This window comes from Pholcus phalangioides, unplaced genomic scaffold (assembly GCF_987345545.1).
Source record: "Pholcus phalangioides strain wild (caught in Gottingen) unplaced genomic scaffold, Ppha-v1.0 ptg000014l_1, whole genome shotgun sequence".
Lineage (NCBI taxonomy): Eukaryota > Metazoa > Arthropoda > Arachnida > Araneae > Pholcidae > Pholcus > Pholcus phalangioides.
Genome location: NW_028301607.1, coordinates 13,736,110 through 13,840,972, shown reverse-complemented (window position 1 = coordinate 13,840,972; position 104,863 = coordinate 13,736,110). Strand labels below are relative to the sequence as shown.

General features: G+C 37.3%; 2 protein-coding genes across 4 annotated transcripts; both read left to right on the top strand.

Annotated features, from left to right (window-relative positions):
* The first annotated feature begins 6,376 nt into the window (after positions 1 to 6,376).
* On the top strand, positions 6,377 to 66,158 carry LOC149078195 (uncharacterized). Its single transcript, XM_089241786.1, has 13 exons — positions 6,377 to 6,537; positions 8,008 to 8,340; positions 22,324 to 22,524; positions 22,633 to 22,766; positions 24,980 to 25,083; positions 29,365 to 29,819; positions 33,786 to 33,929; positions 39,630 to 39,709; positions 41,096 to 41,235; positions 44,874 to 44,959; positions 49,337 to 49,417; positions 58,350 to 58,584; positions 64,330 to 66,158. The coding sequence occupies exons 2-13, from the start codon at positions 8,056 to 8,058 to the stop codon at positions 64,398 to 64,400; spliced, it is 2,016 nt and encodes a 671-aa protein (XP_089097912.1). The 5' UTR covers positions 6,377 to 6,537; positions 8,008 to 8,055; the 3' UTR covers positions 64,401 to 66,158.
* A 16,134-nt stretch (positions 66,159 to 82,292) lies between these two features.
* On the top strand, positions 82,293 to 99,911 carry LOC149078194 (uncharacterized). Of its 3 annotated transcripts, none has more exons than XM_089241783.1 (6): positions 82,293 to 82,484; positions 88,692 to 88,793; positions 94,186 to 94,254; positions 95,205 to 95,258; positions 97,109 to 97,186; positions 99,194 to 99,911. In XM_089241783.1, the coding sequence occupies exons 2-5, from the start codon at positions 88,716 to 88,718 to the stop codon at positions 97,166 to 97,168; spliced, it is 261 nt and encodes an 86-aa protein (XP_089097909.1). In that variant the 5' UTR covers positions 82,293 to 82,484; positions 88,692 to 88,715; the 3' UTR covers positions 97,169 to 97,186; positions 99,194 to 99,911. The 3 variants fall into 3 exon arrangements, with proteins under 3 accessions (XP_089097909.1, XP_089097911.1, XP_089097910.1); XM_089241785.1 differs by having other exon boundaries at positions 82,377 to 82,484; positions 88,662 to 88,793; XM_089241784.1 differs by having other exon boundaries at positions 82,434 to 82,708.
* The last annotated feature ends 4,952 nt before the right edge of the window (positions 99,912 to 104,863 follow it).

Sequence of the window (104,863 nt, the reverse complement as noted above, 5' to 3'; positions counted from 1 at the left end):
CGGGCGCTGAACCAGAGGGGGCGAAAATTTTATTCTCAAACCTCCCTTTCAACATTACAAGGGGGCTCCAAAATGCGCACTTGCCCCTGGTGACCAAACATCTAGTTGCGGCCCTGCTTCCTCGTGCTGCCATCTGCCTTCCTTATCGTGGAGTAAAGGTGGTAAATGTTTTGAATTTTCATTTTATGTAAGTATCATCTTGATGGTCTGCCACAGTGCGTGCGTGGGGTTAGTTAAAAAATTTATTTATTCTAAACAAAAGCTTTGAAAAAAAGTTGAATTTCGTTGTCACACATAAGTTATGAAAATCGTCTTTATATACGATTTTAGTCAAGATAGCCAATTCAATTCTGCTTTGGTGAAAACAAATTGGAAAAAAAACGGGGCATTTTATTTTAAGAAAGGAGTGCCATAAAAACCGGAAAAGTCGCATGAAATACGTGCTATATGGTTAACTAATATACAACATTTACACTCAATTAAAACGTCAATAACTGGAGGTCCGGTGATTAGAGAATAAAGTTAATAAAACTTTGCTTGTAACGTCAGAAGAAAAGTAACCGCCTTGGATATGACGACAAATTTTCCGTCACTTTTGCTTCCGTTTCACCCAATGACGTTTTTCCCCAAGAAATTCGTAAGATTATAGCTGATCACGTTCAGGTAATATTCGTCTCTTGGTCTGTTGTACCTAAGGGTGTGAACATGGTGCCTCCGTATTTCCGATTCTGGAAACCCGCGTCGTTTCCGATTGTTTCAAAACCCGAATTTCAAGCTAAAAAGAGTTGAAATTCTGGTTTTTAATCAATTGGAGACGACGCGGATTTCCAGAATCGGAAATACTGACGCATTGTGTTCACACCCTTACGTTGAAAAAAATAGTTATTGCGTTTACGTCCTAACATTATACCAACCAAGCTTGCTTCAATTCCCAATCTTTACTAGAATCAGGAATGACGATAATTTGCTTCTTTTTTTATATATAATTTGTATTATAATGAACATGAATTACTTACTATAAAACCCGTATTTGCCAAGTTAAAATAAATTTTGGCAGACTCACTGTAACATTTTTTTTTTCTCAACAAGGGTTATTTATAAACAATGTGTGATAATTTCGTTGACATTTGGCGATATGGGTTGGCAAGAAGCGGCGATGTCCAGTATTAATTTTTCGAATTTCCCGCATTTTTCTCAATTTAATTGGTCACCCACACCCCCCCCCCCCCGACCAATTAAACAGAAAGAAAATCTTCATGGGAAAGTATTTTGATTGCCTCTGATTATATTTTTCGTTAAAAAGCATCTTAAAATCGTCAACCTCGTTTATCATGACGAAATTTCGTGGTATCTTCGATGTCGTTGTAACCAATATGTATTACGGTACATGTGTTAAATCAGCACCTCCTAGAGATAGAAGGCCTCTGCACTGTTTGCCATAAACGTCATTCAGACTGTCTAGCAAGTTTGCCACATCTTGAAACACAGCATCCTATTTCGTTTCTTCTTATTTTGGCGTAGTATAAGTAATAATGTTTTCAATATTTATCAAATTTACCAACGATGCATATTCGCCGGTAAAAGTGATTAATTTATTAAACTTACAAAGACGATTGATAAGTATGTATAATAACCGGTTATTACGTATAATAATTGATTTATCACATTTACCATAACATATATACTGCATGTAGCCGTGTGTAAGCGTGCTGTGTAACCTTTCATTTGCTTTCAAAAAAAACCGTTTTCGGAAATGCTATTTTTCTCCAAGAACGGTTCAATGCGGAAAACCCCCTTTTGCTAAGAAAAAAATAATTAAACAAAGTAAATGAAAAATAAAGAAACGGTTCTCTCCAACAGGTAACCAGTCAACGACGACAAGCCAAAATTGTTCCCCGACCGACCGAATATGAAGTCTCTTTCTTTTTTCACGGTTCACCGACATACGTGATGACGAGTTGAAAGAGTATCGAAGCGTTCGTTCCCGATCCGTATTGGCGTATCGCCACTCAGAAAAATACATACGTATCAAATTAAAAATGAAGCACGAGGTCCATGAAATGTAGTGATCATGGACGCTTTGGTAGGTGGGGCAACCGAAAAAAAAAAAAGAACGGACCTTGTGTAGCCAGGCAACCGTAAGAAAACAATTTCGTCTCACTCTCTCTCTCCCCCCCCCCCCCGCGGCAACAACTATGCACTGCTCTGTCATTACCGGACAGAATCATTTACGAGAATAGCCTTTCTGTATGACCCCTCTGCAGCTGATATGGAACTCTAATCAGAGGCGCATTTATGCCTTTTTCCGCCTGTGGGCTACACGAATTTTGCCCGCCCCCTCTCCCATTCTAGTACTAAATTCCGAATTTTTTTTTACTAGTCTTTCCCCGAATTCACCACCCTGTGCTACAACTCATTTCGTCACCCCCCTCCTACAAGTACAACTGTGTCTGTCTCTAAGTCACTGTTTTGGTCACTCACATGTTGGCCCACTGTTTTGGTCACTCACGCACTTGGACACTGTTTTGGTCACTCACACACTTGCACACTGTTTTGGTCACTCACACACTTGCACACTGTTTTGGTCACTCACACACTTGCACACTGTTTTGGTCACTCACACACTTGCACACTGTTTTGGTCACACACACACTTGCACACTGTTTTGGTCATTCACCCGCTTGCGCCCTGTTTTATCACTCATGTTCTTGTACAATGTTTTGGTCACTCACATGATTGCACACTGTTTCGGTCACTCACATGATTGCACACTGTTTCGGTCACTCACATGATTGCACACTGTTTCGGTCACTCACATGATTGCACACTGTTTCGGTCACTCACATGATTGCACACTGTTTCGGTCACTCACATGATTGCACACTGTTTTGGTCACTCACCGGCTTGCACACACTGTTTTGGTCACTCACATAATTGCGCACGTTCTCGGTCACTCTTTTGGTCGCTCACCGAGATGGTTCTTTGCTTAATGCAAATACAAATACAACGCCACAACAGGCAAAATGCCCAACGAGGTGGCTGAGAAAAAGATGCCCATAAAAACTCTTATGGCACTCTTTTGGTCACTCACTGACATGGTTCCTTGCTTTGATCATTACACATGCTCCAGGTCATTCACATGCTCGCAAACGCTTTATATCACTCTTTTTGTCATTCACTGAAATTTATCGGGAGAAAAAGAACACCAAGTGTGCAAATGTAACCTGGGAAAGAAGAAGAAACCGTTTCCAAATTTGCGTCACAGTGAATAAAAGGCACGGAATTACTAAAGTGTGTCATTATCCCATACTTTCTCTTTTTTCGCCAAAGCTGAAGATTCCATGAAATTACGTCATTATATCCGCGAGGTGTCGCTGATATCACTGAAACTCCCTACGAAATGCTATATCATTTTTTTATAAAGCAGGCTTTCTTTCGATTTTCAGCCGGGGGACATTATTTACAAGATGGGAACTGCACTACGGGGTATGGAAGAAGAACGACCGGCCCTCCACGGAGGATCTCGTAGGGCAGAGGTCTTCAACCTTTCTCCAGTCGTGAGCACTGCCTGTAGCCATCATCAAGAGAAGAGCACCCTTACGGCAAGTTTGACATGCCAATGCATGAAATCAGGATGATTTCAATCCATCAATACAAATTGTACAAGGTAAAAATTTACTTGGGACGTTGATCACACAAGTGTTCGCGAGCACAAAATCGAACGCTAACATCGAGCACACTGGGTGCTTCCGGGAGCACCATGGTGCTCGCGAGCAAATGGTTGAAGATGCCTGCCGTAGGCCATGTGACGCTTGCTCTACGATACACATGCTATGAAAAAGCTTACTTAGTTGCTGTTAGGTAGCGTGCTCGTTTACAGCATGCTCACCATGTGTATGCATATTCATGAGCCTAGCACATCCCCAGGCGTGCTGGTTTATAGCCACATAACAAGCTTGAAAGACGATTACGCAAATAGTTCTTTATGGCTTATCTCTATCATTGACATATCCAATGATAAAGATTCTACAGATAAGATAAATGGCGTCTTGCAAACCGCATCCAAATATACCAATTCCTTCAATTTTCATCAGTTTTTAAATTATTTAAGAATTTATGTGACACCCTGGAAATGCAGTTTAAATTTGAGTTCGCTAAATTATGCGGCCCTGCATCAATTTCTTTTCACTCAATCCTTGAATATTAATTTAATGTCTAAACCAGGCATCTTCAACCCATTGCACGTGAGTACGTTGCTCCCTGAAATACCCAGAGTGGTCAAAACACGTGTCTGATTTCGTGCTCGTGAACACTTGATCAACCAATTAAAACGCCTTGTTAAAAATTGCATTCAAGGATTGAAATCATCCTGATTTCGTGCATTCGTAAGTTAAACTTGCCATAAAGGGTGCTCTTCTTTTAATGACGGGTACAGACAGTGCTCGCGACTGGAAAAAGGTTGAAGACCTCTTGTCTAAACATGTGGACGTTTGATGCGATCTGTCGACAGGTTGTGAAACATCATGAGAAAAATAAAAATACGAAACAGCTACTGCCATCTAATATTTATGAAAAGACGAAAATAAAACTGAGAACTAATATCACCCTTAAAAACTAGATGTCAGTAAAAACCTTTAATCAAAAAAATATTTCTCACAGTTTCTGTAGATTCTTCAACAAGTCAAGACCGATCATCAATAATTTTCATATCGGGGAAAAAGTAGCTGATGCCAAAGCCATATACTTTATATAGCCGCCCTGATCTGATGCGTCTCCTAGGAAAACACAAACGCGTAGCGTAATTATATAACTCGTTTCTGTCGGCGCGAAATAGTCTATAAATTATTACTGAATTTATAATTCGTTTCACGCTGTGCAACAAACCTATTCCTAGGAAAAGGTTTACTACGGTGCGTGCAGCGTGAAATCGCTGATTGGTTAAAAACATGAAATTCACGTTTTTTAACCAATCAGCGTTTTCACGCTGTAGGTAACCTGCTCCTAGGAAAACCTGGCTTTTACAGATTACTTCGTACTTGATTATTTCGCTATCTGGACAACGATAGCGCGTTTCTGTTGCTTTTCGGGAAGAGTTTCCAACATCAATGGTAACTTGTATCAGTAATATCGTCAGGAACATTCCATCACGGCCTCGCTTCAAATTCAGCAAGCGGGATACCATGTTTGTTGACATATTAACATTTGGACGGCTATAACCTGTAGTAAAATAAAATATGCCCGAATTTGCTGCCATCTATGCTTCAGAGCTAGTACTAGTCGAAGACGTGTACGAAGGTTTTTTACAATTGGCTGTTGCGAAGATATATTTTGGAAAGAGAGAAAATTCAACTGCCCCTGCGGGGAATCGAACCCACGTCCTTTCACTTTCCGGGTGAACGCCCTAGACCACTAGACTACAGAGGTACCGAATCCCTCAATCTTTACTTGGAGCTCGTTTACACTGAAAGGGACCGTACATGGCCAGTACCATGACCTTCGCAACAGCCAGTTGTTAAAAACCTTCGTATGGTAGTGGAGAGTGACGTCATCCTTGTATAAGTCGCCATCTGGTGGCAGCGTCAGCAGTTGTGAGCTTGGCCTGAGTCTGGTCCGGCCGTCTATGTACGGTCCCTTTCAGTGTACACGAGCTCCAAGGAAAGATTGAGATTCGGTGCCTCTGTAGTCTAGTGGTCTAGGTCAGCGGTTCTCAACCTTTTTCGACTCGCGGAGCCCTTTCTAGTATATAATTTCTATGGCGGAGCCCTGTTTGACTCGAGGAGACCTTTTTGTATATAATTTTTATGGCGGACCCCTGTAGACCTCTCTTTTTATTTATATATCAAATTTACTGTATTATTTTATTTTCCTGGAGTCGCTGCGGAGCCCTTGGGAAGTGCATACGGAGCCGCAAGAGCTCCTCGGAGCACTGGTTGAGAACCGCTGGTCTAGGGCGTTCACCCGGAAAGTGAAAGGGCGTGGGTTCGATTCCCCGCAGGGGCAGTTGAATTTTCTCTCGTTCCGAAATATATCTTCGCAGCAGTCAGTTGTTAAAAACCTTCGTATGGTAGTGTAGAGTGACGTCATCCTTGTATAAGATGTGTACTATTTTTTCTGTTTTTGAAGTTAATTAATGAAGTTCTCGAATTCCTGGATAGATGGCAGCAAAAGCTGCACTATGTTAGCATGGACTTCAAAATCAAATTTATTACTATATTAACCATATTTTCCCAGGAAATATGTGGTAATTTGAGATCTCAAAAAGGGAAATTGTCATAAAAAAATTATATCAAAGGGTGAACAAACCGCTAATTACGACAGAAATCTGTCAAAAATCGCCAAATGGCTTCATCTCAATGGTGGAAAGACCAAGTACGTTAGTTGCGTCCTTTCTTTGTTATGGTGTAACGAAATTAAAAATTTGCCGCATATTTTCAATAATCAACAGAGATTTTGATTAGATAAATTTATAATCGCCATCGAGATTGTTTTTGTTTTTTTAATTGGTTGAGAGGAAAGTAAACAACCATCATGGTGAAGGTGAGCATGTCATTATCAATGTCAACATGTATCTTACATGTTGCTTTTTAATCAACCCTCTTAAGGTAAACAAACAAAGTACTGCCACCCCGGGGTAGATCTTTGATGTGATTTCGATCTCTCATGTTGGGTAAACATGCTCATTATTACTCATTATGAGCTATGATATTCATTATGAGTGAGCATTTGGATTCCTCTCATGATGCGTTGTTTGATTCTATTCATGGCCAGTGCCGTTTTAACGAATGGAGCCCATCCGGGCAGCGTTATTCCATCCTATACATAGGATTTTAGCATGGGGTTGTATTCATTGGCTATGAAATACTGATCTCTCTTAAATTTGATCATTAAACTGTCTTTAGTTATACACTTGCATGATGAGAAGTTGCTAAGAGGGCTAAGATTCCGTGAGCAGTGTAGCACCAAATTTTCAATATCACCAGGTTTTTTTTTTTGCCCTTTTGAGACCTAGAATTTTTTTGGCTCGCCGAATATCTTTAACATAGTGAAAAATCAAGATGACAAACAAAAAAGAAATTTGGCACTTTCATTTGCAAGTTAGAGTGTCGCAAGGAGGAATTCTGGACCAGACGAAGACAGATAGCATTGGCCACTGAGTTCACCAACCCATTACATTTGGATTTTGTGTTCCTATTCCGGCAACCCAATGCTTACTGAATTTCTTGGTGCGATCGCTGTTTAAAACTATGCTATGTCAAAACTAGTCTTTTTCTTCTTGACTAAAAGAATGTTCATTCATGACAAAATTTTAAAAATTCACAAGCAAAGATGCACGATGACAAATGAGGCTTCATCCTGTAATGTGCAATAAATTTTCAATGATGACAAGACCTAAGACACTGGTTATAATGACGCGAGTGTCAATAAGAAATGAAAATGGTATCGCATTGGCTTGAAAAACTATTGTTGCAGATGAAGAATTTTGAAAAGCCAGAGCACCAAGGTAACCAGTTGGCAGCAAAAAATAATCAGCAAATATAAATGGTCATTAGTTATTTGAAAAGTCAGTGTAGAAAGTGAAACAATCGAGTTCATATATCACAAAAGAAATGAAGTGCCAAATTTATGGTTTTGTTAATTTGTACTCTGTGAAGGGTCCTTTTTCAGATCCAGAATTTTGTAAAGTGTCTGGAAAATAGGCCCAATATTTGGCTGAATAGACCCCTGATTGTGTTAGAATGTTTTTCTTTAAATTAAATATACCTAGCTTTCAACAGATTTGTCAAGCACCTGAATTTTTTTCAATCTGTCAAGTGTGTTGCTATTTCATCCATAACCTTCCTAAGTATCTATATTTATATTGTATGGTCCTGATGATGATGATGATGTATTAATTGGAATTCAATGTATTTTAAAAAAATTAACATCAATTGAATAACAATATTTCGATTATTTAAAAAAATCAATGAATTTGAATACCTTTGATTTTTTCCTTTCTTTTTTTTTTAGATAAAACGAATTGTTTCCAGATGATGTGTTTTGAATGCTTATATCGAAATGCTGTTGCATCATAAGCGATGTATTGATATCATGGATTATTCAAGCGTCCCCAAGAAAAAACTGCGTCTCGACAACAATTATGATGACTGGGACAATGACGGGGAAGGAAATGATGAGCTGTGGGGCCATGCTGAGCTAACTGCAGAAGAGTTCGACTTTCTAGAAGTTCAAGCAAGCCAGTGCCTGCAGGCAGATAGCGCAAGTACCAGCACTAATAATAATGACAGCGGGTACAACTTCAACAAAGCATCGAACCAGACTGCTTCCAAGTCTAACGAAGATGTAAGCCTCTCATTTTCAGCATGTATCAAGATAGAAGGCTGCATAAGTAATAACTTAGAATCAAATAAGGGTCGGAATTAAAGCGGGTGGCAATATTGAATTTACTTCTTACACCACAAAAAATCCTAGTCACTACCCTAACAAAAATATATAAGCTGTATAAATTTTAAAAAAATATATATGCAGTTGACCCCAGGTAAAATATCCTCCCCCAGGAAACCACATAAAACTATGAAAAATGCAATCGACCGATGTGTTGCACCAACCCCTTTTAGTGCCAGAAATTTTCAGTAAAATATTTCATATTTACGGATTACACAGGTTCAATTGAAATTGAATATTTCACTAAGGTTGTAATAGGCTAGGTGCCAGAATTATACAAACTACACTGCTGGCCACCGTAAATGCAACACCCTGAAGGAAGCATGCAAATAATATGAAATTTACAACATGCATTAGCGGAGGTGAGATATGCAAATGATTAGAATTTCAGCGCAGACGCACATCGCGCGCGCCTGCGGCGCCACTTCAAAGCGCTATTTAAGGCTTGGAGATTTCGACGATTTGAAGTACGGCAATTGTGTTTTTCTTGTGGTTTTTTCAAAAAAACGATCAATTATGCCTCGTAGAAAACAGCGATCATCTTTTGATCAAGTATCCGACAGAGGAAGGATAGTGTCCTACCGAGATTGTGGATTATCTTTCAGGGAAATCGGTAGTCGTGTTGGACGAAACCAAACAACTGTAATGCGCATATGTGATCGTTGGATGCTGGAGGGTACGACGGACCGGCGTGTTCGATCGCATCCACCTCAGTGCACCACTTCACGTGATGACAGGCGTATTGTGCGTATGGCAGTGACGGATCGCTCAGCCACATCACGAACCATAGCGCAGCACATTCAGTCTGTACCGCATCATCCAGTGTCTGCGCGTACCATTTGACGCCGTTTTGCAACGTCCCTTATGGGAGTTGCTTGCCCGGTTCGAAATATCCAGCAATAAAGTGGCAAACGACAAGTGGAAAATAATTAGAAACAAACTTTCGCATGAAATATTATTTATTCAATTAATTATATGGGTTAGTTAATTTTAACAATGGATTAGTATATCTTGGAGCCCTCTATTTGACACTAGCAGTAAAGATACTGGCTCACCAATTGATGATCAACAACAGTCAACCTGTGCAGCGATCGGACATCCGATGTTGTTAGCTTTTCCGTAAATACCAGAGGAGTTTTCTCAGTTGAGAACCGGAACACCTTGATCAGTTCCTGGGGGCCTCTCGGTTGAGGGCCAGACCACCTTGCTCAGCTCCGGGGGGCCTCTTGGTTGAGGGCTGGACCACCTTGACCAGCTCCGGGGGCCTCTCGGTTGAGGGCCGGACCACCTTGACCAGCTCCGGGGGCCTCTCGGTTGAGGGCCGAACCACCTTGATCAGCTCCGGGGGCCTCTCGGTTGAGGGCCGAACCACCTTGATCAGCTCCGGGGGCCTCTCGGTTGAGGGCCGGACCACCTCGATCAGCAATGAAGAACTTTGACTGTGAAGATTGTTTTATATTTTGATTCCGGACCTGCCGGAAAACGGATTCAAATATTGTAGATTATTGCATTTTAACAATTCAGCCTAAGGCCAATAGATACGATAGTAAGACGGTGAACCGTCCTACTAGAGGGCTTCAGTTGAGCAGAACAAGATTAGACGAACGCGGAATCAGCTCTGTTACAACGTACGGCCGGTATTTAAAGGAAAAACATCCGACCGCACGTGTCTGATCAAGCCAATCGGCTTCAAGGTCACCTCATTTGCATGCGATCGCAGGCGAACATCACGATCGGCCTTGATCGTCGCCATACGATCACAGCTGCAGACTAGTAACATTTGTGACAAAGATAACGTGACGGTGACTACGGACTTTTACGCCGGGGGATCATCGGCACGTTACATTCCCCCTGCCACCAGAAAGAAAAATTCTTAAGAATTTTTCTAAGGCCCAGTTTTCCTAACAATCCATATCCCGAGGAAAAAGAAACCTATCGAAAACATGAAATGCAATATAATAAACAATCCCGCATTAAATACACACTATCAATACACTAAAAATATCAAAAATCCCGCATGAAATACACTAACTATAATTATACACTCAAACAAAAACTTCAAATCCCGCATGAAATCGCAACACCAAAATACAATATATAGATATAGGGCCCTGCCCTATCAACCTTCCGAAAACTTCAATTTCCTCACCACTACCTCAAAATATCACACCAAATATCACATTTATCTAAAAACCGCAAAACACAAAAACACACTATCCCCTCCAAAATACATGAAATAACATTTCCCTCCAAAATACATGAAATATCATTTCCCTCCAAAATACACATTATACACACTAATTTCGACAGGCACTCCCCCCTCTCCTACAGGATCATGCAACCGGAGAAAAAGTCCTTAGTCTCAACATTTAAATATTGAAAATGACTAGAATATAAAATCACAAAACGACTAGAACATTAAATCTCATTTTCGCAAAATCTAGATTTGACCTTGATCAGATGATCGCCCGAATTTTACGGCGTACTATGATTATTTGCATTCATTTCCAAGATCAATGTTAAAAAAAAATTTTTAGCGAAAGTACTTTCCACCCGCGATTTGCCACATTTACTGAATCTGGTCGAGCTCCCAAAATTGTAACGTATTGCGACCAGATCCCGGTCGAGCTCCCAAAATTGCAACGTCCCTTATGGGAGTTGCTTGCCCGGTTCGAAATATCCAGCAATAAAGTGGCAAACGACAAGTGGAAAATAATTAGAAACAAACTTTCGCATGAAATATTATTTATTCAATTAATTATATGGGTTAGTTAATTTTAACAATGGATTAGTATATCTTGGAGCCCTCTATTTGACACTAGCAGTAAAGATACTGGCTCACCAATTGATGATCAACAACAGTCAACCTGTGCAGCGATCGGACATCCGATGTTGTTAGCTTTTCCGTAAATACCAGAGGAGTTTTCTCAGTTGAGAACCGGAACACCTTGATCAGTTCCTGGGGGCCTCTCGGTTGAGGGCCAGACCACCTTGCTCAGCTCCGGGGGGCCTCTTGGTTGAGGGCTGGACCACCTTGACCAGCTCCGGGGGCCTCTCGGTTGAGGGCCGGACCACCTTGACCAGCTCCGGGGGCCTCTCGGTTGAGGGCCGAACCACCTTGATCAGCTCCGGGGGCCTCTCGGTTGAGGGCCGAACCACCTTGATCAGCTCCGGGGGCCTCTCGGTTGAGGGCCGGACCACCTCGATCAGCAATGAAGAACTTTGACTGTGAAGATTGTTTTATATTTTGATTCCGGACCTGCCGGAAAACGGATTCAAATATTGTAGATTATTGCATTTTAACAATTCAGCCTAAGGCCAATAGATACGATAGTAAGACGGTGAACCGTCCTACTAGAGGGCTTCAGTTGAGCAGAACAAGATTAGACGAACGCGGAATCAGCTCTGTTACAACGTACGGCCGGTATTTAAAGGAAAAACATCCGACCGCACGTGTCTGATCAAGCCAATCGGCTTCAAGGTCACCTCATTTGCATGCGATCGCAGGCGAACATCACGATCGGCCTTGATCGTCGCCATACGATCACAGCTGCAGACTAGTAACATTTGTGACAAAGATAACGTGACGGTGACTACGGACTTTTACGCCGGGGGATCATCGGCACGTTACATTCCCCCTGCCACCAGAAAGAAAAATTCTTAAGAATTTTTCTAAGGCCCAGTTTTCCTAACAATCCATATCCCGAGGAAAAAGAAACCTATCGAAAACATGAAATGCAATATAATAAACAATCCCGCATTAAATACACACTATCAATACACTAAAAATATCAAAAATCCCGCATGAAATACACTAACTATAATTATACACTCAAACAAAAACTTCAAATCCCGCATGAAATCGCAACACCAAAATACAATATATAGATATAGGGCCCTGCCCTATCAACCTTCCGAAAACTTCAATTTCCTCACCACTACCTCAAAATATCACACCAAATATCACATTTATCTAAAAACCGCAAAACACAAAAACACACTATCCCCTCCAAAATACATGAAATAACATTTCCCTCCAAAATACATGAAATATCATTTCCCTCCAAAATACACATTATACACACTAATTTCGACAGGCACTCCCCCCTCTCCTACAGGATCATGCAACCGGAGAAAAAGTCCTTAGTCTCAACATTTAAATATTGAAAATGACTAGAATATAAAATCACAAAACGACTAGAACATTAAATCTCATTTTCGCAAAATCTAGATTTGACCTTGATCAGATGATCGCCCGAATTTTACGGCGTACTATGATTATTTGCATTCATTTCCAAGATCAATGTTAAAAAAAAATTTTTAGCGAAAGTACTTTCCACCCGCGATTTGCCACATTTACTGAATCTGGTCGAGCTCCCAAAATTGTAACGTATTGCGACCAGATCCCGGTCGAGCTCCCAAAATTGCAACGTCCCTTATGGGAGTTGCTTGCCCGGTTCGAAATATCCAGCAATAAAGTGGCAAACGACAAGTGGAAAATAATTAGAAACAAACTTTCGCATGAAATATTATTATTTATTCAATTAATTATATGGGTTAGTTAATTTTAACAATGGATTAGTATATCTTGGAGCCCTCTATTTGACACTAGCAGTAAAGATACTGGCTCACCAATTGATGATCAACAACAGTCAACCTGTGCAGCGATCGGACATCCGATGTTGTTAGCTTTTCCGTAAATACCAGAGGAGTTTTCTCAGTTGAGAACCGGAACACCTTGATCAGTTCCTGGGGGCCTCTCGGTTGAGGGCCAGACCACCTTGCTCAGCTCCGGGGGGCCTCTTGGTTGAGGGCTGGACCACCTTGACCAGCTCCGGGGGCCTCTCGGTTGAGGGCCGGACCACCTTGACCAGCTCCGGGGGCCTCTCGGTTGAGGGCCGAACCACCTTGATCAGCTCCGGGGGCCTCTCGGTTGAGGGCCGAACCACCTTGATCAGCTCCGGGGGCCTCTCGGTTGAGGGCCGGACCACCTCGATCAGCAATGAAGAACTTTGACTGTGAAGATTGTTTTATATTTTGATTCCGGACCTGCCGGAAAACGGATTCAAATATTGTAGATTATTGCATTTTAACAATTCAGCCTAAGGCCAATAGATACGATAGTAAGACGGTGAACCGTCCTACTAGAGGGCTTCAGTTGAGCAGAACAAGATTAGACGAACGCGGAATCAGCTCTGTTACAACGTACGGCCGGTATTTAAAGGAAAAACATCCGACCGCACGTGTCTGATCAAGCCAATCGGCTTCAAGGTCACCTCATTTGCATGCGATCGCAGGCGAACATCACGATCGGCCTTGATCGTCGCCATACGATCACAGCTGCAGACTAGTAACATTTGTGACAAAGATAACGTGACGGTGACTACGGACTTTTACGCCGGGGGATCATCGGCACGTTACATTCCCCCTGCCACCAGAAAGAAAAATTCTTAAGAATTTTTCTAAGGCCCAGTTTTCCTAACAATCCATATCCCGAGGAAAAAGAAACCTATCGAAAACATGAAATGCAATATAATAAACAATCCCGCATTAAATACACACTATCAATACACTAAAAATATCAAAAATCCCGCATGAAATACACTAACTATAATTATACACTCAAACAAAAACTTCAAATCCCGCATGAAATCGCAACACCAAAATACAATATATAGATATAGGGCCCTGCCCTATCAACCTTCCGAAAACTTCAATTTCCTCACCACTACCTCAAAATATCACACCAAATATCACATTTATCTAAAAACCGCAAAACACAAAAACACACTATCCCCTCCAAAATACATGAAATAACATTTCCCTCCAAAATACATGAAATATCATTTCCCTCCAAAATACACATTATACACACTAATTTCGACAGGCACTCCCCCCTCTCCTACAGGATCATGCAACCGGAGAAAAAGTCCTTAGTCTCAACATTTAAATATTGAAAATGACTAGAATATAAAATCACAAAACGACTAGAACATTAAATCTCATTTTCGCAAAATCTAGATTTGACCTTGATCAGATGATCGCCCGAATTTTACGGCGTACTATGATTATTTGCATTCATTTCCAAGATCAATGTTAAAAAAAAATTTTTAGCGAAAGTACTTTCCACCCGCGATTTGCCACATTTACTGAATCTGGTCGAGCTCCCAAAATTGTAACGTATTGCGACCAGATCCCGGTCGAGCTCCCAAAATTGCAACGTCCCTTATGGGAGTTGCTTGCCCGGTTCGAAATATCCAGCAATAAAGTGGCAAACGACAAGTGGAAAATAATTAGAAACAAACTTTCGCATGAAATATTATTATTTATTCAATTAATTATATGGGTTAGTTAATTTTAACAATGGATTAGTATATCTTGGAGCCCTCTATTTGACACTAGCAGTAAAGATACTGGCTCACCAATTGATGATCAACAACAGTCAACCTGTGCAGCGATCGGACATCCGATGTTGTTAGCTTTTCCGTAAATACCAGAGGAGTTTTCTCAGTTGAGAACCGGAACACCTTGATCAGTTCCTGGGGGCCTCTCGGTTGAGGGCCAGACCACCTTGCTCAGCTCCGGGGGGCCTCTTGGTTGAGGGCTGGACCACCTTGACCAGCTCCGGGGGCCTCTCGGTTGAGGGCCGAACCACCTTGATCAGCTCCGGGGGCCTCTCGGTTGAGGGCCGAACCACCTTGATCAGCTCCGGGGGCCTCTCGGTTGAGGGCCGGACCACCTCGATCAGCAATGAAGAACTTTGACTGTGAAGATTGTTTTATATTTTGATTCCGGACCTGCCGGAAAACGGATTCAAATATTGTAGATTATTGCATTTTAACAATTCAGCCTAAGGCCAATAGATACGATAGTAAGACGGTGAACCGTCCTACTAGAGGGCTTCAGTTGAGCAGAACAAGATTAGACGAACGCGGAATCAGCTCTGTTACAACGTACGGCCGGTATTTAAAGGAAAAACATCCGACCGCACGTGTCTGATCAAGCCAATCGGCTTCAAGGTCACCTCATTTGCATGCGATCGCAGGCGAACATCACGATCGGCCTTGATCGTCGCCATACGATCACAGCTGCAGACTAGTAACATTTGTGACAAAGATAACGTGACGGTGACTACGGACTTTTACGCCGGGGGATCATCGGCACGTTACATTCCCCCTGCCACCAGAAAGAAAAATTCTTAAGAATTTTTCTAAGGCCCAGTTTTCCTAACAATCCATATCCCGAGGAAAAAGAAACCTATCGAAAACATGAAATGCAATATAATAAACAATCCCGCATTAAATACACACTATCAATACACTAAAAATATCAAAAATCCCGCATGAAATACACTAACTATAATTATACACTCAAACAAAAACTTCAAATCCCGCATGAAATCGCAACACCAAAATACAATATATAGATATAGGGCCCTGCCCTATCAACCTTCCGAAAACTTCAATTTCCTCACCACTACCTCAAAATATCACACCAAATATCACATTTATCTAAAAACCGCAAAACACAAAAACACACTATCCCCTCCAAAATACATGAAATAACATTTCCCTCCAAAATACATGAAATATCATTTCCCTCCAAAATACACATTATACACACTAATTTCGACAGGCACTCCCCCCTCTCCTACAGGATCATGCAACCGGAGAAAAAGTCCTTAGTCTCAACATTTAAATATTGAAAATGACTAGAATATAAAATCACAAAACGACTAGAACATTAAATCTCATTTTCGCAAAATCTAGATTTGACCTTGATCAGATGATCGCCCGAATTTTACGGCGTACTATGATTATTTGCATTCATTTCCAAGATCAATGTTAAAAAAAAATTTTTAGCGAAAGTACTTTCCACCCGCGATTTGCCACATTTACTGAATCTGGTCGAGCTCCCAAAATTGTAACGTATTGCGACCAGATCCCGGTCGAGCTCCCAAAATTGCAACGTCCCTTATGGGAGTTGCTTGCCCGGTTCGAAATATCCAGCAATAAAGTGGCAAACGACAAGTGGAAAATAATTAGAAACAAACTTTCGCATGAAATATTATTATTTATTCAATTAATTATATGGGTTAGTTAATTTTAACAATGGATTAGTATATCTTGGAGCCCTCTATTTGACACTAGCAGTAAAGATACTGGCTCACCAATTGATGATCAACAACAGTCAACCTGTGCAGCGATCGGACATCCGATGTTGTTAGCTTTTCCGTAAATACCAGAGGAGTTTTCTCAGTTGAGAACCGGAACACCTTGATCAGTTCCTGGGGGCCTCTCGGTTGAGGGCCAGACCACCTTGCTCAGCTCCGGGGGGCCTCTTGGTTGAGGGCTGGACCACCTTGACCAGCTCCGGGGGCCTCTCGGTTGAGGGCCGAACCACCTTGATCAGCTCCGGGGGCCTCTCGGTTGAGGGCCGAACCACCTTGATCAGCTCCGGGGGCCTCTCGGTTGAGGGCCGGACCACCTCGATCAGCAATGAAGAACTTTGACTGTGAAGATTGTTTTATATTTTGATTCCGGACCTGCCGGAAAACGGATTCAAATATTGTAGATTATTGCATTTTAACAATTCAGCCTAAGGCCAATAGATACGATAGTAAGACGGTGAACCGTCCTACTAGAGGGCTTCAGTTGAGCAGAACAAGATTAGACGAACGCGGAATCAGCTCTGTTACAACGTACGGCCGGTATTTAAAGGAAAAACATCCGACCGCACGTGTCTGATCAAGCCAATCGGCTTCAAGGTCACCTCATTTGCATGCGATCGCAGGCGAACATCACGATCGGCCTTGATCGTCGCCATACGATCACAGCTGCAGACTAGTAACATTTGTGACAAAGATAACGTGACGGTGACTACGGACTTTTACGCCGGGGGATCATCGGCACGTTACATTCCCCCTGCCACCAGAAAGAAAAATTCTTAAGAATTTTTCTAAGGCCCAGTTTTCCTAACAATCCATATCCCGAGGAAAAAGAAACCTATCGAAAACATGAAATGCAATATAATAAACAATCCCGCATTAAATACACACTATCAATACACTAAAAATATCAAAAATCCCGCATGAAATACACTAACTATAATTATACACTCAAACAAAAACTTCAAATCCCGCATGAAATCGCAACACCAAAATACAATATATAGATATAGGGCCCTGCCCTATCAACCTTCCGAAAACTTCAATTTCCTCACCACTACCTCAAAATATCACACCAAATATCACATTTATCTAAAAACCGCAAAACACAAAAACACACTATCCCCTCCAAAATACATGAAATAACATTTCCCTCCAAAATACATGAAATATCATTTCCCTCCAAAATACACATTATACACACTAATTTCGACAGGCACTCCCCCCTCTCCTACAGGATCATGCAACCGGAGAAAAAGTCCTTAGTCTCAACATTTAAATATTGAAAATGACTAGAATATAAAATCACAAAACGACTAGAACATTAAATCTCATTTTCGCAAAATCTAGATTTGACCTTGATCAGATGATCGCCCGAATTTTACGGCGTACTATGATTATTTGCATTCATTTCCAAGATCAATGTTAAAAAAAAATTTTTAGCGAAAGTACTTTCCACCCGCGATTTGCCACATTTACTGAATCTGGTCGAGCTCCCAAAATTGTAACGTATTGCGACCAGATCCCGGTCGAGCTCCCAAAATTGCAACGTCCCTTATGGGAGTTGCTTGCCCGGTTCGAAATATCCAGCAATAAAGTGGCAAACGACAAGTGGAAAATAATTAGAAACAAACTTTCGCATGAAATATTATTATTTATTCAATTAATTATATGGGTTAGTTAATTTTAACAATGGATTAGTATATCTTGGAGCCCTCTATTTGACACTAGCAGTAAAGATACTGGCTCACCAATTGATGATCAACAACAGTCAACCTGTGCAGCGATCGGACATCCGATGTTGTTAGCTTTTCCGTAAATACCAGAGGAGTTTTCTCAGTTGAGAACCGGAACACCTTGATCAGTTCCTGGGGGCCTCTCGGTTGAGGGCCAGACCACCTTGCTCAGCTCCGGGGGGCCTCTTGGTTGAGGGCTGGACCACCTTGACCAGCTCCGGGGGCCTCTCGGTTGAGGGCCGAACCACCTTGATCAGCTCCGGGGGCCTCTCGGTTGAGGGCCGAACCACCTTGATCAGCTCCGGGGGCCTCTCGGTTGAGGGCCGGACCACCTCGATCAGCAATGAAGAACTTTGACTGTGAAGATTGTTTTATATTTTGATTCCGGACCTGCCGGAAAACGGATTCAAATATTGTAGATTATTGCATTTTAACAATTCAGCCTAAGGCCAATAGATACGATAGTAAGACGGTGAACCGTCCTACTAGAGGGCTTCAGTTGAGCAGAACAAGATTAGACGAACGCGGAATCAGCTCTGTTACAACGTACGGCCGGTATTTAAAGGAAAAACATCCGACCGCACGTGTCTGATCAAGCCAATCGGCTTCAAGGTCACCTCATTTGCATGCGATCGCAGGCGAACATCACGATCGGCCTTGATCGTCGCCATACGATCACAGCTGCAGACTAGTAACATTTGTGACAAAGATAACGTGACGGTGACTACGGACTTTTACGCCGGGGGATCATCGGCACGTTACAGTTTACAGCAGAGTGGTCTGTCCGCAAGACGTCCATTGCTTCGTCTACCCTTCACGCAGAACCACAGACGTCTCCGCCGCCAATGGTGCGATGAAAGAAGGATGTGGACGGCACAATGGAATGAAATTGTCTTTACTGACGAGTCACGCGTCTGTCTGCAACACCACGATGGTCGGATTCGAGTCTGGAGACACCGTGGAGAGAGGATGCTGAACAGCTGCGTTATGCACCGCCACACTGGTCCTGCACCGGGTATTATGGTATGGGACGGTATTGGATATCACTCTCGCACTCCTCTAGTACGCATTGCCGGTACTTTAAAAAGCCAGCGCTACATCTCCGAGGTGTTGGAGCCAGTTGTCCTTCCTTACCTTCAGGGCTTGCCCACAGCCATATTTCAACAGGATAATGCGCGACCACACGTGGCATGCATTGTCCAAAGGTTCTTCGTCAATCGCCAGATTGAATTGCTTCCCTGGCCAGCTCGCTCTCCGGATCTTTCGTCGATAGAAAACATGTGGTCCATGGTTGCTCAACGATTGACCCAGATTACATCCCCAGTTGCCACACCAGATCAACTTTGGCAACGCGTGGAAGCTGCTTGGTCTGCTGTACCCCAAGAACACATCCAAAGTGTCTTTGAATCAATGCCGAGGCGTGTTGCAGCGGTGATCTCCAACAATGGCGGCTACTCTGGCTACTGATTTTGGCAGGAACCACACTTCACAGAAGTCTATAAATTTAATCATTTGATGCTTGGTCAACATGTTATCTGCAAAATAAATATTGTTGCGATATCTCTTGTCTTTCTTGGTGTTGCAATTTGGGTGGCCAGCAGTGTAATTGGTGGTGATAAATTGAGTATTCGTTGCAGTTATTCATTACAGTTGCTGAAGGCGAATAGCAGCATACCTGGATTGATTATGGTTGTCGCCTTCAGAAAGAAGATGAAATTGTTATCACAAGAATTTCATGTAATGTTTGATTGAACAGAATTTCGCACACCATTCACAAATTCACACTTAATTTTTAGAGTAAAACTTGAGTAAATTAGCTTTAAAAGAAAACTAGAAGACACGATTGTGAGAATTTTCACTGATAAGACCAGGTGCATCCCACCTTACATCTGACGCATTATTTGAATAGCTTACTTTGAAGTTGAAATTTAATATAATTTATTTCACAGGAATATTAAACATTTTTAAATATAATAATGAGCTGGTTAATGTGACCGACTGGTCTCAAGACAGTTAAGAGAGTGTGTGTGTGTCCTTATCTTTTGTCGCTTGCTGGACTAGGCAGGTGCCAGCGAGAAGCAGGTGCAAGAGTTCGCCACACGTACATTATGGATACACTACATGTACCGTTGAGTCACCTCACATCTTTTGCAGATTTCAAGGTATTCCCAAGGGGTGGAGGCATCTGGTGTTTATTTAAAACTGGAAGCCCATTTCCATTTGGCCCAGGGCTCATTGCACAACAATGCAAATCATTCTGCTTTGGGGTGATTCAGGATCTTTGCATTTTGTTAGATTTTAATTTTACCCATATCTGATGATCAACATTTTTGAAATGCACATTTTATTATATAAGAGGAAATTATATATATTATTTGGCCATAAAAGAGGGGAGACCGCATCTGAAGGGTCTGTTAAGAGGAGTTTTACTGTATTACAATTTTTCCTTTGACCATAAAAAGCTTCAGATTTTCAATGGTGCACCTCAATCCATAAGTTGAACAACATAATCGGTATTAAGTGGTACACATTCTTGATGCACCCGAGCTGAACAATTTTGAAATGGGCATGAAATTATCCAAAAAAGAGGATAGGAAAAACAATTTTCAAAATAAACTTTAATTCGTCTTTCTTCAAAGACGAAAGCAACTTAGTTGAAAAAAAAGTCTGACTTCTTATATAAGTCTTCCAAACTAAATTTGCTCATACAAAAATCAGGATTTTTCCTTCCAACTTCGAATTATCCAAAAAATTTAAAGGAGGAAAATCAAATTAAGCAAGGAGTTTTAACATTAAATTAAATGGAAAACCCAAGGGGAGTTTGTGAAAGTTTGGATTATCCAAAATTTGAATTAACCAAGTTGTATTGTATTTTTCATTTAAAATTCTATTAATTTATCAGAATTTTTTTTTTTTTTTTTTTTTGTGTTTGTGGGTTTGAGCTTTGTTCAAAAAGTATCCCACTATAGTTTTTCATGTTTAAACCAATGAAGCTAGAGAGGTGTGGTTTAATGCACATATGTAGACAATCCTAGTGTGTATGCTTGATTTTTTTTCTGGCTGCAGAAGCTGCCAGTCGCCAGCAGACTCGTATCCCACCAAGTGTAAGTGAGCATCATCAAATTTCAGTTTTTGACAAAATGGCACACAAAAACTTGAACAGCGCTGCTGCATTGAATTTTGTGTGAGGATTAGTGATTCTCGAGTGGAAAAAGATTCAATGGACCTTCTGAGATGAAGAAATGGTAGCTACACCAATAAAGGAGTGATACAGCTGCTTCATAGATGGCTGCACATTAATGGAAAGTGATGCATGTATGAATGTGGCCCTCAGCATTCAGAAATGATATCCTTATTAACCAAGTGAGGACTCTGATCATGATTTGATGATTCTGCATCACCAGAGAAGTTACAGACAAGGTGAACATTAGCATTAGACCTGTCTGTTCCATTTTGACAGACAATTTTGTCTTCAGGAGATACAATGTCAAAGTCATACATACCGTCTTCCTTGACTCCTGTGGCTTGGTTCATCGCAAGTATGCACCGCACAGCACAGTCTTCACCGAAGAGTACCACCAAGAGGTTCTGTGTCATGATTGGCAGCTCCATCACAATGAATGCAGTAGCATCGTTCGAGTTTTTCCTGACATTTTGTCAAAAATGGAAATGCAACAGTGCTCACTTACACTTTCTCACTTCTCTGCTAGTGACTGGCAGCTTCTGCATGAAGAAAAAAATTTAAGCATGTGCATTCTTGGATTGCCTACATATGTGCATCAAATCCCTAGCTTCATCAGTTCAAATACGAAAAATTATGTTGGATACTTTTGAACAAAGCTCATATTTTTGAAATTGTGAATGTGTACAAGAAGAATTTATGGTAATTTACTGGTTTATTTTCAAATAAACCAGTACTAACTTCAAGTAAACTAACTCATGAAATTGAACTTGAATTTCTTTGAATTATTATTGCAGAACGAAGTGAAAAAAAAACAGTATGCATTGGAAGGGCAGGTGAAGATGCTGAGTGATTCATTGGACAAAGCATTCAGGGAGCTAAATCAGGAACGCCTCAACAGGGATCAGATCATCAAAGAAAAGTTAGAAGAATATAAGCTGAAGCAACAGGACATGAAAAAAGAAATTGACAAACTGCAAACAGCTCTTCATTTCAAGGTATAGTGTGTGATTATCAAGATTTGGCACTGTGTTACTGTTTCAGAATGTTATCGATTATAGAATTTCTTTATTATAATACTGTATTCTTTTATAATCATTTATTAGGAACAAGAAATCAAAACAGCTCACAGCAATGCATATTTGAATAATGTGAAAGGTAGAGATCCTGGATTTTCACAATTCCAGCAACAATTTGCTGTTTCTCCTAGTAGGAGTCCAAACAACCAGTTTCTTAGCAGGTAAATTTTAATAGTTGATTATGTATATGTTACGGTAAAGTGATAAATCGGTTATATTATGCATAATCGTCACGATCATCTCTATAAGTTTGACAAGTTTGTCACTTTTACCGTCAGTTATTCATGATACCCAAGCATCATTGGTAAATTTTGGTAAATATACCTACTTGAAATTTATTGCTTTTACCAGCATAATATCCTAGTGTGATTGGTGAGTTTGATAAATATAAAAAAAATTCGTATGAGTGTATGTTTGATAAATATAGTCGGACACTGATATAACCAACTCTCACTTATGGATAACACATTCACATTTCATGATTAAATGATTAAAATTATGATTTCATGATTGAAAATTCATTGATTTGAAGAAGTTGTTAAATGGGAGTTTGTTGTATTGGAGTACAACTGCAAAATTTGTTAAACAGGTGTTTATTATATTAGGGTATGATTACAAACATTTTTAAATGAGAGTTAATTATAGCTGATCTGGGTATGATTGCAACATTTTTGGAAGTACAATTGTAAAAGGAAGGAAAAAAGAAGTAGAAGAGGGGAAAAAACTGCAATCGATTTTTCTTTCACTCTTTCACCTTCCCTTGTATGTTGTATTCTATATGTTGTCATTCCTATAGTAGAAAGATGCATATAAAATGTGGGGGGGGGGGGAACAGCTTCTGTTTATTTAGGGTTGCCAAATTTGTCAATGACTAACTAGAGTATTATGCATAATTGCCGGTAAATGTGATAAATTTTGTGAAATTTATCAAACTTACCAAAATGGTCTCTGATTATGCACAATGATCCGAATTTATCACATCTACTATAACCGATCACATATTAACTGTAAAAGCCTGAAGAGACTATCCAAACTCGGGACTTACCAGAGTAGGCTACTACTACTAAACCAGACATACACCTCGTCCATATTCCTCTGCAGAACTTCTAATGAATTGGTACATGTTGGAATGTGTGTGTACCTATAGCGAACCTTCCGGGAAGTTTGTTTCTTTATAATGCTTGTTATGTATTGCTGCCATCTGCAATCAGTTTTTTTAAACTATGAGTTTTTTATCAACTCATAGTGAGTGAAGTGTAATGAATGAATGAATTATACCGTTGTAGGCCTGTTGCTCTTTGCGATGAGACTTTTTAACAGAGAGATCGGTTCACATTCACACCTCAAAGTTTGAAACCGCAGAAAACCAGAGTAGGCTGTAAAAAACCAAAATCTAAACATTCTCAAGCATCATTATTATTAGTTAATAATTAATATTTCTTGAAACACTTACGTTGTTTCATTCATTCACAGAATATGTTTAATTAATACTATTATTTGATAATCAAATAAGTGCCATATTTTTTTGCATGAACATAAGCCTTGGCAGTATAAAAAAGCATTGGCAAAAAAAGTTTGGCATATGCACAGGGCCGGATCTTGAATCCTGCAAACTACGCTGCCGCAGAAGGCACCAACTGAAAGGGTCAGATTATTTAGGGTGCCAACTGAAGGGGAGTGCTATTTCTCGGGTGATAACCGAAGGGGGGTGCTATTTTTAGGGTGACAACCGAAGGGAAGGGATTTTTTTAGCTGATTTTTTTGTAATCAAAATATTATTTGCTTACACTTGAAAAATGTCCAAAACCTGCCCCGCATATGCACCTCATTTCTGTGAGAGCTGCACATTTTCCAGGAAAACTTCCACATGAACCTTATCATAATTACTATTTTTTGCATATTCCACAAACAGATCAATTCACTTTGCTGAAATTTGAATGTTAATGATAATGGTCATAATAAATATCTTTAAAAATTCATTTTTTGAAACAAAAATTGCCTTTCTTAATTTTTTCTTTAGCTGAATAGTGTTGAGGTCTCAATGATAAGGGCAGGGAAATGTTATCTGTCTACAGATATTACCTCTTCAAACATTTGAATAGCTTTATTTTGCTAAAATGAAAATTCAGGACAGAAACATTTTTTTCAAGAATAAAAGAATTGTTTGTTAATTTTTGAAAAATTTTTGTTTTCTGTATTGGCATATAGTGAATACTATGGTTCATTTGTTTTTTTTTATTATTATTGTTCAGAGCATTTTATGTTACTGTTTTCCAGTGATTTACTCTCACATGTGGCACATTTCATAGTTTAAGCTGTGTTTTTCTTATTAAGATAAATATAATCCAAATTTAACTCTCTCCGTATAAATTAGGTTCTGTTTCAAGAAGAGTTCTGTGTCACTAACAGAGGCTGCTGTACAGACTGTGGGTCAACCAAATGATTCTTGTGATGTTTTGAACCTGTTTTCTAATCAAGGTATTCATTTTTGCTCCTGCTGTAACTCTTCTGTTTTTTATTTTTGTTTGGCTTCCTTCTTTTAGCTGTAAACTATAAAAAAATTGACTCGTAAGGTTTTTCTCTTTTTTTCCATGCTGCACCAAGTTTTCGTCCTAGTATGCTTCATCTTCAAAGGAGGTGAAAAAATATACTGTAGAACCTCATTCTAACGGACTAATGGGGGGGGGGGGCTAAAGGTTGTCCATTTTAATGAAAATACAGTTTATATAACAAATAATTCTTATAGGGGGTGTAATGCGACAAGGTGTACGTCAATGTACAGCAGTTAGCTGTGAAAGTATTTATTACAGTGAAACTATCGAGACAAGTTATTTTCCATACTAGACAGGTTTTTGTTTTATAAACGTGCACACAAAAATATATGCAGTAGTTTATTTCTGTCATTTGAGAAACTTAAATTCTTAGAACATCAATCCCAGCAAATCATCATCAAATCAACAAAATCACCATAATTACTATAAACCAAATGCATATTATTATATTAAATTTTTTCATGTTTGCTGTTTAAAATTACTATACATTTGAAATTTCGTGTTTAATGCACTAATAGATAAACTTCAATATCAAACATTCTCCTGAATAGCAATAAAATCAATACTTACTTTTGTGAAATATGGAAAATTTTTAATATTTAAAAAAAATTGAGAAATTTTGTACCTTTTTAAAAGTAGTCACAAAATAAAATCAAAAACGATATATTATATAGAGATATATTATATCTCTGCAACACTTAAATTTTGCCTTTCTCTTGCCTTTATGACCTCCATTTTTGTATTCAAATCAGAGATGTGCTTCTTGCGGCTGGTCGCCATCTCTACTCTGAATGAAATACATGTGCTAAAAAAACGGTATCAGTAAATTTTAAATAATAATTGTCTGCCGAACTAGTTTAAATGGAAATTAACCGTTTAAAGGCCATGTTCCATAAATAGAACATAGTTTTTATTTGCAAAAATGTCAGATAAAAACTGATTCAAACATTTCCGTTTTCAGTTCAAAGTATTTTTTTAATAGATTTGGAAACTTCAGGTTAGCATAAACTTTTTTGACAGAATTTAAAATTTGACATTTTTTTGGGTGTTTTTTCAATTTCAATTAAAGTTTGTCAAAATTTCAATTTTGAAGGAAATTGAAAATTATTTTGTGTGTTTCCACCACTTAATACATCAATCAAAGTAAATTAGGTAGTTTTTGTAGACAAGCTACGTGCATTCAAAAATGTATGTTCCATTTATAGAACATTGGCCTTTCAAGAGAGCGGGATTTTAGAGATATCTAATGTGGAGCACGCTGCTTCGATTTTCTTGTTCGAACCACAGGCTGTTGTCATTCGACATTTGTATGGGGGCTAATTCTGGGTAATATGACACAGAAGAATGTATTTTCTGGGGCAGATTGTTTATATTGGGTGATTACTCCCTTTTTTATTGGATTCTTAGAAATGCATGCTTTTCAAACCGCAGACTAATCAAACCAAGATCGCCAATTGTGAAGCTGTGGGATGTTTAGGAAACTCCAACAGAACCAGTTCAGATAGGTATTGAGCATTCACCCTGTTTCCAAGAAGTAAAAGAGTTGCCTAAGGTCGGGATTACACTATAAAAGTTTGATAAAATCCCTTTTATGAAACTTGAAAAATCCAGTAAATAAAGCTCATAGGTTACATTCTAGCGAATGCAACCAATAATTTTACTGGTTAGATTTTTCAAATTTTATAAAAGAGCTTTTAGAAAACTTTTATAATGTAATCCCAGCCTAACAAAAAGGGGATCAGTACTACTTAACTTCCTCCCATCCAAAAGATGAAAACTTGCACTTATCAAAAATTTTTTCCATTTCGGCAGTTTTTTTTATCTAAAAATCCACTAAATGTGCCTTCAGTTTCCAGGTTAGACCCTTGGGGCTCTGTGTCCACTTGAGGAAAAACAAACAACAGTAAATTTGAAAAAACTAACTATATGTATTTTTAAATAATAAAAATAAAACAGTAACTTTGATGAATAAATAAAAAATAGGCCTACTGGCTCCATCGTAGAAATTATAGACCCAAATGGGCTCCACGAGTCAAAAAGGGTGAGAACTGCTGCACTAGGCTATTTTTCTCTTCCATTCAAGACAGGTTTCACTGTTCCTATCAAATAAAAGCAGACTTCACACACACACAACATAAGTTGAATTTAACCCTAGAATACTAACTAAAAAAAGCTGATAAAAACTGCATGTTGACTTCTATGTCTCAGAGACGTAGAGTTAGTATTCTAGGGTTAAAAAGATGTGTATGAAAACACTGCATTGATCTTAATTTTTCTAGCTAATGAGTGGTATGAGTTATTCAGTGCATTGATGTTTACACAAAACAACATAATGATCAATGTTTAATCGCTTACTTGGAAATGTAAAACTTTTCAGATAAAATAATCACCCTTTATTATTAAAATTTTCTTAACTGAGCGATTTCTGTTATAATGAGGTGGTCTACTGCAAAAATGGTGGATGTGTGGAAAACTTGATGACAATGAAGATGCAATATCATTAGTCCCTTTATGAAATGTTTTTATTAACTAGAAACTGATGTGCATAGAAAATGATCTTTCTATATAAATATGGTAATTGGTTTGAATAAAACACAGCAATTTCTTTTTTACCTATGGAAAGTGGAGTCTGATTAGCAATATGGTTTCATATGATGAAAACATTTGATTGTCAACAACATTTGGGTATTCAAAAACTTCAAGGAAGTGAGAATGTTTTTTTTTTAAACAGGGTGGATCGTGTGTTTCAGCAGGTGCAGTAAGTGTCATCGTTAATCATAATGAATGACATTATTAATCACAATAAACATCATACTGATGAACACCACTTTTGCTATTGTTTGAAAAGATTGTCCATTTGGGGTGGCTACACATGCAACTGTAAGCTAAACAAGCATTGCTTGTTCAACTTTTTTTGTACAAGTATGCAGAATTTCCCTTTCGCCACCACACGGTGTAATTATGCTTGCACAAGAATCAATTTGTAGCCTACCTGGAATATGTTTATCTTGGGCAATGATGTGCTTGTTTTTGTTGCTTTTTTCCTTGCGTACAGAAAAGAACAATGACAAAAGATGGAAGCACCAAGCAGAGCTTACTGAAGACTGATACAGGTACTCAAATGGTGCACACCTTCAGTTTCACTGGAACAACTATTCATAATCAAAATTCATTCAACCTTCAAGCCACTTGTACAGTCAAAGTGCTTGGGCAAAATTCTCCTACAGGTGCTCAAGCTACTAGTGTGCAACTGCAGCTAGTGTGCAATGGTAAATTTTCCTGCCAGAGATGTTACACCTTTCTTACAGTATTCTCCATCCTTGCAAGTCCATTCATTGTTATTCAGCAATCAAGTAAAAAGCTGTGTTCATCAATATGTTGTTCTCTGCTCTAGTACCTAAAAACTACCTATATTCAAAAACAGATCATTGACTTTCATTAAAATGTTTTCTCTGAAATACTGTTGATTGCTGTGAAACCTTTGCACCATATGCTTGCTACATTTCATATGCTTCTGTAGTAAATTTCTACATACTTCTACACACGAATATGAAAAAGTAACGGGCCACATTTTCTTTCTGCAAAAAAAGAACTTGTGCTTTTATCCATCCAAATAAATTTCCAGATTTACTTACAATTTTTTCCACCCCCCACCCCCAGCAGACAATATCCGAGACATCATCCTTGCTTTACTTTGATTCCATATAGTCCTTGCATTTTTGAAAATAGATTGATTATTTTTTCCTTTTTTGACTGGTCATATTTTTCAAAATGGTGAATTAGTTTGATGATGGCACGTGGATTTATGTATATTTAAAGTCATTGTGATACACACTGTCATTTACTATGCTGAGGTATTTTTCTCGTGGGGGAAAAAGTATACTAGTTAATCCTACAAAATCCTAGCTAATCCTACAGAGTTTAAATTTAGGATGTTGCTATACAAATGTTGTATGACTGCTGTAAAAGAAAACAATTTTTGCCACAAATAATATCCAACATATGAAAATCAGACACACAAAAAAATCAATCAGACACACAAAGTTATAATTAAGAATTCATAAATTCCCATCTGCACCATTACTACTACTGGTATCTATGTCTCTGTGCATTGGATTAAGCATAAATTATGGAGACAATATTTTGATCGTGTAAATTCGTGTGATGTTAAAATTTGTTCATAATGATAATGATTTTTGTATTTCAGGAAAGCCAAAGGGAAGCGAGATCGCATCAAGGCTTTTATATAACAAGAAAGACTCCAGTAATGGAAATCATGCATTAAGTGTAGCTTCATCAGCTAGTAATTTATTGGTAGCCACTCTTCCTAATATAGCCAAACTGAATATTTACTCGGATGTTAACGATCTATGGCGCTCTTATGATGCTTGCCTTAAACAGCATCTTTCTTTTTTGCAAACTGCTGCTCAGAGGCAGAACCCTGTTCTTTTAAAGAAAATTAAGCGTCCTGATTCATATGCAGCCCATAGTTCCATCACAAAACAACAACGAAGGTCATCTTTTGAAGAAGAAATGGAAAAGCAGCATCATATGGTTGTTTCGTGTCTGAGAGATATCAGTGAGCTTTTGCTGTTCCAATGTCCAAAAGAGGGTAGCAACACTTCTTCCTCATCAGCTGCTGCCCAGGAATGCAGTGAGCAGGTTGCTATAATCCTTTTTTTTTTCATCTATTGTATTCTCATTTTATTTTGTATGAAAAATTAATTTTTAATACCAAGGCATTAGAACCTGAGCTCAATATCATCAGAGGATAGCCCTAGATTGGGGATTTTAGATTAAACTTATAGACAACATTTTTTATAAATCAAGAAATTTTTTTTTCAGAATTGTCTATTGATTCAAGATAAATTTTTACATAACATTTTATCGATGTTTTTTATTCAGAATTGGATCTATTCTTTCTCATTTCGGCTTCAATGTTTCATTTATAACTTCCAAAAATTTCTCTTTGAGACCTTCTAAAGACCTTATAACAGTGAATTAACAATAGAGGGGGTATTTGTTTTATGACAAAAAGATCATTGGCAGTATGATTAAAAGAACTCATCAGATATGGAATGAAAATCATAGATTCAATTTCTTAAAAGCTTGGATCAGCCAAAACATAAAATCTCCAGCCTATTTAGACTTCTACAAAGGAAGCTACATTGAGAAACATTTGGTTAACTCTTTAAAGTCCTGTTCACATGTGCAAATATTGCGGTAGCATTGGGAGTGCTAGTACCCGCTTGACAACTTTTTTCCTTTGTAAGGAAAGAAATGGAAAGCAGTCATTGGTGAAAATTCTTGAAACAGGTTTTAAACCCGCTTTTTCTATTTCCCATGTGAACGGAGCTTTTGTGGCATGGAACAAGATATCTCATTTCCTCTTATTTTCACATTAGCAAGCCCAGATACTTTGCCGAGTTGATTTCTCAAAGAAACACCTTCCCCCCATACGCCTTAGTTTGCACCTGCTGAAAAGCAAAATAAAGCCTGCTTCATTAAAAATAGATTTGGGAATTTGAAGAGGGTTCATCGATTTTTGCGTAGGGCAGACCGGGGTAGGTTAGCAATCAGCTTCTGGTTTCTGCCAGGAACCTCTGATCAGCACTAGTGTCATAGTGCATCATTTTGCAAGCTACTCCAAGCACTACATCGTGAAATTCAAGTTGTTGTTCGTTCGTCTTCAAGCAGTACCTAATTTTTTCGTCGTCATTTTTCCAAAAAAAATTACTACCACTTCCAAAGACGCCAGCCATAAAAAGAATCAAACAGGGTCAAAAGAAAATCTGAAGTCCCGGCATACAGTCCATAAGAAAGATGCTAAGGGAAGAAAAAGAACAAGAAAAGAACAAAAAAAATTAAAAACTCCAGAAAGGTTGTAAACCAAAAGCAATGAGAAGCGACAGCCAAAGAAAAGAGAAAAGCAAAAAATCCAACTCGAGCCCAAGAGGGAAATAAGGGAGAGTTAGTCTTTGCTGACTCTGATGACAGAGAGGGTCTTTGGACTAGATGATGAGGATGACTAAGGTAAACTTATTCCATTTTTAACAAACATGCCATCAACATCAGCGGGTTGAGAAGAGTTCAGCTGGCAAAATTCCTCCTGAGCTTGAGGAAGCTCATGAACCTGACCCACCTACATTAAATTTTAATGGAAGAAATTCTAAGCAAGTCAACCTAGTAGGGTTGTCACCTAGGTGACTGTGTGTTTCCATGTTATACTATAGCATAGCTGCCAAGTCTCCCGAATTTTTCGGGAATCTCCCGAATTTTACCTTCATCGCTCGACATCCCGAAAAGTTCTTAAATCTCCCGAATTTTTACGAAAATCAAAAAAATCCCTAATTGTCCCTTAAAATTCCCTACTTCATTAAAAAAAAATCCCCGCTTATGAAAACAATCCCTAAGGAATTTCTTGTGGGGCATCTTTTTTTCCCTTTCGAAATGACGTCACACGTCGTAAATGGGGAAATTCCCTTTTTAAGGAAGTTTTACAAACCCTCTGATGGTAACAAGAAAGTTGTTTGTCTTATCGTGCAGGGAAATGACTTAGCAGCCAATAGTCCTGGATAATAATTGAAGATTATAGTCACGCGCATGTGGTCAAAATTTCTTTTGTTATAACGTGCGATATAACAAAACACGAATACTGATAAGCAAAAACATATTTAATCTATTTTAAAGATACTTATTCCGATGAATTTCCTTTCATCAAACGTTCCAGAAGAGGGCCGACTTTTCCTTTTTGTACAAGTTGTGTTACGGACATAAACATCGGGTATGGAAAGACTACCATCATCACTCGTGAAATTAAAAAAAAAACATCAAGCAAGTGTCACAAAAAGTCAGTGTTCTTCAAAAATTGACGGTGTTTTCCTTCATCTTCCGATGATTTTGGGGTCATTCGCGCAGAATGTTTGTTCACAGCGTTTCTGATTGAACACAATATTTATTTTTACATCATTGAAGTTTTGGCCCCCAATTTCACTTGTTTTTTGCGTAGGAATTTTATTCCCAAGGGTTTAACTTTTATGTGTGTAAAATCCCTATTTTAATTTGACTTCAGTTTTTGAGTAGGGATTTTATTCCCTACGCTCTAACTTTTATATTTGGAAAATCCCTATTTTATTTGGAAAAATCCCTATTGTATTTATTAGGGAGTGGTTTTAGCAAAAAATACGGGTTTGCGCGAAAATCTCCCGAATTTTCATTTTCAAAAGTTGGCAGCTATGCTATAGAAAGAAAAAGCTGTTGTGTTGTAGTCTTATACCGTGGAAGGAGATAATCTGGAAGAGTGATTAGAGTCATTGTGTTGGATGAAGAGAATGTTCTGGTTACCACGATGGAGGTGTTGGGGAGTATACTAGGCCTGGGCCCAAAAACAAAAATGAAGTTTTGTATAAAACCGTCTACGGTGTGCACAATGTACACGGGGATGGCGGGAACAACGCACCGCATGATTTCCAGGAACCGTCACCGCCGCAATCACATGAGGAGGACGAACGGGTCAAAGATGCAACGAAGGATCCCAATCCGTTCATGGACGAAACGCGTTCAGAAGCTTCTCAGGGAGATGTTGGGAAATGAACGGACATCATCGACATTACTGATACGTAGGTCGGAGATGCATTGCGATTTCTTGTGAGGGAACAAAAAAAAATATATATATATAAATTATCAAATTAATTCAATACAGTTTCTTCACTTAAGTTCTTGTGAACATCTAACGGTGAGAATGAGTACTTGGTAGACTCGAAATTTCATTAACTTTATTACTTACTTGTGATACCAATGTAGTTAGTTTTGAAATGCTATAATTAACAGTAGGTAGGTAATTAGCTTGCTCTTCTTAGTTACCTTATTCAAACACCCTTTGTTCATAACCTACCAGCTAAGATTTTTTTTTTATTTGAAGCACTTATGTTTGTGATCTTACATTAGAACGTTTAAGTTCTAAAAAAGTTCAAAAAATAGAACAAACAATTTAGTTTAAAGAGAGAATATCAAAACTGATTCAAGACCGAATTTATAACAAGTGAGACTGCTTTAATGTCTGATTTGATGGCTAATTCCTTCTACTATGTTTGAAAGTATTCATTGAAGTAAATCATTGAAAATTAGGTTGCTTTGGCATTAGTTTATTACCTCTCTCTCATCACAGAAGTGGTGAGCCAACCTACCCGGCTGATGGGGCTGGTTGGCCAAACTTGACTTGATAACTTTCAAGCACTCTCAGCCTCCGAGTGTTAGATATTCAGGAATGAAAGAAAATAAATCAATGTATCCGAATAGATATAATTTCCATAGACACAATCAAAACTTTCATAACTAAACCACTCTCAAAAATATTAAACCGCAAACTGTTGCCAATGAGCCCTGGTCTCCCCTACTGCTTAAAGAGTTACTGATGGGAAATCATTTCCCATCATTTCGTACACTATCATTTCGTACGAAACATGGAATTGCTTTTGTCTCAATATGTTAAGTTACGTCGCTAACATACTAACAAATCAGATAATTTCACAAATGAAGGATGCATCGCCGCTAACTGTGCTTGTTTTGCCTTTTAAAGGTATGATTTATATTTTAGTAAAACTTATGTTTTACGTCTTATGTTTACAGGCTGCTAAAGTTATATCTGAAGCAGAATGCCTTGGTGGGTTTTCGAATCCCCTTTTCGCTGAAGATGACAAAATGGATGTTATACAAAAATATTTACCATGTTTGTCTCCTGTTCTTAGCTTGGCTAATTTTGAGACCTATCCGGTATGTTCAGTGTCATTTTTTCCTGCAAACTTTAAGGAAATTGTAATGTATAAAACAGTAGAAGTTTCATGTTTTATTTATTTTTGAGTATTTTTAAATAATTATTATTTTCTTCTTTTAATTTTCATGGGTTCCAATATACAGCAGTCGGTGATTGCACTGGACAACAAATTTTGACTACGTTTCTGTGTCTGAAACAAAAACAATAATTTCTTATGTAATCAGGTATTCTGAATATGAATTTGACCACAAGAAAGTTGGATTGGCTAGGGTTTTCTCTGAAATCCCACACTTAGTTACACATATAATAATGTAATACAATACATTGTGGAACGCAACATAATAGAAAAGAAATAAGTATGCAGAAAAAACAACACAAGTATATATATATATATATATACACACAGAAAGTGTACCAGTATATATAAAGGCTCAATATTCATAGAAACACAAATTTATTATGGCACAATTCAATTATCAGGATCTGTCAGGTTACTTTGTTTTTCATTGCACTTGTACTGAGTATAGAAGCATCTCTCACAATTGTCCAACAGTGGTCAGCCAACATTGGTTTACCATTTTTGCTGGTAATGTTCTATGGTTCTTACCATTTTTTCACCATACAATAATGCTTGTTGAACACTTTTTTCACTTTTAACAGAGTAATAACTTAAAAACAAGTATCAATGAAACTTTTCATGGGGATATTCATATTCAACAAGTCAAAATCATTTGCCTTTCCTTGGCAATGACAAAATATCTCACTACCTTGGAAGCAATACCTCTCTTTTCAGCAATGATAAGTCCAGAGATTTTGTAAGCACATTCCATGTTTCCCATCCTTTCTTTCAACCTGTAAGATCATCTGACAATAGGCAGTTCCATCTTCTGTTCATATTTTAATGACAAGGAGAAAAAAGATGGTACTTGAAATCTATCTTTATTCCTTCTCTTTGCCTATTTCAAGGTAGTGAAAAAATGTTCATTATGTATATATGTGAGGTTTGTTGAAAAAATATCTGACCATTATTCATAAAAAATACATTTAGACATGACAATCTTACATTCATATCCTTCAAAGTAGTCTCTTTAGGCTGCCACTGTCAAAAACGGTGCTGGAAAGTCTCTTTTGAGATGATCTGCAGCTACGCCATCACATTCTGCATGACAACTTCTCTGGAATTATCTGATCCCTTCTAAGAGCATTTTCAGCTTTGGGAAAAGCCAAAAGTCATGCAGAGCCATTTTGGGAGAGTTGGGAAGCATGGGTGTTTTTTGTTTGGCCAAGAAATTCTTTATCGAACGTGAAGAATAGGCAGGTGCATTATGGTGATGGAGCTGCCAGTTGCCTCCTGCCCACGGGTCTGGCCATTTGCATCTCGCCTCACAGAACCTCTTGTTTGTTCTCCATGGTGAAGATGATATGATTCAATGTTCCTGCATCACTAGGGTCGTCACTTTGTGGATGACGATCTCATTTCTGGAGAAGTTGAAGGGGACTACCAGAATATGTGCTTCACTCTCCATTAATGTGCAGCTATCTTTGAAGGGGTATTATCACTCCTCTATCTGTGTGGTGCTTCATCTCTGAAGGTCTGTTGAATCTTGCAGATTGTTTTCACTCAAGAATCACCAATATTCTTCCAAAACTTAATGCAGTAGCATTGTTCAAGTTTTTCATGCCATTTTGTCAAAAACGGAAATCCAATATACGATTGGCAGTTTCTGAAAGTGGGAAAAGGTTTGTGCATACGCATTAAGATTGCCTACATACTTCCCTAGCTTCATTTCTTTATACAGTAGAACCTTATTTATCCGAACATCAATTTTCAGAACAACTCGGTCAACTGAACACCTTTTCATTGTAACTCAGTTTCAGCTTTCGATAGTCAATGATGCTCAACAGTTGGTATTTTCTTGGAACTTCTGAATCCTCTTATCTCCCAACTGAATAGCTTCCTTTTATTGTACAATAATCCACTTCCAAACACAACACACAATTGTACATACTGTACCTGTGAGCTATAGATGTAAGCAGGATAGATCCGGGTACAGTTTATGTAGTTATAAATGATTAACAAGCAAACAAACATGTGAATAGGAGCAGACTTAGCTGCCATTCTTTTATTTTCTTCTGATGAATTCATCTTAATCCTATGGGTGTGCCTTAATGAGAGGAAGGAGTGCATCTTCTCGACAACAAAAAAGTTCTTATCACTGTTTAGCCAGGGGGTATCATTTGTTGAGGAATTTCAATTTATTTCTCTGCATTATGGAATTAGTTTTGAAATCAGTTTTCCAAACTTTTCACTTTTCTGAACACCCTTCAGTCCCGATGTGTTCGGATAACCGAAGTTACTGTACATGAAAAATTATGGTTGGATACTTTTGAAGAAACCTAGTATAATATTAAAATACAGAGTATTTGTCTTCTTAGTCTGTTGTTGGGAAAGAAACATTTGCACAAAATTGAATATATATATATATATACAACCTCTGACAATAAAGTTCGGTGAATGAAGTCAGAACGGCCTATCTGGCAACACTGGCGAAGCAAAACGCTGCATATGCGTAGCGACAGGTGTTGACCATCTGCCGCCACTGCTGTTCAGTTGATTGTCGTTTGTGTTCCGTGAAAGAGTTGTTTTACAAAGTGCTTGTTTAGTGCTTTGGTTCTTAACTGAGGGAACAACGATGAATGCTGCAAGGTGCATTGAAATTTTGACCCGTTCATGAAACGTCTACGCAGGGTACGACCTCAGTACGCACAACAAGGTTCCTGGTTTCTTGTTCACGACAATGCTCGCCCTCACACAGCCAATATCGTCAAATAGTTCCTGGCAAAAAAAAGGGTGGTGCAAATTGAACATCCACCATACTCACCAGATCTCAATCCTCCAGAGACTTCTTCCTATTCCCACGACTCAAACTCGCTTTGAAAGGAAAGAGATTTGACGATATTCCTGACATCCAACGAAACGTGGCGAGGCTTTTGAACTCCATCCCAAAAGAAGACTTCTTGCAAAGTTTCCAGGACATGTATAGGAGATCTCAGCGGTGCATAGTAATGGGAGGTGACTATTTCGAAGGACAGTAAGGTAACTTTCGTTAACATCTTATCTACGTTAATGTTACAGGACTATTCACCGAACTTTATTGTCAGAGGTTGTATTAATTTTCTTACCAATCACAACTCTAATATCAGCAAAAAGATTTTTTAAAATATTTTATTTTCTCAACTATCTCGCATTAAAAACATATAATAATAATTACTTTCAAAATGCATTAATTAATCTTAAAAAATCTTAACAGGTAACAATTTTTACTCCTACACCTCACACTTACTTCCTCCTCACACCATTAACTGTTAGCTTCAGAATCACTGCCAAAATAAAACACACCACATGAAAATAGGACTTTCCACATCATACATAATTTCATCTAAATTTAAATTTCTATATTTGCCTAATACATTTCTATGTGTGTTTTTTGGACAACATTTACACTTGGCTTTGGATTTTCTCTATTTGTTAATACTATTATGGATTTCATTCTTACATCAGCAGAATGCTGAGAGTATGAGTACCTTTTTATGCCTAATGGCTTTGGTACTTTCAGAAACGTTCTGTATTTAGCCAGTGTTGGGGTGTTCCCCCCTGATGAGAGCCCTGACATTGATAATTTCTGTTTCATATTTTGGGGAATTCAGTGCTTTATTTTATTGCATTTATGTTCTTTTTCAGTCGTTGGTAATTTTGCTTTCAGGATTATTGCTTTTCATGTTTGCCATTATTTTGATTTCAACTTATTTATAATGAATATATATATATATATACACAGGGTGATTATAAAAAAACTATCCCGACATATGGGCCCCTAACTATCATACCATTCACAGAAACTGAATGAAATTTTGGCATAAGGTATTTTGATGTATGCGCTCAAGAATGATATGGAAAACAACAGTGTCACTCTAACAGTTACGGTTACAGTGAGAAAATTTCGAAAATATCAAATGGCAACACCAAGTTTTTTGTATTGGAATGCGATCTCCATACTGAAAAACACTAAATAGCATTGGAATGGCACCTGTAGCACGAAAATCCCCGGAGCTAGGCAAGGAAAAAGTAAAAAGGACTTTGCCGTGCACCAGAGCATTAATGTTCGTTTCATTCGTCACACCGTTTCTTCGGCTGAGATCCCAGCCTGATTAGTCCACCACAAGGTCATGTGGAAAATTTGTGAAACACAATAAAATGCTTTATTTTATGCTGCTTCTCTGTCCTTATTGGTTTTCCTCACTTTTAGCCTATCTACCGCCGGTGATTTTCATGCTACAGTTGCCGTTCAAACGCTATTTAGGGTTTTTCACAATGGAGATCACATTCCAATACAAAAAACTTGGTGTTGCCATTTGATATTTTCGAAATTTTCTCACTGTAACCGTAACTGTTAGAGTGACACTGTTGTTTTCCATATCATTTTTAAGCGCATACCTCAAAATACCTTATGCCAAAATTTCATTCAGTTTCTGTGAATGGTATGATAGTTAGGGGCCCATATGTCGGGATAGTTTTTTTTATAATCACCCTGTATATATATATATATATATATATATATATATATATATATGAACTTGAAAAATGCAGGGTGTTTCAAAAAGAATCACCCGATTTGAAATGTGTATATTACGAAAAATATTTAACACAGGCACTTAAAATTAATTTTATATTACATGGCTAATCATAAACTTTTTTACAAACCAAATTAAAGGTGCTCAATATGTTCACCTTGGGATGCATGGCATATGTCTATACGGTTGTCAAATTCGTCCCAAACTTTTGCGAGCATGTTTGCATCCACTGCAAGTGGATTTCTGTGGACTACGTCCGAAACTCTGTCAGATGCTCTCCACATTTTCGTCTCACATGTGGGGATGGCCAGAGGATTTCCCTTTACACAGAAAACCTGGGTCTTGGAATTGTTTATACCATCGCCTGATGCTCTAAGTGGTAGGATGTTCAACACCAGGGTATTGTGAATGAAAAGCATGATTATTCAATCAAAACAGATTACAATCTGAATAGTTATGGTTTTTTTACATCAGATGATTCTTTTTGAAACACCCTGTATATGGCATTTTTAACGTGGATCAGTTGAAGTAGCACTTCCAGTTAAGTAATTAAAATAATCAAAAGGGATATGTCATACTAGGGAAAGACCAACGTGTGTAGACCCGAAATTGCAAAAAGGAACGACGGCTAAATGCCTTGCAAAAGTATATGAAGTTCCTTCATCAGTAGTAAAGAAAAAAATAGCGAAAATACTCCTTATAGCCGGAGTTACTCGCTGTTGTAGACGAAGAGTTGAATTCAAAATGAACCAGCAACAAGAGCAAAGTTGGAGAAAAGAAAAAATGGTGGAGCCAATCACCAACGAGGATATGATAGTGATGCTGATGGGGAAAAATAATTATTGTAGAAACTGTTGCCAGATTTTTGAGAAGGATGGTGTGCTTGTTAGATCGTTGACCAATTGGTTTGAGTTTTTGTTGACGTAGAATGATTGGAAGAATTCCAAGTCAGACGTGATATGTCGTGCTTTAAAATATAATTGTTATGACTTTACTTAAAAAGTAATCTAACTTTTTGGTTTCTTAATATATAACAAAAAAAATGTTTATTCTCTAATTTTCATCAGGATTGGTATTACTTTAGCCAGAGTGAAATGGAATATGCTTTGATCGCTATTGCTAAGTGGTCTTCACAAAATGTTTCAAGGTAAGTTATATTTATGTGGTTTTATTAATTAGATGTTTTCTTATTTCTACAGTTGCAAGTTGGATGAATTTTCAAAAATCAAAATTGATTTTGTGCTTTTATTTCAATCATATCACAAAAGAGCATCTGATGCATGCACTTCTTTTATCTCAGTATTTTTTGTCATCCTTAATTTCTTTCCCATGCCATTTCAGTTTCATACCTGATAAATAATGTAGTCTCTCTGATTGATCAATCAGTGTATGATGTTTGACACCATCAGTAATTACATTCAGTATCCATTATTAAATATTTTATTTTGGTGCTTTCTTTCCCACCACACATACCCCAGTGAGATACTACTCCAGAACAATCAATTATTTTACTGTGAAATCTGAGTTGTTTTTACGTAGTATCAAGAGATGTGTTGGTAGAATACATCAAATGTTATAAATTTAGTTTATTGGTTATTTGTTAACATTGAAATCACAAATCGGCGTGATGCATGCTTAAATACAACACATTGAGGATTGTTGAGAAATTTTTACTGGATGGAATTTAAAAGCGACTGAGGTTCGACATTGAACATAATATTGATGAGGATAACTATTAGGCAGGGTGCACATTGGACCAATATAACAAGTGATGTGATCCATAAAATGTAAAGAAATCAATATGAATTGGTTAAAACATGAAAGCAATATAATTTTATGTTTTTAACGAATCCATGGCAATGTGTCATGAATCGCATCAGTTTCACGTACACCCTGCCTTTCCCGATGCACACTGAGCCAAGTTTCCATTTTTCAACCCATTAATGTGTAAAGATTCAATTGCTGTGACATCCAATGCTATTCCATAACATCACCTTACTTACACTCATTCTTTCTTGCACATACTGTTTCTGTTTCACTGCTCACAGAATTGTAACATCAATGTGATTGCAAATCAGTAAAAGATGAGTAATAATTCCTTGAACTGAAACCCAAGAAAGCTTCTCTACACAGGATCACCATTTGTCTTCTGGAAAACCAGCGTTTCTGAAAGATTTTATTCTACTGGGAAAAAATTTGTGTGTTTTGTGATAGCTTATTAGGTGCATATCAGGGTTTAAGCTAGATAAAAAATTCCATTAGCAAAAAATTGAAAATGGGGGGGAAAGCTTCAGCAAAATGCTAATGATTGAGAGATGGATGTCTACTTGTTTCATACCTCCTGTAAGCATTTTTGTGAAAGTGAAGTAGCTACCATTTCTTTCGCATTCTAAGATTTTCTTCCACATTTTGCAAAAAATGCAACCATAGAGTTTCAACTCTGGTGCATATGCACACAAATGTTTTTGTTTTTATTATAATTATTTCAAATCATTTTTACATTTCTCCCATCCCCCTTTCCTCTTTTTATCAGCCTGGCTCCAGTTATACACAGCTTACCTCTCCAGTCACTTGTTGCAGGTCAACAAGGATACCGATGTGCTACAATGACATTACAGACTCTATCAAATATGGTACAAATGAACTGCCTTCAACTATTCATCCATCAAATGGGTATATATGATTCACAATTTTCTTACATATTCATGTTATATTTTTTTGATATTGTAGAAATAAATATATTTAATATAGCAACAGTTTTCTCCCTTTTTTTGTTGAAAAATATACTTTATTTATTCAAATGAAAATTCAATTAATAAAAATTAATCACGTTAGCACATCAAAACAAGAACTCAAAAAATTGTGATCATTCATGGGGGAATTTTTGGTCCATCTACACTGATCCAAGTTAATTTCTATCTATACGATATTTATTTCTTATGATGTGTCCCATTGTTCGATGAATGCTTGGCTTCCATACAGGGACGTCATTTCAACTTTTTCCAGGGGGGAGGGGGCAAAGAGCATGTACTAAAGTTAAGCATATATATATATTTGTGTATATATATATATACTATTTGTAATGTATTTTCAAAAGCTAGGGGGGGCAACGCCCCCCCCCCCTGCCCCCCGTAAATGTAGGGCCTGCTTCCATAACAATTTTTTTTTATATTAATGATTTTTTGCCTCTGCTACCAAATATGAATTCAGCTAACAAACATTTTTGCTGACATGGATGCTCGTGCCAACATAATATAGCCAGGTTGTAAGCTGAATTTTGCAACAACCATCATCTGAATTACTGTCACTCGAGCCTGATTAGTTCGTGTTCACCTTCAAAATCTTTTTCCACATGTTCCTCCACTTCTCCTTCTGGTAGTTTTTTAACCATTTCATGTATAAAATGATAGATAGGAAATGCACTAATTAAAAAGAAGGAGCTTATGGTTTTAGAGTGTTCTTTCAGTGCAAGACTATTATAATCAAACTGAACAATCTAGACATTCTAGGAGCTTATCTTTCCCATCTGCATGTATCAAACCCAGAAATGAACTGACCAAATGAAAAGTACATGGGGGACTCCCATGAACTTGACTGGGCTGTGTCAACACCAGCTTTAACAGACCAAAGCTACTGCTTCACAACACACCATCTCCAGCCACATCGCTACACTTTAATTTACTGCCGTTATAGTGTTGGGTTGGTGCTATCTCTTGGTGGTGGACTTAAGCTCATTAGGGAAACTATCTTGTTATCTATGTACTTTTTCGGATCGAACCTGTTACATGATGGCAACCTTCACGTTGGTAGATGAGCATCTTACCACCACATCACTCGAAGGTTAAAAAGTGTTGTTCTCTTAACTGAGAATGGACCACCCATACTATAGTACCAACCAACAGCTGGTGTTGGTTGTGTGCTTAATACAAAATATAAATATATTTCCAGTACCTCATCTTCCTGTAAAATCATTCTCATTTATCCAATTTTGAAACTGTTTGTTTCAGCCTTTGGTCAGTTTTTGTCTTTTTTACAGCGCTTCTTGGTGTTTTAAAAAACTTATATTTATATTTTGGGCCATATTTGGAATGAATTAAACAATTTCCCATAGAAACCTATAGAAAACTGCATTTCGGTTAATGAACAGGATTCTGGAATGAATTATCTTTGTTAGCTGAGGTATCACTGTATGTTGCTGACGTTTTCTCTTTATTATAGTTTTACATTGAGAAATAACTTAAGGGTTTCATTATGACATGAATGTCACTCTCCACTTGTTAATACAAGATATACAGAAGACTAGATGTTGTGAAGATATTTATTGTTTGGGATGTTAGTTTTTTTTTTTTTTTAAGGAAGGAAAATATACGCTCTAGCGAAGGAAAATCTCTATCTCCTCTGTAGCTTAGTGGTCAGAGCACTCGTCCGGCAATTGAGGGACCCAGGTTTGACTCCCGGTAGAGGCAGAGATGAGTTTTTCCTTCCTTAAAAAAAAAAATTAACATCCCAAATAATAAATATCTTCACAACATCCAGTCTTCTGTATATCTTGGGTTTCATTGTGTCTGAAATTTCTTTCAATTTTCTTTATTTTATGACTTATGATAATACACTTGTATCACATAAACAATAACAAAATAAATTTTCATACTTTAAGCATCAGGCAGTTATATATTTTTAAAATGATTAGTAATAAACAACGAATGGTTACAGAGAAAAAGAAATAGAACTGCGATAAGATTCAAACATGTGTGAATATCAAATACTAAAAACACCTTTTCCAAAAAAAGTTTTTTCCTTCACTGCGCCTAAAATGATGATCCCCCCTTTCAATCAGAGCATCAAACAACTAACACAAATTATTATTATCAAAGTATAACATATGTATTGTATTTTAATGTGTAAGAGGAACAGTGCCATCTTAATGCGTGGGCCCACTCGCGCACAGCCCGGAAACCTCACAAAAATGAGAACCGTTAAAATTTTCAAGAATTTGCTAAGTAGAGCCTCAAAAAAATCACTTGGCCTGAAGGCTCATGATGCTCTTAAGAGGGCCCTGATGAAGAACCTTTTTTATGCCAAAAATTGGGTCCCGAAAATAGGAGGAGTTTCTTATACATGGATAATGTTATAGCTGTATCTTTTCAACACTTTTCCAAATTTTAAGAGCCAAAACTCAGGAGGTATCTTATACACATTCAATTATGATATATCAATGTGCAAAAAAGCTGAACTAATGAAAATGTTTTCCCAGTAATTATGAAATAATGCAGTTGTTATATTTTGTTTTCTTGTCAGGCTGTATAAAAACATACCTTAGCACTACATCCTTTGTTCAGTACACTAAATCGCACATAATGTCTGTATGCAGGTGAGATAAAGAGTACTATGTCCACTTTTTGTCAATATTTGGATAATGCTATTAATTTTCTGTACTTTTGTTACACTACACACAGGTATAGGACTCCCATTTCAATAAATAACAGAGATGTTGACACTTTATAAAACAAGCAAACTCCATAGATAGCCATACTAAAAGAAATCTTCAAATGGCTCTCCTGTAAAATTTCCCTTTTGGCACATGGTGCTCTTTACCTCCGGCATACAGATGTATAAAATATGGATTATTGCAACAAAGATACAACTTTAAGCTTTCTTTTCTTTCTTTTTTTTTGAAATCGTAAAATCACGTGAATTGCATTTTATAAACTTATAATTCAATTTTATTTTCATTTTCTTTATGTCTCCAACTGAGCAGAAAGTCTAAAAACATTGTACTATACTTGTTTCAATTGGTGGCTAAACAAAAAATACTTATACAGAAGAAAAGGAGAAAAATACCACCAGAAGAAAAGGAAAAATGCTCATTTAATACAGAAGATAGCACCCCTGTAGGCCTCCTGGAAGGACAAAGGACAAAAGTTCCTTAGAGCCACATAGATGTGCCCGTTATAAATAGACTTCCTTAAATTTCTTTGTGTTTATCTCACTTTCCCCCCCCCCCCACTTTCTTTTTTTAGATTTTTTTCTTACGCCATTCCATATTGTGCCATTTGCTTCTATCACCCTTTGGTCCTCTCCCCCCCCCCCCCCGAAGGGAATAATTCTCTTTTAATTAGACCCATGCCTGTGTTTTTTTGCTTCATCTCTTTTATAATTCTGCATGTGGGAAAGCACAGGTGAAAACCATTTGAAAAATGATTTCTGCACAATATTCTGAAATTCTGAAGCAAAAAAAAGAATAAAATAGAAATTGTTAATTATAATTACAAAAATATTTACATTATTCTATGATTATTTCTTTCTTTTAGGAAGTTGTTTGTTTTCCTCCGTTGCAGACCTCTGCCATTCAATCACCATTTCAGAAAATATTGATAATCTAAGTACGTTAAATGTGGTGAGTGCCATTTATATATAGATTTTGGTGTTTCATGAAGTTTCTCTAAAGTAGGCCTGTGATAAAAAAGAGTGTAAGAAGAGTCTTTTGTTGCTCATAGTTATATAATGGATGCATAGATCAGCAGAGTATGCAGGATTATCTAGGGGAGGGGGGGGGGGTTGGAACTTCTTTTTTTTTTCCTCAAATTATGGGGTTTGTTTTTTTACTGCAAAAAGAGCTGAAATCTTGATTCCCCCCCCCCCCCCCCCGTCCTTGAATATGCCAGTGAATAGGTATGTCCTCACTGGTGCGTCTTCTTTCAACAGCTTTCAACTTTCAATCTCGTTTTTTTTTTCTTTACCGCTGAACTCGATCGCATGCCTCAAGTGGCGTGCCTTTTTTCTGTCTTCACCTATACGGCTAAACCTTTCAATTCAGATGCCGATGCAACTGTCGCAGTGGATGCAATTTCCACATTTTAATGTGAAAATATTTGAGGGAAAATTGCTCTATAAAAGACGGAATATATAAACGAAATCATTCTCAAAATTGCTCAACTTCGGAATAAATTAAAAATTAAATCAAGTCGTTCGTCAAATTTACCCGAATATAGTCGAGTCAAAGAAATTAAGAAAACTGTATACTTCTATTTTGCTAAGTCGTAATCTAATACGTATTTAAATAATTTTTTTCGTTCAAAATTATAGTCAGCGCAGCATTATTTTTCTCAAGTGTTTGTTCATACACCAAAGCACTAAATCCGTGGTAATAGAAGTGAAAAACTTGAAATTTTCAAATTAAATAATTTTTCATAATAAAAAGTAGCAGAATATGATAGCCCAAGATGATCAGATTTAAAATATTTTCACACACAAATCCGAATATCAAAAGAAAATTATTTAATATGTTGTTTCAATCAATTTTTAAACTTGAAATACCGTACTTTCGACAGTCAGTAACAGAAAATTTCTCTAGAAGAGAATTTCTTGTGCGCTCATCCCTAAACTCTGCGTGCTACTCGAAAGGTTGATCCTGCGTACGCTTCTGGTTGCAGCTCTAATAATATTAATGAAAATAAAATCTGCATAAAACTGTACAGTTTTTGAGAAAATAGCGAAGATTATTGTTGCGCTGAAGGGAACAGCCTGTTCCTCATAAATTCGGGCCCTGTGCAAACATTAAAATCTTTTCCCTCCCCACCCCCCTTTTATATAAAGTTCTTTGAGGCAACTTTTTTCCAGTCGCAAGCGCAATACTTGTTCCCATCATCAAAAAGGGTGCACCCTTATCAAGTCAGGATGATTTTAATCGTTGAATGTAATTTGTACAAAGTGTTCAAATTGGGACATTAATCAAGTACTCGCAAACATGAAATCGGACACGAGCATCAAGCACTTTGAAAGCACCACAGTGCCCGCGAGCAGCAGGTTGAATATGTCTGCTACAGATTACAATTATGTAAAAAGTTTACATAATTACTCTCAAATTAAATTCCACGTTTGGTAATATTCTACGGAAAGAAAGTTTAAAAAAAAATAAAGGAAAGGAAATCAAAATTTGTGGGCCTCCTAAAATTGTAAGGGCGAAGGGCACTTGCCCCCGTTTGCCCATGCAAGATACAGGCACTGGTAAAGGGGTCTTGCATCCGGTAAGGGTGATCCTCCAACAGTTGACTAAGTATTATTCGTGTGCTTCTCCACGAAATGTTTAGAAAAATGTGGAGTCAAGAGTTTCAACAGCACGGTGGACCTCCGATGAAAGTGATATTCGGAGGGCGTACCAATTTCATATACTTTGAAAAATCATACCATTAGATCTTATTATCATATTATATACCAACACATCTGGTTTAAGTTCTCACGCCGTGTCTGGATTGCCCCATGCATTGAGGTGGCCCCGCGAAGAGCTCGTGAATTATTTTATAATTACACAGCAAACCTCCGTAACATGAGCTCTTCGCAAAAACATGAAAAAGAAATCGACCAGCATTTTAATATGAAATTCTACCAAAAAAATAAGTTTTAAGACAATCATTTAATTTATAATTTTACAATTATAATTACCGTTAATTTAAATTTACCTTCAATGATATCACGTAATGCACTACGTGACCTGAAGTCTTCAAAAATATCAACGTTTTTTTTTTGTTTACATCATAAAAATCGAGAAAAACTTATGAAAACAACACTGAATCTTCACAAAAAGGAAAGGGAAATTGAACGAAAATCCAAACCTGGTGGAGCAGAAGAAAAAGGAATGCCTCTTAAAAAATGGCCGCCTTTCAACAAGTTTGAGTCACGCCTGAGTGATTTACGACACGCTTGATGACAGTTGTGCCAGTGGAAAGCGCATTGACGCAGAAAAAACGCACCAGTGTAGACATAGCTAATGGGTGATATGACTGCTTATGACCACATTTGGGAATTCTTCGTACCATTGGGGAATAGTTGGTGAATTTTGTAATTTAAAAAAAAAGTAATCAAAATGCCTTTTAATGATTGTTTTCTCTCTGAAATGAAGCTTGAAAATTTTATAATTACTTTTAATTATTGTAAGGTTCCCTAATAATAATTATGAATTGAATAATTATAATTAATAATAATTGAATAATTATGATTGAATATCAGAACTTTCTGTTATGGCATATAAGATGTATGACATAGATTCACGCTGACATTTACTCACATCCTGACACTTGCGTTTTGAAGTCTGAGTGTCACATGAATTTTCTCATATAAATTGAAGGAAATCCCATTTATACTTCTCCAAAAATATCAATATTTGTGTGTATAAAAATTAACTCAGCACACACACAGTCTTGGCCAAAACTAGTTAGGAAGCTCCCCCTTGGCTACGCGCCAAGGGGGAGCACAGATCGTGATTGCTCCCACAATCAAAATTTTACCTTCATTGACATCCATTCTCTTGAATGATTTTTGATCTCCAAAAAATATTGATTAAAAAATGAATTATTCATTTTCTACCTTCATTGATGAACGAGAAAAAAAAATTCCATTTATATATGCAGCTCTTGCAGTTTCACAGTGATTGGTTTTGTGCTATTCATTTGAGAGAAGAAGAAAGAAAGAAAGTGGAGGTTTTCATTACCATTTTTTGAAATTGCTCACTTCTTCTGAAAGCATGTTCAAAGCATCCCCATATTCTCACCTTTATTAGGGGACAAAATCTTGCCCACTTCTTGCTGTAACTTTTTCTCTCTATTAGTTGTTCTCGGTAGAGCTTCTGGAAATACCTTTCATAGGTGCCTCAGTTCTGAGGATATGGCGTTCATCTAAAGCTCGTTCTATTGTGAAAAGCCACCAAGAGCTTTGATTAAGGCACCTTCTGAAGAAATTAAGCATGAGAACCTATTTTGGAGACACCACTGAACCTATGAAGTAATGGCTGGGATTCAAGCTCCAAGAAGTATTGTCTTTTCTTTGGGCACCTTAGGTAGAGCTGGAACTTCTAGAAATTCTACCTTATGTATAGGAGACCTGGCTAGATTTAGAGTGCCTAGAAATGCCATGTTATCTGAAGGTGCCTTGGCAAAAGCTACTAGCTTGCTTATAGGGCTTTGGTCAATGGCACTCTGAAATACAGAGAATGAGAGAGGAAATTACAGTCGTCTATATTATGCGATAATATATTGTACTGTATTATATGTTGATAATGTATAATTTGGTGTTAAATATGCGACTTTCTCAGAATCATTGTCTTTTTTCATGGTGTAGTTTTTCTTTTCTTTGAATCACTGTTCGTCGCATCATTATGCATATACAGTAGTGTGCTGAATCAGAGAAATTATTTCCTGGAAAAAGTTGTGACCAGTGTTTTTGTTAACTAATGACTCGTATATCCTAATTCCAATTAATTCAGTGTTTCTTGAACTTTTGGCACCTGTGCCCCTCCCTTGACTTCATCACCATTTATCAGCACCTCCCCAGAATAGCCTAATGTGAAAAAGAACGACTTCAAAGAACTGAATGGTCATGCATCAATTCATGATCAGATTGAGAGAGATTCTAGTTCAAGTATAGATGTTATCTTTAGCTTATGTCACAAGAAATTGTTTTAAAAATTGTTCTACTCGTATGTTTCAGTCTAATAGCTCTCAATGTTATAAGTGTTTTCCACTTATTAGTAAGTAATTTTAGTTATGAAAACTTGCATTTTCATTTATATCTCATGTATGTTGATTGTATGACCAGAAACCCTTTAAAAATAGCATAAAACTAAATTTCAGTAAGTATCCTTGTGTTAAAAAATGAAATAAAATTTTTATATATTTATTGCTTTGAAATCATTTCTTGTTTGTATAATTTTGACTTTCATCATATTTGTATTTTCCTGATAATTATTATTTTGTTAAATTTTTTTCTTTTCTTTAATCAGATTCAGAATTTCTTGTGTACAGCCATAACTATCTTTGGCAAAAAGGGGTTAGAAGATGAAAGGTGTCCCTGTTCATCACAGGTAAGTTCTAATTCAAATTATTCATGTTGAAAAGAATAAAATAAAATTGTTCACCCAAATTCTTGCATCAAGCTGTAAAACCTTGGTTTACAATAATTTTTGAATTGTTTCCTATTTTCATAAGCATTGGCTATAAGTAAGCTAGCATAAGCTAATGCTTACGAAAATAGTTAAGCTTCAAAACTAGTAGACATTCATAATTCCAGCTCTTTGTTAGACATTTTATAGTTGTCTCATTTTATTGGAGCTACAATCAAACCCAGATTTAATGCCACCATTTCTTTCATAGAATTTTGGCTCTATAGAATGAGTTCGGTGGTATATTGAATCACAGTTTAACATGTGTAATCCCTAGAAATGTAAGATTTGTTCACTGAAAATTTCTAGTGCTAAGCGGGGTCGGAATGACAACAAAGGGTGCTATAATGGGTTTCAACTGTATATTGTTCTCATGTAGTTTTCATGTGTTCAATGTCAATTATCTGTGTTCCAATAAGTCTTAACTGTTGCTTGCTGATTTTTCTTTAAAAGTTTTAAAAATTAAAATTCAGTGTATAATAATAGTAAAACTGTTTTTCTCATCCATGCTCATCGGTCCCACACTTAGAATCTTTCCGAAGCCTTGTGCTTTTGAATAATTGAAGAAACAAGTATTTAGGGGCCCCAGCTGCATAGAAGTGGGTCTCATATTGATGAAACTGGAATTCAAAAAAAAACTAAATTTTCACAACAAAATATAAGATTATAAATTAAGGTGGCCGGCACTAGTTGAGGCCCCCCCCCCCCCTCTCCAAGTGCCCTGCTGAATAATATTTTTAATATTGAGTGCCACTTAAAGATTTATTATCCATTCTATTGCTTTCAAATAACTTCATTGAAACAATGAACTATAAATTCTTTTTGGATCAACTAAATTTTAAATTGGCAATTTTTAAAAATAGTAATTCTATAAATGAGCATTTCCATATTAGTGCAAGCAAATACTTCAATGAGGGACATACAAACCGTGTCTAAGTTAACCAATATGGTGCCTTCCTGCGCGACTCATGAAAGAAACAAATCTAGATTTAAAGAAACGTAGAAATGAATATACAGGGTGTTTCAAAAAGAATCATCTGATTTACAAAAACCATAACTATTTAGCTTTTATTCCATTTTGATTGAATAATGTATAAGTAGAAAGAGGGGAATTTTGAGTCAACAGGTAGCGCTAACGCTCTTCCTTCAGCTGCCGCTTCAGTGTTTGTCAAGATGGGCTTGTCCCACAGTTAGAAACCGATTCGGATGACTTCATTTTCCGGCTGGACGGGGCACCACCACACATTCGAGAATTTTTGAACAATCGCATTCCTAAACAATGGATCGGCCATACGGGATCTGACGATTCAGTTAAACATAACTGGTCTCCAAGATCGCTGGACCTCACAGTGTGCGATTTCTTGTGGGGGTTTATAAAAGACTATGTTTATGTGCCTCCCCTTCCAGATACTTTGGCCGAACTGAAGATATGCATAGCTGCAGCCATGGAAGCAGTGGATGCAAACATGCTCGCAAAAGTTTGGGACGAATTTGACTACTGTATAGGCATATGCCATGCATCCCAAGGTGGACATACTGAGCACCTTTAATTTGGTTTGTAAAAAAACTTTATATTTAGCCATGTAATATAAAATTAATCTTAAATATCTGTTCAATATCTATTTTAATATATGCATTTCAAATCTGGTGATTCTTTTTGAAACACCCAGCATTTTTTTTTCCTTTTTAAGGGGTGCTAGGTATTTCAGTCTCCCCCCCCCCCCCCCCCCGAACTTCCATCTGCCTGTTTCTGCTTAAAAAAATGCTTAATTAAAGCTGTGGAATTTCTTCGATGCACTTTACAAGCCTATAATTAATTTTAAAACATCCTAAACTGTATGAGTTTATGCAGTTGAATATTAAAAGACAAATTTTTAATAAACATTACAGACATTAATTTTCATTTTCATGCTTAAAAAAATATAAATAAAAAGTAGAAATCAATGTTATTGCATGGATATCCAACTCAAAAGTAGGTCCGGCTAATTACTTCATATTTAATTTTCTAAGCTTCGTATATGGCTAATTCTAGTATTCTTTAAGCTAATTCTAGTATTTCAAAAATTGAGAATTGAATTCAATTTTTTAAATTATTGATGTGGCAGAAAACCCCAAAAAATTTCCACATTTCTACAGTAAAATCAGCAATTCTGACACTAATTTCTATGGGGGATTATCCTTTGCCTTACCCTCAAAGTTATGCTGATGATAATTCAGGCGTCTATTCAAAAAGCCTCATTATTGGGAGCACATAAAATATGACAAACCATTATAAAGGCATGAACTATCATGCATAATACTGGCAGCATTAAAGAAATGGTCATTACAGGGCCGTCATTTCAACTTTTTCTGGGGAGGGGGGGGGGGGCAAAGTACAAGTACTCAATGTATGTATATATATATATATATATATATACCATTTTTAGTGTATTTTCAAAAGCCAGGGGAGTAACGCCCACCCCCCCCCCCCCCAAATAATGGGCCTGGGTGTCATTATAAAGGCATGTACACATCTGAAATGCATTGCCAGGGAACCACTGTAACTAAAATAAACATTCCGAAAGTGATTGTTGAGGCCCAGAAACCATTGTTGCCCAGCAGTCAATGCCCTCTTAACCAGTCAACTCTCAAATTAATTTCTCCGAGCGTTACCTGCAGTGCCCACTTTTTTTTAAGATGTGCGTGCTTTTCACCTTTTTTTTTTTTCTTGGAAGTTTGAAATATTAAAATATTTTTTTATAGCTCGAATGTGTTGAGACGTAATATGACACCTCAAAATGTGGGGAGGGGGGGGTCATAATGTTCTGTGACTCAAAGAAATACTGTTGATGGATTTATGTGAAACCATAGTTGAACCTTTGCTAAAAGATATATGAGTAATAAAACAGATTCATTTTCGCAAGGGAATCGCAAATCGAAAGAAAAAGCAATGGGGATGCAGCTTTGCAAAACATGACAAAGATAATAGTAATAATTATCTCAGACCTTGAAATATAATTGTTCAACTCCATCTAGTGATGAGATAATAAAGTAAAAGGATGGCTCTGCAGATGGCAGAGTCATGTATGACAAATTATTTCATCATATCTATGTGAAAAAGACTGAAAAGTCTGTGCATCTGCAAATGCTGTTGTAGGCACCACCATTACGTATGGCAGCGATGGCAAATGCCATCGTAACCACTTGACTGGTTAAGGCATGGGCCCATCCGGGCACAGCCCAGAGGCCTCAGAAAAATCATTTGGACCGGGGCCCATGATGCTCTTAAGACGGCCCTGCTCACAGTTTTTTGCACTGCTCTGTTGAACTTTTAATGTAGCCTATCGTTCAAGTCGGGTCCCATTTGGTATATATATGCAAAATTTGGTGACGATCGATCTAAAATTGTAGATTTGTATAGAGAAAGTACACACACACACAGAGAGGAAATCAATTTTATACAGTCTAAATCCCATTTTAACAAACACTTTTCTAATCCTCCAATAAGTTTACATAGGAACAATGCTAGGTAACCTGGAATTCCTTTAACGAAGTGATTCCTCCAGTCTCTTGGTGTGCGTTATAACTGGATTCAACTGTATACATAGATAACACTTTTACCAGCCGAAAAAAATATTAAGAATCTCTTTAACCGTTTAAAGGCCGAACTATGAACAAAGTCACTTATTATTTTGAAATTTGGAATCTGGGGTCCTTTTGCATGCCTATACATATATCGAGTTTGAAATTTGAAGAAAAAAAATTTTTTCTTTGTTTTTCACGATGTTCCATAAATGGAACATTGGCACTTGGGGAGAGGTGAAAGCGGAAACTGGTATCGCCTATATTCTCACGATTATTTATTTCTGGAGTACAGTTATCACACGAAATTTTCTATTTTCTACTACAAATTCAAATTCGCAACACATACCAATTTTTTAAACATAAAAATGAGTGCAGAAAATTCAAATTTTTTTTATAATATCCATGATAAAAAAAGAAAATATATATATTTGATGGACCTATTTGTCACATTTGTTTGTCACCCATTCATACATAGTGTTTTGTTTTGGCAAACCGCACACCATCCTTGCGTCGCAGACACAATATAATGGCCATCCGATGACCTGACAGCTTTTTTTCAGTTGACAACGTGGACCTGGATAAATAATTAACCCCTCCTTAGATCGTAGAAGGTTTAATTGTCACTTCTCTTCGGAATTCCAAGTGGAAAATAAGATCTGCTTCTCGACACTCTGAATGAATTATCCAAAGTGCTATAATGGTCATATGGTAAATCTTCTTTTCCAATGGAATCCAAAGCTGAGGTTTTGATCGGATTCTAAAAATAATTTTTTTTTATCCCATGCAATAATTTTTTTTCGGATTGCTCAAAACTGTCTTGCTTTTTCTTGAGTGTTGCACTTACGTTTTTCTCTTTTTTTCTGCCCTACATCTTTTGAAGAACACGTTTCAGGAGTTTTCTAACAACCCATCCTCGTTGTTGCAAAATTACTAGCATTTCACTTACAGGGGCCGTTCAAGTATTACGTTATCATCGATGGGGGGGGGGGTTTGGATAATGCTTACGTCATCAACCACCCTTTATGAAAATATGAGTTAGGATTCAGAGCTGATGATGAAATTTTGGGTCAGCATTTTGCTGACTTCTGCTGACAAGGGGGGGGGTCAAAAATGGCTAAAAATTTGCTTACGTAATACTTGAACGGCCCCACATCAGTTAGAGCTGTTGATACTAGATGATTTTCAACAATATCATCTTCATCCCCGATGTTCCCATTTGCATTAGCACGTAATTGGAATATATCTACATCCTCTAACTCGGAATCTGAAAGAGTTTCTAAATATCTTACAGCTTCTTCTAATGTTATATATCTTTTTGATATAGTTACACTCAGCTGAACACAATAAGACTATCTAAGATTGTCAAACTCGGTTTGATTAGTCTGCAGTTTGCTAAAATATACATTTCTAAGAATGCAAGAATAAAAAAGTACTCATCCAATATAAACAATCCACCCCAGAAAGCACATTCCTCTGTGTCATTTTACCCAGAATTAGTCCCTATACACATGTCATAGCTGCCAAGTCTCCCGAATTTTTCGGGAATCTCCCGAATTTTAGCTTCATCGCTCGACCTCCCGAAAAGTTCTTAAATCTCCCGAATTTTTACGAAAATCACAAAAATCCCTAATTGTCCCTAAAAATTCCCTACTTCATTAAAAAAAAATCCCCGCTTATGAAAACAATCCCTAAGGAATTTCTTGTGGGGCATGAAGCCTCTTTTTTTTCCCTTTCGAAATGACGTCACACGTCGTAAATGGGGAAATTCCCTTTTTAAGGAAGTTTTACAAACCCTCTGATGGTAACAAGAAAGTTGTTTGTCTTATCGTGCAGGGAAATGGCTTAGCAGCCAATAGTCCTGGATAATAATTGAAGATTATAGTCACGCGCATATGGTCAAAATTTCTTTTGTTGAAGTTACGTACGTGCGATATAACAAAGCATGAATAATGATAAGCAAAAACATATTTAATCAATTTTAAAGATACTTATTCCGATGAATTTCCTTTCATCAAACGTTCCAGAAGAGGGCCTACTTTTCCTTTTTGTACAAGTTGTGTTACGGACATAAACATCGGGCATGGAAAGACTGCCATCATCACTCATGTGAAATTAAAAAAAAAGCATCGAGCAAGTGTCACAAAAAGTCAGTGTTCTTCAAAAATTGACGGTGTTTTCCTTCATCTTCCGATGATTTTGGGGTCATTCGCGCAGAATGTTTGTTCACAGCGTTTCTGATTGAACACAATATTTATTTTTACATCATTGAAGTTTTGGCCTCCAATTTCACTTGTTTTTTGCGTAGGAATTTTATTCCCAAGGGTTTAACTTCCATGTGTGTAAAATCCCTATTTTAACTTCAGTTTTTGAGTAGGGATTTTATTCCCTATGCTTTAACTTTTATGTTTGGAAAATCCCTATTTTATTTGTAAAAATCCCTATTGTATTTATTAGGGAGTGGTTTTAGCATAAAATACGGGTTTGCGCGAAAATCTCCCGAATTTTCATTTTCAAAAGTTGGCAGCTATGACATGTCAAACGATGACAACACCCTGGGGTTCGAACGGTAACATCGTAGCAGCGCACTGCACATTAGATATCCCTAGAATCCCGCTCTCTTGAGAGGCCAATGTTCCATACATGGAACACACATTTTTGAACGCGTGTAGCTCTTTAAGGTTTAACAGTACAAAGAAACTAATTGATTTACTTTGATTGATGTATTAAGTGGTACACACAAAATAATTTTTAATTTACTTCAAAATTGAAATTTTGGCAAATTTTAATCGAAATGGGGAAAAAATACCCAAAAAATGGCAAATTTCAAAATTCTGGCAAAAAATTTTATATCAACCTGAAGTTTCCTAATTTATTTCAAAAAATACTTCTAACTCTCCTCTATACACTGTAAAAAACTCGAAATGTTTGAATCAATTTTTATCTGATATTTTTGTAAATAAAAACTGTGTTCCATTTATGGAACATTGGCCTTTAAATGGTTAAAAACTCTTCCTATGTAGCTCAATAGCATTAAAATAATTCTTGCCTTAGTATGAATGTGCTAGCAATTCGTCGTTGCTCCTCTCATCGATGTCAACATACACGTATACCCAGGACTGCAACTAGTGGGGAGCAGTCGGGTCTCGTGCCCCAGGTGCTGGACCAGAGGGGGCGCATATTTTATTCTCAAATCACTCCTTCAACATTACAAGGAGGCACAAAAATGTACACTTGCCTCAGGTGACCAAGCATCTAGTTGAGGCCTTCTGTGTACCTTAGCTTTCAGAGGATAAATGATGAATTACTTCAACTTTGTGGACATCAAAGATATAAATGATGTTTTATCATTCATTTCTCTTGATTAAAATTGTTTAATTCATAAAAAGCAGCATATTTCACCGCTAAATATGATAGCGCAAGCTCCTTTCTCTCGCTGTGAAATTTATTCATTTCCAATATGGCCACCATAAATTACTGCTCAACGACTGGTGCTCGCAGTCCTTAATTATGGTCCTAAGTAACTACTAACAAGTCCTTAGCTCAGAGATATTGAAATGTCCCTACAACGTTACAATTATTCATTCATTACACTTCACTCACTATGAGTTGAGAAAAACTCATAGTTTAAAAAATTGATATCAGATGGCAGCATTACATGGAAACAAACTTCACGAAAGGTTCACTATACATGCACACACATTCCAACATGTACCAATTTGCTAGAAGTTCTGCAGAGGAATATGGACAATGTGCATGTCTGGTTTATTAGTAGTAGTATCGAAATGTCTAACTACTGGCCACAGCTAAGGACAAATCGGTGCTCAACTACTGGGTTTCGGTGAAGAACCATAGCGATAGTTTATCCCGTGTGTCTAATAGATCTTCAATTTTTTTTTTCTTTAAATTCCTGCCTTTCAATCGAGTATTTCAAATTCCATTTAAGATATAACCAGGTAATTTCATTACCAGATAATTTACATGATAACTTTTTATTATTACCATTAAATTTATATTTTATTTTTTCATAATATGGTAGAAAAGAAGTTTAAAATACAGTCAAATCAAATTGTAACAAACTCCATGTGACTAAAGAAATTGCTTCATCATAACAAAATTTTGTTATAAAGGAATTTCCAATTTTATGAATTTTAACCTTTTTTTTTTAGCAGAATTTTGATTCTATTGAAAAAATTACTTATTTGCATTCCAGATAATGAAAAGAATAAAGTTAAATTTCAAAAATAACTCACAGCAACTCAAATCAGTTAGGCAATGAATTTGTTTTTGTGGAGATAAGTTTTATTTACTTAACGTACCCGCACGCGCGCGTGTGTGTGGCATGCCTGAGTATTATGGAAGCCAAGGAGACAACAACTCTAAACTATATGCGTGCTCAAATAAATGCAATGCTTAAAAAATTTCGATCCAAAAGCGCATGCAAATTGCAGTCTTTTCTCTTATGAGTGAGCTGGTAACGGGCACATTTCGAGAATGAATCCTGAAACCATGTAGGTTTCTGGAAAATGTCTTAAACAAATGTCCTGTAAAGACAGTTACATCCACATCTTAAAAATTTGAGATAGAGAGAGAGTTTCAGAGAAAGTCTACTCTTTTTTGTATGGGAATCCTACAAATGCTCTCTGAATTTGAATTTCAAGCCTTGTCCGATTTTTCAAAACTGTTGAAAGAGTAGATGGAGATATGCCGTATTTTAATGCCCCAATGTTTTTATTTACTCCCGCATCAACTTCAGTAATGATATTAAGTTTTTCTTTAATTGAAAACTGTTTCCTTTTGGGGCAACTCATCTTTGAAACAAAAAAATACAGAACATTCCTAAATACATAGCTTACAGATTACTTACTTAACAGTAACTTACTTGCTACAGATTTTAATTTTTTTTTACGCACCATATTGTTTAAAATTTCTCTTCGTGAGCCATAGAAGAAAAACCCTTCTTCCCCCAGCAGTTTAGCAATTTTACTGGATAATTTTTGGAACGTTCTCTTTTTGTTGACTTTCATAAATTTGTTTTTGAATTTGTTATTCGAATTTTTTATTTCGTAATATCAGAATTCAGAATATGTTGTTCCTATGTAAACTTATATATATATATATATATATATATATATATATGTGTATATTTAAGGATTAGAAAAGTTTTCGTTGCAGTGAGATTTTCGCTATAATGGTATTCATTAAAATAGGATTTGACTGTATATAAAATATAGTGCAAAGACTCACACATACTGTTTTTTCACCTTTTATGTTGATGTATGGTTATTTGCAGCTAACCCAGAGTTTCATTATGACTCTATGGAAATGTTATCAAAAATACAGTAGGAGCAGTTCTGTTGGCGCATTGAACCTGCTCAGGAAAGGTGTTGTGGCACTTCACCAACTGTCAACGCATGTGAAAAACTTTAGAGAGAAAAGATTACCGGTAGAGGATCACTACATGAACCTTGTGTGCGGTGTCTCGAGATTGAGCAAAACGAATGACAGCCCTCTAGCAGTAGTTGCTGGCAAGTATAAAAGAATAATAGAAAATGTTCTCTCTATCACTCTTTTACTCATGTTTTTCTTCTTTTCTGTCTGTGAAGGGTTATTAGATGTTAGAATCGCACATTAATCTGAAATTAGAGATGTAAAATTCTCGAGAATAATCTTTTGGAGAGTATTCGAGAATATTCTCTCCTAGGACTACTATTATAAATAACTTCAGAATATTCTTATAAGTTCTTGATGAGAATACTCTCCTCTTATTTATAATATGGTTACATATAATATCCTTGAGAATATTCTCTGGAAAGATTACTTTCATAAATTACTGGGGAATATTCTTATAGAAAATAATAAGAATTATTCTGAAGTCATTAATAGTAGTCCTTCCAGAGTATATTCAATTACCGAAATCTTTCCAGAGAGTATTATCAAGAATATATGTAACTAGCTATAATACCCGGCGTTGCTCGGGTACAAAAATGGGAAAGAGAACATGTTGCAAACTTGTTAATAAAAATGAGGGGAAAATTTTATAACAACAAAAATGAAAGAAAAACATGCTACGAACTTGTATAATGACAAAAATGAATGAAAAAACATTTTGCGAACTTGCATAATTAAAAAAATAAATAAGGGAACATGTTTTGAACTTGCACAATTGCCAAAATGGTAGAGGAATGCGGATTTGTATAATTACAAAAATGTGGGAGAAAACATGTTGTGAACTTGTATAATAACAAAATTCAGAGATTAAACATGTTGCAAACGTGTATAATGACAAAAATGAGGGAAAAAACATGTTGCGAATTTGCATAATTACAAAAATAGATAAGGGAACATGTTGCAAACTTGCATAATGACAAAATTGAGAGATAAAACATGTTGCAAACGTGTATATTAACAAAAATGAGAGAAAAAACATGTTACGCACTTGCATAATTACAAAAATTCAAGTATGTTGTGAATTTACAAACTATCATTCTAAAGCTTTATGATAAACAATGTTTTTAGTCTTTCCTTCCGGAGCAAATACATATAAGTTTTCAGGTGATCCCACCCTGGAGCATGCGACGTAAAGCTGGCCGTGGGAGAAGCATGGATTTTCCAAATTGGTACCTGCAACCAGGGCCGTCTTAAGAGTATCATGGGCCCCCGGGCCAATTGGTTTTTCTGAGGCCCTAGCAAACAACTTGTCGAAAATTTCAACCAGATCTCATTTTTGTGAGGCCCTTCTTCGCTCGAGGCCCCCGGGCCGTGCCCGGGTGGGCCCATGCCTTAAGACGGCACTGCCTGCAGCTTTGAGAGATTGTCCTTGAGCTTTATTGATGGTAATGGCAAAGGCAAGTCTTATGGGAAATTGCAATCTCTTGAAATCAAAAGGCAAGTCAGTTGGTATCATAGGAATTCGTGGAATGAACACATCTTCACCTTTACCACTGCCAGTCAATATTGTCGCTTCTATGATGTTGACCACAAGTTTCTTGATGCTTAGCCTGGTTCCATTACACAGTTTTGGAGGATCCAGATTTCTCAGAAGCATAATTGGAGCTCGGACTTTTAAAACCAGTCTGTGAGGTGGCAATCCCGGCGGTTCTGAGTTGAGGAATTCTGTTGGGTAGTAGGTGGCTTGATCATTTTCAACGACTGTGTCAAACGATTTGTAAGCAACTTCGGGATCGCGAAGCTTGCTTTGTATTATCATGTTTATTGCATTAACATTGTCGTTTTTTGGTGACAAAATTGCACGCTTGCATAACCATTATGTGTTTTTAAAATTTTCACGGATGTTGGGAAAAACTTTGTTGATTACTTCCTGGAGCGACGGTAACAGCTGACAAAAATCAGGGGGGGGGAAAAAAATAGCATGGTGGTTGGATCCGTCGGAAAATTGCCATTGCCAAGACGCAGTAATTCATGCGAGAATTTTTGCATCGATGGATTTCTCTGTAAATAAACTCTCATATTTATCTTTAGTGATAACTTTTTAGTGTACTTCCAAAGATGAGATGCTTTGGGACATGCGTTCAGTTGGTCCACTGGCGTTGAGCGTGGGATGACAGGGAGAGTTTGGCAAAAATCTCCTGCAAGAACAACTGCAGCACCTCCCATTATACTCGAATTTCCTCTGATATCTTGCATGGTTCTGTTGAGTGCTTCAAGAGACTTTTTGTGGGCCATTGTGCACTCATCCCAAAAAATGATCTTGCATGCCTGAAGTACTTTGGCTTGACCAGTATGCTTGCTGATGTTACAGACGGGATTTTCCGACCATGTCATATTCAAAGGCAATTTGAGAGCTGAGTGTGCAGTTCGTCCTCCATCCAGTAACGTTGAAGCAATTCCAGAGGAAGCCATCGCGACATCAATACCACCATCTTTACGTATCTCTGCCAAAAGCAAGTTGATGAGGAATGTTTTTCCTGTACCTCCTGGTGCATCAAGAAAAAAAAGTCCACCATTTCCATCAGTAACAGAATGAAAAATAGTACTGTATGCATCTCGTTGTTCTACATTCATAAGGAGCTTGTTTAAAGAAACATACGTTTCCAAATGGCTTTTATTGTAGCTTGTTTCTCTCAATAAATCTCTATCAATGCCGTGGACTTCCGGTAAACGTAGCCGGTAAAATGACCGTTTGGCCGATGTCTGATACATTTCCATCGCTAGCTACAGCATCTCTCAAGTGAATGTAGTCATCCACTCGTAGCTTCTTTTGGTTCAACCTTATGAAACGGAGGCGCTCGATCTCAATCTTTGCATACATATCAACGACAAATTGATGGAAAAGTTGGCGACATTTTAAAATGTGGTTTGAACACTGATCTCTCATCATTATTCTATATGCATAGAAATCATTGGCAGATACTTTTTTATTGGTTGACAACCCTGTGTTGGGATCAGTTTGCTTAAGATTGAAGTGATATCCATCTTCCCCTTGCCAAAACAGCAATGGGTACTGAAGGGCATCATATGAGCGATGCGTTTCCAAAATTCTTTGAAGAACATCATTTCGTTTGTGAATGACTATGTCCCGGCTATCGAATTCATTCCCAACCATGATTATTGCCACCTCATTAATGGTGGAAGAATTAAAGCGTCGCTCATGTTCATCCATAGGTTTCTTGTCCGCTCGTATAACGATCTTATATCCATCAGAAGGCATTTTTTCCAATGGCGTTTTAAACAAAATAACTAAATTGTTGTTATTATGAAGAAGTCTCTGCAAATTTAGTACTACGTCTTTTCTCATTCCTGAAATATTGTGGCAGGGTTGATTGGCTTCGATTTCTTCATTGCCCATAAAATACACTTGTAGAAATTTTGGGCTTTCTTCAGTTTTGGGAAGAAGAGATCCAGCTTTGTGATAAATTTGACCTTGAATTTTGAAAGTTGGCATGAAACCTGTTTCTTTTACAGTTTCTGTTGTGCCAAAAGATGTCATTTGGAAGCATGAATTATACTTTCTTGTATATTGCAAGAAATGCTTTGATTCTGATGTTGTGCCCGACACATAAGAAAGCAATGGTTCCGGAGGTTCATTTAATTGCAATATTTTCACTTCCATTTGAACAACACATTCCTGGTGGTTCAGTTTTGAATTTTTTAGCTTGACAATAATTACATTTCTGATTCATTTTTCCAATTACTACTTTAGGATGGTACTGATAATTGCAGTTTGGATTATAACTGAATGCTGCCAATTTCAAGTCAGATTCTGTTTCTTTTGATCGGCCATGACGATTACGGTCTCTTTCTAATCGATCTCGACACTGCTGAGCTGTTTCTTCTATTCTAGCTGCTGCTGTTCTTGTCCGATCCTGCTCCAGCCGGCTCACTCGATGATCCGTTGATTCTTCTTCTCTAGTTACTGCGGTTCTTGTCCTATTCTGCTGAAGTCGGCTCAATCGTTGATCCGTCGTTTCTTCTTCTCTAGCTGCTGCGGTTCTTGCCCGATCCTGCTCCAGCCGGCTCACTCGATGATCCGTTGATTCTTCTTCTCTAGCTACTGCGGTTCTTGTCCTATTCTGCTCAAGTTGGCTCACTCGTTGATCCGTCGTTTCTTCTCCTCTAGCTGCAGCGGTTCTTGTTTTATTTTCTTCTAGTCGAATTCTGCGTCTGTTCATTGTTTCCACGGCTCTTGCTGCTACAGTTCTTCTTTTGGTTTCTTATCGTCGACATTTGCGTTAGTGAAAGGTTTCGGCGGATCTCAGTACTTCAACTCTTCTTCGGTTTTCGCAAAGATTCCCGATTTTGCACTGACTCCGATTTCCTGGATAATCTGATTTTTTTTTGTTTTTGGATTGATAAATCCTATCGCTTTTCGTTTTTTTGGAGGCATTTTGGTTACGCAACACTAAATAAAAATAATTTGGAATTATTGTAAACACAAAAAATCAAGCGTTTAGATAGATAATATACTGCATCACTTCTGACTACAGAGATATTTTCTATGATACTGACTTGGCCTTTGTAACAGCTTGGATTTCCATTTCTCCTAGCAACAATACCTGATGCTACACAGTTTTCTCCATGTACTGGCACCATTAAAGAAGTGGCAAACCATTATAAAGGCATATACATGCCTGAAACGAATTGCTAGGGAACCATGGTAACCAAAGTAAACGTTCGTAAATTGATTGTTGAGGTCCAAAAACCATTGTTGCCCGACAGTTTTTTGCCCATTTGGGGCACTTGCCCTGCTCTGACGAAATTTTAAAGTAGCCTATCATTCAAGTTGGGTCCCATTTGGTATATATGCAAAATTTGGCGACGATCGATCTAAAATTGTAGATTTGTATAGAGAACATACATACACAGACACACAGACAGAAAATCAATTTTATATATATAGATAACATGTATTGTAATAAATAATCTCGATAAATAACTTGAGAATAATAATTATTATTTTTGTACAATAATAATTATTTTTGATAAGAATATTCTCTAGTAATTTATAATAGTAGTCCTTTGAGAGAATATTCTCTGTCCCTGTCTCTCTTCCAGTCAAGAAGATGGGTATATTGAAGTTTGTAGACTACAATATTAGAGTTTGAAAGTTACATCCAGGAGAATATTCTCGTTCTCATCTCACATCTCTATCTGAAATAAATATTTATTTAAAAACAAATTATTGCAAATTGAACTTGTATACAGGGTGTCTCAGAACTGTACCGCCGAAATAAGAGAGTTGGTAGTACATGTCAGGACAAACACTTTTTGTAATTTGGACTGTTTCTGGAGCACAGAATGGACCCTTATAACTCAATTTATTAATTCATATTTCTGATTTATTCTTTTTTTTCAACCTCTTGATGATGTTAAGCTTTTTGCCATTGTTGTCTTTCTTTGGGATTTGTTTTTGTAATTAAAGTTTCAAATTAAACGAATTCAGATTCACATTTCCTTAGGAAAAAGCTTCAATACCTTGCAAAAGGTAAAATGCTGGGTTTATCTGGTCATGTCACATTATGTGCAATTGCTAAGGACTGAATATTTTGATTTAGAAATATGGTGCTCACATCACACTAAATACCAATATAGAAAAAAGGGGAATCTCAGATAAATAGGCTACCGCTTTTATCATCACCACCAATCTTATTTTCTGGTAGAGTTCTGAGATTCTATATATCAATACAAGTAGGCCTGTTGCACTATCACAGTTTTTTTTTTAATTTGACATTGGAATTCATTACCTTTCTATTCTGTTCAAGTGAGATAGTGAGTTTTATTAAATTTTGTTTTTCTTCATTTTCATTATTCAGATAACATTCATGAACTATGGGATTTCCAAGAGGATAACATCGATGAAACTGAAGAACGTATCAGTGACTGAAAAAAAAATTAACGATGTATTTCATACAGTGGGGAGAAAAAAATGAGCATGTGTGTATGCTATGACTAAAAAAAAATCTCCAAAAGTTTGCAGAACTTTGTCGTTACGTCAAATGTCCTTCTTGCTGGTGGCTATTTTTCTTCTAAAAGACTATATTTTCATTGTCTATTGATGAAATGAAAATTTCACTATTTTTTCAGGAAATATTGTAAATATCATAGAGATTCATTATTTAGTATCTTAGATGTAATATGGTTAAGTTTTAAATTGCCATGGTAACTAACCAAAGAAAATTTAACCTTTTTTTACGAGTCTTAACACCAAAATAACAATGATAATTATCAAATTGAAAGACTTGAACTGGATTTTGGAATATTCCCATAGAATTTGGTTGGGGTTGAAGGAGACTCCAGTATGTGATATACATTATGATAATGTTTTAGTGAATGTGTGTGCAGGAAAAGAAATGTGAGAGTTGTAGCCTAAAACATGGCAACCAGTTTTCTCATGAGTGCAGGACAGGTGTGAAATTTTAAAACATGTTAAGGAAAAATACAGTGTATTGAAGGTATTAATGTGGTGAGAGCAGGTCATGTCTATCCGGTGTAGATGTTTAAAAAAAGTGAAGTGAAAACGAAAGTCACGAGGAACAGTATCTTGTCATTTTTGTGAACTCTACTGTACAGAAGATTGTTTCAGACTCAGTGGGGCATTAGAATTTCTGATAGCCGGGAACTAAGAATTGGTTTGTGCTCTCTCTCCCCTGCATTGTTGGTAGGAAGTTCTGAATACTCACTGGGAGACGAGTTCCCAGGGTTTCACAGCAATTTCTTTGTTCCTCATACTGCTAATGTATTCGTGTTGCTAATACGTTTAGGATTTTTTTTACACTCCCTTATCTATTGCCTTGCATTAAAGGCTGCAACTGTAAACTTAAATGCATTCTGTCAGCTAGGAAATTGGTGCCTTTTGCATCACACCCATGATGCCATAATGTTTAATCTGTTCTCTCTTCTTCTCTAAAGTTTATACATATCATAGCAGCGTGCTTTGATCAGTGTTGTCTTAGCAGGTTCACTAACAGCCTCAAGCCTAGATTTTCAATGGATTAATTGAAATAGAGAAGCCCCCCCCCCCCCCACCTTTTGTGGACAGTCTGAGACAGTTCAGACAACAGAAACAAACCAAGACTTTTCCTTCCTACGTAGAAACGTCATTGCGCATTCTTCTTTCTTTTCTTTTTTTCTTTTCTTTTTTTTGTATCAATTTTTTGCCTGTCCTGCATTCTCAAGGGGAAAAAAAAAGTTGTGTGGCATTTTTCACTTTGTCGAAAATATGAGTTTCCTATAAGTTTCCCTCGAGCTGTAATATATGTATATAAGTAAAAACAAATGATGTTTTTATTGTTAGCTGACAAATAAGAAGCTTTTAAAGGTATTTTTAAAGGGTGTAAAAACTTCACTTGTTAACTGTTGTGTAAATTAAAATATAAAAAATTCTCTTATATTTGTATATTAAATTGTCTATATTTTTTTTTCTACTTTGAAGTGTTCATTTACATTCCGCATTATGTTTCTTCATAAACTTTAAATCAGTTGATAAAAATGAATTTTACAGGTTTTCTGTTGTCTTATTCAGAGTTTGAATCCGAAATCCAAAATTATAAAATTTTAATATTTTAAGGTTTGTTTTAAGAGTCGGTATTTGTATCTATATTGGAGGAAGAAAAATGACATTATGATTGATCATTCTGTCAGGAATTTTTGTTGATTATTTGATGTCTTTTATAAATTTTATGGAAAGGCACTTGAGCTTTATTAACACTTGATGGACCAAGTTGGGTATTTTGATTGTTTTCTATCTTGCTCCATTTTCATGATGAACCAGATTTTTTAGAATGTAGAAATTTCATGATTTTTTTTCTATAAATACTGAAAATACATTATGCTGTCCAACTATCATCAGTTTAACCGGTCATCTGGCTGCAATAGAATTGGGCCGGCGTGCCAATTTCAGGTCCTGTTGAAATGTTTTTCCAGATGTACCTCCACTTCTTTTTCTGTAAGTTTTTAAACCATTTCATGTAAAATGAGTCCAGCTAATATAAAATGCAGTAAAAACCCTAAGCTTTCAGAGAACACATTTTTTCAAATACTAACACAAAGGTCACAACAAATTACCCATTAAGGGGGAGCTGAAAAAAATATTCCCATAAAAAATATGGATGTCAAATATGACCAAAATACAGCAACTCAATATAAAAGCTTATATCATGAAAAGGAAACTAATAATTAATACTATATAATTCACTGCACTTAAAAATAGATTATGGTTGTCTTAATTCTAAGTATGAATAGCTTCTCGATTCATTACAAATACAACGCCACAACAGGCAAATTGCCCAACGAGGTGGCTGACTTAAGAACATCATGGATCCCCGAGCCATTTTTTGGAGGCCCTACCTACTACTACTACACCACACATGCACCCCGCCCACAAGTGAGGAAAAATTCTCTCAAAACTGCTGAGTTTTACAATGAAACAATGTAAGGTGTTGATCAGATGGCTTGAAAGCACTCCATGAGCACATCAATTGTTTGCCACTGCATGTTTTCACAATATTTGACTTAGTCTCAATAAATGCTTGGTCGATTTGTGGGAAAAAAATATTAAACCGGGAAAGAGTTATTTCCTAAGTGTTGAAATCAGCTAAGCAGAGCTTATATAGAATATTATATGTTCAGAAGTCAGAATTTTGCTAACAATAACAAAACAAGTGATACATTCTCGATGAGTAAGAAATTTATGAGCAGAAAATATATTTCAATGTAACAAAGGTATTGAAAAATGTTGAAAGTATAATGTGTGAATGACAACTGCAGTTATAATATTCAGAATATCTATATTTTTTTTTCATCGGTTATCTGATACTACAAGGAATTTTTGGGAATTTAAAATAAAATTTAATTATACGTAATATTATTTGAAAACAAAATTTCATAATTCATAATTTACTGCTTACCTTCACTCATATGTATAATTAAAAGTAATAAAACTTAGGAAAATCAACCTCCGGTCATTTTGACTGATATCGGTCCTCGGTAGAATGAAATGTCAGTCTTTAGTATTAATGCTGAAAGCCAAGTTGTTAGCATTCGTTAGAACCAACCTTTGGTTCAGATCTCGGGCAAATCTTGATTTGAATCGATGAGGTGCGTATGGAAGCCTAACCCTTCCAGAGTTTTCAGGTTCTTGCCAAAGTAATGCAGTGGGTTTCGGAGTAAGGATTATCAGTGGAACCTCTGCTGTGTAGTTATAGCCTAGGTCAGGGGTTCTCAAACTTTTTCCACCCGCAGCTCCCTTTTCCCCCCATTTAATGCTTATCTGCGAGCTCCGTCCACTCCTGGGAGCTGTTTAACAAAGAATATTTTCGGAAAACCTTCATCAGCGAAGCGTCAAAGCCATAAATCGGAAGGGAGAAGTTTTAGTATATCAATGCACAATGTATATTTTTGTGTTGAGTGTCTATTTCTTTTGTGCCCGCCTTTTGTATTAAATTATATATTTTTGTATTTATTTGCATTCCCGTGTCAACACAATATCAACATCCCCCCCCGCGGCAGAAATGAAATATCACATAGTTTTTTTCACTTCTAAACTGTGCACAACTTCATTTTACTGCAATTAAAGCATATTTATTATGGCAGTGTTTCTCAACCGAATGGCCGTGAGTGATTAGCATTTCATTTTCACATATTCATTTTCCGTTGGTCATATACACTCGTGTGCAAAATTAATAGAATTCGCACATTGTGTCTACTTTCACAAAAAGTACTGAACCAAAGGTCCTAATAATGCCACCGAAGAAGTATGCAAATATTCAGTGTCGAATACGTAAGCGTACACGTGCGTGTGGGCGGAGCTGTGACCACGGAGCGGATAAGGGCGCGAGGCGTTTTCCACGATTCGTGTGCTTGTACTCCTCGACGACATTCGCTGTGTTTCTCGCAAAAGTTTGGTAAATTTTATAAGCTATCAGGTAAAATGAGTAGCCACAAACGTATGGATGACGGAATGAGATTGAGAATCGTCGGTAGATTGGAGGCAGGGCAATCACAAGTGCAGATGGCTACAGAGCTCGATGTTACGCCCAGTGTCGTCTGCAATGTGTGGAAACAGTTTCGGGACACTACATCCATATCGAGACCTGGACAAGGTCGTCGAAGAGCCACCAATGAGGATCGTTTTTGGCACTTTCAGCGCGGCACCACAGGACTGCTACAACATCACAGCTCTCACGTGAGCTGCATTCTGCCACCGGAACTCGAGCTTTATGGTTTACTGTTGCCCGAAGGCTTCAAGAGAAAGGGCTCTATGAAAGAAGACTCGCTGGTTGCGTCCCGCTAACTGCAGCACACAAGAGAGCGTATTTATCGTGGCGCAGATAACATCAGCCTTGAACCAGACTTCAGTGGAGCACCGTGCTTTTCACAGGTGAGTCGAGATTCAGCCTGGACACTGATTCTCGACGTACATTCATCTTGAGAGGGCCTGGTACCCGATACCATCCTTCCCACATCAGGGAAATGGACCACTATGGGGGTGGAGTTCTCATGGTCCGGGCAGGTATCATGTTGGACGGCCGCACACCCCTCCATGTGTTTGGCAGAGGGTCCGTGACTGCTAGGAGGTATAGAGAGGAGTCCTATGTTCGACTGTTCAGGGGCGCAGTTGGCCCTCGGTTCCTGTTTATGGACGACAACGCTCATCCACATCGGGCTCACCTGGTTAAAAACTAACTAACTCTGGAAAGTTAGGATATTCGGCGTATGAATTGGCCAGCCAGATCTCCTGACCTAAACCATATAGAACATATCTGGGACGCTCTGGGAGGGCAATTGCATCTCGCCATCCCCCTCCGAGAACCATCCCGGAACTGAAAACTGCGTTGCTGCAGGAGTGGGGCCGATTGCCACAGGGACTTCTCAACTGCCTCGTGTCCAGTATGCCGTCGCGCTGTGCGACCTGTCTGACTGTGAGAGGGGACCATACCCTACATTAGACTCATTTTCGGTTCGATCTCGCAACGGGCATTTTGACGTCCCTGCAATGATGAGGTTTACTGACAATCATGCGTGCGTACTATAACTTTTGTATGGTACATCTCTTTCTCTGTTATAACTGTGTATTCGTACCAAATTTCTTTAAAATCTGTCCACTAGTTTTTTAGAAATTCGACATAATGTGCTTATTTTCTTAATTTTGCACACGAGTGTATTTGACCGGGCCTTCGACCAGCACCTCCTAGAGATAGAAGGCCTCTGCACTGTTTGCCATAAACGTCATTCAGACTACCTAGCAAGTTTGCCACATTTTGAAACACAGCATCCTGTTTCGTTTCTTTTTATTTTGGCTTAGAATCTTCCTGATTGACTCACAAATACCGCATAGTGATTGGATGTGGGGCATAGAAATCGCCAATTCTGAGCCCGATCATTTCTTTTCCTCACAACGATGATACTGGCACGAACAGGGAATTTGTTTTTCCTGAATATTCTGAGGGAAAATGGACTAGTTACTGACGTCACAAGCAGACTGCGGAGGCCTATCTCTACGAGGTGCTGCTTCGACTCAATGAATGAAACCGGGCTGCGGGCTCGAAAAGGTTGAGAACCACTGTACTATGGTTTAAACTTCTAGGGGGTGAGTTGTGCTGGAAATATGCATCTAGTATAGTCTGTGAAGTTAGTGTAGTCATCACTTTATGATACATGCTTCAGATTGTAAGTGAAATGTAATGATTGGATATTCATACCGTTGATATGGCGTCTGTGGAGAGACTTTTTTAATGGGGAATCGGCTCCCATTTTCATCCTTAACCCCTTCGCCTACAAGCGATTGGCAAGAAGTTCGCATGGTCTTCATTTGACGAATCGGCAATAAATGTGGTCCTTAATAAGCTTGTCATAACCTCAGGGCCGGGCTTGGTCATTTAGCGGCCCGTTGCAAAAACATTTTTGCGGCCCTCTCAAACACTTTGTTTATATGCATGCGGTATTAGACCCAGCGATTAACTCATTTTTGTTCTATACATTCGACGAAAATCAATTTATGGGGACTGTCGAAAAGTTGACCTTGCTGAGTAGGTTCCAGAGTGCAGGGCCGCCCTTATGCATGAACATGGGTAATTCAGGTGGATAGGGAGCCTCATATAAACGAGACATACGCAAAACAAAATAATGTCTGATACATGAGAAAATATTTTAAATAGCAGCATACGGGGGTAGATATTATTACGTAATTAATGCAAGTTAAAGGGACGCAAACTTGCGTCCCTTAACATTTTGCGGCACGTTGCGATCGCACCTGCCGGTCCTGCGTAACCTAACTGCACGTTGGGAAAAAAGAAGAGAAAAGCAAGGGGAAAAAAAACAAATGAAACAGTATAATAGATTAATTGATTTCTTAATCGATTGCACATAAAAAAAATCACTGCCAGAGTATAGAGAAAACGAAGAAAAAATTATAGGGTTACAACAAAGTTTCATGATTATGAAGAGAAGAAATAAATATTTTTTCCGGGGGGAGAAGAAAACGTAATTTTCCCCCACCCCACTGAATAAATTGCTTTTGTTCCTCCTCCAACATTTGTGCCCGGGGCAGTTCACATTCTAGTTATGACCCTGGGTCCCAGTGCTCGGCCTGGCGGTTCTTGATACTGTGTTAATATAGACATGACATATACCATAATTTTTCCTTATTTCGGGATCAAAAAAAAAAACCACATCACAAACTCTTAACCTCGGTGTCAACTTGGGATGCCAGTATAACAGTTTCTTTTCACGGCTTCAACTCATCTTTTATGCTCTTTTCTTCCGATACATATATTTCATACTCCCTTATATTTTCCTTTCCTTTTCTCTCATGTATCACCGGAAGTAAGGGGCCCCTTAAAGGATCCTAGAAGGGTTATTCAGGTAGCAACACTTCCTAGGAACCTGATTATTCAGGGGGTTAATGCCCTTTACTGTGCGGAAATAATTTCACGTTCGATCCTATATTTTTCAAACAGGTGGGATTTCGATACACTAGCACAACACACGCACAAAAAAATTAACACATTTTTGTTCCGTTTCTGTATCGCTGAGAGCATGGGCTCGTACAGACTCTCAGAGATCGAGCATGGATTGGGGGGGGGGCGGATCAGTGCCGTCTTAACACATGGGCCCGCCAGGGCATCTCCAGACAAGAGGGACCTCAGAAGTAGTAGTTGAATTTTTCGAGGATTTTCCAGATAGGGCCTCAGAAAAATCATTTGGCTCAGGGGGCCCCATGATGCTCTTAAGATGGCTCAGACCGGGGGGGGGCCTCAAGTGCAGAAGAGGCCTCGTGTCAAAATATGATCTGATAAAAAAATTTCCAATGAATAACTAGCTATAATACTCTTCGCTGTCCGGGTTTTCTTCAATTAATGGGAGGATTAAAGAAGTGACAAACCATTGTAAAGGCATACGCATTGTTAGGGGAAACCCTAGTAGATAATAATGTAAATTTATAGGCAAGCATCATGGCCCCCACATCCTAGAGTAGGGCCCCCTAGGCTGGGATCTTTCGCGGGCCTCCCGATCAGACTTCTCACGGGCCCTTCTTATAGTTAATGTATAGCGTGAAATAACAAAAAATGATGAGAATTTTCCCGAACCCCAGAGCTAGAGCCCTGTGGTGCCATGGCAAGCATTCCTAGTGAGGTAGGAGTAAAAATCATTTTGCCGGGGGCAAGGTGGATACTCAGAAAGAGTTTAGTTTGGATATTCAAAAATAATTAACGAATTTTCGTTATAAGAGCATGGCTCTTACGACGATAAGACTCAGAGATCTAGCATGGGGGGTGGAGAAGAACCGGATATTCATTTAAATTATTTACAGTATAAATTTCCGAGACGATCGCCATAAGGGGCCCACCCAGCGATGTGGGGGTTCCCCGAAAAATGAGAATTTTCCTCGGAGATCGTGTTAATTTGACGCCGGGTCAAATCCCTTATGTGTGTGTGTTCTTTCTAGCTAGATCTGAAAACCGAAAACAAGAGCTATTTTTGTTTCATGAAATAAGGCTAATGGGAAGTTCAGCAGGTTGATTCGGCTCTTCAACTTGTGCTATGGGAAAGGGGAAAAAAAATAAAACATGTCTCCCATAATAGAATCAATGGGACGCTGTTTTCTTTATTTTACGTCCATATAACAGTTAGCTAAAAAATACAATCGTATTACAGTTTATGTATCTGAAGATATACAGGGTGGTCCCATGTTTTCTCTGTCGCATTTCACCGGTGAACCGTTGATCCTAGAGGCATACTTGGAATTATAAAAAGTATCTAAACAATATGTAGAAACTCAGATACGCAATTCATGTTGCAAGGGGTTGTGTAGTTATTAATTTTTTTTTTATTAACTTTTTATACAGACACCCTGCCCTCAAAAACCCAATTAGAAAGTTTTTGTCCTGAGGCCAACAAAGAAAATTCCACGTTTCTAATACCTCCGCGAATATTGCAGTTGGAAACGTGTTTTTTTTCCTCCAGAGTAACAGGGAAACAAATTTCTTATTGGGATTTTTGAGGACAGGGTGTCGGTATGAAAAGTTAATTCTTTTAATTCTAAAATAACTACACACACACAACTCCTTGCAAAATGAATGACACATCTGAGTTCTACATATTATTTGGATAATTTTCCTGATTGGAAGTACGCCTGTATGATCAACGGTTCGACAGTAAAATGCGGCGAGGGGGAATTAAGTAATTACCCTGTGTGTGAGATAGTTAATTAGTTACTTCATCTTAATGCAAACAGGCTACCGTAAACAACACCGCTTATAAAACATGTTGTATTGGTGGTGGTGTCGTAAAGCGGAAATCAACAACACGTAGGGTCAGACAAAATCACGTGTGTGGTCTCAAAATTTTAGGGTACCATGAAACAGGATCAGAAATAAGGATATGAACGAATAGTGATTTGGGCGAATATCAATTTTCTTAAAATCCATTATATTTATAAATAAAATTGGTGTTTTTAATTGAAAATAAATTTATTGGAAATTTTAAATGATTGAATTATAATTATACAATTGAGAGGTTTTTATTGCCGCGGTACTCTGACAATCGAATTTAACGATGATACATTAATATTGTATTTTAAAGAATTTATTTTTAAACACATTGTTATAATTTCACATCTAATTACGAAAAAGTTATCCATTATTTACTCTCAACTAGTTATGCATAATAATAGAAAAAACCATAATAAAATTTGCGACTCATTTTCTTGTTTTTCCTCTTTAGATGTTCTTTTTTCCTTTTGCCTTTTTCAGTAGCTTAAATACAGTGATACTTCGTCTAATATTTCGGCTAACATATAATTTCCTATTATAATAAGATAATTCGTTCCAGAATCACATTCATCAGTCAAAACCAGATTTTCTATAGGATTCTACAGAAGATAGTTTAACTCGTTCTAGGAACTGCCCAAAATTTCAAAGCTACTTTCATAAAAAAAAAAGACGAATACTGACCGAAAAGGTCTGAGATAAAAACTTCACAATTGAATAAAGGAAAATCTTTTTATTTAGGAGCTATTCAAGTATTACGTAAGCAGATTTTTAGCCATTTTTGACCCCTTCCCCCCCCCCCACCTTGTCAGCAAAATTTCATATCTTCAAAAAGGGGTGATTGATGACGTAAGCAACCTTCAAACCCCCCTGCCCCCTTGTCATCAAAACTCAGCAAATCCGAAACCCCTTTCCTCTCCCCCCCCCCCCCGATGCTGACGTAATACTTGAATGACCCCCTTATACACTACTAGCCATAATACCCGGCAATGAACGGGTCTTCAATTACTGGGAGGAGTGAAAAAGTGACAAACCATCACGAAGGAAGGAACTGTCGTACTACAAGGCATATGCATGTCTGAAACTCATTGTTAGGGAACCACGGCAACCAAAGTAAACATTCCGAAAGTGATTGTTAGGGCCCAGGAACCATTGTTGTCCGACGGTTTTTCGCCCATTTTTGGCATTTGCCCAGCTCTGATCAACTTTTAAAGTAGCCTACGGTTATTTACTGATAACTTGAGTTGGGAGCGATGAGAACAAAAAAAATAAAATGTGAAGAGGGGGGAGGGACGATGGAACAAAAAGTTTGGGGAACTATGGTCTAGCTAGACTGTTCAGGTTGGTAATAAAAATTGCTGAAACCATTCAAGTCCAAGTCTTTTTTTACGCATATTCTTTTTCTTTAATCGTTTCATTATGCACCAAATGGCTCAAAATCTCTCTGAAGAGAGCGACTCTGAGGGGAAAAAATAATAATCCGACTTAAGTGAGAGTTACTCATTGGATCCATTTTGATTAGCACAAAAATTTAGTTCACGACGCCAGGGCTGTCTGAAGAGCATCAAGGGCCCCCCCGAGCCAAGTGATTTTTCTGAGCCTTCTACTTGGAAAATTCTCACAAATTCAATTACTTCTTGTTTTTCTGAGGCGCTTCTTCTCTTTAGGCCCTGGGCCATGCCCGGATGGGCCCATGCGTTAAGACGGCACTGCACGACGCAGCTGCTTTATTTATGATAGATGATGCATCCATGATCCATATCAAATAAAATGTTCGTTAACCCGATTCGAATTCGTTAGCCGTGGCAGAAAAACGTTGAAAAAAAATTTTGTTATCAAAAAAATTCTTAATCTGAGGCGTTCATTAGCCGAGTTGTTAGAGTATCTTGTTTAGATACGTCCTTCAGTAGTGAACTTACAGGTCGCATTCACCAACACAGTTTCAACTGCAATCGTAGGTTAAACGATCAGCGATCGACACGGATTGGTTAAAATCCTTAATTTAACCAATCCGTTTCGATCTTCAATCCTTTCACCTGCGATTGCAGTTGAAACTGTGTTGGTGAATACGGCCGTTAACGTGTGGAATTCATGCTCACTCTTACCTTATTGCTGTAGGATTCCATTTTTAGTTTCATATTTGCCCTCTATATATTCCGGAAAAATTCACCTCATTCATTCTCTTCACAAAGGAGATATGCACCACACAGTGGAATATAATCAGTAGATTTTAAATTCATGTGCTAAAAAAATTCCAATTAATATAATTTTTATTAAATATTAGTTTGATGCACTTAGATTTACACAGATATTCAGCCCGAACCGAATATTTGTCCAATCTCTAATCAGAAATGCGTTGCTTACCTTAAATTTTGACTTCAAATAACTTCATTCATATCTTAAAATTCTATCAACTAGAATAGGCGTGCTTTTGATGTATTATATGGAAAATATGTCGTAACTAGATTTTGTCTATAGTCTGTTTCAGGTTAACTTTGCAGTGCAGAGAAAGGTAGAGAGTGTATTCCTTCGCCGCAAAATGTAGTCCCCATATATTGGAGGCTTACGATGATCATTTATGCAGAATATTTCAATTTTTTGAATGATTGAAAAAGAATACTGAAAAAATATTGTTCTGAATCTATCTTTATTCGTTTAAGAATTTTAATATAGAAAAAAAATCACCATTATGCGTAAAAAAGAAAGATTTTTCTCAGTGAGATTGGCGAGAATCAGCTATACCTTACCGCTACTGCGCATCGATACATTGGTTGAAAGGCTTTCGTTGTCATAGCAACGTGTGATGCGGTTCCCTCGTAGCTTCCCTTTCACTGCAAAGTTAACCTGAAACGAACTATAGTCGGCTTCAGGCATGAGGTGACGAGGCAGCTGCCTGGGGTGGCATGTTCACACGGGCGGTATTTTGTTTTGACAGATTTGTTATGAGAACTCTCTTTCATCACTTTCGCAGATTTTTACACGTCAAAATCATTGTTCAAGTGGATAAATAAAATAAAAAAAAGCGCAAGTAAATACAATACTTTTGACATGCTATTCAACTCTTTGCTATCCAGTACGCAATTCATCTTGAATAGCTCCTTTTCTGCACTTCCAAGAAGTGCAGGGAAGGAGCTGTATTGCATCCATCCTTCAGGAAGGTTCGAAATCGCATAAATGATGGGAATTTTGGTGCATTAGTTCTTCAGGTTCTGGTCCCTACAAAAGCTGGTTTCTGAAAAATTAGGTTCCTCCTCTTCTTCCTAAATTATCTTACCACTCTATCAACATTTTTCCAGTTGACTTTGCTTTTAGCCGAATTCCTCAATAAGTTTTGATTCCTTTTTTATCTTCCGACAAATGCCTCTTATCGCCAACACCATCATAGAGATAGGCCTATCTCTAGCGTGTTGCTGTATCGGCTCAGGAATGATTTGATTTGACTGCTTGTTTTTGTACAATAATGGTATACAAAGCGCTCATCGCGACTTCTAGGGACGTCACGGTGCGTTTGCGATATTCATATGTAACAGTTCGTTGATTTGAAATCGTTCTTTGTTTGACTATTCTGTCGAGCCGTGGATGAACGTTGTCTAGTGCAAGGAAGCCGCGAGTGAGGAAAGTTTGATAGCCACTGCTGTATATCGATATCGGTTCTATTTCAGTCTGCTATCGGAATCGACTGCCGGACACCTCTTCTTGCAAACAGGATGCCATAACAGTCGCTAGTTTTGTGCCATTTTTCTGCAACAGTTTTCCCGATGCTTCAAAAATAATATATTTTGCTTGTTTTGACCCGACAATTGTAATTTGACAGCCTAAAATATCGACAGAAACGTCGACATTATGTTAATGCCAAGTTTGCCTCCGACAAAGAACACAAAGTTTTGGGTTATTTATTGTCTACGTCTTTTGGGAGTAGACCTGTGTTTCTCAAAGTTTGATATTGAAACTGTTGGCATTGATGATTTCCAATGTAGAGTTCTTTAAAGAGTGGTTATTTTTTTAGACTATTCTGGGGAGCAACGGATAAACATTGCCATGGCAAGGGAGCCACGGATGGCAAAAGTTTGAGAACCACTGCACTAAATCATGCGTGATCCGCCCCCGAGGGGTCGTGACCCACACTTTGGGAACTACTATATCAGGGTAATAGACGTGAAGAAACCAAGAGATGGCAAAAAAGTACTCTCCTTGGGCGGCAACATTTCTAGGACCAGTCATGAGGATGGGGCCCCTTTGATTTTATTTAAAAATATTTATAATTTTCATGGCTTGTTGATATTCCACTACCCTTATGTGCCTTGTTTACAAACTTACAGAAAGGGACCCGTTAATCCTCACATCAGGGGTTCTTAACCCAAGGCCGGAACTGGGGGGGGGGGGGGGCAACTGCCCCGGGTGGCAAATTTTAGGTGGAAACAAAGAGCACCATTATAAAATTATCTAATTTTAAATTGATTGGGGCAGCCAAATCTTAGTTACGACCCTACTTAACCTTTACCCATAGGTTAAGCAGGGGCCAAAAAAAAAACTAGGGTTGCAAGGTCTCCTGAGATGGAGTGTGCAAATCTACTTGCAATCTGAGTATAAATTCATTCGTTGCACCTGACCTGGTTTCCAGGGCCGAATTAACCCATGTAAAGCCCTAAGCACTCAAGTGTTTTATATACACCCCCATCCTCTTTAATTTAACCTTAATGGATATTAGATCTGTTTACAGTTTTCGAGAATAAGTATGTAAATTGGTAAGCAGGTATTTTCAAGAGGGGGGTGAGTTCATCCTCTTTCGAGGCCTATGAGGCTCGAAAGCCTCATTTGCTGGGGAGGCCTCATGACAATTTGATATGGTTACAATTTGGAGAAAGTAAGTATGCAACTTATATTAGAGTAGGGCAGGTATTTATAACTAGGTAGGGGGGCCTCGGAAAACTTTGTTTTGCCGGTTGGGGGTGGGGGGAGGGATCTATGATGTTGTTGAGACAGCTCTGGGCTTACTTTATAGAAATTCAGTGAAATCTCAACACAAAAACTGAGAATTAATACGAGTTCTCGCTCGCAATTAACTTAGTTGCTCTGCTCCTGTGTCATACTCAGGGTTGCAACTTGAAACGAAAATTTACCCTGTTGCTTGCGGGATCTGTATCCATTGTGGGTGCTCCTATCCGTAATTTTTAACGTGAAAAAGAGTAATCTCGGCATCCTGCCTGGTCCCCTGCCCGGGACACCAGAACCCCTCCTCCCACCCTCCCTTAGTTGCAGCCCTGGTCAACCTTTCCATAAAGCTCTTCAACTGTGCTCAATCAAGTGCCCTTCGCATTTTAGGATTTCTACCGGATGGTTGATGCTGAGGGAAAAAAATGTACATTAAAAAATAGAGTACTGTATATATTGTATTATTTTTGTGGTGACCATTTTCTCCTGGTGCCCTAAGCACGTGCTTGTTTTGCTTAATGCAGTGATTCTCAACCGGTGCTCCGTGGAGCCCTTAGGGCTCCTTATGCACTTTCCAGGGTCTCCGCGACCACTCGAGGGAAAACAGTAAAATTAAAAAAATATATTATAAATATTTTCAAACAGTAAAAATAAATCAGTAATTTTGATGAATAATTAAAAAATTGGTCTACGGGGCTCCGCCACAGAATTTTTTTACTAAAAAGGGCTTCGCGAGTCAAAAAAGGTTGAGAACCGCTGGCTTAATGGTTAATCCGGCCCTGCTGGTTTCAGGAGTGTCTTAACGATATCGGTGGCCTGTAATCCAGACATTTTTTTGGGCCCCTTTTGAGTAAGAATTTTATGTATGTACATTATTTCCAGGGTTAGGTCAGCATCCAAAATGGGCATAAAATTATTACAGATTCCACAGGAACGCTGAAAAATATTTTATGTATAGAAAGGTACGAACGCACTACACAAAAATTAATGAAAATTCCGAATTGATGAGAATTTGAAATTATTGAAAGAAATGCACAATTTCAGAATCATCTAAAATAATCTATCAATTAAATTATTCCCAAAATAATGAAAAACATCTCCATAATTCATGGGGATAATAATTGCAGAATTAAAGAGAGCAATAAATTTACAGATTTTATGAAAATCCAAAATTCATGAAAGAAATAATTTCAGAATTAGTGAAACTTTCCGATAATTTAAGGACCCGTATGATTTGTGGCCATTAGGCGGATATAGACTTGGAAATCTGGGGGGGGGGGCACGGTCATTATTGCTGGGCGGGGTCCGGTGATGAGATGTCAATTCATATATATATATATATTAGATCAGTCGACTCTACCTTTCACGCTGGCCCCCATGCCCCCCTCCCCGATCTCCGCCCATGTTTGTGACCCTGCCCTCATTCCTTAAAAAGGAATGGAATCGTATTCTGCACGCCTGTTGCTTTCACTTCCAATTTGGAAAATATGCATAGTCGAATCCCGTTTTAACGAATACCGTTACAGCGGAAATATCTCATTTTAACGAACACTTTTCTAATCTTCCAGATAAGTTCACATAGGAACAATGCAAAAACCTGGAATTCCTTTATAACGAAACTGTTAAAAGGAAGTGATTTCTCTGCCCCGAGAAGGCACGCTATAGTCCTGTTCAAACACATAATTTTCATGCATCAAAGATTAAAAATACGTTTGAGTCATCCAGATATATACATGATACAGTTCCCGTTATGCATTAACTCGTTAAAAATTCCTCAGAGAAATATTTGTTAGGTATCATGCTTGTTTTGTTTATGTTTTTATAGGTAAATATGCGGTCTCTGTGATCGGGCCAACGAGCATTCTGCTGCCCCCTTATGACGAGATATCTCGCCTCCATAAAAGCCCCTTATTTTAGCATTGACAAGTCCAGAAATTTTGTAAAAATTACTTCTCAATGAAAATTTTTTTCTTATACACCTTAGTTTGCACCTGCTGAAAATCGGGAAAAAGCTTACTTCATTAAGAGGTGTGAAAGAGGTTGAAGTGTGAAATATGCGCCCCCAGACCCACTTGCACCTCCCCCATGCCTGTGATAGTAGCTAGCAGACAGGCAAATTGTTAGGCTGCGTGCCCAGGGGCCACAAAAATATACACTTATTTTGCATACTAATAGCCCTTTCATGGGGTCATCAAAAAAAAGTCTGCCCTGTGCCCCCGAGAAAGCACGCTACAGCCTTGCTTGCAGACTAATTTTTTTTTCTAACTGTGGCTCATAAAATCTGCCCAAAACCTTTTCCAACCTTCCTTCAATTACCTTCATTGAAATCGCTTTAATAGGAATAGGTCTATATATCTCTTTCGAAAGAAGTGTGTCCATTTTTTGCTCTGAACATAGTGATACTATTCCGGGCGTACACAGAATCGACCTTTGGAGGTGACACACACAGGGTCTGTTCCTCATAAGTCCGGCCCCTGGGAAAATATGAATTTTTTGGGCCCGTATATGTAATGTTCTCCGACGTAGAGGGAGTATTCAGGGGGCAGGGCATATGGGCCCAGGCCTAAAATACAAAAAACGGCCAAGTTTAAGACCCTGAAAATTTTTTGACCCTGGGCATGTGCTCCATTTGTCCATACGAGAGACACAGGGTTCGGCAGAGCTCAAGGAATTCTTTCATGCACGTGTTGTGTAATGTTTCCAAACAATTGATCCTAATTTTTCTTAAATGAGCTCTAATTTTCATCTTTTGTCACGTTGGGCCAAATTTTTCACTGGGTACAAATTGTTATTCATTGGTGCTGCTCCAAAAAAAAAAAAATTAATAATAATAATAATTTTTGTAGTGCAAAGAGGAGGATAAATTTCCCCCCTCTTCCCCACTGAACTGAATCTCGCCTCAAAAAGAATAAATATGAAGCGTTTGTTTTCATAACCTTATAAACAGGATAAAATTTTCAGCCAGAAAGTTCAATTGAAAGATTTTCAAATGTCAATTGACAGAAATTTTGTTGAAAAATTGACAAATGCAATTTTTTCTGAAACAGAAACTGATTTCCCCCCTTTGTTATATGTCGAATTTACAAATGATTCAAGCAAAAAAAAAAATACGCAGGTGTCAAACACCAAATGACGCCAAATTTCTCTACCTCAAATAAGCAGCACTGTACCTAATTTTGGTTCCACTTTTTCGAAAGGGCATCGTGGGCTCGTGGGCCAAGTGATTTTTCTTACCTGGCAAATTCCCGAAAATTTCAATAGGTTCTCATTTTTATGACCCCCGGGCTATGACCGGGTGAGCCCATGAGTAAAGACAACACTGTTTTTTGGCTAGTGCCAAAGTGTCAATCAACTGCTTTCTGAATTTAATTCTTTTCTGTTTCTCTCAAAGAATAGAAAGACCAACAAAATCGGAATTATCACTGACACCGAGCTCGATTTAAAACATCGGAAATTAGGAAAAAAAAACTTGAAATTTAAAAGACTAATCACATTGGCCAGAAAAAATGTTATTATTTCATAACCTGTCCGAAAAAGTAGCTAATGTCTGTACTCCCAACCAAAAATTAAATTCTCTTCCGGTGAACTGCCACTGAAATAATCAAGCAACAAATCTTATCGCCAAATCTGAAATGACGCCAAACTTCTCCACCACCCCAAAGAAAGCGGTAACAAGTTTTGGTTCCATTTTACGAACGCCAAAATCCCCCCCCCTCCCCCCCCCATCGGTTCTGCTTTCTTTTCTATTTCTATCCAAGACCGACTAGATCTAAAACACTATCTAACACAAACTCTATTTAACATCAAAATCTTTAATTCAAAAATGAAAAAAAAATCATCTTAAAAAAATGTTTAATGTATTAAAAAAAATATTTTCTTTGAATTATTTTCTTTCTAAAAATTAAAAGAAAAGAAACCGTATTATTCTTCAATTAAAAAAAAATCATTTCTTCATTTTTTCACTCGCATTTTTACTAAAAATTTTGTTTTTCACGAAATAAACGTTTTTAAATTAATTTTTTTTTATTATTTACGTTTTATATCCCAACGTTATTTAGTGCCAAATTCAAATTTTTATAATAACGTTATTTTATTGGCTGGAGGGAGATGAGCAAAGCGCGGGCCTTGTAGAGATGTTGAGAGTATAGTATTATATTATTAACAGAAGAAGAGAAGATCTCGTCTGCTCGGTTGTTGTTGTGACTCTCTCTCTCACCTCTTTTCGGTCGAAGCCGCTTTTGCCATTTTCTTTTTTTTCCCTTGTGGTGGTAAGTTGCTTAATTTTAAGGTCGTAAATTTATATTAATTTATCAGAATAAATTGTTAAAATTTATTATAAATTCGTCGCCGTCAGCGGTATATTTTAACTTGTTGCACATGGTTGCTTTTTTTTTTTGTTTTAAATTCGCCGGGGCTGTGAGTGAGCGGCAGCGCGTCTCCATCCATAGAGCGAAGCGGTATCGTTTCCCTTTCTCCATTGTTCCCTGATATTGTAAGATACATATTTTATTATCTTAAAATTTAGGTATCTAATTAATTTTTATCCGTTTTTTTTTTTAAGATGCTTCTTCGTTGTTGTCGGTGGTGGTGTCTGTTTTATTTATTTACGTTGGTTGAGAAATCCGTTTTATTAATAATCTTCGTAGGGGGTCGCAAGCTCTCAATCCAGAGTCGCATTTCGCTGTGTAATATTTTTGGTTATTTTGTAATTATTTTCGGGATTTTTAGTAGTTTCGGTGTGTAATTTTGTATTTTATCGCGATTTTTTTAACGTAATTTCGATTTATTTTTTGTGTAGGTGACAGTTATTCGGGAGAGAAATGAGAAAATAGTATCTTGTAAATAAAAATGGCTTTAATGACCGATATCGGTGAATCCGTTATTTTTTTTTTTAACGACCGTTGATGGAAGTGACCATTTTCCTATCCCTAAAATTCACAATTTTCTCCTTTATTTTTACATTTTTTCGCAATTTTTTGCCATGATTTTTATCAATTTTTATTTCAAATTTTTGAATTTCTGTCCATATTTTTTTTTAAATATTTTCCTTTTCCCATATGATAGTGTTAAAAATTTATTTTTGTATCAATTTGATTGTTTCTATTTGACAATTTGAGGTTATTTTTTTTATATTAAATTAATTTGTGGTTGAATTATAATTAATTAATTGAATGCATTGAAGATTTTCTCAGTGTAATAGGGGGTGTTGTTTTTTGATCTCTTGGCAAGTGGTTTTAAATTTATTTGAAAATTTTTTAGGTGAGTATAACACAAGTGCAAGTTGCTATATCGAATTCCAGTATTTTTTTAATGATATCTGTAGCAATCTTTTTTTTGTTTAAAATAATGGCTTGTTAAAATCCAAATTTACAAACTACAAAATTATTAATTTTGGTTAACATTAAAACGTCAAATATTGAACATATCCAATGCCATTTGTCGGCTCAGCAGGTGCATGTGTAATCAGTTGGATCACAAGGAGGCCAGGCTTGACAAATTGCAAAGAAGTTTAGGTGCCAGAACAATTTTTTTTTTTTTAGAAGCCAATTTGTTTTACTCGAGATGAAACATCTAAAATACAGTAGACTAGACAATTTGACTGTTCGTTAGTCTGGTCCATCCATTAACAATATTTTAGACTGGTTTTCTGTGAGCATGAAACGAGTTGCAGTATGTGCGCCCGGAAGTTCGTATTTAAAGGGACTTTTCAAGTCTGGCGATTTCGATAATTCAGCACGCTTTAGTCAGATATGTGCCGGATCAGTGAGAGTCTACTATAGTGCTTTTATAAACTTTCCAGGGCATAATGATTGTTTCATGTTAGCAGGTATGCTGCCATAAATTCAAAAAATTTTTTACTTTTCTCGCACTTCAATTTAGTAATTAGATTTTTTTAGGTGCTGTGGTAACTTGACACCTGGGATTCATCATGATCTGGAATAAATGTTAATTGCTAGTTAATTTTGCTTTGAATTTTTTTTAATGGCTGTATATTTGTGCTTATCCGAAACAGGTTTGTTTAGACAAGATGCCTGTTTCATTTCACCAAGAGTTTTTTAGGGAATTAAAATTACTGTAATAGGTTAGCGCAATGATTTTCGACCTTTAGGGTGAAGTAGCATAACAAGACCCTCCTCAAACAATTACAAATTATTTAGGCCAAAATAATATATTGAATTACTTTTATCGAAACTGACTTGGATAGCTTGACAAATCAAAAATATTTAGTTGCCGCTCCATGATTTTTTTTTTTTTTCTTCCAAGCAAGGTGCAATTGACTCTTGAAATAGCGACTGTTCTATTACAACGGCTGTTAGGATAAGACCCAAATGTTTTCATAGAATGATAATCATGTCGATTTTTAGTTTTCTTTGTTAATTAATGAAGTTGCCATCGTGTTCTGGTCCCTGGGGTTAAATAAACCTTGATGTGATATTGGTGACCGGTTTCGTTCTAGCATCATTGGTGTACAAATACAAATACCATGCCACAACAGGCAAATTGCCCTACGAGGTGGCTGACTTCAAAAAATCTCGGGGATCCATGATGTTCTTGAGGCCCTACCTACTACTGCTACACCGCACATGCACCCCCTCCCCCGTGTTTTTTTTTTTTGTTTCTCTGTAATGGTTGTTATATGTAGTGCTGCCATCTGCCACCAGTTTTTCTAACTATGAGTGAAGTGTTATGATTGAATGATTTATCGTTGTAGGACTGTTGCTCTCTGTGGCGAGACTTTTTAACGGGGAGATCGGCTCGCATTTGCGCCTTGAAGTTGGGAACCACAGAAAACCAACTTCAGCCGACCACCACTGTGAGGTTCGAACCCGGATCCTCGCATCGCGAGTCCGTCACTAAAATCACTCGACCACCACAGCGGCGGTAGATCAGTGATTCCCAACGTGGATGTTAATGTCCCCTGCTGGGGACCGTAGAAACTACTAGTATAATGTAGGATCCTATGTTATACCCGTAGCTTCTACTGTCCCCTGGAACATTCCATCGTCCCCAGGGGCGTTAATGCCCATGTTGGGGATCACTGGTGTAGATTCTTGTCTACAAGGGGTTAACACAACCCATTGTCCTAATTGAGCTGACTTTATTCTTTCCTCTCTCTGTGAACAGAGAGAGGAAAGAATAAAGTCTCGAGAAATGCTGCTTCCCGGCATAGGTAGGATTTATCTTGATCTTCATTTCCTTCTGAAGAGGGTTTACTTTTTATGTGGACAAACCAACGTAATCTTACTTTGGGGGGGGGTTGAACCCCAAAACACCCTGTCTGTAAACTCCAGGAATGTTCTGTGAGGTCCAGAGGCACCCGTTAAATTTATTAAGAACCTTTTTCCCCCACCCTTGGAAAGGCAGAACAGTGTATATAAGTTAATTCCCTTTTGTTGATTTTTTTTTTTTTTTCTCCCCACTTTGGAGAGAAAAGGTCTGAAAGCATAACGAAGTCGCCAAGAGTAGAAGTCGTGCTTTCTTGCGAAAGAGAAAAATCTCCAAAAGTAGGTAACATCCCTAAAGCAGAATATGCTGAAATGTGCGATGTATGTCGCAGAACAATCTGGAAGAATTTTAAAAGTGTAGAAAAATGCTATTATGTATATGTAAATTTTTACCTCGAACATTTTAAGTCTGCTGAGGGCTCATTGTAGAACAATGCAAAACATTCTGCTTTGTGGGGTAACATTATGATGTAATCATCTCTCCTGAACTTGATATATAATATATATTATTCATATTCTCCAGAATATAAATCTTGATTCTCTTAAATAATGAAACTGTCGGGCACAAAACTAGGTTGAATTGAAAACACTTGTGGGATTTAAATAATAAGGGCTAGTATATAAAACAATTTAATAAAAAAAGTATGAATGTGAGGGGTGACATTTTCAGATGATAACCAACAGTAAAAAGAATAGTCAGAAGCCAAAATAATCTGCTGTTTCAAAGGTGCATCCCCAGTCCCAAAGTTGTCTGTGCTTCACGATATTTGAAAAGTTACCGGGGGGGGGGGCGTTAATTTAGCACAGCGATTCTCAACCGGTGCTCCGCGGAAGGAGCCCTTGGGGCTCCTTGTGCACTCTCCAAGGGCTCTGTGACCGCTTGTGGAAAATAGATAAAAACAGTAAAATTAAAAAAATAATTGTGAATATATTTAAATAGTAAAAATATAAATCGGTAACTTTGAATAATTAAGTAATGGGGCTCCGCCATAGAATTTTTTATTAAAAAAAGGCTCCACGAGTCAAAAGGTGGAGAACTGCTGATTTAACATATTTTTCTTTGTAATTAAACTGCTTTATTGGACATTTATATAAATTTAATTGAAATATATTAGTTATGGGAATCTTGTGTACTGTGCGGAAAAAATTCAGAAACTTTTGTATTTTTTAATGCTGAAAGCAGAATGTCTTGCATTGTTCTGAAAATGTTCTGCGGTAAAAATTCCCGTAAGTGTTTTCTATTATGGGAGTTCTAATTTTTATTCATAATGAGAAATTCCAGATAGATTAAAGATGAAATTTTATTTTTCAAAGTCTTATTGTTTCTTGTTCAACTTTTAAGAATTAAAATTTAAACTATTTGCGTTACAACATTCTTGATAACGGAACTGGTTTTCATGTGTGAAATACAAAACAATTTTTCTGGAGGAAAGGCGTAATTAGACAAACAGCCAGCGTCGATTTTGTCTGTTGACATTAAAAATTAGAGGTGACTGGTATGTTTTTAATTTCACCATATGTCCTGTTTTGAGCTTATTGTTTTCTTTTTGTTGATTAGAAAGTGGTAATGATTTTTTTAAATTCTGCTCGATACTGTGGTTGATTTTCATTATTGAACATGGCATTTAATGACTAGCTCATGAACAAAAGTCCATATTTGTTGAAAAGGCAGTCCTTGGGGGAGACCATGGGATTAAAGGTGCGGGGGGGGGGGGGGGTTCTCTCTCACAAGAACTAATAGAACATAGCAAGGAGTGTTCGCCATATATCAGTGGTTCTCGACCGGTGTTACGTGTGAGGCAAAACCAGCAGATACGAAAAAAATAATTATAAATTCTTTGAATAATATATTTAAAAAATTTAACTTCGAACAAAAAAAGCGCAAGAGTTCATGGATGGTATATTTTATATTCCTTCCTCCCCCACCCACCCACCTACCTCAAATGAGATTAGACATTCCCCATATCAAAGGTTTTTAAACAACTGGCTGTTGCCAAGATATATTTTGGAAAGAAAGAATTCAACTGCCCTGCTGAAAAGTGAAAGTATGTGGATTCGATTCCCTGCAGGGGCAGTTGAATTTTCTCTTTCCAAAATATATCTTCGTAACAGCCAGTTGTTGAAAAACCTTCGTATAGTAGCGGAGAGTGACGTCATCCTTGTATTCCTCATATCTCTAAACTTTTATTAAGAAAAGTCACTCGTCAAATAAAGCTGTTGCAAAACAGCTTTATAATGCGAGCATATTTGATCTGTCCAACACTACAATGCAATTTCAGGGAAATTCTGAAATGGCAAAAGTAAGTGTCATTGAATAGGTTCTTTTTTAAAGTCTGACAACAAAAAGAATGAGTTGGCAAACAAGAGTTTGTAGATTGGGAACAGCTGCAGTATGGTCTGCCGCGACTTTTTTCTTACGATAAGTCGCCAAGACTGTCATGGGGCTCTGGGATGCCATATTTTTCAACATCTTTCAAGTTTTTGCTGGGTGATACTAGCCAGGTGGTACTAGCTTTGCCAAACTGTTTTTTCTTTTGTTTAAGTTTTTTCAAAAATTCTAAACAGCCGTTGTTCCATTTCCAGCACATCTTTTGGATTATTATTCCTCCCTTCTGTCGCTCGCATCACTTGGATTATTTCATTATCTACTGGTCAGGTTGTATCGTACCGTTTTATTGTTTCGTTATATTTATTATTTGACTTGCTTTCTGTGGTATCGGTTTATTGCTTAAAAAGAACCCAGAGAATAGTTTTCATGCCCAGAATTCCTTATGCTTCGATCCGTTTATTATTAAAAAGTCTGTTTTATTTTTTATACTGGTATTTAGTCTAATGGCGGCTTTTCGTAGGGCCATCAAGTCACCAAAAGTCTGAGTGGCAAACCATGCAGCAGCTGTTCCGTGGAACAAATTATGCATATTAACTGAAGTTTTGCACTGTATGAAAATTGGTAGAGGAAACCTTGTTATTATACTCTAACAAATTGGCCAAACACCATCAAAAATTGAATTGCTCGACCTTCCTTCTCCCTTCTATTTTCACACTAAGCAGATACAAATGAGATGTGTAAAGAACAAAATTTCATTGTTTAGGTGTGCAGATTTTCCATATTCCCTGTCACCCTTATCAACGTAACCCCAGTGAATATATTGTGAAAGTGCTGAATATGTGAACACAATCTGGTTGTGTAATGCTTTATATTTAAATTTGTCTTTTTAGATAATGGAACAATTTCTCTTTTGTTATTAGTTGGTCTTTCGAGTTCTTCTAACCATGTCTGATAATGAAGGTGGAGATGTAAAGAGGGGTCGTGGCAGACCAAAGAAGAGCGAGCCAAGAAGCGATAGCAAGGTGAGTTTTTTTTTTTTTTTTTTTTTTTTTAAACTGTGAAAAAGTTCAAGTATTATAAATATGATTATTCTTTCAGCAAAATCGGGACTGTAGCTGTGTATTTGGATTTACTTGAAGTCTTTAAGATTTTCCATAAACATATGAAAAATCTAGATTGTTCTTTGTAGAAATTGAAGGTTTTCAAGAAATATCCCTCTGTCTTTAAATACAGCGAGATCGTTCAAAAAAACTAATATATGAAAACTATATATATAACAAAACTCATATATCTGGTTTTGTCATCTAGCTGCTATGTGGTAGTCATCGTTTTGCATCGTAAAAATCACGGATGTGTATGCAGAATCAGCTTTTGGGGCCACGAGGATTTTTTCCACAGAAATTGCGGGTCACTAACACTAGGAGAATTTAAAATTGACGGATAGTGTAAGAATGTCTTTTTTTTCAATAGTGTAATTATCTACAAAAATATTTTTAATTTTTTTGATCTGGGGGGGGGGCTCATGTCTCCTCTTCCCCCCCCCCCCACATTTTGCCTTGGTGAAAAACCGGGTTTGGAAGCTGCAATTATGCAGTGGTAATCGGTTAATGATTTTCTAAGGTTTCCAATTTTGAGTTGGCTATTCCTTTGGGGGGAAAAGCTTTGGTTTCCACAGTGATCTATAACACAAATGTCTATACATTAGTAATGCATGAATTTGAATTTTTTTTTTTTTTTTAATTTGGAGGATAAGTGCAGGGGAAGCAGGTGGGTTTTTAGTAACCCGGGCTCTGGACTAGATGGGAATACGGAATTCGCCCTTTATAGTTTTTTCTATATTACGGGGGTGTCAAAATAAGTGTTTCCCCAATTTGAGAAAGTATCTAGTTGCAGCCGTAGATGGTACCACCTACTGAATACAAAACATATTAAATGCTGGGCGCACACACAAGTACTATTAAGTTTCACCGACACAAATGTGACATGTCTCCCATATGTAGGGGTGAAAATATGTGGCAGTTAAATGCCGTCAGATCAGAGTGATGGACCATCAGGGAAGGAAGAAATAAAATTGTTCTATATGTACCAGGAAATAGCTTCATGAGTATTTATTTGAAATCCTTGCATTTATGAATAGGGAATCTGAAGAATAAGTGTCTGAGAGAGAATCTTATTTGCTTTAAATTTTTAAATCTGAAGATATTATTGAAAGAGCTAAGATTTTTTTTTAAAGAAATGAAGTCAATCGGAAGGGAATTTATAGATAGGCATAATTTATATATTTACTAATTAATCAAACTTTTAATTACAGTGGATCCTGCTTATAAAGTTTTTCAAAAAAACCATCATAAAAAACATTAGCAGGATAACACTTTAAACGGGAAATCTTAAGAATTACTTGGACTTGGGACCACACGTAAATAAGTAGTACCAAGTAGAAAAACATTCTAAATGGGAACGTGTTTAAAGCTGAATCAACTGTAGTTTTATGTAATAAATCTATGTTAATAAATTCTGTGTTAATGACCTTCTTTGCAAGCTTTTCCTACTAGTAGACAATTAAAGTAAATGAATCGTTTGAATAGGACATGTTTTTTTAAAAATGAGTTATATATATATATTTATTTGATTCACAGAGGTTCTCTTACCCAGAACATAACCCGCCACTCTCTCTCAACGAAGAGATATAAGCAGGTGATCAAAGACCTGGGGCATGCTGGAAAAAAATCCATAGATATACTAGAGAATGGGGGAGTTATAATTGTTTCAGAGAGGGATCCACTTCAAAAGACCCGGATTTTTCTAATATCCTGGGACCCACGTAAATTAGAGTACAGTGGCATCTGATACCAAAACTGGGCGAAGTTTTCCAGATGTAGTTAAAATCTCAAATTACCAATGATGGAAATGCTACTGTAATTCACATTAGTTCGAGGTAAATTCCACAGAAAAGAGAAATTGACCTGACAAATATGAAAAATGAATATTGTCATAACTGGCTTTATTTCGGTGAAGAATAGAAATTTGTATAGGCTTTATTTAAATACAGGAAAAAATGGGAGGGGGCACTTTCTATTATAAAAATTGTAAGGACCAAAACAATTGGCGAATGTGGGAATGCCTAGGGGAAAACTGGTCATATGGACACATGAAAAAACTTTCTTTGTATGTGTATCTTTATTTGTATGTGTTATCTACGGTATCAAATTTTTGTTCGTGGCAAACCAGACTAGTCTGAGAATTGGGACCGATGCAGCCAAGATTCCATTAAATAGTTGACAACTTAATGTAATTGATAACTTAATATAAAGTTTTTAAGAAAAAGTTGCACAAGAAAAAAAACTTCCAAATATTTATAATACGGGTGGTGGCCTCAGTAGAACAAATGATACCAACTGATCCTATTTCTATACTACACATCTTAACCAGGATTGGGTTTGAAATGCAAAAACCTAAATGAATGTTTTTTGATAATGTTTTGAACGTAATAGGTATATAACATGTTGAAGAACTTACCTTTTTGCATATTTTTTTATTTTTAAACATCAATTTATTAATATAATTAAAACAAAATTAATTATAATTTGGAATTTTAAATTTTTCAACATGAGTCTAGCATATATAAAATATAATGTGTCTGTGCATTCACGACTTTGGTAAATTTACAAATTTTAAATAAAGCCTCGTTGAAAAAACTGAACAAATTGCATAAAAAAAAATAATCGGAACAAAAATTACAGGAATGTCCTGTAATAGGGGACACATGTGGTCTCTTCGGACATGTGGTGAGACATTTCAGTGGTCCTTGGGTTCAGAAAGGTTGAGAAACGCTGAACTAAAAAATTAGTCTTGAAAACGGAAATGACATGGCATTAAATTAAATTGGAGTTTTGACTTTTTTAGCCGTAACAAATCTAACAGAATGATCAACTTTAGAAGCCTTATATTTTGAATCTGAAAGCGCCTATTAAATACCAATACAAACACCTATAAAAAAAGTTTGTACACACCTATACAAACAAAATGTTTGATTTTCATTATTTGTGAAATTAGTGGAACAGCAAATATAAGGTATATTTATAATTTAGATGGATTTGTACGACCCATTTCTGAAGCCGATGCGATAAGAATCCCTAAAATAGATTGATCTTAAAAAAAAAATAGAGCATAAATTATACATTAAAGATTTATACACACTTTTCCTCCTTTATTTTTTTAACACCTAAATTATAAATTATCTCTTATGCAGAACACCTAAAATACAAATTTTTCAGCATATTTCCCTCATCTATATTTCTGAATAGTTAAACCGGAACAAGTAAATAACTCTACTCTGGCAGTACGATTGAGCAGGTTCGACAAAAATCCAGAGGTGTACTATTGTTCAGCCTAAAGAATAGAGGCATTAAGTGGGTGTTGCACAAATGCCACTTCAGTCAAATCCCTAGCACCCCTTGCTCGATGTCCTGCGGAGCAGAAGGGGGGGGGGGGGAAAGCATTTTCTAGCTGGCCACTTTTGAAAACATTTTGTGGGAGGTGAAGTGTTTTTTTTTTTCCAAACCATTTTGTGAATCTTCTGTGATCCTCAGAGGGTTAAGCATCATATACAAGCTAGCATTGCCAAATTAAATGACATTTTAGTCCTACAATTCAGTTATTTGATCGCTAGATATATTTTAATTTTATACATGATAAGAGTATAATTTTAAGGATTTGTGATTATCTAGATAATTTAGTAACAGAAATCAGCATTACATATATGATGTAATAAACTTTTTTAAGGACTTATCTGTTGTTACAAGAGTACATCAGGTGGTTTATATCAATGTACATATATAAGGAATTGAAGAAATTTTGGAAGGTCAAGGAATCATCTTGAATCAAATCATTCCATAGTTTCCCTTCAGTGTTTGTTATGCTTTATTCAAATTGTATATTTTATAAGAAAAAAAACCCATATATAATTTTGTCCAAAATCATTCTGTAGAGTAGAAAATTATTTTAGAATCATAGTAAATATTTATTCTTTGCATAGCATAGACACTTTAAACATTGCATGCAATTAACATGTGTATTTCCAATGGGAATTTTTATATGGAAAAGCAGTATTTGAGGACAGTGACAGTTTAAACCACTGAAAACTGATGTGTCAAAAACCTGCCAACTCTGATCTTAACATTCCTGCAGAATTTTTAATTGTCTGTGTAGCTGTCGTGTCTTAGATTTTCGGGGAGGCCAAATCTTTACATAATCTTCCAGATTCCCCAGAAAGTTATTAAAATTTTATAGGTGTTAACGCTTTAGATTTTACCCAGAAGCTTCTAGGTTTTTTTTTTAAGCCCTATCAAAATCTTCCAGTCAGAAAGCAAATTCTTCAGATTTTAGTTTTATAGGAAAATCTAAAAATCCCTTGTGCTGAGCTTTGCTTGAGTGAAAAATCCTTGAAATCTTCTTTTGGTCCTTGTAATCCCGAGTGTCCACGTTTTCTCAGAGGAACTGAGGTTTTGAAGCATTAAAAATCGGCAGTTGTTGCAAGATATGATGCCAAAAGTAAGCACAGTTGTCAGTTCTTAATCGCAGAAAAATCTCTAATGGTTGGGAATGAAGCATTACTGTAAATTAGTGGATTAAATGAATTTGTATTGGTGTATTTATCAAAATAACAAACTATATCTTGGGGGAAAAAGGCCAAAGGATATGCTTTCTTTCTCTTTGCCCCCCCCCCCCCCCCCCAGTTTTTATAGAAAAAAATTTTGGTGCCTAAAAATTGTTTCGGTGCCTGGATCTTTTTGCAATTTGTCGAGCTGATGCAGTCTTTATTTTTATGAGTTGGTGGAATAATTTGTCATTGATTTCAGTGAAATATGAAATTCAAGTGAGCTTTGTTAAAAATTCAGGGGGATAACATTTTCACATAAAAAATTAGGATAGTGGTCACTATGTTAAGTAAGCCACCATCGTATTTTATCGGGGGGGGGGGGGTTTCATTTTGGCGAGAAAGATAAAATTCACTAAGCAGTTGGCATCAGCTTAGCCTCCCCTGCTGTCGAATTGGTGTTGTGTCCCCATTAGATCTAGCACAATTTTTTTTTTTTTTTTGGCAATAAATATTAGTGTCAAGATGCCTAATTAAATATAGCAATCCACATGGAAGATAAGATTTTTTTGGTTTCTCTTGTTTTTTTTCCTATTCCTTTCATCATTGGCCACCGCTTAGTCAAATGTAATGGTTTTTATTTATTTTTTTTAAAGGTTATTTTTCTCTCCAGCCTCTGCATTGACTGGGGACAAATAAATTATGTTATGTTATTGAATACAAGCTGTGTCCCGGGTGAATTTTACATTTATTTAAAAATATAATTATTTTGGCTACTGTTAACATTCAAAAAATAATTTTGAATGTTTACATTTCAGGACGTCGATGAACCTAAGGCTAAGAGGGGTCGTGGCAGACCCAAGGGTGGTGCCAAAAAAGCCAGAAAGGTATTTCTCATGATTTTCTTTATTTGATAATCTGCTGTTTTTCTTCCTATCTGATCTTTAACCTAGAGAAGCATTCTGTGCACGTTCCTGTTTACAGGAGTTATAGCATTTTTCATTTCGTTATTCACAGGATCAGCTTTGTGATCCCATGTTTGGTTTCACTAATTTTAAAAAAGTGCAGTGTTGCAATAACTGCATTTGTAACGAGACTTGATGGATTTGAACACCCATCTCTGAAGCCTTTGTGAATCAAGTTTGGGGTCCATAGCTCGATACCCTGCTGTAAACTGTGCCCTCAGGTGTAGCTTGTGACTTCCCTGAAGTCATTCATTTCACCTATAGTCATTGGATATACTGCAATTGATGATGATTTCGCATACATCTCACTGCTATATCCAATGGCTGCAGGTAAAATGGACAATTTTTGCATGTGTTTCAGACTTGCATGATGTTGCTTAATAGTTTATACATTTTTATTCTTTCACAGATTTAATGAGCTGCTGGAGGAAAAAAACGAGCAAACTTTAAAAATTTTAAATACGAAAAGTAAAGTTGAAAGCCCAACGATATTTATGTTGGTAAAACATCTGGCAATTGGGGCATATTCAAGACTTTATACAAAAAATCAATTTCTGTTTTTTTAATCGGGGAAACCCTAATGTTGCATTGAATTGCAAAGTTCAACTCCCTATATTTTTTTTCCATGCCCAAAATCTGAAAATAAGTTTGAATCTATATTTACCCCTAAGATCTTTTTATACTACTTTTATTCACAAACTTTACCACATATCAGTAACCACATATACCATACTAGGTTATTTTTATTTCAATGCCATTGAAGTTATGTGAAGGAAAAAAAATATTTAAATCAATGATTTTAAAAAGAAATGAAGTGATTTTATAAATCAAGCTGTTGGCTTATCCTGGTTTTTACTGTACTTTTGTTTCAGAGTGGCGGCTCTAGCTCTCCTAGCAAGCGTGGTCGTGGAAGACCGAAGAAAACCGTAAGTCTTTATTTCTTTTGTCTCTTGTTTTTGCTAACAAGTAATACTCTGCAAATAAATTTCTACGATATCGTATTAACTAACAGTGATATGTTTAGGGAGAAAACTTATCAGTTTTTTCTGCTTATTGCAATGAAAACTATTTTGAATGTTTGAAATAACCAGCCACATTGAAGGTTTTGTACAGTGGTACTGCAGAGACCAAGACCAATTGGAAATAGTACTGTAGAGAGATAGAGATTGCTATGTCGAGAGGTGGTGATTAGGATACCTGTTGTCAACCCCCCCCCCCCCCCCCCCCCTCCTGAGGGCAGCTCTTTTCAATTTGATTGAATGTTTAAATATGTGAAATAATTTGCCATGGTTGTTTGAAATACATTCATGATGTGAAAAATCCTGTCTGTTTCCTGCTTCTACCCAGCCCTGTTAGCCATGACGTCAACTGATGACCTCTTGAGACAGTCATCGGTCAGCTATACAAATACAATCTCAGACCTGCCAACTCTCCCAATTTAGGTGGGAGACTCCGGATTTTTCATCCTTCCTCCCACTCTCCGGATTTGTTAAAATTTCTCTAGATTTGGCAGAAACTTAGATTTTACGTGAGCTTTCACGTTGTCGTGCCGTCAATGATTTACCGTCGTCGTTAGGGAAAACACCCATAGAGGACAGTCGTAGTCATTTCCATCGAGCAGCCGTAAAAAAGTCTCTGTGACCACATTTAAGCAATTGGCAAAGACGGGACTTCGTTTTCGTAGCGTTTATCGGCAATCATTTATCAGGAGCATGACTTTGGTTGCCGAAATTCCTGTATAATCGTTATTGTATTCTATTAACAGCCGTGCGGTAAACACGTTTTTTCGTCTGCAGCTTTGTAATTTGAATTTTTTTTTAATCGTTTCTTCCGATTAAACAATTTCGGAAAGAAAATATAAAACTTTAAGCTATATAAAGCTAAATATAAAGGTTTTAAGAGTTCATATACCCAAGATTATCAATCACTGATAGCATCCACGAAAGGAAACACTTATACTTTATGAACATTGTGTAGATCATCTACATAAAGTTCATCACATCTAAGATTTCTCTATTCTGCATGGAAAGACCTGACATGCAATTAAATTCTTCTCGGGGGCAATGCAGAACCTGCCTTGGGGGAGGGAATAATGTAACTTTTTCTTAATTTATTAAATTTTTTTTATCAAGTCTGAGTGTCGGGGGGGGGGGGTACCCCCCCCTCGGGAGAATCTCCGGATTTCTGGATTTCAAAAGTTGGCACGTCTGTAATCTATAGCAAAAGGCCTATCTCACCTATAGCCATTGGATATAACAGGCTGACGTATGTGCCATCTTTTACCCTTTTTGTAATATCCAATGGCTATAGGTGAGATGACCTTCAGTGATGTCATGAGCGTGGCGTGGAGGCGGCGTTGGCTATATATATACACAATGTTGTCCAATATGTGAGCAAGACATGTTACGTAAAGCATGTGGAGAAACCTTTTTTTTTTTTTAACATGGGCTGCGTTCATCTGAAACAAACATTCATATCTAACACCATCCGGTCGGAGCAAAGTTAATTCATGGCAATTAATATTGAGAGTTGGACACTTTCAAAGAGATTCCTCTGTTTTCAATATTCAAAATACGTACAAATTCTACAGAATGTCCTCTGAAATTTGTTTAAACTTGAACATAAGTATTTATGGTGGGAAAAATTCAAAACTGGTATTTTTACCAAAAGTTTAATCTGTACTTATGTGGCTGTTTTTAGTTTCAGTAGTTGAACTACAGAATATGTAAATTTTTTTTGTTTTTTAAAACATTCAATCAAGAATTTTTATTTCTAGGAATCCAAGGACAAAAGCTCTTCTGACCAGGGAGGATCTGGTGACGAAAAGGACGACTAAGAATGATTTGAAATTATTGTGAGTTGCATCAACTTTCTTTTCTTGATCAGCATGTTCTGCAAGTTACCTTAATTTCGTACAACTATGGTCCAAGATAACACTATTTTCCAGATTAATCATTATAACTTATGTATTCAAACTTTAAATTATTTCTTTTTTGCTGACATTTTTTTTTTTTTTTTTTTTTTTGCCTGCAGAAAGATCAAGCATTGATATTAACTTTTTTTTTCTTTTTTTTTTTTTTATATTCCTTATCCAGCTCAAATATGGATCTTTAAAACTTTTGGACCATAATAGTGTTATGGAGTCCCAACTATAGTCCATTAAATATTTGTGTTATAAATCACTTGTGCGAACCATGGTCGAGAGAATGTACTGCAACTATATTGTACATCTTTATCCTCTTTAATAGAAGATGTTTTTTTCTCAATTTGACCCCTGGGGGATTAAGGGGGGGGGGATTCCTAGAGAAATGTCAAGTTAAAACCAGAAACCATGAAATTTGGTATTTTTATTTCATGACGTAAAGGCTAACTATGAAGGGGTTTTTCAAAATTCAATCCCTAAAGTGGGGTTGGAAGGTTATGTGGAGCAATCATCACTGAGCCGAAATCAGTGAAGCCATTAGTTTAGTCAATATTATATTTTATAATGTGTATTTATACCCACTAAGACAGGATTTCTGAAAATTCATCCCCAGGAGGTTCAAATATTGCATGGGGGAATCGTTGAGTAATTTTCAGATTACCAAATCCACTCGGGCAAAGCTGTGGGTAACAGCTTGGGGTCTATAAAAATGGTTGGACCATAGTTGATAGCAAAGTACAATTTTCTATTTTACTTATAATTTTTATATGGACGCAAGAGTAAGAATGTTTATTAACCAAATGTAAATACTAAATTACCTGTTATATATCAGACATTGGTAGTGCAGAGAAGCTTGTTGTGGTAACTTGTAGCCGAGAAAGTTTGCAGCTGACAAGATAATGTGAAAAACATAACTCCCAACTAGCAGTTGATTCACTGGAAAATGTCGGAGAGAGGGTGTCCTAACCACATCTCCATATTACACTATCTATGCCTTTTTGCTTTAGTAATTAAATAGTCCATTAGAGATGTTAGCATTTTGATTATAAATGTTTTAATGAGCACAGGCGTTTTGGAAATTTTGAAATTATGGTATATGTCGTGTTTCTTGGAATTTCCGGGTATTAACATTTTGTTAATTGTACAGATGGCCCTTATTAGAATCATGGATAATGTTATCATTCAGGTTTATTGTTATCACTTTTACAAAGTACAGATCGAGAGATAGAACCAGTGTGTGCTAACTATGAGCCCCCCCCCCTTCCCTGCTATCAGCACTCATCGTTTTTTGCTGAGTAACACTTTCTCCCCTTATATTTTTAAGCTAAGGTTGAGAGGTTGAGCCAGAAACATCCCCTTCCCCGTAGCTTTTTCTGTGGGATCATCCTTTGCCCCACCTTCAAAGTGATGTCTATTCAAAAAGCCTCATTACTGAGAGGATAAAAAAATATGGCAAACTATTATACTAATAGCATTTAAGTGACTAAACCATTGTAAAGACATATACATGTCTGAAACACATTGCGAAGGAACGACTTTAACCAAAATGAACATTCCGATGTGAGGCCGAGAAACTATTGTTGCCTGATGGTTTTTTTGTTTTGTTTTTTTTTCCTATCTCTGACGAACTTTTAAAGTAGCCTATTGTTCAAGTCGGGTCCCATTTGGTATATATATAAAATTTGGTGACGAATAGATCTAAAATTGTAATTTGTATAGAGAAACAGATAAAATCAATTATGTGTATATATAGATGTAAAGGCCTATGCACCTCGCTCAATTGTGGTTAGGTTATAATAGGTGCATCTATCTTTGGCCAATAACTGTAAGTTTGGTTATAAGATTTATGAGGAAATTTGTTTTCTGTTTCTTTGTTACTGAGAAACTTATTTTGCTAGTTTCTTCATTTCTAACGATTTCAATGTCATTTTCTTTCAGGAATTGTCAGAGGTCATTTGCCTGCCTGTTAAAAAAAAAGAGATGGCATTGTGTGTAATTGTGGCTCTTGCTTTTTGAAAAGAACTGTTTTGTGCATCACGGACTGCATTTAGTTGATGGCAGACAAAAAGCTTCTGACAAGATTACAGTACAACCATTTATGCTTTTCTGTTTAATTACTCTTCATTTATATTCACTTTTGTCATACAGTGTTCCGCTATGTCCATTTAAAAGCCATTTGATTTTGTTTTTTGCTTCACATTGTGTGTTATTAGCATTGTATTCGGTTCTTCTGTTTTCGCCTAGTGGCTGATGTTTTTTAGAAAAATTGTTGCTGCGCTACACCATTTATATTTGTATTGTGTAATTGTAGGTGTCTTGCTTTTTATTTTTTCCTCCTTTTTCCTTCCTCAATGTGTGTGTATGTGCACCTGTTTTTAATATTTTTTTCATTTTAAAAAAGGAAAACGACATAGTAAAAATTACAAAGTTTATAGGACACCTGATCGTTGGCCTAAGTAATGAATGTGACTGTGTTCATGTATAAAAAAAAAAAATTTACTGCAGTGTGTTCACTTATATTCAGTATTTGAAGGAAATGTAGTGTTTCGTCCTTAAATGGATTTGCTTTTACGATTTCTGTAGGATCTGTCATATGTAACATCAACTCCATGGACATGCAGTGAGGACATTGTCAATAAAAAACTTTTTAACCTAATATTTTGTGTTAGGATTTTCGATTTCTTTTGATAGAAACTTTTTAGGTGCAGTGCACACTGATATACATTTGTTGAACACAAAACCGGTGGTATTGATTTCAGAAATTTTACTAATCAATCTTTTCAGTATGTGCTGCACCTTGGTGTATATTGATCTTGTTTTGGGGATTGGTTATACTAATTGAAAGATTGCACAGTTGCAAGCTTAACCTTGTTAAACCAGAGCCATACTTGTGTCAAGGCTGGCCCAATAGTCATTTGCAAATCTTTGCTTTCAGTATTTTTCTCCCGATATAAAGAAGCAGCATTAGCTGGTTACACACTAGCCTAACTGGTGTATATTTGCTTTCAGAACTCTAGTCAAAGAACGCAAAGTCACGTCAGAGTACGGCCAGGCTGACTGGGAGGAAAGCGGTACACTTGGCTTGGAAGCTAGAAGGTATTGGTCTTTCAACTAGCCTTCTATCTTCTAACATTTGGAGAACATCAGGGTAAAGCAACCACACCGCTTGCCCATGACCAACCTTGGACCATATTGAACCAGTCTTGATAAGTGTGTCCCTGGCTTTAGTAATGTGGACAAGCAAGATGAATTGGTGGCTTGCTAGGACCTGCTTGTTAATGGTACATAGAAGTGCAGCAAAAAATTTCGAAGCATCTCTTCTGGGATATGGGGAATTTCTCAGAGGAATGTTTGACATGGGGTACATGTGTGATTCAGTAGTCTAATCCTGTTATAACAAACTCCAAGGGACTGAAGAAATCACTTCGTTATGAAGGATTTTCAGATTTCATGAATTTTAAGTCTCTTTAAAAAAAATTGTAGCTGAATGTGTGATTTTGAAGGAAAAATGCATTTATATTCTAGAGATCGTAGTTCCCAAACTGTTTGTTCCATCACCCTTTTCATGAAATTTTGTTTCTCCCCTTCAAGTCAACCCATAGAATTCTATACTAAATCCATTCCATCTGCCTTCCCGGTGGGCGATATTGCCCACTTTGGGAGAGAAACTGTTCTAGATGAAAAAAATTCAAGTGACAATATTCGGCACATAATTTTTTTTGGATAAGTATTACTCCCAATAATTGCACGTGTATATTTTAGAGGGAAGTTTTTACATCCAAAAGCATGTGCGGATTCCCCAGTCTTTTTCGTATGAGTGGGTTGTTGACTGGCACATTTCGGGAACGAATGTCCTGGGAACCATGTATGTTTCTATAAAAATGTCTTGAAGGAAGACAATTGCATCTACATCTTGAATATTTGAGTTTTTTTTTTTTCTATGGGATCCTATATAACTGCTATTTGAAATTCCAACAGTCTAATTTTTCAAAAATATTGGAGTAGATGGAGATATGGACATATTTCTAATGCCACATTGTTATGAACTTTCAACACCTGAGTGATGCAAAGATTCAATTTCTGTTGCAGGGAATAGTCATACCCACGACCTCTCGCTTGTAGAGTGAGCGCACTACTTTCTTTCAAACCAAGCACAACTTGGTCTTAAGCCAATAGCCATATCAGGCTGAAAACACCGGTTCTTATCGGGATCACTGAAGTTGAGCACACTAGACTACGAATCTCAATCTTTCCTTCTTGCTTTGGCCTGGCCCATCCCTTTCAGCGTGCACTAGCTCTATGGAAAGATTGATATTCGTTTCCTTTGTAGTCTGGTGCTCTCACCCAGCAAGTGAAAGGATGTGGGTTCATTTCCCACAGAGCCAGCTGAATTTTTCCTGTATTGGACGGCTTTTATATGAAAGGAACCTAGCATCATTAAATCAAAACTGAGGAAAAAAGGCCATTTTAAGTTTCTTTTGATTCAGTTCTCTTTTCAGTTTGGTAGTTGGTTCAAGTACACACAGATGGCATCACAGCCTATGTTTCTTGGTTCTACTTAAAGTCCCACCACCACTTGTGCTGCTTGGTTCATTTTTGCAAAATTTGTTTTAGGGTTTTGCTGATGGGTGGGGGGTCAAACATGGCTAAAAATTTGCTGACGTAATACATGAACGGCCCCAAATATGAAATATTTTTAATGCACTTACCAAAGATTTCATTTCTTTTCAAGCCATAGAAGGAAAAAACACTTCTTCCCCAACAGTTCAAGTGAAAATACGAAGCTGCTGCATGCACATAGTACCTACTTAAACAAATGAGATCCTATTCCATTTTACCATTGGTAAAAGGGCCTTTATGTTATCACAGATTCTAAAGTACTGCACTTTATACTACATTTAACTCTCATTTAAACGGACTTTAACATCTAGGGTCCTTCCCGTAATTGTAAAATAGCTGTTATAACATTGAAGTACTGGTTTTTTTTTTTACCTGATGTCGATAGAATCACTCATATTTGCACACACATTAAGGTCACTTGTCTGGTCATTAACATGCTTGCTCACGCTCTGTAAGTCACTCACTGACCTAGGTCCCTCGCTTAATGGACATATTTATTGAGAGTTATACAAATTTTGCCGCCCTTTTCCCCATTCTATTAAGCTTCTTCGCCACTCGTTCCTCAAATTTGCTTCCCCGGACTATAAGTCCCCCTGTAAATACACCACTGATCAAGTCCCATGTATCGACACGAACCAAAAAAGTGTCCTTTAGTGGAGGTTTCATTGTAGAATGATCGTGTTTCTCATGTTACTCGCAAGAGAGTGGTAAACGTACCTTCTGGAATCAACAGGTGACGTAGAAATTCCCAATTTTTTACAGCGGACCCCTGTAGGCCTTATTTTTTTATTTATCTATCAAATTTACTGATTTATTTTATTTTACTCGAGTCGCCCTTGGGGCTCCGCGGAGCAACAGTTGAGAACCGCTGTTCGAAACCAGTTTCCCAACCTTTTTTGTCCCCGCCCCCTTCTTCAGAAAAATTTTTTTCTCCCATCGCCTCCAACAAAATCTAACCCATAGGGTCCTACGTTATATCCGCAGCTTCTACCGTCCCCCTGGAACATTCCATCGCCCACGTTGGGAATCACTGCTTTAAGCCATGTATAGTAAACCATTGACCCGCTGACCAAATGTGGCCCTGAAGGTTATCTGATGTGGCTTGCCCCCTCAAACCTAATTTTGTAAAAATGAACTAAGCCGCACATTTTTACAAATCGTTTAAATGACCCGTGGTACGATTCCAGAGCGTTTAAGTGGCCCGTGGCGCATTTTCAGATCACTGAAGTACGCCTCAAAGATCACTTACGTAACCCGCGACACTGTTCCATAACACTTGAACGATCCGTACCACATTTAGAGATCCCTTGAGTGACATGTGGCACAGTTTTAGAGCACTTAGCGGCCCTACATCAGTCAATTTACACGCGGAACATTCCCAGATTACTTGTGTGATCCATAGCATAGTTATGGATCACTTGAGTCAAGGGCGTAGCGAGGGGGGAGGACTTGGGGGTCTGGTCCCCCCCCCCCCCGAAATGTGAGAAAATGACCGAAAAAAGGGAAAAAGATGGCCAAATCCATTGTTCTGTCACTTTGGTCCCCCCCCCCGAACGAAATTTCTGGCTACGCCCCTGACTTGAGTGATACGTGGTACAGTTCCAGAGCACTTACGCGGCCCGGACACATTTCCAGAACACTTGAAGGATCCGTGAAACATTTGGAGATCATTAAATTGGCTGTGTAAGGGACTTATCAATAGGGAGAATGTTAGTTCAGGTGCCCAATAACTGTTGAAAGATTTTTTTCGTTTTTGGCGCACTGAATAATATGCCATTAAGAATATTTCATATCTTCATAACGGGTGGTTGATGACGTAAGCATCATCAAAACGGAAATCCCCTCCCCCAACGATGCTGACGTAATACTTCTTAAATCCGAGATGAAAGGGCGAAAGAATTTTTTGTTAGGAATTGTTTTCATAAGTCGTGGGGGGGAGGGTCATGACCCAAAAGGACAGGGTTTCAGCTTGGGAGCCCGGGTCTGGGGGTGAACTATCTCTGCAGTCCTTCGTAACTACTAGTCCTAATGAACTACCGGTCGGAGGACTGAAGCTAAGGACCGCTTCAACTACTAGTAGTTAAGAGGTACTATATACTACCAGTCCTTAAGGTCACGTGACGTGAAACAGTAGTTAGAGGGGGAGAAAATTTTTGGTTTCGAGAGTAACAGATCTCTAACCAATCGGGATGCCGTTTGAAGTCTACAACTACTACTAATTATTTAACAATCGTTTTTCCGCAGTGGGTTGTGGCAGCGATTTCATGTTTACAAACAAACATGTTGTAAACAAACTTTTTTTTTCCGAGGGACTCGCCATACATTTTTTTGTCACCCGTGTTTTGCAATTTTTTTCACTCTAATATCGCTGGCTAGTTTAATTATTTTGTAAACGTATGAGGACGTTGCATTTTTCATCTTGCGACTTTTTTTTAGAATAAGATTCAGTATATAATAATAGTCAAAGTATTTTTCTTGTCCGAGCTCATGGACCCCACTTTTGGATGCTTGAAGAAGCGAGTACAGAGGCGTCGGAAATGTTATGTACATGTGGGTGCTTGGCTTGACCTTTACGTGGAAAATTTTGATTTCTGGATGAATTCTGGGGGGTGCTCAGACCAGTGGTACAGAATACTGTGGGTTCTCAGGCACCCACGGCTCCGACGCCACTGAGCGAGTATATGGGACCCCAGCTGCATATAAGTGGGTCGCATACTGATGAAATCAAAATTTGAAAATAAAAAATTCTTACAACAAAATGTAAGATTTTAAATTAAGGTTACCGGCACTAGTTGAGCCTATGGCCGTAATGTGCCTTTTCGGGGCAGACTTTCCCTTTTTTTTTGGGGGGCCCTCTTCTTGAAAGGGTTATTATGCAAAATAATTAGATTTTTGGGCCCCCTATTCACCTCGGGAGCCCTACTTGAGGCCCCAGCTGAATACTATTTTTAATATTGAGTGCCACTTTTTTTTTAAAGACCAATTTGT

What these genes read in the sequence shown, in the direction of transcription:
- LOC149078195 (XM_089241786.1), top strand. Translation starts at nt 8,056, where the DNA reads ATGCTGTTGCATCATAAGCGATGTATTGATATCATGGATTATTCAAGC. An exon ending in AAACAGCTCTTCATTTCAAG is followed by an intron (nt 22,525 to 22,632) that starts GTATAGTGTGTG and finishes ATCATTTATTAG; the next exon opens with GAACAAGAAATCAAAACAGC. An exon ending in TCTTCACAAAATGTTTCAAG is followed by an intron (nt 39,710 to 41,095) that starts GTAAGTTATATT and finishes TCTTTTTATCAG; the next exon opens with CCTGGCTCCAGTTATACACA.
- LOC149078194 (XM_089241783.1), top strand. Translation starts at nt 88,716, where the DNA reads ATGTCTGATAATGAAGGTGGAGATGTAAAGAGGGGTCGTGGCAGACCA. An exon ending in AGCCAAGAAGCGATAGCAAG is followed by an intron (nt 88,794 to 94,185) that starts GTGAGTTTTTTT and finishes TTTACATTTCAG; the next exon opens with GACGTCGATGAACCTAAGGC. An exon ending in GTGGAAGACCGAAGAAAACC is followed by an intron (nt 95,259 to 97,108) that starts GTAAGTCTTTAT and finishes TTTTATTTCTAG; the next exon opens with GAATCCAAGGACAAAAGCTC.